The sequence below is a fragment of the Pavona decussata genome, unplaced genomic scaffold, assembly GCF_977016875.1.
Source record: "Pavona decussata unplaced genomic scaffold, jaPavDecu1.1 SCAFFOLD_80, whole genome shotgun sequence".
NCBI classification, from domain to species: Eukaryota; Metazoa; Cnidaria; class Anthozoa; order Scleractinia; family Agariciidae; genus Pavona; species Pavona decussata.
The window spans coordinates 99,544-243,722 of NW_028145498.1; the positions used below are offsets into that span (position 1 = coordinate 99,544).

A 144,179-nucleotide genomic window follows, 5' to 3' on the forward strand; every position below is an offset into this window, starting at 1 on the left:
CATCTTTTTAAAATGGTTTTAAGTACGGTGCCGATATTGGTCACACTGGGCATAGAGTACCAAGATACCAAGTTCTAGTAGAGTACCACTAGAACAATCAAATGTAGTCAATGGTAATTTAATGAAAGAGGTTGCTTTGGGTCGAGTGGCAGGTCCATTTCCCACTCCACTATTCCCTAACTTTCAGGTATCTCCCATTGGGTTAGTCCCAAAGAAGCATTCGGACAAATTCAGGACAATCTCTAATCTCTCTTTTCCTATATCGGGTACAATTAGCATTAACTTCTTCATTCCCAAAGCGGACTATAGTTTGCAGTACAACACCATTGATAACACTATTCAAGGGATTTTAAGCCTTATTCAGGGATGCTTTTTAGCCAAGACAGACATTGAGTCAGCCTTCCATCTTATTCCCTTTCGACCTTCCGACTACGACCTTTTTGGCATGTATTGGGAGGGTTCTTACTTTTATTACAAGGTTCTTCCTTTCGGATAGAGGAGTGCCCCCTTTCTTTTTAATAAGCTTTCAGACGCACTGGAGTGGATCCTTCTCAATAACTGTTCTATTTTTTAGCCTGTCACATCTTAGACGACTTTCTTATTAATGAACCTGCTTCAACTCCACAACATCCAGTCAGGGATGTAAGCAGAGCCTCTCTAGCATGTTGCTTACCCTTACGAATTTGCGTATCCCCATTGCGGTCAACAAGACTCAAGGGCCCTGTACCTCCCTAGAATTTATGGGTATTCCACCCGATTCAACTAGAATGGAGGCTCGTCTCCCTCGTAGAGAGGTCAGCCGTATTCAAACTTCCCTGATTTTTTTTAAGTCTAGAAAGTCGTACACCTTGAAAGAACTGCAAGTACTTATGGGTACCCTAAAGTTTGCTTGCTCGCAATGTGGTACACCCCCCCCCCCCCCACCCGACGCCCTTTCTTGCAGCGCATGATTGAGTTGACCCGCAAGGTTTCTCAACCCTACCACCATATCAAATTAAGCTCTGGCTTTTTCAAGGATCTTCGTATGTGGCAAGATTTAGTTTCAAGTTGGAACGGAGCTAGTCTTTTTTTCTATCAAATGTTTGGGTTAACTCAAATTCACTTCACTTGCGTACCGATACCTCTGGTTCTTTGGGTTTTGGCGGTCGGTATCTTTGGCTCCCAGTGGTTCAAAGGTCGATGGAGGGCTCATCAGCAGCTTGGGAAACCTGGTTTAAGCATTGCCTGGCAAGAGCTTTCTGCCCTAGTAGTTGCCTGCCATTTGTGGGGTTCATTTTTTCAGAATAAGCTATCCTAGTATTCTGCGACAACAAGTCTGTCGTAGACATATGCAACTCCAAGCGGTCACGCATTCCTAGGCTAATGGACTTAGTTAGCCATCTGACTCTACTGACCCGCAGGTACAATATCTAACTGAAGGTCCAACATACTGAAGGCAAACGCAACGATATCGCTGACTCGCTTTCTCGTTTTTAGATGGAAAAATTCCTCCTGCCTGCCCCACCTGCAGACCCAGCTCCACTCCATGTCAGGTACCTCAGGTTCTATGGGAGATCTAGATGCTGATATCAGCCATTACTTGAATCTGTCCATTGCTGTCTCCACCCGACAAACCTACTCCTCCGCTGAAAAAAGTTTTGTGGATTTCTGTTCTCTCTATTTCCCAGGGTCTGGGAGTTGCTTACTAGTGGATGAAGATACCCTTATCCAGTACGTTGCCTTCCTGGCTAAGTCCATCAAAAAATCATCTATCAAGGGCTATCTTGCTGCGGTTGGCCACTTCCATGTTCGCCTTGGATTTCCACTCGATCTTAATAAGTTTCTTCGGTTAGAACTTGTCTGCAGAGGTATCAAACGTTCTCAAGGTGCTGGCTCAAAAAGAGTGCAACTGCCCATCTCTGTTCAACACTTAAGGCTTTTTATAAGTCTTTAAGCCATTGCTTATATCCGTAATTTTGATTCAGTCATGCTCTGGGCAGTAATGACCCTTGCATTCTTCGGTTTTCTGCGCCTTGGGGAGTTAAGTTACAACAGTACATTCTCTCCTGACACCCATTTGTCCCTTGGTGATATAACCTTTCTCCCTCTTGGGACAATCCTGATTACATGTCCGTTCGCATTAAAATTTCCAAGACCGACCCTTTCGTTGTGGCCAGACCATTACGATAGAGAAAACAAACAAACCAGTCTGTCCAGTTAAGGCTATGAAAGCATACATATCCGTGAGGACAACCACATCTGGGTCCCTTTTTATTTACACGTCTGGGGAGCCCCGGACAAGCAGCTTCTTTGACAGTCTGGTTTCAACCCACCGGAGTATGCAGGCCATAGTTATAGGATAGGAGCCGCTACCACAGCAGCTACTGTGGGCCTCCCCCCCGTGGCTTATTAAAACACTGGGTCGTTGGTCTTCTGATTGCTATGACCGGTATATCAGATCTCCAAAACCTTCAATTCTAGACGTTTCCTGGAATTAATGGGGCAAATTTATCCCTAAATAGGTTTTTCTAACCTTATTTTAGTTTGGTTGTTGTGCGTCATGTTGAATACACTTTGTGTAATTGTGGGGATGAAGTGCTCCTATACTGGTCGCCCTTTCCCCCATATACTCGTATGGTCAGCTGTCTAGGTAGAATAGGAACCCAGGATAGCTGTGTTACCATGGTAACAATGAGTTCATGCTTAGTTTTCAAGAGGGTAAGGGCCTCTAAATGGCCTGTGGATTATGACCCCGTAAGAGGATTAGGACCTCTCAGTGGCCTGGTGATTGGACCTTAGAGAGGATTAGGACCTCTCTGGATTTGGATTCCGTAGAGAGGATAAGGACCTCGCAATGGCAGTTGGGGATTAGGACCCCACAACAGGCTTAACGATCTCGTTGCCTAGCAGCTCACCTGTATGAATATTTATAGAGCAATTCGAGTTCTTCATCAACCTACCCCCTTTTTCCCACATAATCTTTTGTTGTGTCTGATTTCATGGGTTGGGAGAATTAACTTGTATTTGTACGTGATCAGTTTGAAAGCAATAGCCTGTGGGGTCGTGTTACAACTCAAAAAATTACTTACTTTAATACTCATACTCATATTTTATTTATTTACTCTTCAGTATTACATTATAATAAGAAATTATAAAAAACTTCACAAGACAGAATAAAATACTGTTTTACAAGATTGTGGACCCTGACTGAAAATTCTTGTAAAGTAGATCAATTTCCCTTTTAAAGCGACCAAGAGAGTCTTTTTGACGGTAGACTGCTCCGTAATAAAGCCCCGCTGTCGCCAATGTAACAATATTGATGAATACTATATACTTATTACACTTAAACAGTCTAGTATAATTGATTTAGAAAATGTTTGACTACATGACTGCCTGATCCAGTTGTAGTCAAAGACCCACATTTCAACCTTGCTCACTATGAAGTCTCCAGTAGCTCAGTGGTTAGAGCGTCCGAATAGATCACGGAGGTTCGTGGGTTCAAATCTTTTCTGGAGCTCGGATTTTTTTCCGAGTTCCTCAAGATGCAAAAACTCATCATGATGTTACAGTCTAGTAGACAAAAAATTAGTCATCCATGTCTCGAAATGTTTGAGGGGATTCATCGTTTAGTGATGTTTTGCAAAGAAGGCAAGAATATGGAAACTGTTTCATGAACCATGCCATTACGCGGCACAGTGTTTTTATCGATGAGTGCGGCTACAACATCTGGACTGCCAGAAATCACGGAAGGGCGAGGCAGGTTGAGCGTGCATATAGACAAGCATCACGCAAAAGAATATTCTTTTGATGTTATTGAATTTACAATGCGCGCAAATGAATGTTGCTTTGACGAATTTGAATTTCGCAAGACGTTAATGAAAGTCTTGAAACTTAATTGAATGTTTACAATTATGCAGATATCCTTATGGAGGGTACATTTCGCGCAGTGGACTGCCGATTGGCACAAATGAACGTATTTTTGCATTATTGTCGATCTGACTTTTAGTGTAAATGATTGCCTATTTTCTCTAAATGAACGGCAAAAGATGTAATTATAACGTTTTGGACGCTAGTTCACATTACAAGCTTCGCTACTGCTGCGACTGATGTTCGCACGTTCGCGTTGAAAAGTTAAAATGCAATTATACCGGACAAGAAGGTAATCTCCCGACCTCCATTAAGTCCAATGGCCCGTTTTATTGAAATTTCTCCATAAATCACTTGATAATGACACATCAGGCTTACCAGCCCTTCCAGAAGCCTTACAGATACTGCTGTTGATATCGCAGCCTCAAACGGGACAAAGAATTCTTATTTTAATACAAGGACTTTCCCGGTCGTTGATTACAGAATCTCTCATCGATTCGATCAGAGTGATTCTACGTACTTGTCTGAAGTTCACTCATTCCTGGCGAAGTGGAACTGCCAAGAAACCCAATGCGACTTCTCATAAATACATTAACTTTCAAGAAAAACCAATTCTGATCGGCAACAGTCACGCTCATTTCCTTTCCCCTTAGTCGAAGCGCTCGGCCAGGTTTGGACCGTTTTTTGTAAAGCTCTCGAATTACGTTCGGATTTTTATCTCTTACTCGCTCATAAAGGCTTGTCGACCAACCATTTGTGCCAATTTTGGCTTATTCTTACCGATTAGTCGAGTTTAAATGAATTAAATATGCAGCGAAATTTTGGTTCATTTGACGTTTAAATGTTTCAGTAAGGAAAGTAATTTCTCTTCATTTTAACAGGGATTTTCCATTTCCTGAAAAACATGCCTGTCAAAAATTGGTTAACATCAAGCAACTCTTCCTGTCAATGACTATTATGCGCAATGACGATAATATACGCATTTCAAATTTCGCCTAGTCAGTTTTTTTTTAACAAAAAGGGACACAAATTTACAATCTTGGTTAATTTTACTGAAGCAATACAATAGCAAGTAACCTTCAGAGTACCAGCTCTCGATTAGACAGCCCACGATGTTCAAAATATTTATGTCCAGTTGAAACTTTCCATAGTTGTTAAATCTTAGTTACATCGGCTTAGGTGGCGTGGTGTTGTTATCGCTTTTGCCTCCACAATCAGCCGACAATATCCTATGCACTATGAAGATGGAGGGCCAAAACTTGCAATTTTAAAATTTTAAAATCTTTGCGACGTTACGTTATATTAGTCTAAAATTCTAGGACATGTTCACTTCGAATATTATGAACATTGCACAACAAATGTCGCTGAACTACGAGCTACATTCAAATTTTCGTTCATTTGTCCTTTTAAGTGTCCGTGGGTATTTTAAACTTCTAAGCTGTTACAAAGTTGCCTAGCGCAACCCATTAAACCTCTTCCAATCTCAAAAGGGTTGTCAGCAGTGCTTTCAAACTATCAAAATCTGACATTAGGTGGCTACAACTAATATTCTACATGGCAGAATATTAAATTTAAACGCATTGTATCATTTCTTCTTTCTACAACTCGTCTGTATAGCTGCATCTGCACAGAAGATCTGCATTTTAGATCTGTGTCTGCATTTTCTCCGTAATGCGCGAGTTGCTGTTAAGGAAATGTCACAGGAATAGCGCCACAAGTAAAGGCTTCGAACCCCATTCCTACGAGCTTTGATTACTGCTGATGTAATATGTATTATGAGTGCCTTATCTTTCTAAGAAAACGACAGGCCTCAAGTCCATACAGTTCGCAAGATGGTCTGACACTACCTCGTGCCAAGATACCTAAAGAGATACGTGAGGTTTTGACTGCCCTTCAGATAAGGGTAGGCTACACAAACTGGAAATGATGCATTGTTTTTCACGGTCGCGGATTTACGCCCACTGGCTAACCAGGGAATCGAAATTACTGAATACTAATCAAAGGAAAAAGTTTGCTCAACAAAGAACTAAAAATAAAATGAAATAGACATTACCTTTCAAAGGTCACTAAAAAAAAACCTCCACCATCTGTATATTTTAATTTTCTTGGTTGAAATTCTACTCCTTATTTGAACAGAAAGTGAAACAAAAGAAAGCCCAATTTCTAAAAAGAAACATGGAAATACTATATTCATTCTCAGTGTAGATGAAGTAACCGGAGTTTGTCAAGACTAAAAGGTGGAAAATGGTCGGTAAGCTGTTCATTAAAAAGAAGCTGATAGGTTCTACAACTGTCTATTTAATAAAGTGTAAACAAGTCAACTTTTAACGGTCACGACCAGGAAAAAAATTTAGGACTGGGCAGCCCCTATTTGATCGTACACCTCTTCATCTTGTGTTGTTTCTCCTCTGTTAACACCCAAATTGTAATATCCGGGAGTTTCCTTCTTGCTTTGTAATTCTTCGTACTCAGTTGCTGCACGTGACTGCTGCTCCAAGCTCCTAGCCTTGAGCTCCATATATTCACCTGGCTCAGAAACGTGCTCATCACGCGAATTGTCGTGTGGTCCACTTTTATCAGAAGTGTACCTGTCCGAGGTGTTTGCCTTGCGAGTTAATGTTCTTCGTTGTCTCCACAGCAAAAGGCCAATAACAATAAGCAGCAAGACGGCAACACAGGAGAAAGCAATGACAGTGACACGGAAGACGAGACATTGATCTATAAAGAAATAAGATGGTGAAGGGAGTAATCTTCAAACTCAGTTTATTTGTTTTAGGATATTTTCACACCACACCACATATTAAATGTTGTGCTGATTTTGTCGGTAGTTTTGGCATTTTTGCCCGAATTCCACCGTGTGGTCACCCATGTCTTGATAAATCGAGGACTTTTTATAGCGGAGGTTTCTTAAGATTTCATCCATGACCAAGTATCACATTCGACTTAAGGGTGTTCTAAACAGCTGAGATGAAATGTAATGCATTACTTACGGCACAAAAGAGTAGTCGAACACTTTGGACACTCTGACAATGTGATGTTGTAATTTGTGTAACCAAAACTGTTGGAAGCATTACACACATAAACGCCATAATCATCTTCGTCGCGAGGCTTGACAGCTACAATGTTGTTCATCATTGTGACGTCATTGCTGCCCAGGGTCTCGCCATTCTTTTTCCACGAGTAGGTCACTGGATAATCACTGGTTGCATAGCAAGACAGAAAACATAGGGTTTCCTTTTCACATATCACTGACGGTGTGTTCAAGTGTTCTTCTATGTAAGGTGGCACTGTGTTAAGGAAAACAAAATACAAAAAGACAAATTGACTACCTTAATTGAAGTGGGTTGTGGGAACTATACGCTACGTCATAACTAGGTATAACTAGGTTAAGGAGTCTTACTGGACTGGTGTATCTCCCTTTTTGTACATGTACATTTAAATGAATTCTGAATGGTCTTAGCTTGATATTGTTAACTTTCTACGCCTATTTTTTGTCTGGATTTCTAGCTTTCTGTTGGATAACAGGTTAACTGGTTACTGCTACTTGCTACTTACTACTATTACTACTACTACTACTATTACTACTACTATTACTACTACTTCTACTACTACTACTACTACTACTACTACTACTACTACTACTACTACTACTACTACTACTACTACTACTACTACTACTTCTACTACTACTGCTGCAGTTACTATACTGCCGCTGTTGCTGCTGCTGCTGCTGCGTCGTTCCTTTTGAGGACTTATATACACAGCCCCTAAGAGAAGATTAACTGTTTGAAAGCCCTCACGAATGACCACTTTTCGTCTTTTTCTTAAATTTATCTGGACACATTTGGTCTAATGTTTTAGTCCTCACATACCTTTTTGTTTCCATGGTAACAAGATTTCGACAACCGCTTTTTACCTTTTTCTTTTTTTTTATTTTTTGCCACATAACAAAGAATTTTAAGGTTATTATTTTGCATTCTTTAATCGTTTCTTTATTTGGTTTGATTACTTTCATGACAATCTGGAAGGTTTCCCAAGTACTTAAGGAAAGAAAGAAATTCAAGATGGAGGCTCTTAATGCGATTAATACTCTTGAAGTTTCATAGAAATAAAATGGGGCTAAGAGAGGTGGTTGCGCCGCGGGTGACTCGTTCGCAGTTTTGTTTTCCCTTCAAGCTTACCCGCGACTACGATGATGGTAGCTGTTCGACTTTCCCCAAATAGGTTTGATGCTTTGCACTCATAAACTCCTTTATCACCAGGAAGGATATCTTTAATGACGAGAATGCGGTCATTATTTTTGAACTGCGCCCTCGATATATTGGTATCTCCATTTTTTGTCCAAATAACAGAAGGTTCAGGATCACCGCTAACCTCGCAAGTTAATATCACCAGATCACCAACAGCAAATGTTTGACTTTCTGGCAGTTCTCGAACGACAGGCTTTTCTGAGAAAAATAAAAATAATAAATGTTCAATTTCTCGTTTAACAGAAACCTATTACTTTAAAATCTATATTCGAAAACAGTTCAGACCTTGTAGCATTATTTATTTTAGTCATGGTTATACCTTAAGCAATTATTAACAAAACACTGTTATCAATGGGAATATCGACTTGAAAGTACACGGCAATTACATAGCATGAAGAATAATAGATGATTTTTAAAAAAATCATCAACTCACAAACATGCAGCAACAAAATTAAAAACTGTACTATAAAAAAACGTATTCTAAGAAATTATTAAAACGAACGCTACCAGCGTATTAGAATAGCTTCTTAGCCGATTCAGTCCATACAGAAGGTACATGTAAAAATTGCTCTGTCCGGTTTACTTTGGGACTACTTGCCTGTTTAATTTTAAATATATCCGTAAAAACTTTGGTACTTGGTTAAGAATACGTTTCTATACTAACTTGAGAATGTGTTTGTTTCGACGGCATTCTAGGGTGTCCCATTTAAGGTTTTGTGATACAGCGTCACTAGAGTGTTCTAAAAACAGTCCTGGTAGCACGCCTCTAAAGGCTTCAGGCGGTCAATATCCCTTTTGCTACAACAAGCCCATAAACAGTCGAAGTAATCAAACAATGGCACCATGAAGGATTTGTACAGTGAGTCGGCCCAACATTTCTACCATTTTATCGCCCTTTGATATCAGATGTTTAAAGTGAGTCTTCCAAGTACTATCATCCAAAACAACTCCTAAGAAGGAAGAGACTATACACTTGAATCTTAATTAGTTAATAGTACCATTTTAGACCACAGTGTTGACTTGATTGGAGAGCATAGAGATTCAAACCTTGTACCATAACCCATAGCCTTATTTATGAGTTTCCATTTCTTCTTTTTGTTCACAATGTTTTTAAATATAGGAAGTACCTTTTGTGTTAATCTCAACTACGTTGCTTGAGACGTAGAGCTTCTGCAAACGTGAGGATACGATAGTTAAACAGGTTGACGACAACAAAAATGAAAGCGTAGTCTTAATAAAAATTATCAGAGCTACTTGATCCTTTTTATTGCAATGACACGAGACTTTCTTAATGCCCACTCCCTCCCTCCACCTCCTCGTTTCTACTAAATTATAACCCAACAATTAACTTGCGTGTCAAAAGAGGAAGTAAGGTCTGTTAATTGTATAGCTGAAATGAAGTTATGAAAATAAAGGGCCTAACAAAGGTTAGGTGGGATACGGTATAACACTTCAAATAATATTGAAACGGGATGCCGGAAACGGTGACTTCTAAGGGAGGGATATGGGGCCAAAAAAACACATGACAGACCAGCGTGGAATACTACGTTTTTAAAGATTGTATGCGAAAAGGCATTGTAGACTTTGTCAACAAAAGGGATTCCCAGCAAATGGCACACACCACATCCTCATCCAACTGACACTATGCTAAAGTGAGATTAGAACTCTTTCCAGCGTAGAGTGAATTTTATGATGAAAACTGAATAACAACAACAACGACAGTTTATTTAGACAGAGTAAACTAGAATTAAAGAGTAAAAATTAAAAAAAATACTCTAATGCTAACGTTAGTTAAATTCATTTCAATAGATAAATAAAATAATGGAATTAGAAAAATGAAAAGCCAGCCTAAGAAAAGGAAAAGCCAACAACGACAGTTTATTTAGACAGAGTAAACTAGAATTAAAGAGTAAAAATTTAAAAAAAATACTCTAATGATAACGTTAGTTAAATTCATTTCAATAGATAAATAAAATAAAGGAATTAGAAAAATGAAAAGCCAGCTTTTAACCCCATAAATAGAGGCTGGTGGATGAAATACCTCAGATACAAAAGCCCTGAGAAAAGCTCTGTAGTTGGTATTCGGTTGGAGCGGTTTGTTTTCATATTCCAGTGGATCAACCCTTCTCTTTGTCCTTGTTGTGCTGCTTGACTTTGCTTCGTTTCCAACAACAAATTCCTGGTACTTATCAAAATCTTTTCCTCCGAACTGGAAAGTGACGTATGCAGCTGGAGTTGGAGATCGATGTGCCTCCTCATATGTCATCAGATCTTGGGGTGTAAAGCTTTGAGGTGGGTTTACGACGCCATTATACGCTGGACTAAAGGTTATGACAATGACCTGGAAGAACCTGCAAAATTATCTTTCGAATAAGCGTGTATAGTAGTTATTTAACGTACCAATTTCTCAAGAGTAACGGTTCATTTATAATATTAGGGGATAAAACACATTAAGGTTTGATTTGTTTTCGTTTTTGCTTTGTTTTTTGTCAATATTGTGTTTTTTCATTTGATTTTGTTTCGTCTTTGTGTTTGGGCAGTCACGGCCAACAGTGACTGAAATGCGAAGCTGGTCTTCAACATACAACTGGAAATGACTGAAATCTTGATTGTGAATATAAAACGCAACGTCACTCACAACTGTTCTGTCAGTTTTCACAGTTAACAAAATGGTAAAAAAAAAATGGTTTTTCGCAGAAGGGAGGGGGGCCGCAGGTGAGTGATGACACATATATAAAACATAGTATCTTCAATCGGGTAGTAAATCAAAAAAAGAACATTACAATTGCCATACAATTCGTGGACTAGGAGTGTAACTGGATACCACCATGTTTATACGCAACAATGATTGTCCGTCGAAACTTCCAAAACTCTAAACGTTAAAACATACTTTGCATTTCCTGGAAACCTTGGTAGCTTTATTTTTACAATTATTTCCTTCTCATTGGTGAAATTCGCCCTGGGAAATGAAGGTGAAACGGGCGCTTCTTTGGACCACGCTGTACCTGCAAAAAACAAAGTGTAGACAATCATGGGGTTTAACCCAATTAGAGTTTTGCGGATAGTGGATTATTGCTATCGCTTCTTCTCCAATCCACGCCCCCACACAAACATCCTTTCGCTTTTGTGTTGGTGAGACATATGCTATTTTCACTGTGGACCTTGAAAGTGTGAAAAGTATAGGTCGTTCTCCTTTATCAAAAGCAAAGGACTAACCATAGTTTTGGGCCCAGAGGGTACTCAATGGAATTTCATATTTGAAGACCCCACTCGGAGGTTTAACCCCTTACTTTTTTTACATACGGGAAAGAAATATTTTATTCCTTTGTTATACGTAAAAGAATAAACAGAAGAATAGACAGAAGAATATCCTCTATGTAATTTATAAACTAGGCCTGTTGTCATTAATCTTTACGTTGTAATTTCTGCCAAGAATTTCTGCTCGGATTTTGTTTGATAATGGCGTCATGACGACGTTGTTCGATTTTATCGTTTATTTTCACTTGCCTATGGTTTTGGTACCTTTTCTAATATTTTGGTCTACTCTTCTGGTGCACAATCAAGTTTTACGACTCGAAAATTTTATATTTCGCAGGACTTTTGGACGTTGAAAAATGCTTCGTCTATCCTGCTGTATGGAGGTTTGAAAGGACTGCCTGATAGGAATTAAGGTGCGACAACAAGTGGAGAGACGAAAGTTGAACGTAATAAATGGCCTATGGTAATGGAGCAGAAACAGATTATATGCTTCCAGTATAGTTTCTTGACAATGATATTGTCATTATAAAAATATCGTTTCCAAAATTACATTATGAATCCGTAACACTCAGTGATGAAGAGTACTTCTGGATGGGTAATGCACTAGATCTTGATTCGTGATAGAACAACTCACCTAATGTCTGTAGCATTATTGGTTTGCTGTAAGGTCCAGGTCCTACAATAGTGTAAGCTCTAACTGCTACTTCATAAGCTGTGCACATCGAGAGATTGGACAGGAGCACTTCTGTCGTGGATATGTTGAGTGTTACGTAAGTTATCAATCCAGACATGGTACAAGATGTGTTAGAAAATAGTCTTACTTCGTACATTATGATGTTGACAGTGACAGCTTCTTTTGGTAATGCAGCCCACGTGACACGAAATGTTGTATAATTCACTTCCCTGGATGATACGTTTTCTGGCCCTAGGCTTGGGACTAGAAAAGAGAACAAACAAATTAAAAGCAGCAGTATTGTCAGACGTTCAATTTATTTCGTTGCGCTATTGTGCGAGAGGTACCCGTGGGCAGCATTGCAGATATATGCAATGCAACTAATAATAAGTCTACATGTTCGGGCCTGAACAGATTGACCTAAGCTGACGTTGAGCGTTCCAAGCCTACCTCCGCTGCCACATTAATTTCTGCATATTGTGGCGATAATACTTTAGTGAAATTATCCAAAGTTCCTCTTGACCTTCGAATGCTTAGAGTTGAACTGATTGGTCGATAAACTTAGAAGCCTAGAGACAGAGATCAACACCTTGAATCCTCCGAAATAAGAGTCCCTTTGTGCCGTCTTAATAGAAAACAATTGGAAAAAAACATGGTCGAATTGGAGTTTGGAACTTGCTAAATAAACTGAACCAATTTAATAGCACACACCCACACACAATACTCCATTTAAAATCAACAAAGATATTAAGGGCTTGATAACTTCAGTTGCAATTTACGCTAAATTGGAGTTGAAAAATTTGCAGTGGAAACGTTTTCGCGCAAGTAGTGGCCTTGAGTGCCGGATAAATGTAAAGGCGACAAAGACCTCTTCTGAGCTGTAACCTGATAGTATTATTTCAGTAAATGTGAAACGTTGATTAGCACTGAGAATACAATAACAATGCGTTGCGTTTGAAACGAAATATGCCTTTATCGCTGCTCAAAAAATCTTTGGGTACCAGCAATACTACCGCCAATTTCAGGTTACACAATCCCAGAGCCACCCTTTCAGGTACAAACCCGACTGTGCATGGCAGTTCATCATAATAAGTTACTAGCAAAACCACTGAAACATGCACTAAACTAACTGAAAAATTAAATACACCATTCTCGTTTCTACTAAGCACTAATTCTATCGATTAAACAGTCACGGAGCCCTCACTGTAAGAAACTAATTATTATTTTTGCATTACTAAGTTATCTAACAGCTAAGAGAACATTTATCTCGTATAACCTTAACTTGATAATTGTGTACTACACTTACCATATTTGGGTATAACAACTGAAAGAGAAGCGTTTGTTCCAGGTTTGATAGTTACAGCTCTGACGTAAAACCAGTATGTAACGCCTCTGGACACATCAACTGAATAGCTAAACGTGTTCGCTCCAAACGTCTCTCTATGAACAGAGTGTGGATCTCCACTGTGCTTATAGAACAGAGTATAATTCCTTATTATTCCATTCTCCTGCTGGGGTCCGCTCCAGGTGAGGTTAACTCTTGGACCGTGAAACGCACTTGGCTCTAAAATAGTATCACTGAGGAAGGCAGGGGCGCTAGGAGCTTAGCAATAAAACAAGAAAGGAGTTAGCAAGATGAGTAATGACTGGGCTTGCGCCCTACATATTAGTTCACTGATAGAGCTTATTCTAAAATGGTTACCATTTTATTTTTAGTTTTTTATTTTAATTTTGATTTTTTCAGCCACGTATTTCAAATAAGAAATATTAAAATAATATTTTACCTTGAACAAGATAATGAGGGCTAAAATGTACCATCTGTAGCACCTACTGGGTGTTTTATCATTTTCAACCCTTTATCAATAACCATAGCAGTTCCTTTATAAATAACTATAGCAATTGAATTAGTTTACTGTTTTTCTAATTTTAATCACTATAGCGTGAGAGCCTAATTCAATGAGTCTTTTTTTCCTCGCCGCATTTGTTCTCCCATTCTGTTTGTTCTGGTGAATAGTTATTGATAACCTACCTACAGGCTTCATTTAATATTTCTTATCCTAGCACTATGCCGGACGAGTGTCACACACATATGAACCTGGTAATATGGCTGAGTTCTCCAGAAGTCCCACAGTAACTCAATGCTTTGCATCCGACCGAAATGGACTCTATTTGTCTTTGGTGTACGCCCATCGCTTAAGGTCTGCCTGGGGTTAGCGGGTAACTGAGAATTGGCGAAAATGTTTACTGTCGGCTGAGAAATGGCAGATTTTATAGCTGAGAGCTGAGAAACGTTGAAAAAACTTGTCTAAACTTTACCTGTGTAGTTGATGTTTGAAGAATAAGTCAATAACAACGATCGTTTGAAGCTCCTCACAAGTTGTTTCTAGAAGTCGTAAGGTTGTCAGAAGATGATAAGCACTGTGTTCATAAAGTCTCTAAAGGGATCGGATTATCACTCCTAATGTCCGGCATCGTTGACGCAATAAAAATCGCAAGACACCGGAGAAGTAAAAATTAACTGGAATCCGGCAAAAATAACTGTAGCTGAGAAATGGCCAAAATTTTATCTGATAGCCGAGAAACCAGCATCCCCTGTAGACCTCCAATTTATCACATCACTGGAAGCTGTCGACATCACTTTCCTAGCATTATGCAGGACGCGTGCCACGTATGAATCTGGTTATACAGCTACTTAAGTTAACTTCGGATCAAAGTTTAAGGCCTACTCGACAAGACCACATAGTGACTTGGGCAATTTATTAACCCTACCTAGAGCGGGGACGATTGTGGCTACGGACACTTTGAACCTAAATAACTTTTTTAAAATTTGAGAAAACCCCCTGGAACTTCAGAAATTTTTCAGAAATTTACCTGGGAAACATTTGATGTGGTATGTTAGTATTAATTGACTTTGACGTTACCATGGCAACCAACTTTTAATAGGCGTTTTTGTTCAGAAATAAAAAATCCCTTTTTTAAAATGGAGAAAAATCACTTGTCTTCCGTAACGTTTATGTTTTAGATCATATCAGTGTTCCTTTATTGGCTTTTTTTACCTTTCATTCAATTTTGGCGCCTTCCTGGAGCTATGGGAGAATCCAGAAATTGAAGATGGCAGATCCAACATGACCGCCATTTGGCAATCATGGCCTAATGACCGCGTCAAATGACGTCAGCACTTCGCGTTGTGGTCCTCGAAGTAGGCATCTTTGGGCGAACTATCTATCTTCTAAGTCTCACTGTCATAGCTTTTATACTTGCGAAGTTAAGGGGGGGTGGGGGGGGGACCCCGGCCGCAGAAGACAAAAAGATGCCCGATCTAGATAGGGTTAATAAGTAACAAAACTCGTCTATGGGTCACTCTAGCATAAACTGAATCACAGAAGTAAGTGTTTATGGTACTTTTGCCCATCCTGTGACACCGACAACCCTAAAATTATAGCCAAATCGAAATGATTTACCGCTACCTATATTGACCTTCGGTCCTATAGCGTTGGCTCGAGTTTCTAAACACTGGCAACGTCAATTGAAATAGCTGTAAGGCTTAGCTCGTCAGAACTAGAGCCACGTAGCTCCATGGTTAGAGCAACCAGCCTGTGTACATAACCTCATGGGTTTGGTTCTTATCAGGAACTAAGATTGCTTTTCTTTCTCCCACCCTTGTATCACAAAGAACATAAGACATTTCTTTTCTATTATCGAGTATATTGGAATCAGCAGAACCATGAAGAAAAAGTTCGAAAAAGACTAATACTATGTACTACGAAACGTGTTGAACATGGACAAGAGCAGTGACAATGAGTCGATCTTAAAACACACCTCCATGCATACTTTAGAATACATACATCTTACTCACCGAGTTTTTTCCCCGTTGATTTAGGTTGCGTTCGATTGACCGATTGATTGTGCAAATATTCACTGACACATGATAATTTAAGAGCAATTTACTAAGACCTCTTATTAGAAGTTTCTTGTCATCGTTTAGCGGGCAGTACGTACAAGGAAAGTTGCAAGGAAGGTGACTCGTATGTAAATGGGTAGATGACATTTGAAAGAAACTCAACATGACTGACCAATGATGTTCCATGGCGTAAAATCTTGCCAGTTGACGCCATTAGCTAATTTTGGAATTTCCACGTGGTGTTTTATAGGACGTGATGAAAAATTCTAGGTTTCATTCACAGAAAGGCTTTAATACCGACGGAATCACAGGAATGGAGGCAAACTCCACTCCTCCAGGTCACCAGGTCACTCAAGCCCCATAAAACTCTCTCAATGAGAGTAATTATACAAGTCTATTATTTGTTTGACTAACATTCACATTCGCTTGTCATTATGATGATTTATCTCAAACTAAGCTGTAAAGCATGAGCAGAAAAAAAATTCCCGCTGCTTTTTAAAGCTTAAACACTTAAAAGTGTTCCGCTAAGTATGATAAGTCAAGATAACGGGTCACAATGAGGAAACCATTGAACTTTAACACATCTGGACATGGGAATATTGTTTGCATTTAACTTACCATCTTCGTTTGTTCTCCCCCTTAACGTAGAGCTCTTTGGTCCATCGCCAACAGAAGTGAAGGCCAACACTTGGAATTCATATTCTGTGTATTTTAGGAGGCCAGTGACAGTTTTTGTGAAAGTTGTTCCATTAATAACTTCAGTATTAGCTGATCCAGAAGAGCCTTTCTTTTTGTAGACCAGTTTAAATCCTCTTATAATTCCATTGTTGGAGTCTGCTGGTGGTAGCTGCCAGCTGGCCGTGATACAGGTAGAAGAGACTGCAGTCACAGCAAAGTTGTCAGGAGGTTGAAAAGGAACTAAAATACAATAAGAAAAGATTTAAATAAGTCTCATGCAAAGTTGTTTATCTCAGTTGTACAAGTACTAGTCTTCCAAAATAAAAATACATATAGAGACCTCAAGACTGGTAGTTCAAGTAACTGACGTTCAAGTTTTTAACCGATGACTTCTGGATTTTCCTCGCTTCTCTACTGGTTGGTGGTTAAAATGAGCTACGGTAAAAGGAACGCAAGGTCTTTGACCAGTACGGACCGAGGAACGAGGTTAGTAAGAAGTATACATGTGTTGCAAAAAATAGTTATTCGTCTGATAACGTTCTTTTAATTTCATGCTCAGTCTGCTCCATTCGTCGCTCAGTTAAAGTTTCTAAAATTGTCAGATGTAATCAGATTACGGTTTACTTCATGTACCAGTTGTCCAATGGAAAGTTGCACAAAGTTTTTAACTTGTTTTTCCTCCCAACTCGTAAAAAGCACAGCTATAGTAATTGTTTTGCTACTCAATCCACGTTTTATCTTTCTTAAAGTGCCTGTGAAGCGAAAATTGTCTTTAAGTAGTTATAAAATTTACCCTTTCAAACACGGGATTTCAAAGTTTGAGATTGCTGGGGTAAAAATTGCCGATTTTGTGAGCGCTCAAAGTTGGGCTATTTTGCCTTAAAAAATGGTATTCGAATCGGCGGCCAAAATGCCATGTGACAATTACCGCTGACGTCACGTTGGTGCCAAGAATTGCAATTGATCATGGCGGAAGAGAAGAAAGATAAGAGACAGCGAGGGCGATATTGCGTTGCTGGCGTCCGTAACAAAGAGAGTTGCCAGAATCGATCGTTCACAGAATCGCTAGACATGCTTTTCTCTTTCTACAATCCTTTTCGGCGGCAAGAACGGAATGAAAGTAAACAAACTTTTGGCATCAACGTGACGTCACAACTTGGAATTCAGCATAAAACTCGACCCAGTCCTCTGACCATTTTGAAAGCAAAATAGCCCAACCTTGAGCGTTTGTAAAATCTACAAGTTTAACCCCAGTACTCTACTTGTAATTTCTTTCGTTTCTCGGTACCAATAAATCGTTGTTGTCGTTGTTGTTGTCGTTCAAATTTGCGTTTTAGAGGGATTACGCTATAAGTTAAAGGAAATGGAAACGCCAACTTGACGTTAACATTTTGTCAGTTAGAAATCAATCATAATACGATCTGGAAATAGTCAATAGAAGAAGATACCTTGTGGATGTTTGAAACATTAAATTTGTTTCTTAATTAATGAGGTTATTTTAGCATAATGATGATGATATTAAACAAGACAAAGTAAATCAACCATTAACGTCAATTTCCAGCATTGGTGCCTTTTAACATCTCCTAACGATTTTCGCGGCGGACACAACATTCTTATCAAATGAAACTAGAAATAAAAATTAAAGAAGATATCTTAATCTAAATCCATAGAGTAATGAAGTCACCTGTAGGTTTAAGTACTCCGTATACTTCTACTCTCAGGGCCTTTCTAGAATGATGGTTAGTTGGCACAAACCGAATGAATCTCGCCCTCCAACTGTTCGTAAGATTATGTTTTACTATGTCGCTTCTCCCATCATTTCCATTGAAGATCTGTAAATGCAATATAAAAAAAAAACTCTTGCTGAGGAAAGGTAATCTAAACTGCACTTAACCATTCAATATAGTCAGATTAAGGGATACGTGCGGATATTTTGCGATTTGCGTAGTATTTTTCAGATCCTGAAGTGGCAAGAAAAAATACGAGCAGTGAGTGCTGTCTCTAAAAAATGATCATTAAATAGGGTTCCCGTCAATTAAAATTAGGTTTTGTTGAAAGACAAACACTTGTTTTTGTTGCATTAAAGTGACACAATCATGACTAACTCCATTCTATTCCCGCTCGACTCAAGGCCGCCAGCAGACTTCTTACTATCACTGTCATGTTATTCCATAAACTAATTATTGCTATGGCTAAGTGCCAACATATATCATGGAGAGCAGAAAACCTAGCAAACTGAATGCAACAAGTTTATTTTCTAGCTATATAAAATTAAATAGTAACGACAAAAAACTTAACTGACTGTGGCTGGAAAACGCAGAACCACTCGGACCGCGCTCCAGTATTCAAGGACTTTTCAGTTTGAACAAAACACCTCATTTTACATGCATTGTATGCATTCTTTGTTTAAACATGATCCTTCTTCTTAATATTCCAGTGACATTAGGTGTTCTTTTGAAGCACGATATGCGAAAAAGTCACGCCCTGTTTTATATAGGGGTTGTCTCAGCCTGCGTGCAGACGTGTCCTTTCGTTCACAGTTGAAGGAGATTTGATCCGCCCAGGAGGACATGTGTTTATTTACGTAAAATTGCTTTATAATAGTTTCCACGTTTCACAAAAAAAATTGGCGTAAACTGTTAGGAGTACGAAGATTCGGTCAATCAAAATAATATTTTAGTAAAAATTGACAATCAAACCTGTAATTTTTAAGGTGGATACCCACAAGCGCTAAAGCATTTTCGACTGTCTGTCGCGCCAGTGATTATTCAAGATCGATTTGCGACGGTAGATACTTTTCGCTTCTGTTGTCGAAGCGTAATTTCTTCGCCGTGAACTCTCGTATTTCCACTTTTCAAACTGTCGAGTATTCCTTTATGTTATTCTTTCGATTTAATATTTCAAAAAATGTTTGTTTTCCCGGCGGCAAATATAACAGAGACTTGAAAATTTACAAGTGAAAAACGCGGCCGTCATTTTCACTTAAATTGGATCTCACGCGAAGAACAAAAGCCTTCCTTTTTAAGCTCAACTAAGACCAATATATATATATGCACAGACAATGGATTCTGGTAGATCCGTCTTACTAACCAATCTTATTATAGTACTTATTAGAACTATAGAGGCCAAAAATATCCCCTCTGGGGGAGATCAGGGTTTTAATCTAGGTTTGATAAATATATTAATTAAAGGACGTTGCAATTTGTGACAACAATGAAGAACCGGGTTGGGCATTGCGCATCCTATGTGATATGATTATGAAGGATTAATTCTCGGGTCGCTTCTCCGCCAAATATCAACCAGTATCGGCTTTACTCTCAACGTATTACGAATTTCACCGCAATTTTCTATTTCAATTCTCAACTCTACACTCGATAACCCCTTTTCAGTTTCATTTCAGTTTAATTCATTTCTCAGTGAGTCTCTCGTACCCTGCTCACTATAGACATTTTCTGAGTAAATATATTTTGTCGAAAAGTTTGCGCAGTTGGACCAAAACAGTAAAAACACAGCAAAATTTCCATTGCATTGCCCCTATGAAAGCCTTTCTATCCATCAATCAATCTTTTATTTGTACTCATGCCCACTCTTGCTCAAAAATAAAGTTACAACAAAGAAAATATTAAAAGTAATAATTAGAGCACTGGCTGCCTGGAATAACCATGGGGCCTAGCGGCGCCAGACAGCTAGTTTACATCAGTATTAAATAGAAATGAAATACAGGCCAGCAAGAAAGCTGAAGCACACATACATACATACATACATACATACATACATACATACATACATACATACATACATACATACATACATACATACATACATACATACATACATACATACATACATACATACATAAAAAGAAAGAGAGGAGAGGAAAACGCTAATTCTACGCTATGAGGGAAGACTAGTGTAGTTAAATTTAAGTATAAATACAAAACAGTAATATAAAAAGACCATACAACAGCTATGGCAACTAATAACAAGCTATACATTAAACTATAGCAGAAAAAACATTAAGTCTTGGAAAGGTGACAAAACTAAACAAAAGACACAGGTAATTTGGGAAACAACACAACTGCTAATAAGAATCAAGAAACTAATAATCTTTGACAAGATCGCTTTATACTGATTTCTTAAAGTTTGAAATAGAGAGGGGTTTTTGAATTTTTATTTATTGAGTTGAATATCTGGCGAATAATTAATCAACCTAATGATCTACGCATACGTTACGCTAGCTTTGAAGGGTCATCTTCAGAGTCAAGTAAATGTGGAACGTAAGTAGATGGTATAAATGTATCTGGTGGTTGACCTGATTGGTCAACGTTCGTCAGTAAGCCGTGATGTTATCGGCTGTGAAGACCGTAAAAATGATAAGTGTTGGACACTCGCTTGACAAAGCGGAGAGGCACCAGGAATCTAAGTAGTTCTTCTTTATTATTTGACGACGATTCTTCACAATACTACATCTACACTACTCAGTTCTTTTTCCCACTAGTATCACTGAAATCATGCCTTACTTTATAGTGTGCTGTAAACATGTTTACGACTGTAATTCAACCAAGGCCAGATGGTCCCAACCAGAGATAAGAATTGGTTTTGCCAAAATACACTAACAGGAAAGAACAACAGTCAACTGTTCTAAGGAAATAGATAGAAAGGGAAACCAAACAGGCTTATAAAATCCTTAAGTGTTTTGCCTTGAATTCAACCTTCGAGGAGGCCCAAGCCAAGGTTAAAAGAAGTAGGAAAACCTGTCCACAGCACAGCTGTTAACTCTAATCTTTGAACAACAGGGAAATGTCAAACAATCTGGAAAATATCCATCAAAACTATCGAAAGGAAATAACGACTGTATTCTAAAACCAAAGTCAAAACAAGCCCTTACATTTGCTTGACAACATAAGTGCGTTTCGATCCTTCTTTTGTTAGTCAAAAGTCCGTTGGTCTATTGTTAGTTAAATTTTCTATTGTTTGTCTGTTTTGCTGATGTCGTCAATAAGTCGTTTGTAAGGTGCAGGTAGTTGTAGGCAACAGTTGAGTGGCGTTTTTTTTTTTGAGTTAGTAAATCAGCTTTCCAGAGTGAGTCGTTGATTGTAATTTGTACTGTGGGTAACGCTCTTGGCAGAGTCCCAGTCAATTTCTGTGATTGTTGTTGATATCACCATTTCTAGTTGCTCGTTTGTGTTCAGTTAGTCGGACGTTTATAAAATTCCTCCACGTCTCACCAATATAAGTGGCCTGGCAGTCGCAGCATTTGATCTTGTAAACTGCTCCATGTCTGTGGCTTGGTTCGTCTTTGTCCTTTACGTTGGTTAGTAGTTGTCGCAAAGTGGTGATAGTGAGCTACACGGATGTTATAGGGCTGTGGGATCCGTGCGAACGTTTCAGAGGTGCATTTGATGTAAGGAATAGTCGCAGTAGTGACAGGAGTCGCGTAGTTGTTTGTGACGTTAGGTTCAGTGTTGTTGTAAGTGTTACGTCTAACAAAGTTCTTGTTATAGTTTTTATTTATGAAAACGTTTTCTAAGTACTTGCTTTCGTCTTCAAAACTGTCAGGTAAGTCACAAAGCAGTTGCGCACGCCTTGCTAAGGTCTGTATAGTCGTTGCATTGTGAGAAGTACGGTTGTAGGACAACCGGTCTAGTAGTCTGTCAGTATGGGTTGGTTTTCTGTAAACCGTAGTACGTAGTTTGTTTGTTGTTGCCACCGGTAACTAAGCAGTCTAGAAAATGTATTTTACCATTTCCTTGAGTTCCTTAGTAAACTGTATGTCAACGTTCTGTCCGTTAAGGCGTTCGCGAAAATCGTCGAGATTTCGTCTGTGTACTGCTGTGAAGGTATCAGCTACGTAACCTGACCATCCAGCGGTAGTGTCCGTTTTTAAGTTTCTAGAGGCCTTGTTCCTCGATATTATTCATAACAATTTCTGTTGCTTGTAGTGCTTGCCGTTGTATTGAAAGTAAGCAGACGTTATGCAGAGGTTCAGTAAGGCCATTAAGTCATCTGTAGGGAGTGGCAGCTTTGTCGTAGAGTTCTTGGTGGCGGTACCAATGCAGTCTAGAGCCAGTTTAAGTGGATTAGTGGTGAACAGTGATTTCACCTTAAAAAAATAAAGGTTTGAAGTCGTCAGGCCGATTTGTAGACTGTAGTTTGTGTCGAGAATCGTTTGTCAAAGATTTTAGTACAGTAGTCATGTATTTAGACAGCTGGTAAGTCGGAGACCCGCAGAATGAGACTGTGGGTAGCATAGGTATGTTAGGTATATGTAGTATTAAAAGTCCGTGGAGTTTAGGTGGTTGCGGTACGCGCCACCTCCACCAAAATAACATCTCGACTTCGCTGACCAATCAGGTCAACAACCCGAACCATTTATACCATCTACTGACGTTCCACACTTACTTGACTCTGAAGATGAGTTCCGCTCTGGTTGTCTGAACGTCAGTCAATTAAATCTCACACAGTCCTTCTCAGTACTACAGTCACCCGGATGACCATAATTTGCATACTAATAGAGTTGCCATAAAAAAATAAAAATAAATAAAAAATAAATAAATAAAAAAGATTTAGCGTTTCTCGTGTGAGGCGTGAAGTTGCGGTTATCAGTGCTATTACTTGACAATGCGCTGACTGAAGACGAAACGAATTGGGAATGGGTACGGTCAAAAATTCGGTTGGAATCGATGTTGCATCAAACATCGTTTTTGTCCCGTCTTTTTTTTTTTTCTTAGCAGCACCATCCTCCAAGCCTTTTCCTTTCATCCAGTTGACATAGCCTTCAGTACTATGACTCCAAGAATGCCAATGATTGTTGTCAGCGACCGCCTCTTCCAGTTATCGATTATATTTTATAAAATGAACAGTTTTGATTGGTGTGGCGGAGATTGTGATTAGAGTACAGCGCACGAATGACGTCATTATGTGGTGTGACCGGCGCACGTGATCAGAGTCTAGAGTCCAGCCAGGCTGACTGTCAACGAACTGTTTCTGGCTAGTAACACACAAGCCTAAGCAAAATTTTGCTGGAAATTACAATGTCCGACGAAAAATGCGATAGCGATGACCATTGCAAGTGACCTCAACCAGATTGTGATGTGAAAAGGAAGGAAGTATTCGCCCAAAAATGTCGCCGATGAAAACCCGGTAAGATTAGAGGTGGATAATCGATAACAAATCGCAGTAAAGCGACTGACATGTGAGATACTGTTTTGGGGATTAATCTTTATTGAAATAAGGGTTAGTCTAAAAATTTTTTTAGTAAAAGTCTTTTGAATTACACTCAATTTAGAGGACCGCAATCACATGTGTGAAGTAGTCTAGAAACTTTCTTATAAAATTTTTTCTCAGCACGCTCACGAAATGTCTTAGAGTTGTAAAACGATTTATTTTCTCCTACGCGTTTCGTGTGACTAACGCACACTTCATCAGGGAGTTTTACAATACAACATAAGTGACCTGTATATGTACCTACATAGGTAACTAAGATAAATTTACATTACGTAAAACTGCACCTACGAGAGCAGATTTACATGTAGGAAACAGGCGAAGGTGTGCAGGGTGCGACATATTTTGTGCGTGACATAATTTTGAGTCCCACAGTTTTAGCTTTTAGCTTCGGCAACCTTTTTAACCATCATAGCTTATGTTTTTTTTAACAACTACGCATTCTGTGTTTATACCAACCTTATCTGTCCCATTTTCCTGCTGGTAAGTGACCCAATCTCTTTCGTTAAATGATAAAAACAACTTATACTTCTTTGTCCAATGGTCAGCGTTCGGATTTCCTTGAGTAGCAACAGCGCAGATAAAGAACTCGTACTGTAGATTGATTTGTAGGTAGTCATTAGCATTTCCATCAGTGCTGGGTGACCACGCGCCGACCCCATTGAGTCGACCTTTGAAAGCTTCATTTCCATTTCTTGACGACAAAGCTGAGAAACTGCTGTCTGGAAAGAGTTGACTACTGGCCAGACCAACTGCCTGCATTTCGCACGCTGATAACAAAATCATGTATGTTCATAGTTAGATAAAAGCAATTGATTGCACTAGCCACCAAAAAAGAATATTTCTGTAGGTGAAACGCAGTAGCCTTCCGTTATTTCCTAGTATTTATTCCTTCTAACAAACAAGAAAGGGAAAAGGAAACAAATTTTAATGATGGATGTATTGAATTGTAATTACACATTTTCAAAACTTTAAAACACCCCTTTTCTTTACAACTCTATTTGAGGGTTGTCCAATACACCCAAACTGAGTCCGATGGACGAGGTCCATGGACAACGCGACTCACCGGAAGTCAGTTCGCGAGAGACTTAGTCAATATACAGCAAACTATAGTTGAGAGGGGGGGGGAGGGGGCGCTGGAAAATGTCGGCAAACGGACTCCATCGGATCCGATGGAGACGGGTTGCCGTGGCAAGAGTCCATCGGACTGCCGCCTGTCAGTTCGCGGGAGACTTAGTAAATATACACCAAACTATAGTTGAGGAGGGGGTGGAAAATGTCGGCAAACGGACTCCATCGGATCCGATGGAGACGGGTTGCCGTGGCAAGAGTCCATCGGACTGCCGCCTGTCAGTTCGCGGGAGACTTAGTAAATATACACCAAGCTATAGTTGAGGAAGGGGTGGAAAATGTCGGCAAACGGACTCCATCGGATCCGATGGAGAGGGGTTGCCGTGGCAAGAGTCCATCGGACTGCCGCCTGTCAGGTGGCGAGAGACTTAGTAAATATACAGCAAACTATAGTTGAGGAGGGGGTGTAAAATGTCGGCAAACGGACTCCATCGGATCCAATGGAGACCGGTTGCCGTGGCAAGAGTCCATCGGACTGCCGCCTGTCAGGTGGCGAGAGACTTAGTAAATATACAGCAAACTATAGTTGAGGAGGGGGTGTAAAATGTCGGCAAACGGACTCATTCGGATCCGATGGAGACGGGTTGCCGTGGCAAGAGTCCATCGGACTGCCGCCTGTCAGGTGGCGAGAGACTTAGTAAATATACAGCAAACTATAGTTGAGGAGGGGGTGTAAAATGTCGGCAAACGGACTCCATCGGATCCGATGGAGACGGGTTGCCGTGGCAAGAGTTATCGGACTGCCGCCTGTCAGTTCGCGGGAGACTTAGTCAATATAGAGCAAACTATAGTTGAGGAGGGGGTGGTAAATGTCGGCAAACGGACTCCATCGGATCCGATGGAGACGGGTTGCCGTGGCAAGAGTCCATCGGACTGCCGCCTGTCAGTTCGCGAGAGACTTAGTAAATATACAGCAAACTATAGTTGAGGAGGGGGTGTAAAATGTCGGCAAACGGACTCCATCGGATCCGATGGAGACGGGTTGCCGTGGCAAGAGTCCATCGGACTGCCGCCTGTCAGTTCGCGAGAGACTTAGAAAATATATAGCGAACTGTAGTTGAAGAGGGGGGTGGAAAATGTCGGCAAACGGACTCCATCGGATCCGATGGAGACGGGTTGCCGTGGCAAGAGTCCATCGGACTGCTGCCTGTCAGTTCGCGAGAGACTTAGAAAATATACAGCATACTATAGTTGAGGAGGGAGTGGAAAATGTCAGCAAACGTGCTCCATCGGATCCGATCTAGACGGGCAGGCGTGGCGAGAATCTATCGGACTGCCGCATGTCAGTCTGTGGGACATTGATGGAGACGGGTTGCCGTGAAAAGAGTCAACCGGACTTCTTCAGTTCGTGGGAGTGTAATAATATATAGGTCATGAGAGACTGCAAACTGGAACGGAGTTAATAAGCGGCACTAGATACGCATTTTTTAACTGAGGTTGGCGTTAGTCGCGACACGAACGCGAAGTCGAACGCGAATGGAATGAAAGCGTGCGCTCACTTTCGTGGGCCTGGACTCTAATATCGAGAGAGCTTGTGTTCCAAAACAAAATGGCGTCCGGCATTTGAATATATGTGTGGCGTATAAAGTGGTTTCGAACGCGGTCACTTTAGGATGCATAGATTTATAAGTTACTGTTTGTTCTTAAATGTAAAGAATTCTTATGTTTCCAAATAGCAGAAGGCAGATTTTATTATGAAGTTTTTGTTATGGTTAAAGTTACCTTTGTATGGTTGAACAGGCGACATTCCTTTAAATGCATTGAAAACTCTTTTTAGGCTCCCCAGAGTACTATTTGAACTCTAGAATTGTATCTTATTGGCGCTTTGAAATTTGTACTTGTTGGTCATCGTAGGGTTTCAGGATTATTTTATTGAAAATTCAATATGAAATACGAAAGTGGGAATTTTGCTAATTCCTCCCTATTGAATTTTCATTACTTTGAATCTGTACGGTTTTTTGTATAGCCTGCGTAGCAGGCGTCGAAAGGGGTAGGGAGAAAAATAGGTTAATTTGGGCATGTGAAAAATCTAACTTCGGACAATCGTAGGGAAATATTTATGCACCTATCAATGTTTTCCCCGACCCGGGGGAGGGCGGGCATACCCACGGGCATTTGACATTTTCATTTTTTTTTCGTGTCAATAGCCCCTACTGTGTCGTACAACTTTGTGGTCAAATCCCCCCACCCCTGCGTTGGGGACTACTTAAATACAGTAGTAATGAGTGTATTTGAGCAGACTAAGGCCCTCTTGTTTAATGCTCATTTTATTACTGTCATATCTCCTGTACAAACATGCGCTTGAAATATAATGATCTGCTTTGATTTAAGTAGAAAGTAGGAAATGCTTACCGCTCTAGAAATACATGTACAAGGTAACTTTGACCTTTGTGTGATAAACATATTAACAAAGCCAGCAATCTGAATATTTGAACTCTCCAAAGAGAATAACTATGAAATGTTCACTTTAGATGTATGCTATAACTTTCAGTGAATATTATAACATGTAAGGAAGTTGACAATGTAATCCTTTGTAGAGAAATTCTATATACATTTCATGAGACATGTTCACGTGATACCTCCTAAACACAGTTCTTATATTTCCTGTACAAAAATGAACTTAAAAGGGCGCTAAAAACTTTTGATCGCAGAAGACAAATAAAACAACAACAAGATGAACATAAACGAAAGTTCGACAATGTACCATTTTTATCACAAAAGCTGCGTATAAATAGATTACCACGCGGTAAAACTTCCATCAAGCAATCAGCACTTTCTTAAAACAGATTGGAGACTGGTAACCAGTAAATGTCAAATCGCCTGACCCTGGGGGGCTCTGTGATGTAAAATAAAATCAAAATCCCTACCCACGGGCTGGGAACTCGAATCAAATGCCCGTGTATGCCCGCCCTCCCCCGGGTCGGGAAAAACATAGATAGGTGCATTAGGATAAGCTTCTAAAATTGACTTGAATCCAATGGAACGGTTATCTACAAATTTCAATCGTCTACAAGTAAGTCTTAATATGAAATTATACGGAATATTTGTTTCTCCGAACAAATATTTTGCACAAAACAGTTGTGGTTGCCCCTGGATAAAGAAGTATGCTTTCATGTCTTTTTCATACTAGGGGGAGGTGCTTTTCATAATCGGTCAGTATAAAATGCAGACTGCAGAGTGCAGATCGAGACTGAGACTGGGTATGAAATGCAGACTTGGTATAAAACGAGACTGCAGTCTGGGTATAAAATGCAGAGTGAGACCAAAACAGTCTCACAATTGAGACTAGTGTAAGAGTCTCAATCGCCTTTCAAGATCCTTTTCCATGAAATTGACAGTTGTCGTTAAAAGAGTAAGTTTAATTTGCCAATAGGAACACTTAAGTTAAAATACAGCAATCCAAAGAATCACGGGTTCTTTCCAAAACGAGTTTTGAACATTAATGCAGGCGTGGCCCATACCAGGAATCCAAGGAAGATCGACGAGTCCTGTTGCTTCAGGCCTTTGGCGAACAGTTGGCAAGTCTATCATTGAAATGAAACGGTACGATTAGATCGATTATTCGAGATAACGAACCCCATTTCATTGATAACGTAAATCAGAAGAAACGCAGGAAATGTTTTGTAGCAACTTCCGATAGAGAATTGTTTCCGGATGAAACTATGCTTATTTTTTTATAGGAGGTTACAAACCCTTCTTATTGGAAAAATGTCAATGGATTTTTCATTCACGAATTCAATACTACTCTGGCAAGGAAACTATGATCATTAAAGGTCGTTTAAGAAAATACTTACTTCTTTGATATTTTTCGGCAGTAAAGTCCAGTCTAGATCGTGCTTTATGCAGTCCTTCAAGTTCTTGTCTAATAGTGTGAGTTGATTTGTTGCCATGGCTGGTGAGTGTTCCGCGAAGTTCGGAAAGGCGGAATGTCAGATTTGAATTGAAAAGCAACCAACTGCTAGATTTACTGGCGGGTATAACAATGGCACTAGAAGTGTAATGAGCGGTTTGGGCATTTATGTAACAATGCGATTTAATAAAGGGTTATTGATAATAAGGACATGATATTCTTTTGTTTCCATTTTCTCTTGGGCATAGTTATATTCTGATAAAGTGCCGCCTATTCTTAAAACCCGGCGATGAAGATGTGACGATCTGGTGTGATAATTGATGACATTGCAATTGATCACACGTGAAGCGAGCCATTTGAGGAATTTTTTTTTTTTTGATAACCCTTTTCTTGAATTTGTCAAGCGATAACGCGAAAGAAAATTGGCTCACTCGACATGAGCGAAATGCGCGGTATGCCAGTTGCCTTTAAATTTCTGTATTATTGTGAATATATAAACCGCGACTTGTGTTACAACGTACACAATTACGAAGCCAAACCCACACCAATTGTTTGTTAACATCTGGTAATCGAACGTCCTATCAAATTTAAAAGGAGTTGTCACGAATCTGCTAATACTCACTTCGGAATCGTAAGTTCCTGAAAAAAAGGTTATACGATTCTACACTTAAGTCAGTGGTAAATCGGAAAATAGTATTAAAATAGGTGCTGCGGTCTATCAGGTCCACTATTTCTTTGGAAATACCAGTAGTTGTTGTTCCAAAATATTTTCACGATTTTCCTGATTATTTCACTTAATACAAAGGAGTCCATCTAAAATTTTGTTTTCAGTGCGATTCTACCTCAGTTTATCGATTCTTTCTTTTTTCAGTAATCCAATTCTGGTTCGGTGTTATTATCATCAATAGTATTAAAACCACTGCTTTTTGTTTAATCAGAGCGCTAGCGTGTTTCTCCAGATTTTGAACGATATTTCCCTGTCTTCACATTTATGTTCGTAATTTCCAGGTATATTCATGTGTAGCGTACTTGTTTCGGTTCATGGATTAAAGAACGAGATATATTCATGTGTAGCGTGCTTGTTTCGGTTCATGGATTAAAGAACGAGATATGTTCATGTGTAGTGCGCTTGTTTCGGTTCATGGATTAAAGAACGAGGTATATTCATGTGTAGCGTGCTTGTTTCGGTTCATGGATTAAAGAACGAGATATATTCATGTGTAGTGCGCTTGTTTCGCCTCATGGCTAAAAGAACGACTTAAATGTTACATGTGTAGCGCGCTTGTTTTGAGATATTTCCTCTGTCTCGCGCGAACAGACTTCCGGTAGTCCGATTGACTCTTGTCAAGACGAACTGTCTCCATCGGATCCGATGGAGTCTGTTTGCCAACTTTTCAATCCCCCGCTCGCTCCTGTTAACCCCTTACTTCCGGTACCACAGGCGTTCTGCACTCATTTCCGGTTCCGGTCGCGATCGGACTCAATCCGCCTGGGAGTGAAGTCAACCGGACTCAGGTCGAGTGTATTGGACATGAGTGATAATATTTAAAAGTCTGCTGAGGCAAGTGTGTTAAGAGTTCGTACAAACGTCTTTCATCTTAGAGATCATTTTTTAAGCGACAATCCTTAGTAAGCAACTTTTTCCTCAAACGATACACTCATGGCTGAGGGTATCATACGTACCTCTTCGTGCAGAATACACTTCAACCTCACAGAGCGAGAGTGCAACACTGCCGCTTTTAGTACTTCTAATCGTCACGTATTGTCCGAGCAAACTTGGCCGACAGAAGAAGGAAGCTCCTTCTCCTTGAGGAACACTAAAGCCAGCACCACAGATAGGATTAGTTACGCCCCCGCCCCTGGATGCTGGGCCTGATGGAGAAAATAAACAAGTTTATTATATGACTGGCTCCGCGAGCGGGCAAGATGTGTCAAATCCTGCGCTGTGATTGGCTACCCGAGCGGGCAAGATGGCGGCCATCTTGCCCTCTCGGGATTACCCGTTGCCCGTCCGCTTGGCATCGAAAGTTTAATCCCAACAACAATGCAATCTTTTCTATGATTTTCTCGTTGTTTTGGGGGAAAACGCTCACTAAAAAGTTCGGTAAAGGAAAGGAAAGAGAATGGAATTGTCCTGGTGAAGTGAAAATTTTGTTTCAGCTACAATGAATGTGAGTTGAATCGGTGAGTTGCTCTGCGTGTGGTAATTTTAGATAGAACTGATTTTGTAAAACTTATTGTCTCAAGTCGAGTGCCAAATTGATAAGTTCTCTAGGTTTGAAATGACTGCATTTAAATCATAGCGTAGTGGAAGTTGCGTTAAGTGTTTAGAGCAGTTCAGAAAAGTATTTTATTCAAGTTCGCCGATTTTAACTTAGCCGCGTCTTGCTTGTTGTAAACAACAAAATCTTGTCAAAGTTTCGAACAGTTTTCTGATTCACCCGTTTTTTTTTTTTTTTTTCGGCTTAATGTTTGCATATAATCTCAAAATCTATTGTTTCATTCAAGAATTAATGATTGGAAGCCGAAAACTGTGTAAAAATCCTGAAAAATGTTTATTATTTACACCACCGCGCGATCGGCTGAAAATGGCGAGTTTGCCGGATTCTATTCAAATCTTCCCGCTCTTGCGGAAATCTAAATTTTCGTTCTCAATAATTGTATACTCCCTTTAAGCCATTATAAAGTTATCTAGAGCATTAAGATAATTTAGGATTCCTTGTTTTCCACGATTACATGCTAATCCAAAAATGCACTGAAAATAAATCTTGCACTGACCGGCTATGAAGAATTTCTTTCCGAGTAGAGCAGTTTCATGTCCTGTTTTGTTTTGTTGTTGTAGTTTTAACTTGAAGGTAAAGCCATATAATAAATCCTTTATTGACCAAGCTTGTTCGGTCAAGATGGCTGGATATTGGCCTCGGTTTTTTTTTTTTTTTTTTGCGTTTTTATGGACCTCGACTTCGTCTCGGTCCATAAAAACGCAAAAAAAAGAACTTGGCCAATATCCAGCCATCTTGACCTCACGCTTGGTCAATAACGCATATATATACTCTGCTGGAGGAACAAATTTATTGGCGCGATTTGGTTTAAAATTTTAAAGGAGATTTAGAAATTCCTTTTCTTGTTTTGTGTACGTGGCTCCTTTTGTATTAAAAGGGTGACTTTTAGTGTTTGAAATAATACCAACGCGGTTTTGCGATGACATGAGAGGTTGTGGTAGGGGGGCATTTTATTACAACACATGCAATTTGTGATGAGGATTGTGGCATTTCAAGTAATAAATTGAATTGTGTAGCAAGGGTTGCAACATTTAATAAGTATCCACAGTCTGAAGAAAATGAGACTACAAACAATGCCATACTTCCCTAAGCTTTATGCAAACTTTCATACAAATAAAATCGAATTCCCTTCACTAAATGAAAATCTACAACGTTGTCAGTCTTCCTTTCAGCACACTTTTACCGAAATTCAATTGACGGCGATCCATTAGAACCATAAATACAAACTTCATCTAGTTACTTGAATATCAATGTTCCGAGAGAAAATGTTTAGAATTTTCATTTTTATCCATAGAAATAAACTTTCCACTAAGAATTTACAAACAAACAAACAAACATATTTGAAAAAGAGTGAATATTTGCCAAGAAATTGCCGTAAAGGTTTTAGGGGGCGGTACTTGTTTGTGTGGCGAGAATTATTTTAAGTGCTGTTTCGTCAACCGTTCACTTTCACTTGGAGGGGATAATTTCAGGAGTAACAACTCAGAAATTATTTGGCTGATTTCAGTCAAATTTGACTAGATGCTACGAAAATTTTAATTCAACATGAACTTATCGGATAATTCAACAATTATTTTCTTGAAGCCATTTCCGTGCATTCACTTCGCATGTTTATCTTGCAGCTTTAAAAACAGTTCGGTAACTTTTGAAAGCAATGGAATTTTAAAGGCTAAAACTTAACACGTTTTTGTCTAAGAAAAAAAATCCAAAGTATAAAAATGGCACTGAGTTGAAACTCTAGAACAACTATTTAAACCTTCAAGTTTCGAATATGCAGAAAACTACAGAGTTCAGTTTCTTAAAAAAAGTAACAATGAAATATTTTAATAACCAGCTCCCTAAGCTTTGATTCGATAACGGGGTTTTTGACTATCTGAAATATAACCAAGAATTGCTACATCAGTTTAATTGAAGGTACCCTTAAATGGGGTGCTACGTACGGTAACCTTAAGGAGCCAGTATGACGCGCGCCTTACAATTAACTGTAAAGATCTCTTGGGATAGGAGTGAGCTTATAACGTTTGCATTTGTCTCACACGCGTTTCCTTCTCCTGGGATAGGGATCTTTGATGTTGAGTTTTTTGCAACAGGCAGCTGCAACGCTTTAAGTTGCCCTGTTGAGCAGACATGCTATAAGTAACGATCTGACCCAAGAGCCTTGCACAAAGTGGCCAAATATATGATAGTCAAAACGCTCAAGAGGTTTTCATCGATAGCAGTGGCTGTTATTTGCAACTGTAAGTGTGATAGCTATCATATTTAATTGCAAATACAGAAACCCGAGGCAGATATTTATGTTACTTATTTAAACTGCCCATGATGAGTACATTTCGGTATTCGCATTAAAATCGATTTTGAGTAACATGGCAAATTTAAGATATAACGTTAAAAGCAAATTTGCAAAAATATTTTGATCAAACAAAATCAACCTAAATTGTGACCTACCCACTCTAATCTCAAATGAATTTAACAAATCTCCACAGCAGCTGTCTCCTCTGTTGACTGTGTACACTTGATTCACAGGCTCCACTCGTCCCAGGTCCACTCTCCACCAAGGGTTAGTAGCCAGACCAGTCTGTGAACATGATCCACTGCTGAAGGTTGTGTCGCTATTTCCATCCACTGCTCTACTACTCACCCCAGAATTTGCGTCGCTGATCTGCGCCGTCGATTTGTTATATGCCAAATTTTCTTAAGTGAAATAACGAAAATGATGATAAAATAAAACTATCGATCACTTTTCAGACACTATCATTCTTGTATCGCAAATCCGAGAAAAAAGTACAAGTAAAATTAAAACAAAAACGAATTGGCAAGCTGAGACTAAAAGCTTTACTTTTGCTTTTTAAGGATGCTAAATAAGCAAGAAAAAAATGTGAACTATTTAACAAATCGACGCCAGTTATCTGTGGTTTATAATCTTAAAGAACATAAAATGACGTCATAAAATGTGGTTCCACTGCCAAGTTTTGAAGGACTGATACTTCACTGCCGGAGACAAGTAGATTAAGATATTTCACCCAGTTACTAAAGGTTGATTGAACTTAGGTGTTTGACATCGTAGTTACCATAGCAACGAAGTAAGACGTCACGCATTTCATTTAGCGCCAATTTTCTCGACAGTCAGACCTAAACCGTTCGTATGTCTATGGATTAACTGACCAAGTGCTGATCTACAAGACTGCAAAGCTTACAAAAAACGCTAGTAGAGCTTTTTCGATCCCCGTCGGCTTAAACAAGCCTATTTGTTTAGTTACAAGAATCATACGAAACAAAACTTGTGAACATATGATAAATGAAATGGCAACTTATAACGTCATAAAATTACTGTTTTCGTTCACAACTCTGCCAGAAGTCTTGAACGTGTGGATTTCTTGACATCTTTTAGGTTGATGTCGACTACATCAAGGATTTTCTTGAAAATGGTCGTCTTAAGGCGGGAGTAAACCTGAAAGCCGTTTCCATGCCGCCTAAAATCGGTTTTATGCAAATATCTCGTTCACGTTTCAAGCAATCCAAAACCTCTCTGCTTATCCCGTAAAGCTATGTTGTGGGGTGTTTTGTAAATTTTTAGGTGAATTTTGGGAGGAAATAGTGAAGATTTAGTGAAGTTTTAAAATTGGAATTTGTAGTTAATAATTAAAAGACGGATACCAAGTTAGTCCACTAGCAACCTGGGGTGCTCTTGCGTGGTTATCAAGTGTCTGTTGGTGTTTTAAAAATCATTTTTTTTCTTTTATCTCTTCTTCAAACCTCTTAAAATTCCATTCAAATTCACGTTTACCCCCACCTTAACCCTAACCGTAACCCTAACCCTCTATATAGTTACCCTTACTTTACCATGAATTATATGCCCGTTTTCTTTTGCAAAGTGTGAGTCGTAAACGATGCAAGGTAATGGAATTATGGGGCGATCTAATAAACATGCGAAATTTCGTGGCTTTTATTTTCTCCCTCTCTGATTAAAAAAATGTAAATTTCAAGCTCTAAGCTTCGCACGTGCTTTTATATCCAAAGGAAAACAATGCAAATAAGCTCGTAGTTGAAGCACTTCCCAGAAAGCTGTTTGGTCTTATCGTTCACGGTTTATACATATTATTTATCAACGATTTTTCAACCGAGTGAGTAATTTTGAGTCGAAGAAAACAGACACTCTACGCATGCTCAGTCACCAGCGAGTCATCCATGACAGAAAAAAGTCACTGTTTTCATTACGGCAAGTCATTTAAGTGCTCTTTACTGAGATGCTGAAGAGATATGCCTCTATCGCGTTACACAGAACGATGCTAAATTTACCTCGTGAGTAGACTTCCACTTGACACAAGTTAAGAATCTGATTCCTTGTACTCATGATACCAACATATCTGCCAGTCCTCAGTGGATTGTTGTAACACACAGCTGATGCTGCGAAACCACGAAAACTGTACCTTCCCACACACTCAGGATTACTTTGAACATCCCTGTTGTTACCTAAAATTAGAAATCAGAACTGCAGCTTTTTCTTTATCTTTGAAATATGTTTCGTTGGAAAATTATGACAACATATAGTCTCTGAGGCAATGAATAAACCACCTATACTTCACCAAAATCAATTCCGGTTTATGCAAAGTGCCGCACTAGTTATACTAATTGAAGTTTCTCTGTGAAAGGCCGCCAGGAAAACTTTAGTGGGGAGCAGGGATTTGGAAAGTGATAAGAACATTCGCCTCTAACCAATGTGGACCGAGTCATTTTCAAATTCTAATTCAACGTAAAAATCAGGGGTTACAAGCGTGAGAGGTTTGTCCCTAGTTAGAATTTTTTTATGTGTTACTCTCGATAAATGATTGGATTCCCACGCGACAAACGTTTGACCTATGCTTAAGTTTCAAACCGCTGTGTTTAGCATAATTACCTAGCGTTATTTTGAGGTATTCACTCCTATAAAAGTGCCCGGTAAGCAAGTTTATAATGAAAACGTCAGAGATTGGTACGTGATTTGAACCCAGATCCACTCGCCACCAGCTGGGATTGTTCCAGTTGGTATGGGTACACCACAAGCCTACAGGAACATTCCAGTCGGTGTTACGAACCCCGTCCACTGCGAACTCTGATTTTCCGTCATCATTATAGGTAGAAGACTGGGCCGTGGGCTTTTTAAGGGCAAGGTTCACTGTTTGTGGACAAAAATTAAATGTATGAGCTTTATGAACACCAAAGGCAGAATAAAACTGACGGATTAATACAAAAAGCACTCAGTTACAATTCAGAAACAAAAGATTCATTAACCTGGATATTTCTTTACTCCAAACACTTCTGTTCTCATGCAAAACTTGCTGCGCATAGTTTTCCCCACAAATCGCAACCACCTGGTTAAGATTCCTTCGTAGAGAATGTTCTTTTTTTCTTCATTCTTGTCTTCATTTCCGCCGAAGGTCTTCAAAAATAGAAATAAATGTATGTTATAATCTAGTTGGGAGCAAATATATTCCGTATTGGGCGTAGTCGCGAAGCGACGGAGCCCAATACGGAATATATATTCTCCCAACGCCGACATTAAAAAGCCGTTATGCCGTTGCAAAATTGAATTTGGTTTTTTATCGCGATACTGACATTTTGTTGGAGAGAGTAAACGGATAAACGGATAAAGTACAAATCGTGTGCTGGTTGAAAGCGAAATTCTTACTTCAGTTAAACTGTAGCCATGGTAATATTCGTGCGCGAAATGTTTTCTCGGGGCAGGTTATTTGAATTTTTGGCTTTAATTTTTATGTCAAAGCAAAGAAAATGCAAAAATGTACAGTCCATACAGCACCTACCATTGATGAAATAGACGAGCCACAGGCAGGCCAAGCTCAATATCAGAGAACCGTTGAATTATAAGGATTTGGATGGGAATACAACGGATTTGTGTAAAATGGTAGAAAATAACATTGTTTTGTCAATTAAGTCAACTTACCCTGTTTCTTCTTGTATTCTTTGTCATTTACCAGCTTTTCAAGCCGATTCGGAGCGATTTCGGTGAGTTAGCGTCATTCGGGTTTCTACTGTTAAGTGTAACGAAAGGCCGAACTCTATTTGAGCCATGCCCAAAGCGTGAAACGCAATAAATCCGTTGAAATCATCTCTGGTGTCCCAATCTCTTCGTAGAATCAAAGTAGAGTTGAATACCTATCCTTCCAGCGTATTTCCGACTCGATTGAAGCCCTATCACGTTTGCTAGAAAGATTTTCTTTCAAATCGGCTCGCTTCTGAAATTTCAAAAGACCCGTGGCCAGAACGCCATGGACACATTGAACGTTCGAACAGCACGCTGGGCAACAAAAGTTCCCTGGCACGGGGGGAACAGCGGCCAGTTGTCCACAGGCAAACAGATTTGTTCGCGGGGTCTCCTCGTGTCCTTTTTGGGAACACCGTCAAGGGACTATTGTTTCCATCGACAAATCAAAATTACTACCGGACGTGTTTCCCAAATTTAAAGGGCGCGATTTATTCAACCTAAATTTCCGGTACAGAATCAAATATATCGACAACCTGTTGTATTTTTCCCGGACATTTGAAAATTCCATGAATTTTCGGTTCCATTGGTCATACCATTTCGCCAGATGCTCAGCCCAGGTTTCTTCCAGGATTTAAAAATTACACTCGCGTTTTCTGAATAAATTTGCGATAATTTCTACTCATTTAGCTTGTGTAATGTGGCCGAACTATCTAGGAGCTAACTCACCGAAATCGCTCCGAATCGGCTTGAAAAGCTGGTAAATGACAAAGAATACAAGAAGAAACAGGGTAAGTTGACTTAATTGACAAAACAATGTTATTTTCTACCATTTTACACAAATCCGTTGTATTCCCATCCAAATCCTTATAATTCAACGGTTCTCTGATATTGAGCTTGGGCTGCCTGTGGACGAGCTAGCAGGTTTGAACATTGTACCAGAAAATTTTATTGAAAATTTGTTACCGCCGACACATAAACAACAACTCGAAAACAGTGATGAATAAACCTCACAACCAGAAGCAAGAATAAAAAGAGCAACCATACTAGTACCCAAAAACGAAAACAGAGCATTGTTATCCTAGCTTAGATGCCGTGGAGATTTTGAAATTTGAAAGAAAACAAGCGGCGAAGAATACTGTAAAAATTACCGAGTCTGCCGTTCGGCGCTACGGCAAGAAGATCAAATCGACAGACATGAGCCATGAAAGAGAACGCAGAGCTATTGGAACAACTTTTCTCTGGAGATATTAGACATCAGAAAAGAAACAGATCCTTTTGCTTTGAAAATGCCATAATTTATTGGAATTTAAGCTCATTGTTATTTACCGTGGCCGCTTTCACACTTTAAGTAAATTTAATTCTCTTCATCGAATTTATAATTAGCTTACCTTCAAGAAAAAAGTTGTATCCGCTGTATCATGGTACATGTTCACCAAAAAAAATATTATAAGTGGTCCTTGAACAGTGTCAGAAGCTTTGTAAACTCAAATGAAAAGAAATAAACAACACCATCCAACGTCGCATGTGCATTCACGGAAGTAAAATTTTGATCTGAGCGCGCCGAACTCATTTCAGTGCCGTGCTGTCATGCTTACATGACAGTTTTTGGGCCAATCAGATGTTCATAAACATCGAGATAAACATCAAAATGGATCACGGAGAGACGAGAGCCGCCTTGATAAGATTATCCACCATGATTCAGCATATATTCATCGAAAGCTAGCTTTTCTTTTAAATAAACAAACGAACCCTGACGCTCCAGGCGTGTGTCATGGTGTGTGAGTGTAAGCAAACACCACAAAAGTAATGAATCGGTATTTCTTTCCTGATTTTCGATTCCGGAGAGAATGGCCAATATTTTATTTCGAATAATTTCCGGTAAACAAGCAATTAAAATATTTGGAGCTGCATTCTTCTGTGATGGAATGTTTATATCCCAGTGTATATCCAATAAAGCGACCTGAACATTGAGCAAGCTACTTACAATGGTACTGTATATACCACCAACGAACGATTAGTTCTTGATGGATGATATTTCGTTAATAGACCGGTAATGTAGCATAGGCCTGACCCATTAAGCGCTTAAAATTTATCATCAATACGCTGTTCAATTTGTAACCAACGTAGCTCAACAAAAATGGTGTTATATGATTGTATTTAATGGACTGATAAGTCAGCCTTGCGTCACGGCGAAAAAATTGTTGTAGGCGTTAAAATCTGGAATGGAATACCAACTAGTCTCAAAAATCTATCCAAAAACTCTTTTCAAAAAACCATTAGGACAAAACTAACTGAAATACTAGAAATTGAAAACTCCTATGTCAAGATAGATACCATAATTAATAAAATGAAAGATTAGAATTCCGACCGCAGTTTAGTTAGACTTAGTCTTCCTTGTTACACTTCGTTATTGTCTAGTTTTCCTTTTCACACATTATCATTGTTATTGTTGTATGTAATGTTAAAAAAAATATATAAAAAAAATTAATTATTTTGTGTACAGTATGGCTTGCCGCGATTAGCTCTTCGCTATTTGCAAGCCAGCCTGGTTATAACTTAAGGTTGTGTTGTGATTTGCATAAGACATTTACATGAGGAATCATCGTCAGTGACTCACTGAAGACCCTCCACTGCGACAACCAATCGACAGTAAATTGTCGGAAATGGTAGAGACATTTAGAACAAGGTTTGCGACAAACGGCAAACGGCAGAAATGACCACGTGACCAAATTTAGTTTTTTTTTGCAGTCACTTTTTTCAGCTTCTTAGTAAAATCGAGTAGTTTTACGTTAGCGTCAAAAGACAGAGTTATTTTTGCACTTTTCTCATCGATTACGACTTATTTCACGAAAACATAAACGCGAATCTCACGTTTGCCGTTTTCCGTAAGCGCATTTCTATATCTCCCTAGTGTCTTAAAGGAAACCTCTACTCCGACAACAAATTGACGATTAATTGTCGGAAATAGTGTCTAAATTCTAAATTTTAGTTTAAAATGTAGAAGTGCTATTCAGGTGTGCTACAAATTAGATATGATTATCGCATACTTTCGGTTTTAAATTTCTCGGGCGCCGTCATTTTGGATTCCTTGACGTCATGTGGTTGCCGCTAGCAGAAGTGCTTTTGTGTGAAACAATACAGCAACCGTATTACGTCATGAAATCCAAGATGGAGGCGCCCTGGAAATGTAAAATGAAAAATAGGCGATAATCAAATTCTGTTTTCCGACACAGAAATATTTTTTCCATATTTTCCAACGAAATTTTAAATTAGATTAAATTTTCAACAATTAAACGTTTATTTATTTCAAGAGTGGAGGTTTCCTTTAATGTCATAAGGAGTAGAAAACAGTAAGAAGAATTTATTAAGGCAAACTCTATGGCAGGAAGGGAATGAAAGTTTTGTGAGTAGAGTAAAATAGGTTACCTTCACTTGTCCAGTTTTGTTAGTGTAATCTGTCCAAGTTGTCCCATCTGTTGATGTTTGTAGGGTATATGTCTCTACCCAGTCATCTGCTTGGGAATTTCCCTGAGTGGACACAGCACAGATGAAATGAAGTGTCTGTAGATCAATCTGTAGATATGGATTACTGTCACTTGTAGCCGCACACCATGATGATCCTGCTGTGTAGTTTAATCGGCCATTCTTAGCCGGTGTGCCGGAATTCAGTGTTGAGGAAGCAGTTATGTTACTGTCTGGGATTGATCCACTTTCCATTCCAAGATCCAAATCATTACAGTCTCCTAACGTAAAATAGTGGAATTTGCAGTTGATTTCAGAACTATACTCAATAGTTAACTGCGTCTTGAAAAAAACTTAGAAAAAAAAATAATTCAGCGTGGCGAACAAATATGTTTGGAGGTCTTTTTTTTTTGTAATACAGATATGAGGTCCTTCTTTCAAAGACATTTCGAGTTGTCTCTTAAATAAAGACTCTGCCTATATCAAACGTTCGGTTGTTGCCGGTAACCTGAATCAGCAGTTTGCATAAAACCCCGGCAACGACGATGAAACGACAAATGGAAATTATACTTAACAGCTAAAAAGGACAAAAGACGGTTTGTAGCAATACTATTTTATGATAAGGCGACCAAATTTCTCTGCAGGTAGCTCCTCTTCATTACATCCACGATATATACTTTGTCCAGAGGAGCGATCATTGCGGTTTGCACTTATCAACTGGCACAAGAGTGCGTTTCTGAAAACGTCCGATAAAATTTCGGGACCGAACAACTAGTTTAATCAAAGCTGTCTGCTACCAGCAAATCGATCTTAAATATTATTTTGAAAACTTCACAAATTTAAGAATCATACTAGTCTAGTTTGCACGAAAAGCTACCACCAAGCTTGGGGAAAGAAACTTGTCGGGCCCGGAAACTCTCCGTGAGTAAAAGAACGATTCTGCAGGATTCTGTTTGCCTATCTCTTTAACTAACCATTGTGGCTTAGATAATACGTGAGTTTGTCCACAATAATGAGATATAACAAGTGACAAAATAGTTTGGAGTCTTATTCGCCTCATAGGGTTTACGTCCCCGTCCCGTTTACGTACAACAGTTTAATTTACTGACTTGCAATAAATCCAGTACCTGTGCTGTAAGAAGGTACCTAATGTCCTGACCTTGATTCAAGTACCATACATATATTATTGATAAATAGCTCGTCATCGCATGTCTTGGTGAATAAATTTAATCCTGTGATGGCCGATTTCAAAATAGACACAAATGACGAGCTGCACCCACCAATTAAGTCAAGAGAAAATTACTTTGTTACATTGTGGAGGTGTTCTATATTCTGAAAACTGAATAGAGCATAAGATAATGTTTTATTTATGCTTACTTTATTGGTGCCAACATTACATACTTCCTTTTAAGATAAGGTTTTACCTTGAGAACTCAAAGCTGGTGAGTTTTTTGTGAGTTTGTGAGTTTACTCAATCATTTTACGATAAACATGTACTAAAGAAGTTTCAGAAACAATTAGGTAAATGGATTTTTGTGGCACGAACAGTCGAGAGTTAGTTATGAAGTTACATTCTGAATTTTAATTATTAAGTAGCTAAAATAAAATGATGATACTTCATAGGTTAAAAAGAATGACTGTAAACAAACAAACAAAAACGAAAGAGGAACCGGAAGGTAGTATAAATGTGAATACAAAAGAAATGTGAATCGAAACATTAAGTTTCATCGCGCTAGGTTCAATGTATTGCCTCTTGAAATTAAGTGTCCTTGTCTCTTTCGGATGCTGTCTCTATTTGAATGTATTAGTTCCAGAGGATGGATTTCAAGGTTGACCTATGAAGAGATAAATGTCAGGTTGCTGTTTACGTAATACGTTTTCAACTGCTCGTCTGATTTGTCGTTTGGTATCCGTCACCGCTGAACTATTTGTTGCATTTGTTACATTGGATAATATATATTGCCGTATCTTTCATGCATTGTTACGCGGGCAAGAGTTAAATCGTTTTCTGCTGCAACGGAAAGGGTGCAGTGTATCGCTCTGGCAAGGATGTCACGTAAATGTTTGGATCTGGAATAGTAGACCAGAGGTATACAAGGAAATGCGTCTCTGCATTGTTCGAGAAATTGGAATTCAGGATGTTACGGTTATTCTGAATAATTATTTGTATATTAGGAAGAGCTGGGTTGAATGTTACTACAAATGGTATTCTCTAGTATTCGCCATTTTATGCGGTGCAGAAGTAAACAATAGCTCAGACTATAGAGTGACAGCTCCGAAAGGCCAATTAATGGTTCACTGAGGCTCCGTATGTTTTCAAGTAACACTAATAATCCCAAAGGCACTCGATTTAGTGTTATCTCTACTAGAAATACGTGACTCGCAAAACCTCGCGAAGCTAGGGCTGGGTGGACAGTTGATTTGAAGTGAAGAAATCTGCTAAGGCAGCTAGAAAGTATGAATTGTCTCGCTATTTATGATAGTGATTGAGAGGATAGTGTGCCCTTTGAATATCCCGACCCTTGTGCAAGTTGTGTGATCACACCCACTCATGCATACTGAGAGCAAGGATCCTGCGCCGCCGGCGGCCTTAATTTGAACTTGCAATAGCTCTGTGAAATGAATATCACCCAGGAAACCTTCTTTCAAAAGTAATTATGAAAACAAGAATTTAATTCAGTTATAAATATAAACATAAGACACTACGACTAGTTGTGTTAACGCAACGTTTATCTTCTGGGCTGTTAACCTCAAAACACACCTTAGTTCGTCCAGACGAACTACTGGCCTCAGTTCGTGGTCCTTTCTTGACAAGTACTAATTTCATAAATGAAATTATAAAACTTATAAATCGCAAACTGAAGCAGGAAGTAAATGTTAGTATGTTAGAATTAGCCCAAAACATACGCGAGCAAATTTCTAGATTTCACAAGCTTCTAAGATACAACATTCATCATCAATGAAGCCTATTAAACTAGCCAGTACACATTTGCCGTGTTCTTGTTAGCTGATTTTAATGCAGCACTCGCTGGCAGACATTAATAAATGAAAACAAAATACTGAAACCTCATTGTTAAACATGTGAGTGTTTAAACAAGCTCTAACTTTTAAAACAAGCAAACCGATACATGTCGAAATAGCATTACACTCACCTGATACGAAAGAGAGAACCAAAGCGAGGATTACCATTCGGGTATATAATTTGTGATTATAACACACCATGTTGCCTTATTTCAGTTCAATGCAACCTTGTGCGTGTCTCTTCGTTTCGCCTCGTTAAGTCTTTTGTTTCAAAATTAATAATTGATTATTACTTCTGCATCATAAAGTAACGTAAGAAAAGTATCGTCACGAAATTGTCACGATTTCCTTGTCGGCTACCACTAAGACTTTGACTATAACTCGGCGCATTTAACGTTATGTGTTAAAACAAATCACGGAATACCCTGGCTATCTATTCATTGTAAAAAAGAACGTTGTCATTATTTCTAGTATATAACTTAAATCCAGATTCTCTGAGAGTTTGAGATATAAGAGTTTAAATTTATTTATCTGTTCGTTAGCGGGCGATATCCTAAAAATCCTACAATCTAATTGGTTCCGGGAGCGGGCAGAATTTTCCTTTTTCTTGATCACGGTTACGGTAATCAGAACCCAGCAAGGAATCTTAAAGTGAAATCATCAGTTACTCTGATCCAGCCCTACGAGACGTTGGCTTTTTTCTCTTAAAATGAAACTTTTCGCTCACTAAACGTTTAAACGAACTAAAAAATAAGCAATGGTGAAAAGCCAATTTATTTTCCAAAGAGGCGTGTATTTACGTAATTTCGTTGACAAACCTACGTGGTTTTCTTTTTTGCGAAATATCGTTTTTCTTGCAGTGTTGACATGTGTTTAATGCAATAGTGCTACTGCTGCAGAAGAATTTTGAGTTCAGTTTTTCGGTCCATTTTCTTTATTTCCGTTAGAGATTCATTTATGGCTTAAAAAAGTTCCTGTGCTCACTACACGGTGCAGATCTCCAGTTTCCTAGCCACGTAACGCAGTCACTACCTAAGTCATCCCCATTCCATCCCATAACTACAAGCCTCCCTTGCCATTTCTCACCCTTAACTTCCTCAATGTGGGCCTTGCATAACACTCATTTGTTGACCCATCCACTTTTTTGTTATCTTCTTTTTTGCCTGCTGGGTGTGGGTAGATGCAACCAGGCCAAATTCCTGCGACCACTATCCTCAGCCGTGCAATGAAGTTTGACCGCCGTTTTGTTCTTGGCATTCCCTGTAAGAGGACGTTTTCTGCACCCTCCAACAGTAAGCGATCCTCCTGTTTGATATTCTCCATAACTCTTATGAATTTGTAAAAGGTGATCCTTGATTCAAGCTCTGTAACAACCCGGAGTCACCCGATCCTCACACCCTCTGACGTCTGAGATAACATCTTCTCTTAACATGAACTCGATGATGATATGTCGTACCCAGTGATGCTATATCCGACCCTGATGTCGTACCCGGTGATGCTATGTCGTATACAGTACTGATGCCCCATCGTAGATGCTGGCAAACATTAAGGTCAGCGGGTTTATGTTGCTTAGATAGATCACGTGATATATTCGTAGGCGGCCAACTTTTCTTTTTTTTTAATTTTGGCGAGAAGTCGGTAGAACAAGCAAATTCTGATTTATCACCAAAATATGGAAAAACAAAATAATAATAATAAAAATGGAATGACAAAAATGTTTTGGAAGGACGAGATAAAACGTATCTGAGAAACGAATTAAAGCATCCCATTGTCCATCCCATTACATTTAGAGTTAAATTTATAATACATGTATTAGACGGGCTTATAAACAGGGGAGGGGGGGCTTACATCAGGAATAATATCTTTGTTAGTAAGTGGATGTGTTTATATCTGGGGGAGGGCTTAAAACCGGGGAGGGGGTTAACGTGAAATTTTACGGTATAGTGGCTTTCAATGTTGCAACCGTACTCTAAACGAGACGGTTAAATATAATGGTGTTTTGCCTAGAACACCCGGCCCCTAAGCGAGACAACGAGTATCCCCCGCCCCTCAACTCTCCTGTTGCGTAAACTCACTAGTAATTCCCCACATGTTCTCATTTTCTCACGAGTGAGCCAGTTAAAGTATAAGCTTATAACATCTTTTTGTGAATTCAAATTGGGCTTTGGCATGGATTCCCAAGCAAAAAAGTCCATTTTGAAATAAAGCTGTGTTCATTTTATTATTTGTTTTACCGCTTGCGTGACGGGGCTAATCTAACCTATATATCGATGCAAAATCTTATACTGATACAAGTAAAGTTTAACTAAGCTATACTGGTAACTGGTGTGTAAGTTTATCTTGATATCCTGTGAACTGTTTGAAATTCTGTGAACTAAAACAAGCGGTAATGTAGTATATGCGTTTACAAAATTACCTGAAGTTTTCCGAGGCACGATCGACTGCCGGGAATTGTAGTATTTGTTCATGTTCGCCGCTGGTGGATCCAGTCACCCAGTTTTCTAGTTGTTGCAATGCATTTCTGGCATTGCGCAAAATTTCTGTTGTTCTGGAGAGAACAATTTTCTCGGAAGTTTGGTCCGACATTTTTCAAAAGCTAGCTATGGAGGAGCAGACGACGCAAAGAGCAAGTCATATAACGCCCGGGGTAGTCAATCGATAATATCGATAATCGATAGCATTCGATAACAATCGATAAAAATCGATTAATTTTTTCGAAATTCGATAAAAATCGATAAAAGATTTCGTTGTGAGTAATCGATAATTATCGATTTTTGAATCAGGGCTATCGATTTTATCGATAAATATCGAATTTATCGAAACTGAATTATCGTTCCAATTTTCGAAACGGAAACACCGAAAGATATTAAAGAACTCGCAGAGACACTGATAACAACTTTCCTGATCGTTAAACGATAAAAATTGCTTCATCTTTTCTACAAACGATTAGTATTACTCAGGGTGTATTGTATTTGAAATCCGATATAGATCCCTGGTTGATTATTCCACTGTTTTATTTATTTGCTAATGTAACACAATCGCACGCTCGTTGGTCTTTCACCCAGTCTTTAAAGTGACAGATTTTCGTGATTTTTTGAGTAAATAGTTTATGTTTGTTATCGAACCCGGTAAATCGAACAATAAAATCAGGAAGAAAATCGTAATGCAGTCTCTTTGGTCTCTTGTACAGTGCATGACAACAAATCATTTCATTTCTGCTTTTGAAATCTAAATTTAAAGAGTCACAATCAAACGCTCCCTCAACGGAAACAGGATAATTTTTATCGATTCAATAAAGATCGATGAATCCGATAAAATTGATAACATTAACACTTCGTCGGCGTGTGAGTATCGAATTTTATCGATTGACCGATAAAATCGATATCGTTTAAGTTCAATTTATCGATAGATATCGATTTATCGAATGATTCTCCGATATCAATTTTTATCGATTGACTACCCCGCCGTGATGTCAACTTCCCGTCTTTTCTCGTAAAAAAAACTGCTGTTCGCCGGCATCCGGACGTTTACCATATGGCATCACCGGGTACGACATCAGGGTACGATATAGCATCACTGGGTACGACATATCATCATCGCGTGCGATATAATAGCATGTCGAAGGATTAATTGTGTTACTGGGTACGATATAATACCATCGCTGTTTCGATATAACATCCTACCGGGTACGACATAGTACCGTACTGGTAGATTCATAGGATCACCGAATACAAAGTAAAATTCACAGACAATTTCTCAAACCAGATTAGAAGATATCGAAGACTCCGCTTCAATGAATTACGTACACAGGAAAAGAACGTGCTCCTCTCGGCTCTTGATGAACATGAACATTGTAAATCGGAAAAGCAGGAAGTAAATGTCAATTTACTGTAGGCTAGCAAATTCCAAACATCACAAGGTTCTGAGTTAAAATGGTTGTTATCAATGATGCACACCAAACTAGCTACATATTTCGCATGTTCTTGATGGCTGATTTGAATACATCATTCACTTGAAGACATAAATAAATGAACAACAAAATATTAAAACCTAATTGTTATTCATGTGAGTATTTTGAACATGCTCCCCTGATGCTCTTACTTTTAAAACAAGTAAACCGATACCTATCAAAATAGCATTACGCTCACCTGATACCAAAGAGAGAACCAAAGCGAAGATTATCATCCGGAAATATAGTTTGTGATTACAACTTGCCATGCTGGCTTGTTTCAATTTCGATCGGGACGCAACCTTGTTCGTGTCTCTTCGTTTCCCCTGGTGAAGTCTTTTGTTTCAAAATTAATAATTCATTATTGCATCCATTCTCGGCTTCATGATGTCATAAAGTTAAATAATAAAAGCGTTGCCAAAGAGATTCTCATGTTTTCCTTATCGGCTTTGACAAAATTCGCGTTAATGGTTAGGTGTTGTGTTGGGGAAAGTAAAGAACCACAGCTTTTCATCCACTGTACCTTTTTATTGCCGCCTGACAAGGTTTATGACAACGACTCTTGAACTGCGAACAACACGATTTCTAGCTCCTCTCGGAGCATAATGCCGCCAATTGATGGAAGGAGTGCCACTAATTTTTAATAAAAACGCCGTTATTTGGCAACGAACTGAACCTACGTAGGTTAGCAAAGGTGATTGTAGTTGGAAGCCTAAACTCGTGACCGTCGTCCATGACGTGCACAATTAACTGTCTCATTTGAACAAAGACGGACTGTATGTGGGTATGCTGAAATCTTGCTCATCAATTGAGAACGATGCTTCGCGTATTGTCGCAATCAGTCGTCTTGGTTCGTGGCATACTTTTTACATAAATGCACACGTAATGAAAGTAAGGATCCTGCGCGCCTGACTCCGTGAAATAGATATCATTTAAGAAACCTGCTCTCAAAACCAATTATGAAAAGTATTCTATTTCATAACACTCTATTCATGCTCAGTTGAAATAAGATATGGGAAATAATATTGCTCAGCGGTCTAAGCCAAGCTGTTAGGGTAGCAGTGCTTTTGACACACGCGAATTTGGTCAGGGCGGGTGGGTGGGCCGTTCCTTCCTTCACTGCTCCGCTGGCTGAGACTAAGCACGAAAGGAGTGTTATTCTGCTTCGACTCAGTATTTATACCCTTGGAACACCCATGTGCACATGCCTGCGTGCATTAAATCGCAAGGGATATGTTAATTTAATGTATTTCAGTTTCGCATATCATTAGGAGTGTTATGAATAGTATTCTATTTCATAACACTCTATTCATGCTCAGTTGAAATAAGATATGGGAAATAATATTGCTCAGCGCCACTCACGCCATACTGTTCATCGTTAATTTCATGACAATCTCCTTTCTTTACTTCTTACTTACAACAAGCATCAATCTTATCCATAAATACCCCCAAACCTTCCCAAACCTTACAATTCCCAAACCTACCCAAAACTAAAAAAAAAGACAGTATGTTGGTAGATCACAAAAACGTCTAGTACATAGCTAGACATCGGTTTGAGCCGCCATTTTAGGGCATCGTTCCGCGACTTTCTTCCAAAACGAGTTGTGAGCGTGAAGCTCTCTAGCTCTAAAATTACTGGGGTCTCGGAAGGACAACTCATTTACATCCCCTATAATCTCGCCTTGCTCCACACGCGTGACCTTTTGCATTAGTTCACGTGCTGTCATCTCGCCGCTGACCGCTATGGAGTTCCCCATGGAGTCTACCCATTGAATTGTATTCACCCCAGACTGTCCAGGAGTGATAGCATTATCAAAGTTCTTGTCATATTCCCAAGCCCATGAAATTATTTTCTAGCGAAACACATCAAGAACAAAAGGTATTATTCCCACGGGTGAAACCCCCAAAGTAGTCAGCAGAGAGATGACAGCTCTGACCCAGTAATCCTGGGAGGGTAACTAGAGACCCTGTTTTCAAAGCTATCAAAATTCTGAGACTATCGAGTTTATTACTAATGAAGAGAAAAACACCTCACATAAGACATGACTGAATTGAAGATACGTTTATTACCCAAACAGAAAACCTAAACCAACTTAACATATGTTGTCTGCGAAAAGTTCACACTTTATTTTGCGGCTGACGCTGGAGAGGTGCCATTCTTCTGCAGCCCCATGTTCCCAGAAAGATCCCTTTTTCTTGCCTCGCAGAATCGTTTAATGTGGCCAAGTTTACCACAGTAGAAACACGACATAGGCCTTCCCGGATTGCTCGGGAAATCTCTGACATTTCTCTCCCGGCCTTCCCAGTAATAGGGAGACACCTTCGCCACACAATCGAAGATCTTTTCATGATCTTTATCGCCCAAAAAGCGCAGGACGAGACTTCTAAATTGATCCCGAGGCACATGGAGCTTTCCACGGACTGTTTGGTAAACCAAACGATAGAAATTCTGGCGGTCATGCTTGGTATCTTGAGCCGTAAGTTGAAGCGATTCTAGCATCTCCAAGGCTTCGTATTTATTGAAATCTGGTAGGGGACGAGATGCGTAGGCCATAATCTTCATTAAGGAGTTTTCCACAGATGATTTAGTCATTGTCTCAACCGTCTAAAGAAACTTCAGGACTTCAGCCTGTAACCTCCAAAAAAGGAGAAAAAATTCCCAAGCAACAAACACGCCATGACTAGTAAAACTGATAACTATACTCCCTGGCGGAGCATACCTAGTGAGTCTTTGCCCTTGTAACACGACATGGCGTATCTATATCTTAAACAAATATACCCGGCGGGTTCTCGGCTCGTGCCTAGACACAGCGTATAAACCCTGGTGAGAAACCTCACCCCCGGGATTACAGCCGGCGTATACATCCTCATGAGAAAACCCACCCTCGGGACTACACCCGGCGAATAAATCTTGGTGAGAAAACCCACCCCCGGGACTACACCTGGCGTATAAATCCTGGTGAGAAAACTCACCCCCGGGACTGCACCCGGCGTATGGATCCTGGTGAGAAAACTCACCCCGGGACTACACCCGGCGTATAAATCCTGGTGAGAAAACTCACCCCCGGGACTACACCTGGCGTATAAATCCTGGTGAGAAAACTCACCCCCGGGACTACACCCGGCGTATAAATCCTGGTGAGAAAACTCACCCCCGGGACTACACCCGGCGTTTAAATCCTGGTGAGAAAACTCACCCCCGGTACTACACCCGGCGTTTAAATCCTGGTGAGAAAACTCACCCCCGGGACTACACCCGGCGTATAAATCCTGGTGAGAAAACTCACCCCCGGGACCACACCCGGCGTATAAATCCTGGTGAGAAAACTCACCCCCGGGACCACACCCGGCGTATAAATCCTGGTGAGAAGACTTACCTCCGCGACCGCACGTGGTAAAAAATACGAAATCTTGAGTTCGTTTTGACCGCCGGCAGCAACATTTTGGGCAGCATTTTGACCCGCCGCTTGTGCAGCATGTGGCACTGGTACACCTTGTGCGGCTGGTAGAACTTGAGCAGCTTGTTCAACTTGCACGGCTTGTGGAACTTGCACAGCTTGTGCCACGTGCGCGGCTTGTTGAACTTGAGCAGCTTGTGCGACTTGTGGAACTTGTGCTGGAGGGTTTACTAGCGGTTGAGGAAATTGCACTCCCGGCGCTGGAGCTTCTGCCATGATTCTAGAAAATTCGCGTGGGTCTAAAACTGAAGAGATGTCGTTCACTGCTCCGCTGGCTGAGACTAAGCACGAAAGGAGTGTTATTCTGCTTCGACTCAGTATTTATACCCTTGGAACACCCTTGTGCACATGCCTGCGTGCATTGAATCGCAAGGGATATGTCAATTTAATGTATTTCAGTTTCGCATATCATTAGGAGTGTTATGAATAGAAGTCTTTAAATTCCGATATAAATATTAACACGACACTACGAGTACTAGTAATGACACAAAATTTAAATTGTTAGCTATTAACCTTGAAAACACATCGTAGTTCGTCCATACGAACTATTGGCCTCAGCTCGTTTCGAAAGACTCACTGAAAGGTGATGGACACTATCCGTCTGGCCACATCGGATTAAAAATGCACAAATTACAAGACACATGGTCAAGCGAGCCAAGACAGTTGTGTTGGTCAAGTGTTGCTTTCCCAAGTTCGTCCAACACGGATAATGCGTCCGTCCCTAGTACAAACTGATTTTGTAGATTTTTTACGAATAATTTCTCAAACCAGATTAGAAGATATCGAATACTCAGCTCCTGTCTTGACGAACACGGACATTGTAAATCGCAAAAGCAGGAAGTAAGTGTCGCTTCTCTATAGTTTAGCACATATCCCAACATCACATGGTTCTAAGTGACAATGATTGTCGTCAATGATGCACACCAAACTAGCTACATATTTCGCATTTTGTTTGTTACTTATTAACTGATTTCAATAGATCACTCACTTGCAGACATAATCACGGAACAACAAAATATTAAAACCTCATTGTTATCCATGTGAGTATTTGAACAAGCTCCAACCTTTAAAACAAGTAAACCGATGCCTGTGAAAATAGCATTACGCTCACCTGATACCAAAGAGAGAACCAAAGAGAGGAGTGCCATTCAGATATATAGTTTGTGAGTATAACGCGCCATGTTGGCTTGTTTCACTTTCGATCAGAACGCAACCTTGTTCGTGTCTCTTCGTTTCGCCTAGTTAAGTCTGTTGTTTCAAAATTAATAATTCATTATTGCATCCATTCTCGGCCTCATGATATCATAAAGTTAGATAATAAAAGCATTGCCAAGAGAGAATCTCATGTTTTCCTTATCGGCTTTAGCAAAAACTCGCGTTAACGATTACGTGGTGTGTTGGGGAAAGTAAAGAACGTCAGCTTTCCACCTACTGAAATCTTTGTTGCCGCCTGACAAGGTTTACGACAACAACTCCTGAACCGAGAACGAGAAGATTTACAATCTGCTTCGAACAATACAAGGAAAAGAAAACACAAGAGAACGAAAATCACGTGACATTACAAAGTTCTACTCTCTAGGGTAGGGTCACAAGTCTTGTCTCACTGGTATTTTATTTGTTCGTCCCGAGCGAGTGCGGGCATGTTGAAAGCAAACCACGGAATACCCTGGCTATATTTTCGCTGTCAAGGTGAACGTCGTCTTTGTTTCTAGCATGTAACTTAAATCCAAATTCTATGAGCGTTAAAGAAATAATAGTAGCCAGATAATCGAGTTTTAACAATCTTCAGTACTTGTGGTTTAAAGTTTGAAGCATACACCGAATAACAACCGAGAAAGTTTTGAATTTGTTCGGAAATAGATCATTGCGAGCGAGTCATCATAAAATCATTACGACACTTTCTTATAATATTAGTTAATATTTTGCACCGTACTGTTGGTGAAGAACTGCGGAGTTCTTCAGTTTGGTCAGAAGTGGTGAGGTGTGTAGTTTTAGATACGAAATAAATAACGTTTCTAGGTATACAAAAAATAAATCAAAGTTCGTGATTATAAACAGCAGAAAACACCAGGCACCACTTGCTCAAAGAGCGAAAAACTTTATCTAGAGGATAAAATGTATTGGCTGGAATACATTTTATCCGCTGAATAGCAATCTATCCACTGGATAGAGTTATCCGCTGTTTCAAATAAAGGGGGCCAGTCCTGTAACCTGGTCTACCGTCAATGCCAGGAGAATTCCTAACCTCGCTCCTAAGGTGAACGAGGCTGACGACTTAACGAATTCGGTAAACTGCGATCCTCTTAATATCATGGAATTAAAAAAAGAGTTTCTATGTTTTAAAAAATATCCGCCTCAAGCTTGGCCCCTGGCGCTTTGTACCCGTATACGGAAAAGAAAAAGACAATGTCTAAAAATCGTAATCCTGAGACGATTACCTTTTAATAAAGTGGGAATTTCTTTACGCTGATTTAACAACAACCACCATCTTTAATACAGTCCTTATTTGATGAAAAGAGAAAATTACAGACACTTATAAACTTCTCAATCGATAAATTCAGAAAATAACATTAAATTCGTTCAACAACAACAACGCATGTATCAGTACGTAAAAAGCACCCAAAGCCCAACGATAGCAAGACTCAGGTTATACGTCCGACCGGCTTAAGTTTCGTCGAATGTAATCGAAACTGCAGAAAAAAGTTCCTTTTCTTTTAACTCGCATTCAGTCGCTTTAAGCAACAAGAATTGCAGCGATGATTAGAGCGTTTTCCAAGTCAGTGTCGTAAAACCAAAACCAGAGTAATTTCTGTGAACGATCGCAACATACGTAAACAACATAACGAGCCAATCAGAATTCGAAGCAAATACATGTAACTGGGGCCAGGCGCGGGAAAACGCGTACGGCCAAAAGACGATTGGTTCTGGTTTGTATTCCCATTGGTTGAGAAAGTGGTGCAAATTTTCCTAACCAATCACAGGACGTAGTACTGCAAAACCAAAGTAAACTCGAAATTACTTTCAAGACTTAATTGAAAACGGCTCTATCGTAATAACCAATCTGTACAGGTGTATCTGCACAGAAGTTCTCTATTTTCTCTATAGTCCACGAGTTGCAGTTAAGTAAATTTTACAGGAATAGCACTAGAACTGAAAGCTTGCAACCTATTCCTATGATCTTTTATAACTGCTGGTGCAATGTGTATCATGTGTACTAGCTTCCTAAGAAAACTTTAGCTTAGAAGTCCATACAGTTCACAAGGTGGGCTGACTCTACATTGTACCAAGATACCTAGGAAAATACTTGGAGTTTGACTGCCCTCAAGATGTCTCAGCTACAAACTGGAAATGGTACATTGTTTTACAATACAAGCAGCCAAAAATTCAATATTGAAACCAAACATGCTGGTAACAAACAAACCCTCATGATGAAACCAATTCAAAGGTCTACTTTATACCTTTTATTTGAACGACCAATTACGCGGACTTCCATCGTCTGACTGTCCAATTACTGAGCACTAAATACTGAGTACTGAACAAACTTCAACTGTTCAACTGAACTAAAGACAAACTGAATTAAAAATTAAAACTACCCTTCAAAGGTTAGAAAATATATATTTACCAAGTGTATATTTGAATATTGTTGGTTTATATTTAACTTGACAATTTAAAAACTGAAAAACTGTTCATTCTCACTTTAGAGAAAGTAAGTTTGTCAAGAGTAACACGTGGTAAATGGTCGGTTCATCATAATTATGGTACGTGCCTCAACTGTGTATTTAATAAAGTGTAAACAAGTCAACTTCGGAATAGCCATAACCAGCAAGACTGTTCAAATTAGGACTAAGCAGTCCCTACTTGCTCGTACACTTGTTCATCTGCTGATGTTTGCCCTCTGATGACGCCCAAATTGTAATATCCAGGAGTTTCCTTCTTGCTTTGCAATTCTTGGTACTCGGGTGCTACACGTGACTGCCCCTCCAAGGTTCTAGGCTTGAGCTCCATATATGGACCTGGCTCAGAAACTTGCTCATCACGAGAAGTGTCGTGTCGTCCACTTTTCTCACAGGTGTACTTGTCCGAAGTGTTTGCCTTGCGAGTAAATGGCTTTCGTTGTCTCCACAGCAAAAGGCCAATAACAATAAGCAGTAAGACGGCAAAACAGGAGAAAGCAATGACAGTAACACGGAAGACGAGAGATTGATCTATAAAGAAATAAGATGATGAAGGTAACAATCTCCAAACTCGGGTTATATGTTTAAGGCTATTTTCACACCACACCAGATAACTGTTATGCTCATCCTGATTTTGTCGGTACTATTGGCATTTTTGCCGGAAAACTACCGAGCGACCACTCACGTCTTGATAAATCGAAGACTTTGTATAGCGGAGGTTTCCTAAGATTTTATTAATGGCCAATATTACATCCGACCAAAAGGTGCGCCAAAACAGCTGAGATGAAATGAATTGCCATTACTTACGGCACAAAACAGTACTCGAACTCTCTGACAAGGTGATGTTGTAACTTGTGTAACCAAAACTGCTGGAAGCATTACACACATATACTCCATAATCTTGTTCGTCGCGAGGCTTGACAGCTACAGTGTTGTTCATTACTTTGACGTAATTGTTGTCCAAGGTCTCGCCATTCTTTTTCCACGAATAGCTAATTGGATAATCACTGGTTGCATGGCAAGACAGAAAACACACGGTTTGCTTTTCACAGATGACTGATGGCGTGGACAAGTTTTCCTCTATGTGAGGTGGCTCTGTGTTTAGAAAAACAAAATAAAAAGAGGTAAAACAATTCAGGGCAAAATTGACTGCCTTAGTTAAAGAGGGTTGTGGGAACTGAACTCTATGTAATAACTGGGTTGATTTTTAAGGGGTCTTACTGGAGTGACGTATCTCGCTTTTTGTACATGTAACTTTTATTTAAAAGAATTTTAAATGGCTTTAGTTTTATAATTACCTTTATAATCCTATATTTTGTCCGTATTTCTAGCTTTCCGCAAGATAACAGGTTAACTGGTTACTGCTACTTGCTACTTGCTACTACAACTACTACTACTACCACTTCTACTACTACTACTTCTACTACTGCTACTACTACTACTACTACTACTACTACTACTACTACTACTACTACTACTACTACTACTGCTGCTGCTGCTGCTGCTGCTGTTGCTACTATACTAGTACTAATTTCTGAGGTGTATTTGTCCTCTCTGCAAAGCAGTCCGTTGTTTTAAGTGAACCAATTCGCTCTACAATAGAATACATGTGAAAAAAGAAGCAGAAGCTAAAAAGAGACGCCTGACAAGTCTACGTCATCACAATTCTGCCAATATGCGCCCTGGCAATCGAACAGAAGACTTTGTCCCTCTTGAGGACTAACACGCACAGACCCTCGGAGATGATTTACTCTTTGAAGTGAAGTCTAACCATTTACAGTATCGGAGAATGTGATCTTCTATAATCCTGGCCAGTTAGAGTTGGATCACTTGACTTTTTCTAAAATTCTTTTCTCGCATCAACTTAATACCAAATTCTCTAATCCCTATTCAGTGTTGAGCCTAGCCATTTTAGACATCACGAGCATCTTAGCTCGTTAAGATTGTAAAAGGGGAGCGGGTGGACAAGTCTTTCACTCTTTTTGGAAAAGGACCATTAAATCCATTATCATAAATGTTTCGGCACGGATTGCTCGCTTACAAGAGTTCTCAAGTATAGTTATTTGATCTAAAAGTAGAGTCGGCGTCGTAGACAAGTGATCATTAAACCCTTTTAGTCTAGGGTGAAGGAAAGGCAAAATGCAAGAGCTCATTATGAATATTCATAACCTTTTTTAATATTAAAACATAAATTGGACATAATTTGGTGTAATAATGTTCTAGTCTTAAGGTAAATTGTAGTTTACATGGTAACAAGGTTTCGACAACCGCTTTTAATTTTTCCTCCTTTTTGTCATTTAAAGGAAATAAAGGGAGATGTAAAGAATCGACCATAAGAGGACACAGAAAAAATCTGAGAAATTTTAAGTTTGTTATTTTACACTATTCTATCGGTCTATCTTTATTGGTTTTCATTACTTTCGTGCCTATCTGGACGTTTTCCTGACGTTTTAAAGAAATAGAGAAATTCAGGATGGATGCCAAAATTCTTGGTCATTACTTAATACTCTTGGAGTTACACAGAAATAACAAAAAAGCTCAGGTTACATGGGGCTAAGAGAGGTAGTCGCACAGGTGATTCGTTCGCTGTTTTGATTTCCCTTCAAGCTTACCAGCGACTACGATAACGGTAGCTGACGAACTTTCTCCAAATACGTTTGATGCTTTGCACTCATAAACTCCTTTATCACCAGGAAGGACGTTTCTAATGACGAGAATGCGGTTATTACTCTTGAACTGCGCCCTCGGTATATTTGTATCTCCATCTTTTGTCCAAATAACAGAAGGTTCAGGATCTCCGCTAACCTCGCAAGTTAATATCATCAGATCGCCAACAGCAAAGGTTTGTCTTTCTGGCAGTTTTTGAACGACAGGCTTTTCTGGGAAAAATAAACATAATAGTTTCAATTTTTCATTTAATCACATCTGTTGTTTGGGAAAGATTATACAAGGAAATATATATTTCATCGTAATAGTCAATAGTACAATTGTAGACTAGAGTGCCCTGGTAAAAGGGCATTTTCATTAGTCAAATAATGCTCAATTGGACAGTATAGAGATTTAAACGTAACGTTTTGACCTATTAACCTCTCGTTAACTTGTCATAACCTTGTAGTTATTTTTTAATTGTTTTATGTTATCAATAATGTTTTCAAATCAGTTAAGTGATACCTTTTGTGTTAATCTCAACGAAGTTGCTTGAGATGTAGACCATCTGCAGACGTGAGCATAAAAACACCATGATTAAACGTGTTTAAGACGGTAATAAAACTTGCAAAACTTAGCATGACGAGATCAAAATCAAAGGCTCCTGTGATCCAACTAGTGAATGCAAAAGTGAATAGTGGTAGCCGTAACGCAGTACTCGCATCAAAATATGTTTTAAAAAACTAACTATTCGTGGACGACATGCGGGAATAAAGTGTGTTCTGAAAGGTATAAAACATTGTTCACATTGTGTTTGGTTGGGCCAGGTCTCGAAAAAAAAAACCTTATTTAAGAAGTTTAAACCAAGTTTAAATTTTTAAAATTCTTTGGGGCCCTTGGAGCGGTTGGCTTTTAAAGGCAAAAAAAAAAAAACATTTATTTCTGGGATGTACGAGGGTTTGAACCGCAACCCGCAGCAAACCTTCAGCTTCAAAGACCAAGTACCACACCACTGCGCTACTAGAACGGATGTTTTATGAGTCAAATGAGTCAACGAGTCATGAGTCAATGAGTCAATGAGTCAACAGGTCGGATCAGCGATTTTTCATAAAAAAACAAACAAATGGATAATGAATACCAAGTCATTTTTCTTCCTGATAATGGGAAATCCCGGTCAATGGAGGACAAAAGTAGTTTAAACTACTAAGACTGGATAAGACAAAGCAGTGGCGTGGGGGACAAGTGGAAAGGGTGAAAAAGAGTGATTTACGGTTAAGGTTTCCCCTTTCCAATTTATACCAGCGTAACAAACTAGTCAGTAACTTACCGATACATATTTAAAAGAACTTTCCTTGGCACTCGCGAGCGATTTTCGACTTCAAACCCGGCCCAATCATCAATACACCGAATGTCAAAGAACGATTGTTCACAGATTTGAGTCTTTGAGCACTGGGAAACTCCACACTGAGGTTTAACTCAATTAACCTTAAGTGCTGTGTTCAAAGGGAATTAAAGACTTTCTTCCGTAGCAGTCACAACATTTATAATTTGGCCGCCATATTTTTCGCCTCTGATCGGGTGCTACGCGGCAGGGCCTGGGAACTGCAAACAAACAGCCCGGGTCGAGATTTAAAAGGAAACTAGCTGCCTTGTGCAGGCAGCTGATAAAACAACTAGCCAAATAAGTAAACGTAACGCATTATTTTATTGTTTCTACAGAATTTAATTTTAGACCTGACTCATTGACTCATTTGACTCATTAATACTTTACACTCCTGCGCTACACGTGCTCAACTTCCTTTGCAGTGATTAATTATTGTATTTTTTAGTTGTTTAGGGAGTCCAACTATCAAGCACCCGTGGCGCACCGATTTTAACAGCCAAATGACTTCGGACTGCCAAAGAAGAATACGGAACACTCTCCGACGTTTCCCCGTCGCATTTTCTGTTTCCATTTTGTGCGAAATCCCTGTTGACTTGGACAACAATCTCGATCTGCTCCGCATTTAATAGTACGCGATTCTCACAAAAACATAAACGTGCGAAATTTTTATACATCGGTCGAGTGTTCTTAAGTCTATTTTTTTTTAATTTCGAACTACAAAAAATGTAATTTTTTTAAAATTGGAGGAGGAGAGAACGTAAAGCAAGCCGTGAAAGTACGCCAAATTTGAAAGTTTACCACCAGCGACCGAGTGACATTTCACCCAAATTACCATTACTCGATCATTGCGCATGCGTAAAGGTTTACGACAGATCGACTGGGTGACATTTAGCTCACATTACGATAACTCGTTTATTGCGCATGTGCGCATTTATGAGTTAATGAAAACGTGCCTTCTTAGCGTTTATAACAAAGACCAAAATGGTTATCAAAATGAATTGAAAAAATGTAAGTTGCCTTGTGCTTCGTTGTTAATTGGCATGAGAATTTCTCAAGGGCCATACCTTTAACTTCACCTTCTCCATTCCACTAAATTATATCCCTACGATTAACTTACGTGTCAAAATAATGTTTTCTTTTTTGTCAATTTTACCGGGTGTAATCAGGAGGGATACACGGCAAGCTAAGGAAAACTGGAAATGCTACCATGTATAGATAGCCTAAGGATGCGAAAAGACACCTCTGCGTCCAACTAGCACCATGCTAAAGTGAGATTAGAATTTTATCCAGTGTAGGGTAGTACTTATGACGGATTTTGAATACTTTTAGGGAATTAGAAAAGGAAAGGCTGGTGGATATGATACCTCAGATACAAAGGCCCTCATAAACACTCTGTAGTTGGTATTCGGTTGGAGTGGTTTGTTTTCATATTCCTGTGGATCAACGCCCCTCTTTGTCCTTGTTGTACTGCTTGACTTTGCTTTGTTTCCAACAACAAATTCCTGGTACTTATCAAAATCTTGTCCTCCGAACTGGAAAGTGACGTATGCAGCTGGAGATGCAAATCGATGTGCCTCCTCATATGTCATCAGATCTTGGGGTGTAAAGCTTTGAGGTGGGTTTACGACGCCATTATACTCTGGACTAAAAGTTATGACAATGACCTGGAAGAACCTACAAAAATATCTTTCGGGTAAGTATATAGATGTATAACGTAATCTGTTATGAGGGACTGTTGATTTTGTCACTTGTTTTATATCTTGTTAAAAAAAGAAGCATTTTTACATGCTTTTTTAACAAGATATAAAGATATACAAATTAGCATTTGTTTTGTTGCTTTAGTTTTCGTATTGCTTTTTGTCTATGTTTTGTCCCGTTGTCTTGTTTGTTCGTTTTCTTTGCCAAAATTGAAAAATACGAACTTGGATGAGTGGAGGGGGTGGGGGTTTGGCACAAAACGCAGTAGCTCTCACTCGGTCCTAAATCAAAGACAGAAAATCGCATTGGCATACAATTCGTTTTCCTACAAGTTTATATGGACCACCATGCTTGCAGGCAGCAATGATTGTCTGTCGTGACTTCCAAAACAAAACACGTAACTACATACCTCGCACTTCCTGGAAACCTTGGTAGCTTTATTTTTGCCGTTATTTCATCCCCATGTGTAAAATTCGGCCTGTGAAATGAAGGCGAAACAGGTGGTTCTTTGGACCACGCCATACCTGCAAAAAGTAAAGTGTAGGCAACCAAGTCGTTAAGCCAAATGGCGGAAAGCGGACCATTGCTATACACCGCCGCCCCGCATCACCCCCCACCCCCAACACACACACGTACTTCAACTTTTGTGCTGTTCACAATGTGCCATTTCGTAGTGCATAAAGAAAGTGAGGAAAGAATAGGTCGGGAGTCTACCTTTATCAAAAGCAAGGAATAACCATGGTTCTTCGCCTAGAGGGTACTCAATGAAATTTCATATTTGGAGGATCCACAAGGAGTCCCAACTCCTTACCTTCTCGCATACATACATAAAAGAATAAGCAAATGACAGAAAAACATCTTCTATGTCAGTGATAAAGCAGGACTATATTACAATTAATCTTTGCGTTATAACTTCTGCGATGAATTTCTGCTCGGATTTTGCTACCTTACAAAGTCAGTGCACAGTCAGCTTGTGACTCCTTAAAATAATAAGATCTGAAATTTCGGCACCCTACACTGGATATTGAAAAAGACTTCTCTTTCTAGACGAGCATCTCCGCCTAGCCTGCTATATAATGTACCTCCAGGAAGTAGAGGCATGGCGACAAGAAGTGGAGAGACTAAAGTTGTAAGTAAGAAAGGGTCGATGGAAATGGAGCAGTGACAGATTATATGTTTGCAGTATGGTGTCATGACAATTTTACTGTCATTGTAACAATATCGTTTCCAAAATTACATCATGAATCCCTCATACCCAGAGATGAATAACTTCTGGATGGGTAACCCACTAAATTTTGATACGTGATAAAAACAACTCACCTAATGTCTGTACGACTATTGGTTTGCTGTAAGGTCCAGGTCCTACAATAGTGTAAGCTCTAACTGCTACTTCATAAGCTGTGCACATGAAGAGATTGGACAGGAGCACTTCTGTTGTGGTTGTGTTGAGTGTTAAGTAAGTTATCAATCCAGCCATGGCACAAGTTTTATTAGGAAATAGTCTGACTTGGTACATTATGATGTTGCCAAAGGCAGCTTCTTTTGGTAATGCAGCCCAAGTGATATGAAATGTTGTGTAATTCACTTCCGTGGAGGATACGTTTTCTGGCCCGCGGCGTGGAACTGGAAAAGGGAATTAACAAATTAAAAGCAGCAGTATTTTCAGGATTCAAATTTATTAGTTGCGTTATTTTGGGAGTGATAGTTGGGAAGAATCACCGATATGTAATACAACTGACAATAACTACCTCCGCTGGCACATTAATTTTTGTAGATAATGGTGATGATACTTTGGTTCATTCCTCCCAAAAAAGTGATCCAAAGTTCTTCCTGACTTTCAAATGCTTAGACTTGAACGGATTCCATTCCTAAACGGGAAAACGTTTACGTCTTGTCCTCAAGTGTTGATACTCAGATCACTTTTAGCGGAATTTTAATATTAATTCTTACCATATTCACGGGTATTCACAGATATTGAAGTGTTTGTGCCAGGTTTTATTGTCACTGCTCTGACGAAGAATTGATACTTTACACCACCCAACACATCAACTACGTAACTAAACGTGTCTGGTCCAAAGTTCACTGTGTGAACACTTTGTGCATCTTTACTGTGGCTATAGAACAGAGTGTAATTCCTGATTTTTCCATTTTCAAAAACAGGCCTACTCCAAGTCACACGTACTCTTGGGCCATGTTGCACGCTAGGCGCTATGTCTGTGTGGTTGAGGAAAGCAGGAGCACTCGGAGCTGAAAGGACAAACAGAACAAGGATCATCTGAAGGATTTCTACTCTCCTATTATCACGTAAAGAGTAAAACATTTTTCCGTGAACACCACAAGCTCTTGTTGAGTTTTGCAATTTTCTCAGAAGTTTGAGTGACGTTATTTATCTAATCAGAAGAAACATTCTGACTTACAGTCAAGACGAAAATCAGCTTCGATCCTGATACCGTATGGCTATTTAAATTTTACACAAATTTTGTTAAAGGTGTTTTTAATTATCCCCAATGAGAGTTTGTTTGTTTTGTTTTGTTTTGTTTTTGTTGTTGTTGTTGTTGTTGTTGTTGTTGTTGCTTAATTTAGTCAGTGACAGGCATTATCGGAAAAAGGATTCCGATTTCTCGCAACAGGAGAATCGAATCTTTCGTTTCGAGTATGCCTGTGCTACTGACTAAACAACACAGTAAAGACAGGGGACCTAAAAATTTTGATCAATCAAACACACGAAAAGTAGTTTCCTTAATTAAATAGAGGATTAATGCACCCAAGCGAACGAGTTTCAGTAGGGAGGCTTTTAATTTGTCCTCAAATCATTAAACAAACTACAAAAAAGTAATGACTAGTGGACACTGGTTTCATTTATCTTACCATCTTCGTTTGTCCTCCCGGTTAGTTTGGAACTCTTCGGTCCATCGCCGACAGAAGTGAAGGCCAACACTTGCAATTCATATTCCGTGTATATAAGAAGCCCATTGACAGTTTTAGCATAGGTGTTTCCGCTGTTAATAAGTTCAGTGCTTGCTGATCCAGAGGAGCCTTTCCTTTTGTAGAACAGTTTAAATCCTCCGATGATTCCATTTCTGGAGTCTTCTGGTGGTAGCTGCCAAGATGCGCGGATGCTAGTAGAAGTTTGTGCAGCCACAGTAAAACTGGTTGGAGCTTGTGAAGGAGCTGGAATTTATCATTAAGCTCATCAATTTGTGAAATGTGTTTGTCAGTAAAAGAGATACAATAATGCTGATTGTTTACTCAGCGGTGATAAAAAATTGCAAAGTGCTTCTTTCTGTGTATAGGTCTACAACATTTACAAACTTTCAAAGCCAGACGGAGGTCAGTTACAAATCAAAATGCTCTTCAGTTAGTGACACAAACATGCTGGGGGGAAAAGGAAGCCGAGTTCTTTTTTTTTCCCAAGCATGTCTGTGTCAATGACTGACTAACATATCATCCTCTTGTATTTACCAGACTTACAGTATACCATCACATTTGTTCCATGTGTAAATCGGCAGGTCGTGTTGTTAGGAAAGCCTAGCACTGATAACAAGTTTCTAGTGTTTTGTGTGATTGAGGAGGTTAAAGTGGTAAATTAGGTTCAAGAATTTCTGTTGTTTGTATCCAGCTTTGCATAAGGATTTAGCTTTTTATTGTTACCTAGCGTAGCATTTAGTTTTTAAGGGAATGCACCGCTTCACTATATTTACATTTAGCCGCATTCACCCGTAAAGGGATCCTGTCAATTAATTGCTTTGTTTTCATGTTTTGCGCTATTTGCTAAACAATAATCCTATAAAAGCCAACAGTACTTGTTCTCGTGGCACAACGAACTATTTTAAGCGCTTTCTGGAACATTGAGTTACTACACAAATGTTCCTTGTGATCGTTTGGTTCGACAGCTGGCCATAATAACATACAAATGCAATTTCCAAAAGCGGAAATATTTGTTAAACATCGCATTGAGAAATATTTACCCCTTTAAACTCAAAAATTGGCTATTTGAAAAGGCGGGCGACGAAAGCGCTTTCGGTGGGTAGGTCAAGTTGTAAGTTGTAAGTTTCATTGACCCGACCGGCGGGGGAGGGTAGCGGGGTATTTTTTCTCACGACCCACATATTTTATTAGACGTTAACTCAACTATAGCTCGTTATATCTATGAAATAAAATTCTGGGATAATAATGTGGAATTAGATGACAAATGCGATACATGATAAAAAAAAAAGATTACCCGGTGGAGTTGCCGTGGGACTGATGACTATAGACCACTATAAAATGTTTCAGTGCTTTAATACTCGAGGAAGGTCTCACCCAAACTAACTTTAAAATGTTTTTTTAAGTCGGGAAAAGGTAACATATACTTTTAATATTACTTCTTTTTTTCCTTAACGAGACGTATATTAAGATGATGAAGGGGATATTTTTTTTTTTTTTAGAAAAGGCGATTAGCCATCTGCGAACGACCGTACGCGTCCGAGAATAGGCCGCTCAACATCTACAATCTTTTTCAAAATTACGAAGAAACCTCAGGTGTTCACTCAGCCAATCTTTATGATAGGACGTGTCTAGGTATTAAAGGAACTATACACTAGAAAATTCTCAGCTTGCTCCCGCCCTTCTGAGGTAAGTTATTGTGATAAATGCAAAAAGGGCCCGAGAATAGGCACATGTACTCATATTTCTTTGAACTTGAGAACAGTAAACAGTATTCATCGATTTCTTCACCCTCACTTCTTCCTAACCACCGAGCAGACATGATCTATCCCAGCTGCAGGCTTGTATTTTCTAATCAGCCCGTCTGTTGCATTTTCCGCAACATCGAAAAAGCTAATGCTCTTATATTAAAATTGGCGCCAAAAAGAGACGCACTCTTCAGTTAATTTATTTATTTGAGTCATTCCGCAAGTATCGTATTTCGCATAATAATGCCATGCCACAGGTCAGGCCACATGCCATTCCGCAAACTCATGCCGCCTTTTACCCCGACCGAATTAGTTACTTGGGCTACCCACAGGGAGACCAAGTTGAAAATTGCCCTTCGTTTTTTATTTTCCTCATTAAGTCACAAATCGCCGTCTGGGCCTTAAAACGCATGCGCAGGTAATCTTGTCGCTGCATGGGTTTGCAAGGGTCGGACATTTACTGAGCTATATTTAGTCGCCGATTTTCCCGTTTTCTGAAGGAAAACACAACTTTTGGAAGTGGTACTTCGAAAGAAGAACTACTAAGGAATACTCAACAGTTTCGATAGCGGAAATCCGAGAAATAACGGCGAAGAAACTGTGCTTCGAGTACAAATTGTTGTTTTATCCAGGCGACGAGTTAGCGGAGCGCGGACATCTCAAATCCTTATTGAGGCCACGGACTTTCTACGAGATTTTTGAGTACTTCTGGGAATTCAACGAAAAATTACAGGTTTGATCGTGAATTTGTACTGAAATACTATTCTAATTGACCAATTCTTTATATTCTGAACAGTTTTTGCGAAAATTTGAAAAACGTGCAACGCACGGGTTGATAAATTCGCTTCGAAATGGACTGGTAGTTCTTCAAATCGCTTTCGCGTCTCTCGTTTGGCATTTAGAATTATAAGCGTTTCTTTCTTAGGCGTAAACAAAGACTTTTCTGAATAAATTTTTCCTTTAGGAAAGCATTCTGTCTGTTTTTGTTTCTAGTTTAATTGACAAAACGTGACAACTGCGTAATCTTGCGTAAACAAACACATGCACTCAAGACAGATCAAACGCGGGACAAATTTCATCGATTGAAAATGGGTTTCCCACGAAACACCAATTTCAATCAGAATTCCCTTTTTCAAAAAACAAAAACTTTTGCGAGGGGGGGGGGGGGGGGATGAAGCCAACACAAGATATCCCTGCCCGCTTTGCTAAATCCTGTTGGCCAGATAGATACAAATTTAGACCAGGAATATACATTGCTTACAATATACTTGCTTGTACTATGCTTGAGCTGTAAAAAAATCGACAAATGACAACTGAGATTTTATCACGTCAACTTTGTGGCGTTTACAGCTGGATATGCCAGGAAAGAAGCCCAAGTTCACGCACATATGCGTCTTGTTTCCTTTAAAACTGCGCGGTGTCTATTCAATTTGACACTTTTCACTTGAATTCAATACATTCCGAGTTATTTTTAGTCGAACCTTCGCACATCAATAGCTGTTAATTTGCTTTTCGGTGTTCCTCTCTTCACCGCAATAGCCAGATCCAGATTAAAAGTATGAATGGTTTTGCTGATTCGTAGAATTCCAAACATGCAGTTTTTGGTAAAGGTGGTAAACTCTGTAATTAAACAACGATCTTTTCAGTTGGTCTGAATCATCCGGGCTCATATTTAATCAGTCCAAGTGTAAATACCAGTGCATCACCCGTAAAAAATCACCTGTACAGCCTACCTATACTTTCAAAGAAACGCCTTTGGAATCTTGCGATACAGAGAAAGACCTCGGTGTGTGGGTGTCAAGCAATCTCACCTCGGACAAACAAGTAACTGAACAGTGTGCGAAAGCCAACAAACTCCTCGGCTTTATGCGCCGAGCTTCTAGGTACATTCAAAGCACCCAAACGCGTCGTACACTTTACCTTTCTATCGTCCGGTGTCATCTCGGCTACGCAACACAAGTATGGTCTCCGCAGTCTATTGGCCTACTTAAACGAGTTGAAAACGTGCAGCGCCGTGCTACAAAACTAATTTTGAAGCTCCCCTTCCGATGTGACGTAACCTATCAGACCCGCCTTCAATTAACAAATTTGTTACCCATTTCATACTGGCATGAATATTTGGGCATGGTTTTTTTCTACAAAGCTGTTAATAACTTAGTTTTCATAGACAGTGAAGCTCTACCTGTAACTAGACAATTTACGAGATCTACTAGGACATCGAGAAGCAGCTGTGCTATTGCTTATATTCCTAACCGAAGTAGAACTGTTACCTATTAACGTTCATTTTTCATACGCGCGTGCCGCACATGGAATGTTCTTCCCGCTGAGCTACGCACAAGTCACATCTCTTTAGCTTTATTCAAAATCTTATTACTTCAATATTATAAAAAGGCCTTGAACTTGTACGACGCTGACGACATTAGAACTTGGAGAACTATCTGTCCTAGGTGTAACACAGCGAGGTCCCTCCTATGCCCGCCAACGTGCTGCTTCTAGCAATTTGGTCTCCCGCCTTGTTTCCTCTCAAGTTTTATGCTTACATATTGGTAGTTTTAGTTATTAAGCGTTTTTTTATATAAATAATTAACGAGGGATACTCGTTATAATTGGCTACGCTGTAGTGGTCTCCCTGCCTAATTATTATATTGTAAATGGTTGAACCCAGGAGTCATGTCATAAGTACGTAAATTATGATCATCCGGGTGAATGTAGTCCTGAGAAGGACTGTTTGTGGTGACTTTGACTGACGTTTCGACAACCTAGTGCTCGACGATTTTCACGAACACCTTAACAGACAGAATGCTGACATACAGTTTACTAAGGAGATCGAAGAAAATGGTAAAATACCTTTTCTAGACTGCTTAGTTACCCGTAACAACAACGACAACAAACTAAGTACTACGGTTTACAGGAAACCAACACATACTGACAGACTACTGGACCAGTCATCCTACAACCCTACTTCTCACAAAGCAACGACTATACAGACCTTAACAAGGCGAGCACAACTGGTTTGTGACTCACCTGACAGACTCGCAGACGAAAACAACTACTTAGACAACGTTTTTAATAAGAACAACTACAACAAGGACTTTGTTAGACGTAACACTTACAGGAACACTGAACCTAACATCACAAACAACGACGCGACTCCCGTAACTACTGTAACTATACCTTACGTAAGGGGAACTTCTGAGACTATCGCACGGATTCTACAACCCTACAATGATCCGTGTAGCACTTTACGACAACTACTGACGAAAGTAAAGGACAAAGACGAACCGAACCGCAGACAGGAAGCAGTTTACAAGATCAAATGCTGCGACTGCCAGGCCACTTATATTGGTGAGACGGGCAGAAATTTAAACGTACGACTGACTGAACACAAACGAGCAACTAGAAATGGTGATATCAACAATCACATTGCTGAGCACCATTTACAAACGAACCACAGAATCGACTGGGACTCTGCCAAGTGCATTACCTACTGTACAAATTACTATCAACGACTCACTCTGGAAAGCTGGTTTACTAACTTAGAACAAATGCCACTCAACCGTTGCCTACAACTACCTGCACCATACAAACGACTCATTGACGACAACAACAAAACAGACAAACAATAGACATTTTACTAACAATAGACCCACGGACTTTTTGATTAACAAAAGACGGATCGAAACGCACCAATTACTTTTTACAGTCCTCACAGCCAATAATATCACGGCTTACTGACAAACGACCAATAACATCTGGACTTCGTTGACCAATCAGGTTAACAACCAGAGACGTATATACCACCTACTGACGTTCCACAATTCACTTGACTCTGAAGATGACTTCCGCTCAGGTTGTCGAAACGTCAGTCAAAGTCACCACAAACAGTCCTTCTCAGGACAACACTCACCCGGATAATCATAATTTACGTACTTATAATTATTATATCTTTGGTATTTTTTTTATTTCTTTTGTTTGTTTCCATTCTGTTTGTATTTTAGTTAGGCGAAGCTAAATAAATAAGACGGTACCTGCTTCGACAGCCGCTCGCTGACCTTGCAAATCTATTCATACTTCGTTAGTACGTGCTCCAAGAGCTTTTGCTGACTCTGCTGCTCTTGTAATTTATTGTTTGAAGGAATTTTCAATTTAGGTCACTTTTAAATATAGCCTTGGCAACAATAGCTTCCAGCGTTAAAAATATATTTCGTGGTTTACTTTCGCTAAGATCAAACAAACTGTGTTTGCACTTCTTTGTATTTCTTTTAGCTGTTCTAATCATATACAACGTAGTCAGTTTGTACTGTTTTTCGAATACATCCGCGATTGCATCTGTAACAAACTGTACGATTACATCTCCGAGAAGTTGTACGAGTTCTAAAAATAAACGCTGTTGGACCCAAGTCAAGTTTCTCATATTGCTACCGTGTACCAGTTCGTGATTTGATCCCGTACCTCAAGAGAGTGACGGCTCTTTCCCGCAACCGAGTTGCCTATTTGAGTCTAATTTCCCCGTTGTCAGTTATTTCCAAACGCCAGAGAACCGTTAAGTCCATAGTTATCCAGAAGTGGAAAAACCTTCCGTCACAGTGTGAAGACCAAGACCGGCTTTCTATTGGCACCAACCATTTCATACTAGACCAGTTTTGGTTATTCAACTTTGCTTTACTCAGCTTTAAGTGTAATGGGTTCGCCTTAACGTACATTATGATCACAAGTTCAGTAAACGTAAAGTCTGGGGATATAGTCACATTTTGAGAAGTTTTGTCAGCCAAACAAACAAAAAGCGGTCTTCCTAAATAGAGGACGAATGCACTTAACCAAAGAAGGCTGCTTGGCTCCAATAAATTTGCTCACAATTATAAGTTTACAATAGTTCAGGCTACACGTTTGTTATTTTTGCACTTTTTAGCAAGTTTCAGTATAGAGGCTTTTTGTCCTCGAACCATAAGCCAAACTACAAAAGAAGGACAAGGAAGCATTAGTTTTGATCTTACCATCTTCGTTTGTTCTCTCGACCAATTTAGAACTCTTCGGTCCATCGCCGGCTAAAGTGAAGGCCAACACTTGAAATTCATATTCCGTGTATGTAAGAAGCCCAGTGACAGTTTTAGTAAACGTGTTTCCATCATTAATAACTTCAGTATTCTCTGATCCCACCAAGCTTCTCTTTTTGTAGAACAGTTTAAATCCTTTGATGATTCCGCCGTTGGAGCCGGCTAATGGTAGCTTCCAGCTGGCCTTGATACTGGTGGAAGAGACTGCAGTCACAGTAAAGTTGTCAGGAGGTTGAAAAGGAACTGAAATAAAACAATGAAAGATAAGAATAAATTTCATGCAAATTTGTTCATTTTAATATCTGCGGTCTCAGTTTTATGAGTACAAGTCATCACAATAAAAGAGACAAAAAGATAGAGAATAATTGTTCTGGTTGATGGTAGTCCATTCATTGTACATGTATATTCCAGCCACTTGCGGCCCTTCGAATTTTAAACCGATAACGTCTGGATTTTCCTGGCTTGTCTACTGGTTGGTGGTTAAATTGAACCACGCTAAAGGAAAGGAACTTCTTTGACAATTTATCTTCTAATTGGCACGCAAACGAGGTCTACAAACTCGTTCTTTTATCCATTGCCGTAGTAAATGTAGTAATCCGACCTAAAGTGGTTGAAATTTATGAACCCTTCAAAGATTGCATCTACACGTCAAAAATAGAAAGTGTTGTAGTAGGCATGACAACGTTATCGATCTTCCTCTCGTGGTAATGTTTAAACTCAGATACTTGGTTAACATTCAATTTTTAATCTAGTTATGCTAAGCTGTTGTCTTCCCATTCTTATTAACCGTGCTTGAAACTAAAGTTGTTCGCCTGAATTTTTTTTTCAAATCAATGCTCACTCTGCTCCAATCTTCGCTCAGTTAAACTTGTTAAAATTGCCAGATATAATCAGATTCCACACGGTGTACTTCATGTACCAGTTTTCTAGGTTATAATGATAGTAATAAAAAATGACAAATTGAAACTTGTTGGCCAACTACCAGTAAACCGACAAGCAACATTTTACTGGCCTTATGGCTATACTCAGGAAAAGTGTTGAGGTTGTCGTCTTTAACTCAGAGTTAAGGACTTGAACTGTCTACGCTCTAGTAGTTGACCAACTGTCAGTCACGAGTCATCAGGTTGCCAGTGATTTTCTCAAGTGTTGCTTACTAATAGCCAAGTACTAGACAGGTCTATTTTAAATTTTATGTGGCTGGCAGTGAATCAATAATGTAACATACAGGCTACATGACTGTATCGTTCATTTATCACAAGCAGCCCCACTTCCCCTCCACTTTCGTGATTGAAAGAATAACCTTACATGTTGATTAAATTAAACTGTACTTGTTTTTATCTTTAATTTTAGCCATAAGTTTCTCTTTTTTATTGTTATTATTTTTAGGATGGCGCATTTGATTATATTTATGTAGATATTTGCGCCTTATAAGCTTTTTAATTATTAAAATTATTATTATTCTAATGGTAAGTTGCCAAAAGTTTTCAACTTTTATTCCTCCCAATTTACAAAAAGCACAGCTTCAGTGCTCGTCTTGCATCTCGTTGCAGATTTTTTTATCTCCCTAAAGCTCGCACGAATTATGGTAAATATAATATTTGATTAAAATCTGGAATAATATTGACGGCCTATTAAATGTCTAAATAATTTTTCTTAAAAACAAGAAATTAAAGCAAAATTCGTTAGTCTTAACCAACAATATATTACTTTGAATTCATTGACACTTTCTTGTACTTTTTCATTTACTTCTTCACTTATTATTATTTTTACCTGACAAGTTTTGTTCTATTTATCTTTATTATTATTTTACCTGACCAAAGAAATTAAATGAAAACCTTGAACCCTATCTAGAACGGCGGGGTGAGTTTGATTGTGCCTACGGTGACATTGAACCTCATTAACTTTTTTTGAAAAATATTTGAGCAAACCTTAGGACTTTTTCAGAAATTTATCTGGAAAAAACTGGATGTGGTGTGTTAGATTTCAAAGACTTTGATTTTACCATGGCAACCAATTTTGGACAGGCAATTTTTTTTAGAAAATAGAAAATCCCTTTTCAAAATGAAGGAAAATCAATTTTCTTCCCTTATTTTTTATGTTGTTAGCTCATAATAGTGTTCCTATATTGGTTTTGATCACTTTTCGTTAAATTTCGGCGCTTTCCTGATAATGACGTTTTGGGAAAATCCAGAAATCCAAGATAGCGAACCAAGATGGCTAGCATTTGGCAATCATGACCTTATGATAACTATATATGACGTCATCACTTCGCGTTGCAGACTTCAAAGGGGGATATCTTTTGGGCGTAATATCTGTCCTCCAAGTCTCACTGTAATTAGCTTTTATACCTGCAAAGTTAAGGGAGAGGGGGGACAATCAGCCCTCCCCCCTTCGGCCCCAGAGGACAAAAAAAGCCCAGGGTCCAGTTGTTCAAAGCCCAATTAAGCTAATCCTAGGTACGTCAAGTTTGATTCGAGTTTAATAACTAATCAATAAGCTTTCTTCCAAAAGATTTTTCCCCTTTAGTTTGGACTTATAATATTCGTTGCCTTTAACCAAAAATCAGCATTAAAAATATTTTTAACGAGCGAGATTCAAACCTAGGTTAGCTTTTAATCAGGGATTAGCGTTAATCGGCTTTCGAACAATCGGGCCCATTCTGCATGGGGTTAAGGAGTGCTACCAACTATTTCGTTCAAACCAAATTTAATTGTAATTTCTTTCGTTTTTGGTACAAACAAATTGTTGTTGTTGACGATGATGTTCTTCAAATTTGCGTTTTCGAAAGACTACGCTATAAGTTAAAGGAAATGGAAACGCCAACTTGACGTTAACATTTTGTGAGTCAGAATTCAATCATAATACGATCTGGAAACAGTAAATAGGAGAAGATACCTTGTGGATATTTGAAATATCAAATTAATGTTTCTTAATTAATGAGGTTATTTTAGCGTACTGATGATGACGATAAAAATATTAAACAAATCAACCATTAACGTCAATTTCCCGCATTGGTGTCTTTTAACGTCTTCTAACGATTTTCGCGGCGGACACAATATTCTTATCAAATGCAACTTAGAAAAAAAAAACAAGATATCTAAATCTAAATCAATAGAGTAATGAAGTCACCTGTAGGTTTAAGTACTCCGTACACTTCTACTCTCAGAGCCTTTCTAGAATGATGGTCAGTTGGCACAAACCGAATGAATCTCGCCCTCCAACTGTTCGTAAGATTATGTTTTACTATGTCGTTTCTCCCATCATTTCCATTGAAGATCTGTAATACAACAAAAAACAAAACTCTTGCTAAGAAAGGTAATCTAAACTGCACCTAACCATTCATATAGTCAGGTAAACGGAGAACGAGTTAATATAGTAAACCATTTTCACTGTCATTACAACCACTTAGTGCCTTTGCTGAATTAAGATATCGGAGGCGAGATTTTGCAAAGAAAGAGGTTCGTAAGACAAAGAAAGGGAGGGTAGGACGCGTCGCCGAAGGGGAGGTGGGTAGGTAAAAAAAAAAACATTCTGAAATCCGAGAACGGCGTAACTTGGCGAGAAGGACCAAAAAGTAGGAATAGATTACTTAAATAAGCAGATAAAGTCCCACGAGACACGGGTGGCATTGACTCTAAAACATCAAGGCATTACAAAGATGCCAGCGTTGCGCGTAGAATAGTTTCCTGGTTATATAGATAGTGAGAATGTATGCCTTATTCGATGATTTTACATTTAGTACGCGCGGATATTTTGCGAGTTGCGTAGTATTTTCCGAGCCCGAAGGGACCAGGGAAAATACGAGCAATGAGCACTGTCTCCCAAAAAATGGTCACAGTATGGGGTTTCCGTCAATTAAAATTGGGGTTTGAAGAAAGACTAACACTTGTTACTGTTACATTAAAGAGACACAACAATGACTAACTCCGTTCTATACCGGTCCGACTCAATACCTTTTTATATCACTATCATAAATGTTATTCCATAAACTAGTTATTGCCATGGCTAAGTGCCAAGATATGAATATATGGAGAGGAGAAAGCCATGCAAACTAAATGCAACAAGTTTATTTTCTAGCTATATAAAATTTAACAGTAACGACAAAAAAACTTAACTGATATAACATGGAAAACATTCATATCAAGTTGTGGCTGGAAAACACAGGAACATTCAAAATGCGCTCCAGTGTTCAAAGACGTTTCAGTTTGAGCGAAACATTTTTTGTTATATTCTTTGTTTAAACATTAAACTTGATTCTGATATCTTCAAGTGACATTAGGTGTTCTTTAAAGCACTAGATGCGAGACAGTGACGCCTTGTTTTATAAATGGGTTGTCTTAGCCTGCGTGCAGATGAGATTTGATCCGCTCGCGAGGACATATGTTTGTTTGCGTAAGATTACTTTACAATAGTTACCACGTTTCATTAAAAAAATCGCGAAAACTGTTAGGCATACGAAAATTTGGTCAATCGAAATAGTATTTCAGTAAATCGACAATCCAGTGATTATTTGAGATCGATTTGCGATGGTAGATACTCTTCTCTTCTGTTGTCGAAGCGTACTTTCTTCGCCATGAACTCTAGAATGTGGACTGTTCAAACTGTCGAGTACTCCTTAAAGTTATTCTTTCGATTTTCGGAGTAACAGGTAACTGGCTTCGTTGTTTCGGGCTCTCCTCGTGTTCGCTTCGTTGAAATAGGTGCTGTCAATCAAACTTTTAGATGTGCGAATTGACAATGGCAGTCGGGATAAAAAAATCTATTCATGCGCCGCTAGCCTATTTACGGTAAAAAAAAAACAATAATCTAAGAACTCCGCTTGAGCCGAGCAACACCAGTTCCTGTTGCATCTAATGTGTGGTATTCATAGTAGGTGAAAAAATACACTACTCTGTACGTTTCACCTAGCGAAAAGAATTTAAGGCCAAAAAAAAAACGACGCCAAATTGGTGACTCACGTGGGAACAAGTTTTGTTTGTGAAAAAATATTATTCAAATTTCGATCCGTTTATTGAGATCAAAATGTATAAAAGACTTACCTTTTATTGCAATCTAGTAAGTTATTAGAAACAACTCAGAGATAACATAAAAAAGCGCGCCATGCATCCGACCAACTTTCACTCCTCGTTGTTTGCCGACATTTGAGATCATAGCTAAGTTCGATTATCGAACCAATCGAACTCAATCCGATCAGATTTTGTTCGGAATCCATCTCTTTATGCCTGAAAATATGAACGCAAATCGCGTAACAGTAATCATTATCAACCTTTATTGAAGGGAATAAATAGAAAAACGTCCCCGAAAATATCAAACTGAGTGTCAATATTCGGTTATACTAACTGATTGTCGAAAGTTTACAAGCGCTACTTCGTATTTTCTGCCAACCTTCTTTATTGTTTTGTGTGCTTTGTGTGATGAGATTTCAAATTTAGCGCCAGAGAGCGTAACAAAAGTCCCGGATATGTCGCGGCATTGTGGGCGATACTTTGCTTCTTTTAATTTGTCACGCTTCTCGTGTCTCCTTCGCTTGACCTTTTTTTCTTAACGTATGTGGCAGCACCTTAAATAACCTAGCTCGTATGTGGATAAAATTAAGAAGTGGATGCATGATATTTTCCAGTTTTAAACGGATTTTTTTCTTTATGAAACTTGCCTTAAAGAACGTTTCCTTTACACTTTTATGATTTTATGAGAGCTAACATTATCAGGCTCTTTAAATATCACAGCTTATGTTTTCAAGCAACTTCGCATTCTGTGTTTATACCAACCTTATCTGAGCCAAATTCTTGCTGGTAAGTGACCCAATATGTTTCGTTAACTGACAAAAGCAACTTATACTTCGTTGTCCAATAATTAGAGGTCGGATTTCCTTGAGTAGCTACAGCGCAGATAAAGAACTCGTACTGTAGATTGATTTGTAGGTAGTCATTGACATTTCCATCGGTGCTGGGTGACCACGCGTCGTTCCCATTCAGTCGACCTTTGAAAGCTTCAGTTCCATTTCTTGATGTTGAGGCTGAGAAACTGCTGTCTGGGAAGATGTGACTACTGGCCAGACCAAGTGCCTGAATTTCGCACGCTGATAACAAAATCATGTATGTTTATAGTTAAACAAAATCAACTGTACCTGGTTCGTTTGGGTCCAGTGCTAGCCACCAGATAAGAATAATTATGTCTAAATGGATGAAAGATCCTCGCCGTTATTTAAGCTATGTAAATAACTGCGATGATCTTCCTTTCTTTAATCTTTCATCCGCAATTCAAATATATGTTTCATATATTCATATTCAAGAATATGTCTGTAGGCGAAACGCGGTAACCTTCCATTATTTCCACGCATGTATTTCTTCCAACAAATATATCAAGGAAGGGAAAGGGCGGCAAAAAAAATTTTAACAATGGATGTATTGAATTGTATTACACCTTTTCAAAACTTCAAAACATGCCAAGGTACCCCATAACATCTCTCATCCAAGGACAGTGATAGATTACATTTCATCCTTTCTATTTAGAGACAGCCTGTAATAAACGTTTAAACATTTGGGTGATTATTGATGTCAACAAAAGCAATTGGCAATAACATTTCAAAATCTGCTGAGAGACGTGTGTTTGAACAAGAGATTATTCTAAGTGTTTTTAATCTTGGAAATCCTTTTTAAAGCTACTATTTTCAGTGAGCAATTTTCTTCTGAAACGTTACACTCACGGCTGAGGATATCATACGTACCTCTTCGTGCAGAATAAACTTCAACTTCGCAGAGCGTGAGTGCAACAATGCCGCTTTTAGTACTTTTAATCGTCACGTATTGTCCGAACAAACTGGGCCGACAGAAGAAGGAAGCTCCTTTCCCTTCAGAAACACTGAAGCCAGCACCACAGATAGGATTTGTTACGCCCCCGTCATTGGATGCTGGGCCTGGTGGAGAAAATAAACAAGTATATACTCTGCTGGAGGAACGCATTTCTTGGAAACATTGATCTGGGCTGTAAAAAGTTAGCGCAATTTGGGTTGAAAATTCAGTTTTTAAGGAGATTAAGATATTCCTCGTATTGTTTTGAGTATGTGGCCCCTGTTGTATTAAAAAGGTGGCTTTTAGTGCTCGTTGCTCATCGGCATTAATAATTTTGTGATGACATACGGAGTTTGATTAAGGCAGCATTTTGTTACAACATATGCAATTTGTAATGAGCATTGTGGCTTAGCCCGATAATAAAAGGCAGTCTATGACAGCATGCAGGTGGCTACTACTTATTTTTTGTAGAATATTGCAGTAAAAAAGAAATGTTGTATAAAATTCAGAGGGATAAATGAACAGCTCTAATTTATTAAACTCTCCCGGCGGCGGGGGGGGGGGGGGGGTGGGGGGGGGGCCTTTCCAGGCCTAAAAGCTATCTAATAATTACAATAATTACAATGCAATTAAAAAAAATGTTGAAAATATTAAATATTAAAAGTTAAAATCGACTCGTTAGAAGATAATTTTTTAACTTGCGCTTAAAAATGTTCCTACACAGGGGACAGTAATAGATATGGTTTGGCTCTCCCGTGGTTTACATGAGATCGCATTGTGAAAAGATTCCATGAATCAAGACACACAGATAAACAGACAATAAGCTTTCTTAATTGAATAATTTATTCAGACAGACCTGTGTTCACGCCTGAGAAGCAAATTTCCTCAATTTTCGCCTCGAGTGAAGCTACGTGAAGACGACTGATCCAAGCGAACTGCGAGTCACTAAGGCACAATTTCTCGACTCTATTACATAAAAACTTAGTACGTTTTTCGAAAATTTCGCCAAAGCTATTTGAAATATGACAAATCGATCAATTTAACATAAAGCACGGTAAAATTCACATTCAAACCAGTAGTATTTTGTAAAGTAGATTCCCAGGAACACCCAAAAATTTCCGAGAACGTCTACAGCTCATATGATGATTTGCAGATCTTGTTTGCGATCGCACATGTTTCGCCTCGACACAATCTCGAACAGGAATTTCTTCGCTATGAACACACTGATTTCCTCTTTTTAAGCAGCCGAGTGTTCCTTAGAAGTTGTTCTTTTGATTTACAGAAAACCTGTTTTTTTCTTCCAAGAACAACAATCCGCCACCTTGAAAATTCACGTATGAGAGATGCGGCAGCCATTTTGAATTGAAATACAAGGATCTTCCGTACAAATAAAGCCGACTGAGATCTCATCAACCTGTCGTGGTGAACTCGACCCAGCTTCGGGTAGATTCTGCAATTCCGAAAGCTGCCGATTTACGGACTTACGTATACAACACGGTAGCATAGTGGCTACGCCTTCCTAGAAGGCAGTAGCCACAATAAATGGCATTGTGCAGTTAGGAATAAGGGTTGCAGCACTAAGTGAGTATCATCAGTCTGAAGAAAATAAAAAGACGAACAATGCCTTGATTCCTTAAGCTTCAAGCAAACATTCATATAAATGAAATCGAATTCCATTCACTAACTGAAAATCTATGGTGCCGTCAACCTTCATCCTTTCAGCATACTGTATCCAAATTCCACCGACTACGATCCATTAGAACGAAATTTAAAAACTGCCTTAAACTACTTGAATATCAATACTCAGAGAGAAAAGTTTAAGATTTTCAGTTTTGTTTTTTCATAGAAATAAACTTTCCAGTAAGAAGTTACAAACAAAACAATTGAAAAGAAGTGAATATTTGCTGAGAAATTGTCGTAAAGGCTTCATGCAGCGGTACTTGTTTGTGTAGCAATAATTCTTTTTTAAGCGCTGTTTCCTCAAACTTTAATTTTCGCTTGGAGGGGACGCTTTCAAGAGTTAAAACAAAACAAATTGGTCAATTTCTGTCAAATTTGGCCAGATACAAGAAACATTTATAGTCCACATAAACGTGTCGAAGAATTCAATAATTCTAAAAAAATATTTTATTATTTTTTTTGAAAGCCATTTCTGTGCGTTTACTCCGCGTGTTTTTCTTGCAGTCCTAAAAAATTTCTGCAACTTTAGCAGCCCAGTCAAATTAAGGAAAATAACAACTTACACGTTTTTTAGCCTTTCGCATCCTGACCTTCACAAACAAATTTCCAAAATATAAAAATCGCATTGAGTTTGAACTCTAGCACGGTGATCTGAAACTTCAAGGCTTGACTGTGCGGAAAACTCGGGAATTCATTTTATTAAAACACCAATGAAATATAAAATAGCCATATCTATAGGCTTTAGTTCGATAAAGGGGTTTGGGTATCTGTGATATATTCGAGAAGCGCTACCTCAGTTGAACTATAGGCACCGATGAAGATTCACCGTAACGTTAAGGAGGCAGTATGGACTTAACTGTCGAAATCTCTTGGACTAGGAGTGAGTTTGCTAAAGTTTGCATTTCCCTCAAACGCCTTCCCTTCTCAAGATGTAGGACTTCTTGATGGGAAGTTGTTTGCAACAGGTAGCATAATGCAACAGAGTCGTTACCGCATGAAGTTGCCCTGTTAAGGAAGCATGTTTTGATTAACGATCGCCCAAGAACCTTGCACAAACTGGCCAAATATATAACAGTCAGGACGTTCAGCAATATCTGTTCATCGTAACTGTAAGTGTGATGGCTATCATATTTTTTGCAAGTACAGAAACCCGATGCACATATTTATTTTGCAATTTAAACTGCCCGTGATGAGCACCTTTCGCTATTCGCCTTAGAGTCGATTTTGAGTAGCATGCCAAATTCAAGATAGGACGTAAGCAGATTTGCAAAAGTCTAATCTGCTTAAATATCGAACGAAATCAACCTAAATTGTGGCCTACCCACTCTAATCTCAAATGAATTTAACCAATCTCCACAGCAATCTCCTCTGTTGACTGTGTACACTTGATTCACAGGCTCCACTCGTCCCAGGTCCACTCTCCACCAAGGGTTAGTAGCCAGACCAGTCTGTGAACATGATCCACTGCTGAAGGTTGTGTCGCTATTTCCATCCACTGCTCTACTACTCACCCCAGAATTTGCGTCACTGATCTGCGCCGTCGACTTGTTATATGCCAGGTTTTCTTGAAAGAAATAACAACAATGATGATAAAATAAAACTAGCGATAGCTTTGCCTTTTAAATCAGTTTGCATCAATGAAAAAGCATTCTGAAGTCGAAATAATTTCAGAAAAAATTCTGATCCCTCGGCCAATGGGAGTCGAACCAAAGACCTCCCAGGTGTCGGCAGGATGCTCTACCATCGAGCTATGGGGGACTCGTTGTCAAAAACGCAACATATTCATTTCTTACTTCACTGTTAACATATTTGAGCCTTGCAGTTCCAGTAGGACACATGACCTTCTGACCTCGCTCACAACGAGTCCCCTTAGCTTAGTGGTAGTACATCCGAGGGCACCTGGGGGGTCATGGGTTCGACTACCGTTGGGAGGACTCAGAATTTTTTTTTCTGAGTTCATTTCGACTTCACAACGCTTATTCCGCACTGATGTACAGACTCAATTGAAGAAACGTTTTCCCTTGTAACGTGTGCGTCGTAAACGATGCGACGTGATAGAATAATGGGGAGATCTAGCTGGCATGCGAAATTTCGTGGGGTTTTATTGTTGTCAGTTATTGTTGTTTTGTTTTGTTTCTTGGTTTGATTTTTTTCTTTGTTTGTTTTTTTGTGTGTGTGTTGTTCTGTTTTTTCTACTTCTCCGCGAAACAAGCCCCAAAATCCGCAATTGCTTTAATTTTCAAACAAATTAGAATGCAAATAAGCTCGTATTTGAAACGCTTCCCAGAAAGCTGTTTAGTCTTATCTTTTATCGTTTATACCTATTATCTAACAACGATTTTTCATTCGAGTGAACAATTTTGAGTCCAGGCAAACAGAGACTCTTTGCATGCTCAGTCACCCTCGAGTCATCCATTACAGAAAAAAGTCACTGCTTTCCTTTGGGCAAGTCATTAAGAAGATATGTGCCTCTACCGTCTTACAATGCTTAATTTACCTCGTGAGTAGACTTCCACTTCACACAAGTTAAGAATCTGTCTCCTTGTAGTCATGATACCAACATATCTGCCAGTTTTCAGTGGATTGTTGTAACACACAGCTGATGCTGCGAAACCACGGAAACTGTACCTTCCAACACACTCAGGATTACTTTGCACGTCGCTGTTGTCACCTAAAATAATAAAGCACTACTGTAGATTTTTCCTAATATTTGAAATATGTTTCGTTGGAAAATTATGACAACATAGAGTCTCTGAAGCAAAAAAAGTTTTATTTTACCTTTATTTACTAAAATCAATTCCGATTTATGCAAAGCGCCACATTGGACACTAATTGAAGTTTCTCTGTGAAAGGCTGACGGGAAAACTTCAATGGGGAGCAGGAATTTTGAAGGGATGAGAGCACTCGACTCCAACTAATGTGGACCGAGTCTATCCCGGCCGGCTTAGCATCATATGGCGGCCGTAAGTTCTTTATTGGCTCTCGTTATTCTGAGAGGTCTAAAGTCCTTTGATTTTCTTCCCTTCTCAAAAACCAACATTTTCAAATTCTAATTCAACGTAAATTCAAAGGCTATAGACCTGACAGGTTTGTCGTTGGTTAGATTTTGTTTTAAGTGTCACTCTCAATTTATGATGGTGTTCCAACGCAACAAACTTTTGACTTATGATTAACTTTCAAACCGCTATGTTTAGCGTATTTACCAAGCGTTATTTTGAGGTATTCACTCCTATAAATGTGATAAAAGATCCTTCTAAGCACGTTTATTATGAAAACGTCAGAGATTGGCACGTGATATGAACCCAGGTCCACTCGCCACCAGCTGGGATTGTCCTTGTTGGTTTGGCTACACCAGCCTATATCATCATTCCAGTTGGTGTTACGAACCCCGTCCACTGCGTTTGTTGAACTCGCCTCATGATTATAGGTAGAAGACTGGGCCGTGGGCTTTTTAAGGGCAAGGTTCGCTGTTTGTTAACAAAAACAAAATTTATGAGCTTTATGCACACCAAAGTCACAATAAAACTGACGGGTTAATACAGAAAGCACTCAGTTACAATTCAGAAAAAAAAAGATGCATTAACCTGGATATTTCTTTACTCCAAACACTTCTGTTCTCATGCAAAACTTACTGCACATAGTTTTGCCCACAAATCGCAGCCACCTGGTTAAGATTCCTTCGTAGAGAATGTTCTTTTCCTCTGTGTTCCTGTCGTTATTTCCCCTGAAGATCTAAGACAAAAGAAATATAATTGTATTTATTGTGATAATGAAATTACTAAGATTTTCTACTAATGTACCACAGTAGATACTGTGTGGCAGGGACCACAGTTTCCTCTTTTTTGCGGTGGAATCTCATTAATCTGCGGTGGAACACATTGACGCTGATGACGTCATCGCCCATTGTCTTGATCTCATGAATAAAATGCCGTTGATTCTCATTAACGTGAAATTAATTAATTATTTTAGCCTTACCAACAGGTTATTAACCGGTTTGACAGGTTTATCAACGATGTCATGCTCTATTTTTATCTTATGGCAGTCATGGTCGGTATCACCGGTTTGACAGGTTTTTGAAGTTATTTTGGATACATGACATCATAGTTTAAAACTAGACAAAATAATGTAACTGTAACCATAACTGTTGATAGATTTTTCATTACAAAAAGATGAGAAAATTTTGGGGCTATACTGGTATGGCTAATTTTTTCTCTTCGCCTCAAATCTAGTTTCGCAGGTATCACCTAACAGCAAGAACTGACATTGTTCCTTGAATGAAACCAGGATCTACTCTTTCTAAGGTAAAGAATCTGCATTCGGTAGTTTTTTTCAGAACTTAATGTGGGGAGATTAATACAGAAAACTGTTCATGTAAGGTGTATTGATTGGTTTTGTGAAAAACGACACTTAATGTGAAATATTGCCTTGTCATTGTTCTATTCGATTTTTTTATATTTTCCTGAAAACTCGGAAATAAAGAATAAATATTTGTCGTGTGTGTTTCCCGCCTGAATTTACTAAGCACCTTTTCCGCCTAATAACTAAAAAGATTCTTTTCAGGTTGAGCTTTGTTGGAAATTAAAGAGTTAAAACAGTCTTTTGTTGTATTTGTTCATTGATTCCTTGTTCCTAAATTGTGCATGTTAAACACGCACACAGAGATTTCACAATATGTATATCACAATAAAGGCGATTATGTTTGATGTTGGCCACTGTCCACTTTACTTACGTGATCAAGGGTCAACGCGCTTTTGGCGCTCAGATTAGAGACTAAAGCTCTTGCGTAAACTAACCTTGATTGGCAAGTGTATTCTCACAGATGGGCATCAAGGAGGTTTTATTTTCTACTTTCTGGTGATAAATGTATACAAAGGTAAAACAATGGAAGCATTTCATCCCTGTGGCAAGTCGAGAAACGGCTGATGTTCACATTTACGTCGGTGCGCGATTTTTTCAGTTTTTCTTGCGGTGGACTTCATTTGCAATATTTTAAGCAAATTCTGCTTTTAGGTCACGTAAAAAGGGAGCATTTACATTTTCTAGCTGAAAAACAACGGAAGTTTAGAAGTGTAGCATGATACGAGAGACAGGGTATTAATTTCACTGATTTCAAGTTAAATATTTCCCTGGGAAGGCTCTTTCATCTCGCTTGAACATCTCAATATAAACTCGAAAATTTCACCTGAAAAGAATCATTTGATAATATGGGGAGCACTTAAGTTTAAAGCTAGTCATTTACGTGTATAAAAAGCATGAGATTAAACCAGAGACCTTGGCTTTTATCTAAAAGCTTCCGTGAACTGTGCTGACGCGTGCAAAGTAACAGGAGTAACATGAAGTACTGAAATGGCCAATTGTGTCAAAGTGGATTCCACGCATCTCGGCCTAGCGCGCTCACTTTCCACGGGCCAAACTAAATATTTCAACATGATAAATAAGAAAAATGGCCCGTTCAAAAAAGTTCGTTTATTAGCAGCATATTCGTAAACCCCCGATTTTATGGTGATCTGAAATATGTCAAAAATCACTCCATCTAAGGAATAACAAACGTTATATTCTTTACGTGGGCATCTTTAAATGTAAGAATGTTCAGGTCGAGAAAAAATATAGTTTGGGAGCAAGCACAAGAGTGGCGGTCAGAAAATATCGAGCATATGGTGGCAGAACTCGTGAAACCAATTTCGCTTATTTTCTGGCTACAAAAATCCCTTAAGTAGAGAACAAACTTCATGCCTTTAGTTTTCTCTGGGAGCGCTTAACGTTCTAGAAAACTAATAAGAGCAAATTTGAGAGAGCATGCGTGACTCCGGCGTGGTCGGACGTGTCCTTTAGGCGGAGACTTCAAATCCGTCCTCAAAAGATACTTAGGCTAACAAATGCACTCTAAACGCTAGGACCTTTAGTAATAAGTGTATCCTATGTCCGGAAAGGGAAAGAAGCACAAGCGCGGAGCCAGAGGATCCATCGAAGAAGAAAACAGCATCGCCAAGAAACAAAACATGGCAACCGCCGAAGGAGAGTCGAACGTTGAAGATAGTGCCACCAACGAAGGCAGTTGCGAGCAGAACGAAGAAAAGGAAATTAGTTTAAAAGAAATAATGAAACTGCTCGAGAATGTCCAGCTAACCCTTCAAGAAATGCGCACAGAAAGCAGGAGTATGGCGGACGAAATGAGGGAGTTGAAAGCTTCGTTCAATAAACAGTCAACCGAAATCAACACTTTGAAAGAATCCCTAAAAGGAGCAGAAATATTAACCGACCAGCTAAACAAGTCTGTTGAATGCTTAAAGAAGAAAGTAGATGACCAGCGAAATGAGGTTAACGAGTTATACGAACAGCAGGACAACCTTGAGCAATATACGCGCAAAAATTCCTTAGAAATTCATGGGATTCTAGAGGATCTTTACGCTTCGACCGAACAAGCGGTCATCAAGCTCGGAGAACACCTCCAAGTCGAAATACTGCCTGAAGATATTGATATATCACACAAACTGTTTACTGGAAAAAACAATCCAAAAGGCATTATAGTGAAATTTATTAGTCACAAGAAGAAGACGCTACTATACAAGAAGCGAACCGACCTAAAAAAGATCAAGCTTGCCGACATGTTCCCTGGTTCTTCTTCTGCGGCAATTGCAAGTTGCAAGGGTATATTTATCAATGAAAACCTTACTCCCTTCAGGAAAAAAAATATGAAAAAAGCAAATCAAGTGAAGAAAGACAACCTGCTGTTAAGTGCCTGGACTTTGGATGGCAAGATTTTTGTTAAAACTTCCCCAGAAGGTAAACCGATTAGAATCTATTGTGAAGATGATCTATACAATCTTTGACTTTAATTTATAACCAATGCAATACAAACTATTTATACTTACAACTCTCAATTGAGGACGGAAAAAAGCCAAAAATCACATAAGGACCTGCATGCAATTAATTAATTTCTACAAATTTGTGTCGTGTTGTGTTTCTGTTTGCGGGTCTCTCCGATCGACACATTTCAAACTAATTTTAAGAATAGTACTCGTTACACCTAAGGCGAAATTGTTCCATGGGATAGAAAATCAGGGCAGCATGCGAGAAATTTAATGTTATAACTTTAAATGTTAGGGGCTTAAGAAACCGGGTGAAGAGGAAAAGTATATTTTGCTTTCTAAAAGATCAAAATTGTGAAGCTTATTTTTTACAGGAAAGTTATTCAGAACCTAACGACGAAAATATTTGGAGTAGCGAATGGGGAGGTGTTATTTTCTTTTCACATGGAACTACTCACAGTAAAGGCGTCTGTATCTTAATGAACCCTTCTTTCAACTTCACGTTTGAAAATTCGCACAAAGACCCAAACGGAAGAATTGTCTCAATGGAAGCAAATTTTCTTTATGTAATATCTATGTTCCAAATGAGCAAAGACAACGGCAAGAATTTTTGCATTATTTAAACACATATCTCGTGTCCAACACAGACATTGAAAATGTTATTGTAGGTGGTGATTGGAACATAACTTTGCAGGCAATTGACAAAACAGGCGGCACCTTTTGGAAGCCGACTATTGCTAGAGACAAACTTCTTACGTTGATGAACGTATTCAAACTAGTTGACATCTTCAGAGAACGAAACCCACATAAAAAGAGCTACACGTATGAATCCAACGCACTAAAACTTTGTTCGCGCATCGACTTCTTTTTAATAGCTCAACACCTTACGCAATGGGTCGAACAGATTGACACTAAAGTGTCAATCGCCCCAGACCATCGAGCAGTCAAACTCACCTTAAATCCACCTCACGTTAAGCGAGGACCGGGCTTATGGAAGTTTAATAATTCTCTTCTAGAGGATGAGAAATATGTCAAACTAATACGAGAAAATTTTACTTGCATCAGTGAAAAATATAGTAATTTAAAAGACAAAAGACTCAGATGGGAATTAATTAAAATGGAACTGAGAGGTCTAACGATCCCGTATGCCAAAAATAAAGCTAAAAACGTAAGGAAAAAAGAGATGGACGTTCAAAAGCTACTAGAGGAACTGGAAAGCCTCGTCTCCAGCGATGATAATACCACCCGTATGAACCAATCAAAAATAGAATATTCAGTGCTGAAGGAGGAGTTTCGCCTTATTTATGAAAACAAAGGTAAGGGCTCAATTATTCGCTCCAAAACGAGATGGATTGAACATGGTGGAAAAACCGACTAACTACTTTTTTAACCTAGAAAAAAGAAACTATAATCGTAAGGTGGTTAAGTCCTTAAAGAAATCAGATGAGCAAACGATTCTTGACGAAGCGAAAATATTAGAGGAAATCGAAGCGTATTATAAACATCTTTATACGTCTCCTCTGGACACGGCCGGTAATGATTCTTTTGATGACTTCATTACAAACCTAGACATAACTAAACTTGAAAATGAAGTAAGAGATGAACTGGAAGGTGAAATTACTGTTAATGAATGCCAAGATATTCTCCGAACTTTTAAAAGGGGAAAATCGCCAGGAGAGGATGGTTTTACGTGGGAGTTTTATAATTGTTTTTTTTTTTATATACTTGGCCAGGATCTTGTGGATAGCTTCAATGATTCGTACAACGCAGGTGAGATGTCTATCTCCCAACGCCGAGGCGTTATAACCCTTATCCCGAAAGAAGACTCTGATCTTTCCTCACTAAATAATTGGTGCCCAATTACGCTACTTAACCTAGATTACAAAATTGCATCCAAAGTGATTGCTAAGAGAATAGAAAAAGTCCTCTTGCTTCTAGTTAGCCCAGACCAAACAGGATTTAAAAAAGGAAGGTACATTGGTGAAAATATTAGACTCATCAATGACATTCTGGAACAAACAAGAATCCAGAACATTCCAGGTATCCTTCTACAGCTAGACCTTCAAAAAGCTTTTGACACGATTGAATGGAATTTTATCCAAAGAACAATTACATTATTCAACTTCGGGGAATCTATCCAACGTTGGGTTTCTACCTTTTACACTAATACCCAGAGTGCTGTCCTAAATAATGGTTTCAGTACAAACTATTTCGCACTTTCAAGAGGAGTTAGACAAGGATGTCCCTTATCGCCCTATCTTTTTATTCCCGCAGTTGAACTTTTAGCTTGTAAGATTAGACAAGACAAGGAAATTCAGGGAATCAATATCTTTCAAAGGGAATTTAAAATAAGTCAATTTGCCGATGACACCACCCTCCTGAATAAGAATTAGCAATTCAGTCAGAAGAGCCATCACTGTATTAGACAACTTTGGCGACATATCTGGTTTAAGATTAAACCCCTCGAAAACTAAAGCCATGTGGCTCGGGCCTTGGAGACATTGTGAAGAGAAACCATTCGGATTTAAGTGGCCTAAAGAGCCTGTTCGTGTTCTAGGGACGTATATTTCTTATGATGAAAAGCAAAATGAAAAATATAACTTCCAAGCCAAACTGCAGAAATTGCAAACTGTTCTGGACATCTGGAACTGCCGCAATCTTACAATATTTGGAAGATGCCTCATAGCCAAAAGCCTTGGAATTTCGCAACTGGTTCACATGATTTCAAATCTTAACACCTCAAATGACTATATACATGCTGTTAACTCTGCCATATTCAAATTTATCTGGAGAAAGAAAAAAGACAAAATCAAACGTAAAGTTATGATCTCAGACTATGTCAAAGGAGGTATACGCGCACCCAGTATAGATGTCATGGTAAAGTCGCTGAACCTAGCATGGATTTCGAGATTTTTACCTGAAGGGCAAACTTACAAGGAATCTTGGAAGGTCATTCCCAGTTATCTGTTGGAAAAATTTGGCGGTCTCATCTTTTTGTTAAGATGTAATTATGACAAGAAGATTCTTGCGCGGATAAATTTACCCCAGTTCTATAAATCGATTCTTCAAAATTTTCTAGAGCTAGAAATATCCTACAAAGATTCTCCATATGAGGAATTTGTGTTATTCAACAACAAAGATATTCTGCTGGATGGATCTACTATCTTTTATAGAAATTGGCTGACGAAAGGTGTATACCTTATACAGGATCTTCTAAATTTGGAGGGTAATTTTCTACCGTACGCAGAATTTATAGAGAAATATCAGGTAAAGTGTAATTTCCTTGCTTACTGGCAAGTCATCTCCGCAATCCCTAGGCATCTCCTAGGGATGGCGAGGGCGACCCCCATAGATAAAACAAATTTCCTGTCAGAACAGATGTTCCCACTTTCATCAGAAACCTCTATTAGCTTGCTTAAAATGAAAAACAAAGATTATTATCGATTATTAATTAACACAGAGAAAACCGAACTCAAAGCGAAAACAAAGTGGGCTTGTGATTTACGGGTAGACCAAATCCCCCTGGAATCGTTTTTCAGTGAAATCCAATTTTTATGCAAAGACAACAAGCTAAGGGAATCTTACTTTAAACTCTTGCATAGAATAATAGTCACTAACAAGGAGTTATTTTTGTATGGTATAAAAGACAATATGCTTTGCGAGTACTGCCAAATGAACGATTCAATTATTCACACTTTACAAAACTGTACTTTGACAAAACAATTTTTTTCGGAAGGTATAAAGTGGTTCAACAATGAAAATGCCACCTCCTTACGCTACTCACAGATAGAAATATTATTTGGTAGAAAATTTGATGATAAAAATGTAGATTCGTATTTCGTCAGAAAGCTCAACTTCACCCTTTTATATGCTAAGTATTATTTATATAATCAAAAGATATTGTGTAGTGAAATTTCCATGATTGATTTTATAGCAAATCTTAATCAGAAATATTCATTGGAAGGTCTTACCATGTAACAATTTCGTAAATATTATTATAATATTATTATTATTATTATTATGAATATGTAAAAGATCGAGTAGATGATACCTTGTACTGATATTTTGTAGTAGTGCTTGTAATTTTGTGTATGTGTGTGTATTCTCAATTAAAAAAAAAAAAAAAGAGCAAATTTGAACCGCGAGGATCCCGAAAGTACCCGCACGGCATTGTGAAATTCATATTCCGAACTGACTCTTCATCTCCAAGGAAAGAAGATCCATGGTATTTTTATATTCGGTATTGATAGAGGAAGCACCGCACGATTAGAGCAAAGTTTGAACTAGACTTTACCATTATTAATAAAAGCAAACAGAGCTTAAGAGAATGTCCCTTTTTAAACAGGAAATGTCCCGCAAAACGGATAAATTTTAAAGATGGTTTTTGCTATGTGGTATAAGGCCGATTTTTCTTACTTTGCCTTATGAGTAATTTAATGTTGTTCTTGATAATCTATTAAAATCAGCCTGGGTTTTGACTTAAGCACTTCACACGACGCTTTTGAAGTTACTATAATTCGTTTAAAATTCCAACCGTTGTTGCGTTACTGTGACAATAAGCAGACTAATTTTACATATAACAGAAAAGCGTAATGAAAACGAATTTCTTTTAAACTTAACATCCTTTTTAATTGCAATAAGGAAAAGTCCGGTCTTGGAACCGATTTTTCTTGTTTTCACTGTGAGATGCTTGCTCATAAAATCACATCTAGAAAGGACCAGTAAGCGTCTCGATGTCAATTTCTTGAGTTCGTTCCGGTGTCAGATTGCTAATGAAAACGCATGAAAAAGGAAATCTGTGGGGTTGAAGTTCTCCCCTATGGCTATGGTAAAATGCTCGCGGAAAAAAAAATGGGGACCGGTCAAACATCTCTATTCTGTTTTTAATTCACTAAATAGTTAGGGCTGCGTTATATAAATTCCGGAATCACCAATAATCGGTGAATAGTATCACGTATTGGTGTGTACTAAAGTAAATCGAATTAGTAAAGTAAAGTAAAAGTAAAAAAAATTCAATTACAGAAACTTGAAAATTCGTCACTTTGGTTTGATGTTTTTGTGCCGTCATGGAAGTTAAGTGTTCTTTTAGCTCCTTGGTCGGAGGTCCTTGCTCTTATGACCCCAGAGATAGGAGCAGATCAATTGAAGTTATCCCATTTTTAAATTGCAAGAGGAACATCGCGAGTCACAGGTCTTCCTTGTCAATAGCCGATGTAGAAACCGAAATTGAACTTATTCTGACAAGAACAGTTATCTCCTTCACTACGGAGTTAAACCTTTCGGAATTGACGATTTGTCCTCGACACCACTTGTCTCTGGGAATTGGCTGGCGTCGAGGTTCAAATAAGTGTCAAATTCCACCGCCGATACCGAATCATGACAGCCAGACGCAAAAAATCGCAAAAGCAGAACGAGGGCTTGGCAAAAAATTCGTGCCATTTTATATGGAAGAAACTGGGACTACTTATGCTAGTTGGTTCAGGTATGCGTATACATAATTTCCATTACCTTTTTATATATAACAAACTGTAAAAACGTCTAATGTAACACTTTACCTTTTTGCACATTCAGTCTTTTCCAGCACAAAATGTTAGTCAGTCAGGTGTATTTTTTGTTCATCAGATTCGGAGAAGGCCGTTAATTAGATTACACGTAAAGTTTTCAGTGTTTTTATATATCCGAACTCTTTGAGATATGCATGGCGACAAAGGAAACCTGAAATCCATTGTAGACTTGACTTTTTTCTAATAAGTCAATGTACGCTTTGTAACACCATTAATGCTGATATACTACAAAAAGGATCATTCTATGATTGCTTTACACATTTCACTACACTCTAACACGGTGCAACAAAGAAAAGGAATTTAGGATCAAAACAAATTGAAATTGAAAGAAAAATTAATCTGTTAGAAGGACAATTAGCCGATACTCTTTTGGACGGAAAACAAAAAGAGAAAAATTGGACAGAGTTAGAAAGGAAAAGGCGTGAATTAGAGACAATAATTGAATACCAAACAAAAAGTGCGATTTCAAGGTCAAAATCCTGGTGTTACAACGAAGGTGAAAAACAAAATGGAAAAAAGGCACTGCAAACAAGGAACAATCACTCAACTGAAAGACGATGAAGATAACTTCATTTTGTCAGACAAAGAGATATTATCAGAGTGTGAGTCCTTCTAAAAAACTCTTTATAGCTCTAAGCTCAATGAAGATTCCGCAGAAAACTTTTTTCCACCACTTCAAAATGGAACGTTTCTAAATAATGAAGAACGGCTCTTTGTGAAGGACCCCTTAACTTGAAATAATGTCTAGGAGCTGTAAAAGACATGGTATCTGAAAAAACGCCAGGCACAGATGGCCTCCCTTGTGAATTTTACAAAGTTTTCTGGAATGATATAGGAGAAATTTTAATCAAGGCTCATAACTACTCATACGATACAGGTAATCTTTCAATATCACAAAGACGTGGAATTGTTAAGCTCATACCAAAAAATGATGCTGACCTGACCTCAATTAAAAATTGGCGACCAAAAATACTACTTAACTGTGATTATAAGATTGCATCAAAAGCTGTTGCAAGTCGAGTCAAGGCGTTTCTTCCTAAACGCATTTCTGAAGACAAAAAAGGTTTTATAAGAGGCAGAAATATAAACGAGAATATACGCACCATAGACAGCATTATTAAAGACACGGCAGAAAACAACACCCCAGGGATTCTACTCTTCCTCGATTTTGAGAAAGCTTTTGACACGTTAGAGTGGTCTTTTATAGATAAAACATTACAACATTTTGGTTTTGGTTCGTCGTTGTTAAGGTGGACCAAACTCTTTTACAGTGACATTGAAAGCTGTATCTTGAATAATGGCTGGTCAAGTAATTTCTTTCAACTAAGTCGAGGAGTTAGGCAAGGCTGTCCTTTGTCGCCTTATCTATTCGTCCTCTCCGTTGAGGTACTTGCTGAAGCTATTCGAAGGAAAAAAGAAATAGCAGGTATAAAGAAAAATGGAACAGAGTTTAAATTGAGCCAGTTTGCAGATAACTTTCAGCTCAATCAAAAATTCCTTAAACATCTAAATCTTAGCCGTTATATCCTATTCTTTTAAGTATTTGTGTTTGTTCTCTGTAAAGATTGTCCCAAAAAAATCCTAAAAGGAGAAATATATGCGAGAAAAACTTGTCAGTTAAGTTTATGTCAATTTCAAGACGTTTGTTTGACTGACTATTTTTACCTGAGAATAAAAAAAAAATTTCTTAAATGAAGCAAAATGGGATGAGATTAGAAAACAAAACTCCAAGGAAAATGACAAACATGGACCAAAAAAACGAGCTCAAGAGACTGCTCTGAAGTTCTACTTGCAGTGTCAACACTGCAAGTAAAACAATATCTTGCAAACAAGCAAGGCTTTGTCAACAAAAATACTGTCACATAAATATACTCGCCTCTTTGGAGAATAAACAGTCTTTTTATTCCATTGCTGATTTTTTCGTTCGTTTTATAACGTTAAGTGAGCGAAAAGTCTCACTTCAAGAGGAAAAATCCAACGTTTTGTCAGATCGGATCAGAGTAAAATGATTTCTCTTCGGCCACTCCTCATGATGTGGCGCCTCTAAAAGAGTGCGTTCGTTTCTCCCGCCGCTAGTCGCTTTGCTCTTTCTCCCGCTGTTGGAAGGCAAAATTGGACGAGATTAGAAAATAAAACTCCAAGGAAAATAATGAACATGGATCGAAAAAATTACCTCAAAAGACTGCTCTGAAGTTAGCAGTAATTAGCTTTATAAGCTTAAGTTAAACTGCGTGTCAATTAACACTGCAAGAAGTCAATATCTTGCAAAACAGCAAACCAACAAAGTTTTGTCAACAAGATCACATGAGTATACTCGCCTCTCCTGAGAATAACCAGTTCTTCTATTCCATTGCTGATACAGAGATTAGTGAGGCAATAAGTAACCACCAGATAGAATTGCATTTCTTGCAGTCAGAATGAAATACAGGGGAAAACGACATTTGTCATACGAATGCTTTTTATAATCCCCGGGCTTTAATTCTTACGTTTTCACCTTTCGTTTAGAGACAGAAACCATTTGCATGGTCCTGATATGTATGTGACGCCGGGTCAATGACGGATCGTAATTTCCGGTATGATCTAGAGTAACGTTACGCATTACGCGTACGTTATCCTTGTACGTTTTTCAATGTTTCGCTGTTTATATTTTTAAATGAAATTCAGGAGAACGCATTTGTTATTCACCTTTCATTTGAAGACAGAAACCGTTTCTACATTGATTGTTTTTCTATAGTAAACGTGAGAGATTTTTATCTATCTTGGCCCGCGGGGTCATAGACTGATTTAGTTGCCAAATTTTCGGTTAAACAAAACTAACCTTGAGGAACTTAAAAAAGCTAAGTAAATGAAAAACGATAATAACCTTTCGAACTTTTAAAGTGCTAGTACTGAAAAGATGAGATATGAATGGTTGAAAAACCTGGAAAGTTAAAAGATGCACAAAAGACACTATAAAAATAGACATATAAACAGATTATGTTTCTGCGCGTCTGTTCATTGCATTAAGTTTAAAAGTCTTCGCCTTGGAAATAAAGTTGTTAAAGTTGATAGATTCTATTTTTAGTCATTTGTGTCTTACATCTGCCATCCTGTATGCGACACGTCATGTGGTGAACTTCAGACTCGGCGCCTCACGGCGGGGATGCACAATCTGCGAGCTAGCGAGGCATGCGAGGTATGCGAGGCAGAGGTGTGAGGCACTCAGGTTAGCCTAAAAAACACTCTGGTTAGCCTAAAGAGCACTCCGGTTAGTTTAAATAGCTCCCCGGTTAGCTTAACGGTTAGCAGTTTATGTTGGGGTTGTTCATGCCTCGCATGTTTTGTTCATGCCTCGCAAGTCTGCCTCGCATGCCTCGCATGCTTCGCTGGCTCACATCTTATATACACTCCTCACGGCCCGAGTACAAAGAGCGCGACCGACAATTTAAAGAATTTGATAACAAGACCGAAAACTTAACTCGTCCCACCCGAGTACAAAAAACGAGACCAAGAACAATAACTCGTGGCCCGAAGTCTTGTCTCTGGGCCCATCGCCACCAAAAAAAATAAAAAAGAATTTGATAATGCTACCGAAACATTAACTCGTGCCGCCTTACGGCCCGAGTAATTATTTTTCAGTTCACAAGGGCTCGATCGACTTTCCTGATTTTCCCAAAACGCAAGTGTTTCTGGCCAATTTAAGCCACACCATGATTCTTACTTTACAAAAACCTTAATATGGACAAAAGATGAAAGAAATCGACTCTCTTAAGTTTCGCCAGAAAATTCAGATTTTGCTCGATTTTTTCTGACCGTTGCTCTTAAGTTATATCTAATAGAAAGACAGAGAGATCGATTTAGACGAAATCTGGCCCCGGTTGTTTAAGGTTACCGTATACCTTTAGAAGTGTCTCGCGTCCAAGCGATGTAGCGCGTCCGGTTTAAACTGTAGATATCTAAACCCCTATATCAAATAAAAGCTTATCGAGCTGGCTATCAAACTATACCAAGAATTTTGAAATAAAATGAATTGCCGAAATTTTTCACGACCTCTAAATGCGACCGTCCAAATCACATTTTTAAAGCTACAAGTCAAAGCGAACTTTGTTTTTCACAAATTTAATTTGCTCCTCAGTTTCCGGACCCAGAGCGCTAAAAAAAACGTGTCTGCGTTTTGCCATATTCAATTGCAGTGAAAAGTTACAGAACATTTTCGAAATAGGATTAAGAAAATGTGGAGTGATCGTACAAAAATCGCTTTCGGAGAAAAAATATTTCGAAAGAAAAAATTCGAAGACGGGTTTTTGTTGTTTATATGTTTATCTAGCTATTGTCCAAATTTGAAAGCAAACGAACAAATTCTTTTTGCGTTTTAGCTCGTTAAAGTGTCCCCTTCAAGTGAAAAAATAGATTCGAGAAAATAGCGCTAAAAATTCGACAATTCATTTTATTTCAAAATTCTTGGTGTAGTGTGATAGCCAGCTCTATAAGCTTTAATTTGATATAGGGGATTATGTATCTACAGTTTAAACCGTTCGCGCTACATCGCTTGGACCCGAGACACCTCTAAAGGTATACGGTAACCTTAAAGAGCGGAAAACGTCATCCTGGGGCCTTACGGTTATAACATTCTAACTTGGCAGTTTACTTGGCACGAAATTTCGCGCTGACAGACACTGAAGATTTTCTCCCGGCCAGTATTTCATAAACATCAAGATAAACATCAAAATGGATCACGGAAACTATCCTGCAAGACGAGAGCCGCCTTGATAGGGCTATTCGCCATGATTCAGTATATGTTCATCGAAAGATAGATTTTCTTTTAAATGAACGCACAAGGACTGAAGCGTTAGGTGAGTGCGTAAGCAAAGACCACAAAGGTATTGAATTGATGTTTTTCTTCCGATTTGCGATTCCGGAGAGAATGGCCAATATTTTATTTCGAATAATTAATTATTTGGAGCTGCATTCTTCACTAATGGAATGTAGCAAGTGTACACCCAATAAAGCGACCTAAACATTGAGCAAGCTACTTACAAAGGTACTGTATATACCACCAAGCTTGCAATGACACAAACAGTTAGCCGGACGGTAAGTACAGCAGTTCATATAACTTTTGTCTGTACTACGACTCCCATTGCCGCATTCTTCTTCTTCTTCTGTCCTGATATGCTATGCTATGCTATGTTATGCTATGCTATGCCATGCCATGTTATGCCATGCCATGCCATGCCATGCCATGCCATGCCATGCCATGCCATGCCATGCCATGCTATGCTATGCTATGCTATGCTATGCTATGCTATGCTATGCTATGCTATGCTATGCTATGCTTTACTGTTGACGTATGCTATGTCCCACATTCCTGACACATGACACACGGATTTTACTAGATGTTCTCTCCCAAAGAGTGAGAAGATCTGGGTACAAGATTAGGTCCGAAAACTAAATTAGGTGAACCACGCCTGTCAAAATATATTCGATTTTTGCTGGTTTTGAAAGCCTGGATCCAGATTCAAGAAACTCTCCTGTGTTGAATTAACTTGAATTAGCAAAAGCCTGTTGTTAATTGAAAAACAGGAGACTATTGTTCAGAAACAATACTTGGGATACATCTTAATTTAGGAGGGCTTCGTGAATCTGCACCTGATTTAAAAATCTTTGTATTTTATGAAAACATTGAGTATGTTGCATTTCAGCCTAGACCTTAACAGTCTGTTTACAGTCTGTAGAACGATTGTTGATATCATCAGGTAGTGAACTCCAAAGAACAGAAGCAGCCAATGCCGAACGAAGGCCCACCATACATTTTCAAACTTTTAACAAGCAAATTCTTCCTACAGAACGAATAGTTCTTGATGGATGATATTTCGTTAATAGACCTGTAATGTAGTATAGGGTTGACCTATTAAGCGCTTAAAACTGACCATTAATACGCTATTCAATTGGTAACCAACACAGCTCAACAAAAAATGGTGTGATATGATTGTTTCTAATGGACTGACAAGTTAGCCTTGCGTAGTTGTTGGTGTAGATATTTTGGTAACTCGGAGAGCAGAGCATTGCAGAAACCAACTTTGTGTGAGGTAACAAAAGCGTGAGCAACGTTTTTGCTGTCACAGATGCTAGAAGTTTTCTTTTTTTTACTGATATTCTGTGATGAATATAACTCGGATTTGCATAAGACATTTGCACGAGGAATCATCGTCACTGAATCACTGAAAGGCCAGGCCATTAAAGGGAACCTCCACGCCGACAACCAATTGACGGTAAATTGCCGGAAATAGCGTCTAAATTCTAAATTTTAGTTTATTACGTAGAAGTGACATTCAAGTATGCTTACAATTAGACATGATTATCGCCTATTTTCGATTTTAAATTTCCCGGGCGCCGCCATGACGTCATATGGTTGCCGCTATTTTCAGTAAGCAGAAGTTTTTTTGTGTAAACCAATTGAGCAACCTACCATATTACGTTATGAAATCAAAGATGGCGGCGCCCGAGAAAGTTAAAATGAAAAAAAAAGCGATAATCAAATTCTGTTTTGTCCGACACAGAAATATTATTTCCATGTTTTCCAACGAAATTTGAAATGAGATTGTGTTTTCAACAATTTAACGTTGATATATTTCAAGAGTGGACGTTTCCTTTAATGTCATTAGGAGTACAAAGGCGAAAGAATAATATATTAAAGCAAACTGTATGGTAGAAAGGGGAGGAGACTTGTGCCAGTAGAGTAAAATAGGTTACCTTAACTTGTCCAGCGTCGTCAGTGTAATCTGTCCAATTTGTCCCATCTGTTGACGTTTGTATGGTATATGTCTCCACCCACTCATCTGCTTGGGAATTTCCCTGAGTGGACACAGCACAGATGAAATGAAGTGTCTGTAGATCAATCTGTAGATATGGATTACTGTCACCTGTAGCTGCACACCATGATGATCCTGCTGCGAAGTTTAATCGGCCATTCTTAGCCAGTGTGCCGGAATTCAGTGTTGAGGAAGCAGTTATGTTACTGTCTGGGATTGATCCACTTTCCATTCCAAGATCCAAATCACTACAGTCTCCTAATGTAAAATAATGGCATTTACAGTTGATTTCAGAATTATACTCAGTAGTTTTGTAACTGCATCTTAAAGGAACTTATAAACAAATAATAGTGACGAACACATATTTTTGGGGTCTTTCTTTTGCAAAACCTATACGAGGTCCTTCTATAAAAGACAAGAAGAGTTGTCTCTTAAATAAAGATTTCGCCTATATTAAACGTTTGCTTATTGCTGGTAACCTGAAACATTGCATTACAGTAATTACTCTGAAGGTAGCACCTCTTCATTACATCTACGATATATTATTCGTCAAGAGAAGGGATCGATGATCGATGATTGTATTTCCTCTTATGAGTCAGTTAAAATGTTTTCTTTCATTCTAAAATTATTGTAAAAAATATTTTATTCATAAGATAAATAATTCTACACTACCCGCCTAGATTAGCGAGTGCTATTTGCGGATCCAGTGTTATTGTAATATTTAACTACAAAGATTAATAAAGTTGAAAGTTGAAGTTGATGCTTGAGAAAATAAACCTGTCGGGCCCGAAACTCCCCACGAGTTAAAGAAAGATCCTACAGGATTCTGTTTCCTCATCTCTTTCATTAAACATTGTGGCTTAGAAAATACGTGAGTTTGACCACAATAATAAGATAGAACACGTGACAAAATAGTTTGTAGTCCTAGTCGCCTTATAGGGTTTACGTCACCGCCCCTTTTACAATTAACAGTTTAATTTGAATATAAATCCATTATCTGTAGTGTAAGAACTTATCTTTTCGTGACCCTGATTCAAGTGCCATACATGTGACAACAAAATAATCGTGGATGAAGTTTGCACGAAAATTTTTCCTGTGGGAACGATGAATGAATTTGTATAAAACTTGAAATACGTAGAATAAGAAACAATTATGGATTGTTGCCCGAAAGAAAACATTTAATTTGTAAACAACTTTAAGTTAGCCACAGCGTGATAACATTTTACACGCGTACAATTTGGCCCGCGCTTTGATAAAAATATTTCAAAATTCACAACTCTATAAATATTCCTCCCACAGAAATAATTCTAGTCTCTACATAAACGTTAACAAAAGTTGAATGCGTTTCTCGCGGCTGGCTTCGCCGCTCGCTAGATCCATCGCGTGCTCATCATGTTCACGCAGTACATCAGTTAACTTCGAACTTTGTCAGTTTACAATTGTGCAATCTGTTCTGTCACTGTAAACTTAATCCTGTTCGCGTTATATGAGTTTTTTTTCGTGACATTATTCATTTAATTATATTTTCTAGTTAGTATTTTATCATGCATTTCTTTTACGACAATAATGAAGCAGCCATACCAGGAGAGTACATTCCACACCAATTAAGATCAGAGTAAACAAGATGATACTTTTCGTATAATTAAGAACCTTTTACGTTTGGAACCTTCTCAATATTTCGTGACTTTTTACCACCTGACAAAGGGCTGGCTTTGAGAATACACGTGTCGACTAATGGAAATTAATATTTCACTATTGCTCCAGTCTTCAACGTTGGAAAATCGACCGTTATTGAAGCTATTCAAGACGTTTACACTGGCCAGAAACCCTCGCTGAAGTTACTTCGTGTATTGAAAGCTTCTACAGAGTTTACAGAGTCTACCAAACTGAACGTGGTTGGGGCTATTTATGACACTCACGTTAGGATTTAAGCCCCTATAGACAGTGAACCAAACTATTTTAGCGTTTCACGCGTCTCAACCCCTTAATCTCTCCCTCGGCCCTCCCCCTGCAGGCTACGTCAGTGTTGTAGATTATTGAATTTTTTTTTTAAATTACTTCCACGGATACCAGGTAGAGCAAATTAGAGATTTTATGTCCTGGTTCATTGTTTACATAAGATCTTTCAGTAACGACTGCTAAGGAGAAGTCTCGCTCGGCGAATATAAGCCTTCTATGAGGTTCACGAAAGTAAAGAAATATAAAAGGTAATTATTTTTAAAAACTACTCTTTGTCTTTTATCAAGTTTTTTTTTTTTTTTTTTTTTTGCTAAGTTTTAGTGATAGCTACGTTCGCCAGTAATAAGTGCCTCAAGACAGACAGATTTCGCGAATTAAAAGCTTTGACGAATTCTAAACCTTACAGAAAACCCGGCTTTTTATTTCTGTAAAATGGCGTTTATCTCTCAAGATGTAACATCTGCCCCAAAGAGTTAATAAGCTTATGAAATGTGTTATGTAGCCAGCGCATACATTTCTTTGGAAAAATAGGGAACTTTGGGTTGTTATATTTTCTCGACCTTGCAATGGTTTTTATGGTACATGTTATTTCTTGTGAATTCGGTACGGTAAACGATCTACGATTATGGCGTTTTCTTACAATGAAATAAAGAAAATAGATATTTTGCGCGACATCGGATAGTTACCCTGTCTCGAACTTTCAAATGGAGTTTTAATTTAAAAACGCCGTAACACTTCACTCTAATGACTTCAAATTGGGGCACAAGAGGACATAATAAAAGAGTATGTAAGGAACTCTCGCACGCCGTGTGCGATAAATATGTTTTGTGGGTATTTTAATTTTCTCGGAAATGTGGATGAAGAAATACAGGTAATAAACGGGTGTCCGTAATAGCAAGGAGGTTTTCGCAGGGCGGAGTTGCTGAATGCTCTATTACCAAATGGACTTGGAGGTAACAAATATTAAGTGACAAGTATATATTTTTTTATGTACAATTATACAGCTTTTTGCAGGCAGTGCAGGGAATATTGGCCAATCTTATTGCAAGTGCGGCGGTCACTGAAGGTGTCAGCGAACCTGCGCAGACGGCTGAAGCCACTGGCAGTCAAACAGAAGAGCAGGAATACACTCTTAAAGAGAGCGAAAAATCTCCTAAGGAAGAGGTAACATCATTTCAGTGTCTGTTGGCATTAAAAAAGCCGATCGTTTCACTTTTTCTGTGTTACCACAAAATTGTAAGTGAGCATCATGAACTTAAGGCGACAGAGCAATGTTGTTATTGTGTTTTTTTTTTTTTTCATTAATATATTAAACAGTGTCCATGTTGCTCCTTTAGAATAGAGGAAGAAGATCTTAGTACTGCATCTGACGAGCTGACAGTAGGCGTTGGGAAAGTGAAGATCTCTGATGACAGCCCTATCCTTTCTCCTTAGACAGCCAATACAGTTTCTTTTTCTGGAGAAGGGAATGACCCTTAAAGGGTGGGAGCCCAACCAAGAGATGCCCTTAGCATTTTCCTCAATCAGTGTCAAATCCAGTCGCTTAGAAGGCCTTGGATGGATTGGGGCGAAGTCAGTTTGCGTACAAGACAGCATTATGTCCAGCGATCTGGTGAGATTGTCGCAGCTGTACTTAAAGTGATTTCGTCCAATAACGCTCCCCATCTGTGGAGAGCACTACAGACGTCTGGTGCCGTGAACCAGCAACTGGGTCTCCATCAAGCATCTCTTCCATCAGAGACAGCTTACCTAGAAGCTCTGGCAGAGGCATATAGCAATGCCACCAGCTGGGACACACGGCGGCAGGTGCTGTCCGTAATGTCAGGAGTCGTCAGTTTCAAAGCCATATCTGAATTTATACCTGGCTTGACCCAGTATCGTCTCACGACTGCCAACCTGCACCGTGTTCAGTACGGACACCATGCTCCAGTGCCTACCTGCGAGTCCCCAAGACTAAGGATAGACGCAAACCAACTGGATCATTTCGTGGTGTTTATCAGAAGCCCTCATCTTGTTCAGGACCTACTTTTTGGTGAAAAACACCTCCAGCTCTCGTCCGGGAAAATTATCATGGTGCCAAACATCATTCGCACAATGATATCTGGAGGGATTGTCATGCAGTACAGGCAGTATTGCAGTGCGACCAACTTCAAGCCTTTCAGCCGCAGTACCATGCTACGAATACTGACAGAGTGCAGTGCGTCGGTGCGCAAGATTATTTCGCAGCAGAAGGGGCACGAGCATTTGATGACCTTGCTTCAATAGTGGAGGATATTTCTTCAATAAGAGCTGACGGCGGAGAGTGGGCAAGGCGCATTAAAGATTCCCTGAAGGCTGGAAAACCCCTAGGTGGCAACGTAGCAGCTGATAGGCTGGCAGCTACGTGTAAGTGCCACATCCGCATTTACCTCAACGAAGGCCACCATGTTACGACAGCAGAGGAGATGAGGGAGACCCTGCTTTCCCATGGGGGAGTAGAAGGTGTCAGGGTACCTTTCTTGCCGTCAATAAACCAAACTGTGGAGCTGCAGAACATTCCTGGCATAAACAAGTTAAATATCTTTCAGTTCACTGACGGATCCCTCCAGGTCTGGCGCGCGAATGCTATCGGTCCAGGAAAGAGCATTGAGAAGGGAAAAGTGTCAGGTCAATGCCATCTTATTACATTACCAATGTGTATTTTTAGTTATTCGTAGAGCCACTTTGGTATTTAAAACGTACCAAGGGGATGCGTTATCAAGCTTAGCCGATAAACAGCCACTTGAAAACTGTTCCTACGTGTTCAACTGAGAGGTTTAAGTAACTTTTATTGATAAAATAAATTGTGTCTAACAAGCAAAAGGCGTTCTCAATATTTTGCTTCAGGAGCAAATTACACTTTCTTCTGCAGAAAGAAACTCCCCACACTCGTAACGAGTCCCCATGTTCTTTGGTAGTTGACTGGAATCTTCACTGACATCATCAAGAAGGAAGCCAGCTACTAGAGTACTGAGGCGCCTGACATACTTCCTCAGCATGATGATGATGAGGAGGAGGAAGAGGAGGAGGAGGATAATGAGGATGCCGATGGTGATGAAGAGGAAAAGTAAACTGAAGATGCTTACAATATAACTGATTTATAATTATAGAACTCTTTCCCCTGATATGATGTTTATGCTAAATTCTGCCTAGTGTTATTACAGATGTCAACTACAGCTGCCTTTCTGTTTTGTTTTCACCTGGTGAGTTCAAAGCAGTTTCTGCAGAGCAACCAAAGCCAGCCCGGGTCTAAGTAACCACGGCTGATGATCAGCAAGAATGTGCCAGTGCTGAAGGTCCACATTTTAGTGTGTTTTCATGCCCAAAGGAAGGTTGCGTTAAAGTATTTCAACGGTCGTCTGCCCTGGAACGTCACCTGTCGTTAGAATACTGTTCCATGTTATTGAAGAGACACACTCTAATGGACCTGGCCAAGCAACAGTAAGCCACCCGTCTCCAGGAAGGCCTAGGCCTACTTCCTTCTCTGCAAGTATCCAGCTCTGTTGACAGATCGAACTAAGGCCAAACTGTCAAGGAAGGCTGGGCACTGAAGGAAATTAAGAAGGGCTACCGGTTCAACGAAAAACAGAAGACCTATCTGGAGGCGAAATTTAATATCGGACAGTCCACAGGTAGGAAGTTGGAACCGGATGTCGTTGCAAAAGAAATGCACCGTGCCCGGGACACAGACAGGGAAGGTTGTTTTGTGGTCGAGAGTTTCTCACACCCCAGCAAGTGTCGTCTTACTTCTCGCGCCTTGCAGCGAAGCTGCGTCAGCAACAAGTTGAGGTGACACCACCGGATGTCTTAGCGGCAGAGGAGCAAAGCAATTTCTCTCTGGCAAGAGCGGATGTGATTTCCAGGCTGCATATCCGTCACCCAATAGTTGTTGATCAATACGAGATATGCTCACTGGTTAACAACAAAGCCGAGTTTCGGAAAACAAAGTTGGGGATGCTACAGTATCTCTGTCAAAGGTTGGAACTGGATGTACCAGTACCGGCGGTGAGGAGGCGGCTGCCCCTGTAGAGCTACAAAATGAAGCACAAACAAAATAATGCAAGGCCTTTTGCTAACAGCCTTTAAAAGTTTCCGTTTCCTTTTCAAGAAAAAGCCGTAAGTGGTTAGCCTTGCAAAGTTTAATTATGCCACATGAACACTGGCTTGTTGAACATCAGATAGTTCAAAGCTCTCAGTTAGTGGGAACGCCCTAATTTCAAAGCAAAACCCGAGGAAACAAAATGAGTGGAGTTGTGCAGAGAGATGGTGCTTTTAAATTTGGGTTCATGGTTTCGCTGTTCTCATCATTCTGGAGCTTGGAACAGGCTAGACTACAAAGCAATCTTTCTGTGCGCTGGTCCGTCGTAGGATCATGCGCGGTCGTTTCTTGTAGGAAAAGATAACTCGAATGACATTCCAGGCTTTTTGTGCTTCTCGAGTATAGTGTCTGCACTTAAAAGACAAAAATTTGACTGTTTTGCATACAAGGAACGTAACATGCTACGTGTAGACATAAAATGCAGGTGTGGCCCCATACAGCTTGCAATGCCTACTCTTTTTGCTACTGTATCATAGATGGAACCTCCAACCATTAATGTTAGCCTTTTGCTGTAGTTAGGAAACATTATAGTAACTGTCCACTTCGTTCTTGATATTTGCAAAGATAAGTGCCATACAGTAGAAAATGTAGAAAATAAGTGACTGTTGAAAAAAGGGCACTAAGCTGTGTTCTAAACATCTGCGACTTCTCACGAGCAAGGAACCTCCCTGGTTGGTATAGAAACTTGAAGAACTACTTATTTACAGAGGTAAAATACCGAATTTTTTATCGTTTGTTACTTGTTCGCCTGCGTAGCGCGTGGGGAGATAGTTCGTTTACCAGGTCCTACGCGGTTTTGATCAAGCCTCAGTTTGTCACAGTCACGCAGTTACATGGATTTTCCGTTAAAAAAGGGTTAATGGCGCTGCAGATCAGATCGCTGTGGTAAGTCCTCTTTAGCGAGTTTTTCGAATAAAGGGCTAAAATAAACTGCTAGTTCATAGCAATTTATTAATTATTAATTCTGGCGATGTGACATTCACATAGCTAATCTGCTAATCTCAGCTGTTAACTGTGACCCCTTCTAAGTGAATTTATACAACCCTCGCTTGATAATTCTAAAGTAATTGCCTTTCCCTGTCTTAAAAACTCAATCGGTAGATGAAATAAAGCTTAAAAATAGTTTGACTTTTGGTATTTCCTGACTGTTGTATTTTTGAAAGTAGCCGAAGCAGAAAAATGTAAACAATTTCGAATTATACAATTAACAGCAAAATATGCCTAATCCTGACTTCTACATGTGTACAAATACATGAGTTGACAAAATCAAACAAAATGTTATCCTACTAAGTTCAACAGAGAATAAGCTACTATTAGCAATTTCTGTACAGCTTATAGACAACATATTCTTTGTCGCAAGTGATGATTAAACAAAGGACTTGATTTGTAGCGTGACGGCCGTTGTTCGTTTCACAGGCTCTTCTCGTGTCAAAGTACCCTTCACATTTTGGCCTCTCGACGGGGTACTTTTGCAGTGCCGCCAGAATTATTTTAACGCAGCAAACAGCTTCAACGATGTCTTCAGTTTAAGTTCAAACTTTACGTACCAATTGGGTTTCTTTTGTGCTGAAATTGGATTAAATTTGCTCAATTTTTAAACTGCCGAAATGGGGTTTCTTTAAACGGCCGAACCATTTCCAATTTTTCAGCTTATCTAAATTAAACTAGTGTATTATGAAGAACAAGGATGTGTTTATACTTTGAACACATTTCATTAACAGGGAACATCGCGTTTCTTTCTACGAACGAGATGAAAATGGGTAATTTTCAGTTAGTTTCGTGACTGAAAGGACGCTAATTTGCCGTATTTCAAACTTTGCCCGATTTGGAAAAAAGTAACGCGCTGAAGAAACTTTTAACGTTATTTTTGAAAATACTCCACTCAGGAGATTATATAGGCAAAATTTCACGACTGACGTCTGATTTTCGATAATTTCAGAAATCGGCTCTTAAACTCGAAAACACATCTTACTTCGTCCAGACTGACTATTGGCCTCAGTTTGTCCCGAAAGACCCACTTAAAGGTGATGGAAACTTGATCAGTCTGGCCACATCAGATCAGTTAAAAATGCACAACTTACAAGACGAATGGTCGAATGGTCAAGCGAGCCAAGACAGTTTAGTTGTTCAAGTATTGTTTTCCCAAGTTTGTCCAACACAGATAATGCGTCCGTCTCTAGTAGAAACTGATTTTGTAGATTTTCCACGAACAAATTCTCAAACCAGATTAGAAGATATCGAAGACTCCGCTTCAATGAAATACGTACGTAGGAAAAAACCGTGCTCCTCTCGGCTCTTGACGAACAGAAAAATTGTAAATCGCAAAAGCAGGAAGTAAATGTTAATTTGCTATAGGCTAGCAAATTCCAAACATCACAAGGTTCTAAGTTACAATGGTTGTTATCAATGTGCACACCAAACTAGCTACAAATTTCGCATGTTCTGGATGGCTGATTTGAATACATCATAAATAAATGAACAACAAAATATTAAAACGTCGTCGTTATTCATTGAGTATTTGAACACGCTCCAGCTTTTAAAACAAGTAAACCAATACCTCAAAATGGCATTACGCTCACCTGATACCAAAGAGAGAATCAAAGCTAGGATTACCATCGGGAAATATAGTTTGTGATAATAACGCGCCATGTTGGCTTGTTTCAATTTCAATCACAGCGCAACCTTGTTCGTGTCGCTTCGTTTCGCCTGGTTAAGTCTTTTGTTTCAAAATTAATAATTAATTGTTGCTTCCATTCTCGGTCTAATGATATCATAACGTTAGATAATAAAAGCATTGCCACGAGATATTATCATGTTTTCCTTATCGGCTTTGACAAGAGCTTGCTTTAACGGTTACGTGTTGTGTTGAGGAAAGAAAAGAACCACAGCTCTCCATCCACTGTACTCTTTATTGCCGCCTGACAAGGTTTACAACAACAACTCTTGAACTTGGAACGATACAATTTACAAGCTGCTTCGAACATTACAAAGAAAAGAAAACACGAGGGAACAAAACTCACGTAATATTGCAAAGTTCTACTCTCTAGGGTAGGGCACACAAGTCTAGTCTCACGAGTCTTTTGACTGTTCGTCACGAGCGAGCGCGGCCATGTTGAAACTGAGTAAACGACGCAATACCCTGGCTATATTGTCGCTGTCAAGGTGAACGTTGTCTTTGTTTCTACAACCAGTTGCAAAAATGTTGATACACTTTGTGTGGCTTTGCTTTACTTACTTAAATGGATCGCAAATAGTAAATTTGTTACAGAATAAAAACTAGTCCCCCTCTCCCCGTTTCAATGTTGTTCATCTAAGATTTTGTACGTCACATTGCTTAGCTGGCAACATTGGAAAGGGGGGAGGGGGAAAGATTATGCGCAATAGCGCGCTGAAGAGTTGTCTCTTATTAAGGTAGGATGCCTCAACTACTTTTGCAACTGGTTGTAGCATCGAAGTTTGCTTCTCCAAGTGTTGAAGTTTAGCGTGCAGTTCGTCATGCCACTTCTCTTGAATGGAGTTCTTCGCAGCCAATTTGTTGCTTAAAGCTTCGAAAAGGCTGGTGCAGTCCATCTCTGAATCTTCTCTTTCTTTAGAATCCTTTGAGCTTTGCTTGCCTCTTAGTTTTGGTGGCATTTTAAGTTGCAAGAACGAGTAAAAACTAAAATTAATGTCGTTGAAAGACGGAGCTCGGCAGGACACGTCCTACCTGTAACTCATCTCCAGGCCTCTCCACCATGCAATTGACTTGCAATTGCAAATTTTGCCAAATATAGTAAGGGCCATCGCCAGACTTTCTAAAATGGCCTAGTTCGAATGTCTGTAAACTCACCATACCAACTTGCCTAAGTTCCAATTGCATTAGAAGAATTTTTGTTGACACTCACTTTTAATTTTGAATTTTGAATTTTGTGTTCCCCGGTCGTTGTGAATTTTTAAGACATAGTTGTGGAAGCTAATGCAATTTTAACGATAATACGGATGCTTTGGCTGAAAACTTACAAAGTTTTGAGAAAGAGAATTTTATTCCCCGAATCAATATGGCTGGTGCTAGGTGATGTTCGTGAAACGCTCGTATGGTACGTAAAAATAGTCAGAAAGCCTTCGTTACCAGACAGATGGATATGCTTTGCTGAACACTCACCTTTGAAGTTACTGTGTGTCCGTGTTGTCACGGCGCAAGCAAAAATCTTGACACTGATAGAAAAGAGAAGAAGTCTTATATTAAACAGCTAAAAGGAAAAAAATCCACAAGTTGCGAACCCACAATATTACCAGCTCCCAGTTGGCTTGAAAGCTCAGTTGGTAGAGCACTGCACCGGCATCGCAGAGCCATGGGTTCGAAGCTCGTTCAAGCCTGAATTTTTCAGGCTTTCGCAACTGCTTAAGTTGCGTAAAACCTGCGAGGATCTTTCGTCTATTTAATCTTTCATCAGCAGTTCCAAATATATGTTCCATACATTCATATTGATATTTTCTTATATTACACATACACTGGAAAGAATGTTGGTGGTAGGAAGAAAGAAGAGGCAAAAAGGAAAGGGCTAACCCTTGACATTTATGAAAGTGAGCTTGTGGTACCTAATGAAATGGAAGAGAATCTCTCTGCCGCAGAGCAAGAAGTAAAAGGATGGAAATTGAGGTACAAAGGTCTTGAGAGGAAGAAGGAAAAATTTACAAGGGAAATAATAGACGCATTAAGAAGAAAAGAAAATGAAATGGGACAAAAAGTCAAAACTGCAGAGGATAAGTTCAGAAAAAATGCAGAAAACAATAAAGAACTATCTGAGTACATACAAAAGTTACAGAAAAAGACTGTTTGTTTTTTTTTGCCAAGGGAAAACTATAGACAAATTAGGAAAAAAGACAACAATCAAGAAGACTGAACGAGCTGAAAGGAAAATTAGAAATTGCCCTTTGGTTCTTGAGTCACATGGACTCGAGCTATCTTTACTCAAGGTCAAGGAGGTAGCCACTAATGAAGTTCATACCATGGAATTTTACCAATTATCAGGAAATGATGCTGACCAGGAATACTTAGAAACTCTTCTATATTTTATGGACAGATTCTGGCAAGTGACGAAGGTCCTATTTGATAAAACAGAGGAGGAATGAACTGAATAAACTCTGTCACAATGAAAAAACACGAGTTCAATACACTGGTGCACAACTTTCTTTATCTAAAATCTACAAGATCACATCAAACGATTTCTGGAGTCAAATACAAACCACAAATTTGATGAGCCAATAAAGGTTAAAGGACCCTAGTCAGCCTCCGCCATTTTCGATGCCATCGAAATTATTGATATTGCATGGTGAAGCGAAATCTTATTGCTTTACTGTAAGTTGTGTTCCTGAAAATATGTTTCATTATCTTTAGTAGTAGAATAAAATACAATAGCCAAATTCTCGCATATAAACAAAAACAAAGGTGTGGCTGAATAGGGCCCTTTAAGATCAGGTGCGATGGTGCGAAGATGTCAAGGTCAGCAAATTTCATGATATCGTCATTCTCCCTACTGCAAACATGGGATTTAATAATGTCATCAAAGGGAAACAGGACAATTGGTGTAGTGAATGGTCCTCAGTGAAAAATGTGAAACAGTTGGAACATCATGGTTAAAAATTATCAGTGACATAAACTTTGTGATTAACAATGGAAAGATCAAGGTTAATAGCAAAGAAATAGCTGTTGAATCATTTCTTGGTGGAGACTACAACTTCCTGCTGATGGCTATGGATATGTCTGGAGCTACCTCAGACTATGCATGTCTCCGGTGTAAGGTGCACAGGCTCTTCAGGTGGGACATGTCCAAACATTTGTCCCATTATAACCAAGAACTCAAGAGACCACTTCAAGAAATTAATGAGTTAAGTTCCTCTTCAAATGAAGTTTTATGTGTCAAAAGACTTTTATTTACCATTGAGCTCGACCACATCATTCTTGATGAATTGACAAACTGACTGAAAATTTAATCGCAGATGTGATGGAGAAGGACATTAAGCAAGATTTCAACAAGGCTCGGAGTGAGGAAAAGGGTTTAAACCTATTCTAATACAAACACCGATGAACTTGGTGTAACCTTTTTTATTGCCCGACTAAGACAGTCCGAGGGGCAATGACTAAAATCAACCAATCAGATCGCCCAATTGTTGGTGCAATATTTTCCAAGTATTGGACCGAGTATTGTCCCGAATGATCACGCGTTGTGTCCCTCTTTCAACTTAAAATCAGGATGGCGGACGATGCAAGTTTTACTCAGGCGCTGTTTCTACTGCTGGCCTTCAAACTGGCAAGAGAAAGCTGTCACATCATTCAGTGAGGAAAACCAGCATCGGTAGATTGCTTAACGCCAATTTTCCCGAAAACTACGTGATACAGTCGCGGGCACAAAAAATATTAAGAGGGTCTGAATGTGGTTAACCGACTAGCGACAAAAGGCGAAAAATATAACTGACTACCGACAAAACGAGTAAAAATATCTATTAGCGACAAGTAAATTACTAACCGACAACGGACATTGTAGCTATGTTTGTATTCAGAAAGAACAGAATATTTGTTTCTAGCAGGAAATAGCAAGGGGTGACAGGCCTGCACGATTTCTAACAATGGAAACATTTTTGAAGTGTAGCCTCGTTATATTTTTGCTCTTTTTTTTTTTTTGAGATTTTCCTCTTTTAAAGGAAATTGGTGGTTGCTCTTTGAAGATTTCTCGTAGGAAAGGCTGGCTTTGTATTAAATGTCATTTCCCATTAAAACATGTTTGAGGTTGGGCCCTGATGGTTGATATTGTTTTACGAAAGGCAATGTTTGTTTGGGGGTGTTGATTTTTGCTACATGCGGATGACTTTTTTGTAAATTTGACATGTGATAAAAGATTTCAATCAGATTATTTGGGTAGCCTCTAGCAAGGAGTCGTGATTCAAATTTTTTAATAGTTTCCTCAAATGTTATTTTTGAGGAGTTTGCTCCTAGGAGTCTTAGGGATTCGCCCTTAACAAATCCTTTTTTGACTCCTTGTGGGTGGCTAGAGGAAAAATGCGCGTATTGAAAGGTTTCAGTCGGCTTGAAATATTTAACAATTATTCGCCGAAGGCGAAGTAATTATTGGTAATTACTGGGCCTGAGGTGAATAATTGTTTTAGTATAATTACTCAGGTGATTATAAAAGAATAACAAGTACCGTCCGAAAAATGTCGATTTTGTTTGTTTGTTTCAAATCGTCACGCGTCAATGAACAGAGACGCACAGTCTGCCGATCACATGCTCAATTGAAATCACATGCGCAATCGATAAACTGCAAACGGCCTCAAGCAGAATGTCAGTATTCTTTAACTGCCGCTTCATTGAGACGAAGCACTGACTTCTGTGAATGAATGTTGGGTTTCTCCCCGTTTACCAAAATGGATGGAGATGAACCAGGCTGTTTGGTGTAAAATTCGAGCCGGGATCACAAGTGTTAGCGATAGCATTTTATTGCACAATCTCTTGTTGACATGATGGCTTCGCCGGTTAACGGACGTTTATAAATATTGTCCTCGGAGATAAGCTGCTTCAGGTAGGAATTAAGTCATTTGTTGGCTTCACTAAACAAGTACACGGTTGTCGCAGATGAAAATATTAGGGAGTTTAAGCAAATCGCTACGGCGAGCCTCACTACGGCTACCGGAAGTAAAATAATCCACTTACGAGTCATTGCGCATGTAAGTCGTTCGCATCGAGCCGTAGCGGGAAATCCTTCTACGCCAGTTGGAAGGTTTTGGCGTAGTCTGTGGTACGTGGGCTTATGTCGCTTCTTTCTCCGCTTTATACAGACTCTTGAGCAATTTTAGTGAACGAAATACATTTAAAATCCTTAGAAATAGTTTATCGTGAATATTTATCAAGCTCCCTGCTCCTTACCGAGTGAATCTGACTTATTTTTGCACCCTGGCCGGTTTGTCGAAGGATCAAAGCAGTGAGCACATGGCGAACGTAGCGAACGGCACGAGAAATGCGTAAGTACAAAGTCCAAGTTTTCCTTTTCAAAGCTCAAAGACTACTTGAAATTCAAATAACTGAAGCCGAGGAATGACCCGGGTTATCAAGGCCGGGACCGTGTAGAAACTTTGATTTGGTGTATAGAGGCTCCAAATTGGCATTTTTACCACACGTAATCTAATTCACTCATTCACAGGAACGCTTACATTTTTTTCCAGACGTTGGAATCTATTAACAGCTGGTCAGACAAGTGTTAAAGAAACGCATTCAATTAACACCTATTTTGAATTTTAATTTTAATGTGCACTTGCCAATTTTGGATTTTGCATGCATTTTATATGTGTTGGTGGACGTTTGTAATGAATATAAATAGGCTTACATGTTTATTGGGAGCGAGTCTCCCTGTTTTTATAGTTAAAATATATGAAATTTACACCTCATTTTCACTTTTTCAAGTTAAATTTACCATATGGTGTTACATTTTGATTCCTCTACTGGGATGTATTTAACTGTACCTTTTGTGACCTTTTGTATATAAAATAATTCAGGGATCTTTCTCAAATGAAATTCTTCTTGATTATATGTAAGTCGGTGGTGGTTAGAAACAAAAAGCGGCCCCGAATATAACTTCTCTTATGCAATTTTATTGAGCCAAACCAAAAGTTTACATGTAGTTGAACTGTGTGTTGAATAAGCTTTGTGATTTCCTATCCAGGCCTATGGAGTGGACAGAAATGCATGATACTTTGGTTTACCGGGAGGTACTACTAGAAGAACCTTACAATTATAAGAAAGCAAAGAACAAGGCAACCGAGATACCTGCCTCGATGAAATTGGCCAAATTGTCCAGACTCGTGCAATATTGGTCTTTGGCTTCTCTACTCTTGCTATCGGGTGACATTTGCCCTAATCCAGGATGGGCATACCCAGGCCTCAAAATTGCTCATCTGAACATCCGAAGTTTGCCCAAACATCTCGATGAATTTGCTATCCTCATGGCGGACAATCCGTTTGACGCGATGTGTCTCAGCGAAACCTGGCTAAATTCCTCCTGGTCAGATAATGAGCTCCGTATTGATGGTTATAACATCATAAGAAGAGATCGTGACGACTCGCAAAGGGGTGGCGGCACTGCCATATATTACAGCACGAAATTCATGGCTAGGCAACGATCTGATCTTTCTACTCCAGACATTGAAGCTATTTGGCTGGAGCTAACTCTCCCGAACCGCAAGAAAACCCTCATATGCTCGCTTTATAATCCACCTAACGCTGATTTTGATGCGTTTAAAGCAAGCTTGGACAACATTCTGGATCAATCAGCTAGTGAAGGAATCGAAACACTTTTACTCGGTGACTTTAATTGTGATATGCTTCCTAAAAGATTGCCAAGAATCTCTAAAGAACTCATGCAACTACTAAATTTATATCAATTCGATCAACTCATTAAGGAACTGACGCACATTTCCGAACACTCTTCTACGACTATTGACCGGGCATTTACAAATGATGCTGAAAAAATCATCAAGTCAGGTGTGCTACAGTGCTCGATTAGCGATCATTCGCTGATATTTTTGACAAGACGAGCGAAAAAACTACGAAGCCCCGGCAATAATATTCAATATCGAAACTTTAAACGTTACTCAAGTGAAAACTTTGCTGCTGATTTGCGTGAGGCCCACTGGGAGAAAGTTGACACCAGTTTGTCTGTTGATGACGCATGGACTGCATTTGCTGAAACACTCTACGCAACAGTTGATAAACACGCACCTCTTGCCACAAAGAGAGTGCGCGCTGAAAGTCTACAATGGCTAACGTGTGAGATAAGGGAACTGATGCGAAAACGCGATTTTCACCACAAACGGGCGCAGAAGCAAAAGACAACTGAAGAATGGGTTAAATATAAAGAGCTGCGAAATAAAACAACTCGCCTCATTAGAAATGCTAAACAAGATTACTACTCCAACTTGATTGAATAAAATAAGAAAGACTCGTCCAAATTATGGAAAACGTTGAAATCCGTCATTGCTATCAAACCTAAGATGTCAACCATTGAGTCACTTGAGACTGGCAGCGGTGTTATTCAGGATCCTAAGAAGATCTCGCAGAGCTTTGCTAAGTACTTTTCTACTGCAATTGAAACACTGAGACAGGGTATGGTTCCTGTATTATCGGCCCCCGGACCACCTGCAAAGCGATCCGCAAACAACTTCAAGCTTTCTCAAGTTAGTGAATCCTTTGTAGCTAATGAACTTAAGAAACTGAAAAGCAACAAATCAACTGGATGACATAATATCCCAGCACGACTTCTCAAGGACGGTGCCGACGCACTTGCCACACCTTTAGCAATACTTATGAACAGATCGATAAATGAGGGGTTTATTCCCGCAAGCTGGAAACATGCCATCGTAACTCCACTGTTCAAGTCTGGTTCAAAATCCGATACCTCCAATTATCGCCCAATCTCAGTTCTGCCAGTTTTTGCAAAGATTCTAGAAAAGGCAGTTCACAAAATGGTTTATACTTTCTTACTACAGCACAAGCTCCTATCTTCTTATCAATCCGGTTTCCGTCCACTACATTCTACTGCTACCAGCCTAATCGATATTACTAGCACTATCCTACACAACATCGACAAAGGAAAACTTACAGGCCTAGCATTTCTGGACCTATCTAAGGCTTTCAATACCCTCGACCACGATTGACTACTCATGAAATTAGCAGATTTTGGCCTAAGTAAGTCTTCATTGAATTGGTTCAATGCGTATCTTACTAATAGAACCCAAAGTGTTATCATTAATGGCATGCAATCTGACGCTGAACCCATATTATATGGTGTGCCCCAGGGGTCTGTCTTAGGACCTCTATTGTTCATAATGTATATTAACGATCTAGCGTCAGTTACAAAGTACTGTAAAGTCCATCTTTACGCTGACGACACCCTGTTGTTTTTTGAAAGCAGTTCTGTGCAAGCTATTGAGGCTGCTTTGTCCCAAGACCTCGACCACGTTGTCGGATGGTTGAACCAAAACTTTCTCATGTTAAATCACTCGAAGACCAAAGTTATGCTTTTGGGAACTCACCAAAAATTGAGCTCAGTCCAGTCATTCGCAGTTAGTGTTAATGACACAGATCTTGAAAGGGTATACAAATTTAAATATCTGGGCGTGTTTCTGGATCCTTGCCTAAACTGGAACGAACACATTGATCATATCGGAAATAAAATCTCGTCCCGCCTTGGAATGCTTCGTAGAGCCCGGAAAGTCATCCCAAAAGAAGCTTGCATTACTCTGTTACTGCTATGGTTCTACCGTTATTCGATTACTGTTGCGTTGTGTGGGATGGTTGCGGTCAGGGAAACAAGATCTACCTTGACCGTCTTCTCAAGCGAGCTGCGGGAATAATTGCGGGTCGCAAGGCTACTGATACCGATATACAGCAAACATTGAAGTGGCCATCCCTTCAATGCCGCAGAGAATACCAAAAGTGCATACAGGTCTATAAGTGTATCAATGGCTTGGCCTCAGCTTATCTGCTACATGACTTCCACTCCTCGGAGCAGATCCATAACTACAACACTAGGAACAAAGACCTTATTCGCCTGCCTCTTGCCAAGACTACTAAATTTCAAACATCTTTTAAGTACAATGCCGCCAAATCCTGGAACACTCTTCCTCGTAACTTACGTCATGATCAGTCTCTCACTAGTTTTAAACTGAGAGTCAAGAAACATCTAAATCACCTTAGTTAATTTCTCACCTTCATGAACTCTTTGAATGATTTTTTGCTTTCATTTCTATATCTGATTATTTATTCTTATTATTTTATACAGATCTCCATTTAAACCAGCTACGCTGAACTGGAATTTCTGTTTAAATAATGTATATAAATAAATATAAATAAATAAATAAAATAAGAAAGGAAGTAATGAAAAAGGTAAAAAGTGGTCTGAAATAGCTGAAGCCTTGAATAAGAATAAAGAGGTGAAATTTAAAGTCACACAATGAGGTGTTCGAGAAAGGATGGAACGGCTTCAAAAGAGGTACTTGGAAAAAAAGAGAGAGGAAGAATCAGCGAGTGGAATCGCAGTGGATGATTTAACTGAACTTGAAACCTTAATTGATGAAATAATAGAGCGGGAAAAGTTGGCAGAGGAAAGCAGAGATTCCGAGGGAACCTTAACGAAGGTTGAGGCAGACAAACAAACTGCAGAGAAAATGCGAAAAGAGGCCATGGAGCGATTTGCAGAGACAAAGAAGAGATCCGAAGCTGAGGGTGATGAAGTAAGGCAGACAAAACGCAGGCGGAGTGGAAATGGTGCAGTGCAATTTTTGAAGGAAAAAGCAGAGAAGGAAAATGAGTTTCGAACGGAAGAACTTGCTTTAAAGAAACAACACCAACAACAAGAAGCTGCCAGACAGGGACAGATTTTAGCCATGATGCAGCAGCAACAACAAAAGAGAGCAGCCGTGATGGCCCTTATCGAAAGATTGCTACCAAATAAATCTTAGAACATGGTTCAAGATCTTTGCCTTTTTCAGTGTATTGTTGATGTTACCCTTTGCAGGTCTTTTTGTGTTAACTTAGGCTGTTGTCATTATTGAATGCTTTCAACCCAAAGTTCAGTTCATAATTAGAAGTAGACAGGCATATGCTGTGATTTAAATTTGTTTTTGGTTTAAAATTTTTAAACCAGTTTGGTTTTTCTATTTTTCTTGACTAAAAAAAAAAGGAAAATAAAAATAAAACTATCAAATAAAATTTTGGACCAGAACCAAACTGGAACCCCTCAAAAAAATAAATGTGAAATGACACTAGTTGGAAGAATTTGACAGTTCATCAAAGTTTTACTCAAAGATTAAATGTTAAAATGTTATTATTTTAATTCTACTTACAGTATCTTAATGTTTGTGCCTTATCATATAAAAGGTCTTTGGTTGTGAAACATACATGTACAATTGACAGTTGAGTTTATGTTCCATTTCTCATTTGGGAAAAAGCCTCACCATTACTGGGACTCAGCTCTAGGAACTCTTAACTTAAATGCAATAAATGCTAAATTTTTACACTTTTTTAGGCAAAGTAATCTTCCAAACTGGGTGGGTCAAGCTCAAAAAACTCTGATGTTTGGTTGCCATAGAGGCATGTGAGTGCATTCCTAAGACGTGCACACACCACATACATTTTCCCCACACTGCTTAATCCAGTCTTCAGATTTTTTTTGAAGTCCAAAAACTTGAAATAATTGATGATGTCCCCAAACAACAACTCCACTGAGGACCGAACTTCACTCATTGCTGAATTGTATGCCTGCATTTGAGGAGTTAACACTCCATTGCGAAATGGCGCCTGGAAATGAACCCTCAGGGGATAGGCGGGGTCGCCATAGATGCACATTGGCTGCCCATGGAGATCGAAAGCAAACATCTGTAAACTCTGTAGAAGCTGAGAATCCCGAAGCATTCCAGCATCACGCCTTCTTCCTTCTAGGAAAAATTAAAAAATATGTTTATTATCTGCAGATAATGTCGGTATCAATTTAGGTCAATCCAGGGGCGGTGCCTCGCATGGTCGTCCCGTTGCACCTACCCTTTTTGGGTCTCGCTTTTTTTTTTTTTTTTTTGATTATTTCTGTTATATACTGTAAGTGGAGTACCCAATAAAGCTGTTAAAAAAATCAAAAAAAATCAGATATCAATATTTCAGACAAACTACTGTCAATCCCTACCATGCATCCTATACCCTGCATTATTCAGACAACAACAATGCTCAAGTGAAAGCAATACTTTTCTTTAGACTTACAATTTGACCAGTCTTAGTGGTGGTCTAGAGGAGGGCTCCACCCTCCTTAGACCCACCGCCCATTCTTGAGCACCTGGATCTGCCACTGACTTCCACCTTTTACAGGTAAGGGAAACTTGAACAACAGAAGTAGTTACCAACAGGACCATACAGGTTTCCAATGATCCCATTTGGCAGAGCTAGGGACTGGAATTTTAAAGCATGCTCTCTTTTATGACCGTTGTAGACAATTCTCTGATTATTATCTGGCCTCGCGATAGGCCTAACTGTTCCGTCAATAAAACCAAAACAGTTCTGCAATGGGGACCCTCTTTGGGAGATAACTTGGGCATAGGTTTGCAATGCTGGTGGGTTCAAAACTGCGGGATTCCAATCGATAATTCGATGATTATGGGCTGTATAGATGTAATCAAGCACCTCGTTTGTTACCATGCTCAAAACAGGGACAGGACGACCGAACCGTGGTACCATGTCACTGTACCGGCAAGGGTAAGCAAAGCGTTTTAGCAGCATACAAAGGGCTTCTGTGCCCTCGGCTTTGCTTCGCTGATTACAGCTAATCCAATCTGGGATTTGAAGTGCTTCTGCGAATGCAGGTATATCTCTCTCCTTCACTCGAAATTCCGCAAGGCATTCATCATCTTCCATATCATCAAGGTCGAAGAGTGGATATGAACTGTACGGCAGGTCTAAGTTTGGACTCTGGTGCTGTTCGTACAAAATCAGGAGTTCTTCGTCGTTAAGAATCCCCTGATCATAGCAAAGTAAAACGAAATCCCTTGTTTCTTTGAACGAAGTCATTTAGACGTACCAAAACAGCCTCGAAGTCTTAAAAACTTCTCAGCCGTACTATTTGTATTTCGCGTTGCTTAAAGTTGAATTTTGGCGGGCTACGGCGAAGTACTCTCCCCAGACCTCCTTAACCACGACAGCCGTAGTAGCGCCAGCCGTAGCGATTTGCTTAAACTCCCTATTTGTTGTGAGGCGGTGACTTAAGATGGTGGTCGAGAGCAACCGCTCGAACCGACAACAAACTAGTTTTCAGATTATAAAAATTGTTTCCTTTTCTCGTCACTGAAACGTAAAACTTACAGCGACATTTATTCATCTTGTTTACTTCCATGCTTTCAAATTCTGTCTTAAACTCATTTTGTTTGTGAAATCATTCTGTTAATAAAGAAAATCTTGCTCGAATTTAACTTAATTTGTTGTCTTCATTTTAAGTCATCGAGATGGACAACATGCAATTTACAAGAGTTTTCTATTACAATTAGCAGAATTTTCATCTCTTGCCTTCGAAAAGTATGACCAAGGACTTAGCTGCATCTTGCATTTTCTTTCATCCTATTTACTTCTTTTTCAGAAATGTCAACAAATAGCTAAGCGGCCATTTTGAAAGTTAGTGCTCCTGCTATAATCACCTCGCGCGAGGTGATTATAGCAGGGTATGACGCAATCCTCGACCAATCAGATCAACCAGAATCTCTATAATCACCTGAGTAATTATACTAAATTTTAATATTTAGTATGGAATGATGATAGAATCGATTGCCTTTGTATACAACTGTATCCAGGAATGTAGTCTCAGCATTTCAGATTTCAGCCGTAAATTTGATTGTTGGATGATATGAATTTGCTTGTTCGATGTACCATTCTATATCGTGTTTACCAGTGTCCCACGGAGAAAAGTTATCGTCAATGTAACGTTTCCAAACTAAAGGTTTTACGACACTTTGGCTAACAATTTGTGTTTCGATGTCGGCCAAGCCAAAGAGGCGCGTAGTACCGAGTTGGCTTTATTATCATTTCAAAAAACAACAAGCGCGATTGGAATAATTGTTTTATTTTTATTAAAAACAATCAAGAAATATTGCTAGATCTAGCTGATTTCGCTTTGCAAGAAAACAAGACCACAAAGTTGTAGGTTGACTGCATAGCTCTTATATTGGCATACAATAAATAGTAGACACTTCTGAATGTGCTCAATAGCTGCCGCGTTAAATAAAAATGTTGCGTTCATAGTGTCATTTATAAACTAAATATGATGAATGAATGCGTTTAAAGTATTTTTTCGTTATGTTGTTTTTATCGATTGTTTGTTTGTTTGTTTGTTTGTTTGTTAGATTTCACTATGATTTTACTACCATTCGATGGATAGATTTTTTAATTAAAGGAGAAAAATAAAGGATTAGAAAGAAAAATGTTTAGAGACGGGCAGCTGTAGAATATTTTACTGCAAGCAGTACTGTTTATTTGGATAGACCTTATGTTTTTAGTTCATCATTAAAAGAATTAACAAACAGCCTGTACGTGCATTTTTTAAGGATCTTTTTTTTCGGCCATCGCATTTAAGCGAATGTGCTCGTCTTTCAAGTACACAGTTCCCAGGGGCCCCACTCACATAATCCCAACTTATCCCTCCTTTTTTTTAGCATACCCAAAAAAATGGCACTTTATAGAAAATCAGCCTCTGCTAAGAGAGATCTACAAGGAACCTTCCCTACTTTCGTACAGAAAAGGGAGATCTTTGTGAAATACGTACTCGTAAGAGCAAATTGCTTTGAAGGTCATTTTCTTCTTATCTCGACCAATAGGAGCCGTGTTTGGCCTGTCATCATTATTTTACCATCACTGTGTTTTCATTGTGGTCTTGATGACTGGCTTGATAGGCCTTGAATTACGTGACCTATTGAATATTTCTCTCTGGATTAGATGCGTGTGGAGTGCCGGTAATTACTTTTCAAATAGATTACAATCTCAGAAATATCCCGTAATACCACACAAGCAGTAAATTGCGCTTATGTTATGGATGATTTGAGCTAATGAAAAATACAATACCCAAAAAAATTCCCTGGTTGTTTTCGCGACCCAAAAAAATCCCGGCGTCTTTCACAGACCCAAAAAATTCCTTTTGGCCAAAATGTCAGACCCAAAAGAATCCTTCGGACCCCCCCCCCCCCCCCCGTCATTAAAATATGTGAGTGGTGCCCCTAGGACACAGTTATAGTTAGTATTGGTCACTTTTATGTTCCCCCTACTTATGTTTACCTAAAATGAAGGAAGTTTTCCCTAAAACTACTGCCAAACCACTGCCAGTTACCTTAATGAAGGAGGTACTCAAATTTGTGAAACTCTGGGATCTTTTACCAGGTTGAGTGCGATCATTCAATGCAGTTTTCCCGTGTATTTATATATTTTGAAAGTTTAAGACATTTACATTTTAGAAATAGAGGTTTTTCAAGGCGGCCATGTTGGAGGTACGGAACAATAAAAAATTAATTTTCCCATAAAAATACAATTTATTTGCGAAAGGAAAATCATTTTATTTATTTCTACCAATATACAGCCGCCATGAATATCCCCAATAACGATTGTCTCCCACTTTAAACGTCATGTTACAATCCCGTTGAATGCAATCCTAGCTGTAGATAGAATCTTATGTGCTTTTTTTTCTTTTACGACAAAAACTTTACAGCATTGTTGAAAAGGCTGAGTCACTGACACTGAAATGCGACATACAAACTGGGCTTAAATTAGTCAATTTTCTCATCCCCCATCTGCCGCCTGCTTTCCTCTTCTTACTGCGAAGTGCTCTGTAGCTGCAAGTTCTCAGACCCAACTGATCGTCGCTGATGAAAATTTACCTACTGATTCCTACTTTTGGTAACTTAAATAACAGTTCACGTTTGTAAACAGAAGCACCAGTTCCATTAGCATTAGCAACATTACGACTTCTGTCAACTACCATCCTCTGGATATCATAGAATTGTGAAAGGCGTCTATGTTAAAAGATATCTACCCCAAGTTTGGCATTCTTATTTATATACACGTATAGAACGTTGAAAAAGTGTTAACTTGAAATTTGCAAACCTGATAAGATTCCTTTATAAAAGTGGGAATTCTGTGATGATTTATCAACAACCACCACCTGTCATACAGTCCTTATTTAATGAACAGAAAACATAGATGAATTACAGACACTAAGTAACTTGCAACCCTATGAAGTCAGAAAATAACAAAAAAACACATTCAACAGCAAAAAAGGATGGAACAGTACGTAAACAGCATCCAAAGACCAATGATAAGATGCTAATGCTACTGTGTATAAACATGACCCAGGTTGTACCTTGCACTAAGGCTGCGTTGCATGTAAAATTCGCATTCAGTCAGTTCAGTCAACAAGAAGTGCGGACACGTTTGTCATCAGAAACTTGAACCTTCTCTGAAGTGCGAGTGTACAATAGCACTATATTTACAGTTGGATCGCAACCATATTCGCTTTATTTCCAAGCGCGTAAATACAACGTATCAATATAGCGTGCGACAAACATTCCTTTTATTCGCATTCTTGCAAGGGCTGTCGATTAAGCGTTCGTGGGTTTAACTTCTAAGCTGTCGCAAAGTTTGCTAGTGCAACCCATTAAACGTATTCAGATCTCAAAGGGTTGCGATCAGTGCTTTCAAACTATCACAATCTGAATATTAAGTGGTTGTGACGTCCGCCAAAATGTTATAATTAAATGCCATTTATCGTTACTTCTAGTTAAGCCTTCTTTAACAAATTTGCACAGAAGATCTGCAGTTTACATCTGCATCAGCATTTTCTCCGTAGTCCACGGGTTGCCGTTAAAGAAAATCCACAGGAATAGTGCCAACTGATCCAGCTTTAGCAATGAAACTGATATTTAGAATTTGTACAACTGAAGGCTTTACAATCCATTCGTATCATCTTTGATTACTGCTGATGCAATATGTATCATGCGTGTCAAGTCCATACAGTTGACAAGATAAGCTGACCCTAATTCGTGCCAAGATACCTAAAGAAATACTTGGAATCTGACAGCTCTTCAGATGTCTCAGCTACAAACTGGAAATAATGCATTCTTTTTCAGTACAGGGAGCCTCAAATTCAACATTGAAGCTAAACATATTGATAACAAACAAACCCCAAAGCAAAGATCTACTTATTACCCTTTATTTGAATGACAAATGACGCCGATTTCCATCGACTGACGACTGCCCAGAAAATGGCATTTACTGAGTACTGAGGAAAGGTTTGCTTAACTAAGCTAAAAATAAAAATCATTTAAAACTACTTATCACAGGTTATAAAAAAAATATCTTCACCAACAGTATATTTTGAATTTTGTCAGTTGGCATTCTACTCCTTATCTGAACAAAAAGCGTCTTAGGCCGTTTGAAACGAAAAAAACTGAAAGCCCAACTTAAAAAACTAAAAACTGAAGTACTTCTCATTCTTACACAAGATGAAGTTTTTCAAGATTAGAATGAGGTAAATAATCGGTCAGCTGTTCATTAAAAATACATGGTAGGTGCTACAACTTTCTATTAAATAAAGTGCAACCAATTCAAATTTAAACAGCCACAACCAGGAGAACTGTTCAAATTAGGACTCAGAGGCCTCCAGTTACTCATACATCTGATGATCTGCCGTTGTTTCACGGCTGATGACACTCAAATTGTAATATCCGGGCGTTTCCTTCTTGCTTGGTAATTCTTGGTACTCGGGTGCTGCACGTGACTCAGCGGTCCCCATTTGCTCGTAGACCTGTTCATCTGCTGATCTTCGTCTTCTGTTGACTCCTAAATTGTAGTATCCGGGAGTTTCCTTCTTGCTTTGTAATTCTTGGTACTCGGGAGCTGCACGTGACTGCCCATCCAAGGTCCTCGGCTTGAGCTCCGTGTATGGACCTGGCTCCGAAAAGTGCTCATCACGCGAAGTATCGTGTCGTTCACCTTTATCACAGATGTAATTGTCTGAAGTGTTTGCCTTGCGAGTTAATACTCTTCGTAGTCTCCATAACAAAAGGCCAATAACAATAAGCAGCAAGACGGCAACACAGGAGAAAGCAATCACAGTTACACGGAAGACGAAACAATGATCTACAATGAAAAAAGATGGTGAAGGTAACAATCTTCAAGCTCAGATTATTTCTTTAAGGCTATTTTCACACCAGATAACTGTTTGATTTCCACATCTTCTTTTGCCTATATCCCTGTGTTTGAAATTCCTGTTTGAGACACCAGCCCACTCGCCACCATTTTGAGTATCTGCCGTCAGTCCCAGTTCTACTCCTCTCCTTTCTTTTCTGAGACATTTTACATTACGTTTCGATAGCCACTGCATGACATGTTACCCTAAAATATCGGCGTGTGAATCTTTTGAATCTCATTTCATCTCATAAACATTTTTTCCTTGTTGGTTACACATTGTGCCAGAAACTCGGTTAATCAATATGCATAATTTGTGCAAAATGGTCTTTTCTTTCTGTTGTTATTCCACAGCTCAGGGAAAGTACAACACTTTGACCTAACGTTTTAGATATTTATCTTGACGAAACAGTAAAAGTAGATTTATAGCTAATCGAGGTGAAGACAACAATGGTATCCTGTATAGTCTGGCAATACATCAGCTTTATAAGTTACAACGCCTTGTCATGAATGGGAATACTCGTACGATTGAGCTTGCTCTTGTTACACTTTGCCATGTTACGCCTCTGTTACGCGTGTAAAACTGGATGCCTTTACGAAGCCGCTTCGAATATAAAATTGAATTATTTAAAGTACAACAGGGTATATATAGTTCCTAATTATCTATTCCAACTAGGATCATGTTCCACCACTAGGTGAGACATAACCACAACACAGGCATTTTAATAGATCTCTCTATAGCAAGACATTTAAATCAGTGACTTCATATAGAAGTGTAAATAATAAGTGTTTGCAGTTAGAATTAATGGAAATTAGTTGACAATTGATTTAGCTTTGTCAGGCACACTCGAATGTTCTCTAAAACATGTGCAGATTGATTGATTGATTGATTGATTGATTGATTGATTGATTGATTGATTGATTGATTGATTGATTGATTGATTGATTGATTGATTGATTGATTGATTGATTGATTGATTGATTGATTGATTGATTGATTGATTGATGGACATTTATCTATCTATAACTCTGAACCTTTGGGGCAAGCTTTTAAAACTTTCGGGTAAGTTAAGTTCGTTTTTAATCAAATATCTCATTGCCTTGCATATATCTTTTTTTGTGTTGAGAGAACAATGTATTATTGGTATCTTTCTTTTATTTTTTAATAGCCAATTTAAGGTCAAGGGCGACACCTCAGGCTCATTAGCACGCATTCATCTAGAGTATAAAAGCATGCCGACAAAAATCGAAGATACGCGAATAGACCATATTGGTATTCTCGGTATTGAACTGGATCGAGCTTGCAATGGAGGCTCATGCGGGGGAATGTATTAGAAACTATTTGCATGTGAAAAGATTTCCCCGCATAAGCCTCGTGTGCAAGCTAGTTCCAGTTCAATACCGAGAATACGAATACGGTATATTGTTCATGATAAGTAACAGTAAGTAATTCAAATCATGTCGAGGTGAGCAAAAACAGCTGAGAAGTAAGGTATTATCATTACTTACTGCACAGAACATTATCCTCTCCCTCTGCATTGTCAGCAGCAGTTGAACACTTTGGACTCTCTGACAAGGAGATGTTGTAAATTTTGTAACCAAAACTGTTGGAAGCATTACACACATAAACTCCATAATCTTGTTCGTTGCGAGGCTTGACAGCTACAATGTTGTTCATCACTTCTATGTAATTGCTGTCTAAAGTCTCGCCATTCTTTTTCCACGAGTAGGTAATTGGATAATCACTGATAGCATGGCAAAATAGAAAACACACGGTCTGCTTTTCACAGTTCACTGATGGTGTGGACAAGTTTTCTTCCATGTAAGGTGGCACTGTGTTTAGAAGAAGAATATATGAAAAGGTAAAACAGTTCAAAGCGAAATTGAGAAAACTGAGACACTTGACTGTCTTATTTAAAGAGCGTTGTGGAAACTGATACACTATCTAACAATTAGGTTGATAAACCATACTAGACTGATCTATCTCACTTTTGGTAGATCTGTCAAAGGGTATTGACTGCTTTTAGTTTGATATTGTAAACTTTACAACCCTATATTATGCCTGCTTTTACGGCGGACCAGCATCTCGCAGAAGGCGTTCGCAAGGAGCACCATGGTCAAGAAAATGTGGTAACCTATCGATGCGAGATGTTTTGGTTTTGGTTATGACCTCAATGTCCGTCCTTCCACAAAACCACACGAAAACCAATGCAAATGGCACACTCATGCTGCCGCCCACGTTTGTTTGGCGGTAAGTTGCATGGCCAGCTGCGCTAAAAAAAAATGAAGGCAACAAAATACGAAGTCAATTTATGTATACATTGAATATGTCTTAAAAAGTTATAGAAGAGAAAAGGAGAGCGAAAGAAAACGAGAGGGCAGGCGACGAATAAGCGAAGTTCAACATGAAAGAGAGCGACTGAGAGCACGAACAAACGGCAGGCGGAATATCATTTGAAAACAAACCATATGGTGCGCAACAAGCAATTCGCTTAGAAATTAAGTACATTCTTGCAGGAAACTGTCGAAAATTATCCGTATTCAACGTATTTTAAACTACACATAGATACTTTAATCGTTCGGTTCGTTCGTGGAAAAATCAATTTTTCAACATGTTGTGTTCACCTTGCGCTTGTAAACACGCACAAGATTTAAACGCTGAAATATCTCGGACCACAACCAAACAGTATTTTTCCTCTATTCTCCTTTTGTTAACGTTTACTTAGAGACTATAATTATTCAGTAGGAGGAATATTCACAGAGTTGTGAATTGTTTTTGAAAATTTTGTGTTGGACTGTAATTCATCCCCATCGCATACTGACCATGAGCTTGTAGACACGCACAAATTTTAAAATAAGAAATATGTTTATGCGAGACAGCTTAAAAAGAAGGTCCTCGCTGTTTTAAGTATTCTTTTTTTAGCGGATTTTACATGTAAATTTCATACACCAATTAACAAGTCTTTTTGTTATTTCACCTTTCTACGGAATTGCTAACATTTTTTGTCTAACGAAATTATCTAAGAACTAAGAAAGACTTGATCTCGCACAACCTTAACCTGATAATTTTGTCCTCCACTTACCATATTGGGGTATAACAACTGACAGAGAAGCGTTTGTTCCAGGTTTGATAGTTACAGCTCTGACGTAAAACCAATAGGTCACACCACTGGACACAGCGATTGAGTAGCTAAACGTTTTGTCGCCAAACGTCACTGTATGAACAGCATGTGGATCTCCACTGTGCTTATAGAACAGAGTATAATTTCTTATTATTCCATTCTCCTGCTGGGGTCTTCTCCAGGTGAGGTTAACTCTTGGACCGTGAAAAGCACTTGGCTCTAGGATGGTGTCGCTGAGGAAGGCAGGGGCGCTAGGAGCTTAGCAGTAAAACAAGAAAGGAGTTAGCAAGATGAGCAACGACTTGGCTTGTGTCCAACATCTGAAAAAGCTATCGAGCCGTTTCTTATATTTTTAGGAGAAAGGCATAAAACGAAACTTACAAGAAAATTTAATGCGAACGGCCCAAAAGAAAACTCCTTCTCTGGTTCACAACAGTAGAACTTTAGTTCCTTCAAATGTTGACATCAAGGTACGTACTGACAATTTTTCAAGTCACTTCACTTCGGTTGAAAAAGTGAGGTATGATCCCTCAAAAACTCTTATCGAAACACCATACAGCCTCATGATTGGAGCAAACAGCCAGTGTACATAACCTCATGGATTTGGTTCCCGTCTGGAACTCAGCTTATTTCACTTCTTCCCACCCTCAAAATATAACACCTTTTTCATTTAATTCCAAATAGTTTAAAATCTACCTCTCTCACGCGAAGTTTTCTACACTAACCACACTAGCAGTGTGAAGGTCACGTGTCACATATAAACCTAATAACCCAGTGTTTAGCTATATCTACTCACTTTTGTTTAAGTGTTTGAAGACCTAAGACGATTGGTCCATGATGTCCATGACATAATATTTTGCCAGTTGACGCCATTAGCTAATTTTAGAAACTTCGTATAGCACTTTATTGAACTTCATAGGTTATCATAGGTTTCATTCGCAGCAAGTACTTAATCACTGGGGTGGATGTAAAATCCGCTCTCTAGGTCCCGCACGCATCAAACTGTAAAAACGCTGTTTAAGTGTTCTGTTCAGTATGATACAGTCAAGATAGCAGGGAATCACGAGGAAACCATTGAACTTTAACAAATCTGGACAAAGGAATATTGTTTGCATTTAACTTACAATCTTCGTTTGTTCTCTCTGTGAGTATGGAGCTCCTTGGTCCATCGCCACCAGAAGTGAATGCCAACACTTGGAATTCATATTCTGTGTATTTAAGAAGCCCAGTGACAGTTCTCGTGAAAGTTGTCCCATTAATGAATTCAGAGTTTTCTAATCCAGCATAGCCTTTCTTTTTGTAGAACAGTTTAAATCCTTTGATAATTCCATTGTTGGTGTCCGCTGGTGGTAGCTGCCAGATGGCCGTGATACTGGTAGAAGAGACTGCAGTCACAGCAAAGTTGTCGGGAGGTAGAAAAGGAACTGAGATAAAATAGAAAAATATTTGAAGTCTCATGCAACATTGTTTATCTTCGGCTTCAGTTGTAGGGGTAGTAGTCTTCCCAAATAAAAAAAAATAGAGAGACCTCAAGACTGGTAGTCCAAGAAACTGAAGGTCACGTTTCTAACCGATAACTTCTGGATTTTCCTTGCTTCTCTACTGCTTGTTGGTTAAAATGAGCTACGGTAAAGGAAAGCGAGTTCGATTCTTTGACAAAGCATCTTCTATTGGTATATAAGAGGTATATATGTGTTGCAAACGAAAGTTATATGTGATGCTTTTTTCTTAACTTAATGCTCAGTCTTCTCCATTCCTTACTCATTAAAACTTGCTAAAATTGCCCTATATAATCAGACTACTGTTTACTTCATGTACTAGTTGTCTAATGGAAAGTTGCACAAAGTTTACCTGAACTCCAAACAAATTAAATGTAAACCTTAAGGGGCAGCAGACTAGTTTAGCTTCTCAAAAAAAAAACTGTTCGAGAGCCTACTACCAACTACCTTGTTCAAATCAAAATAAATTGTAATTTCTTTCGTTAGGGTTATGATGATATACATTCCCCAAAAGTGATGATCTCTTTATTTTGTACCTAAATTAACTTAGATTTTAGTCATTCGTTGTATTAACCTCGAAAGTGGACCGCTTTTGTGATTCAGAGTCGAAAAAAATAATTTTGGTTGATGCGACACGAGAGCCAACCTTGTTTTTAAAGCGCGAGTGTTCCGCGCATTTTTGTTTTTAGTCCCTTTAGCTGCAAAGAGACCTCAAACACTTTGCATGGAATGGAACTGTTTAGGTGTTAAAGTGAACAAATTGGTCAACAATAGTAACGCGATGTTCCTGTTGTTGTAATTAGGAACTATTTGTTCCTATTCGATGTGTTCCTTTCTACTTGATTTGTTCCCTTAAGAAGTGAAAGGGAACTCAAGTTCCGAATTAATTTCTGCGATCAGGAAATTAGGACCAAGTGTTCCTAGTTCCCTTTACTAAAAGAGAACGGGAGTTCCGATAACTTTATTTTTTGGTCCTTTTTTGCAAAAATAAGTTCCGATCTATCCTGCAAAGGAACTTATCACTCCATCATTATTCCTATTAATTGAAAGTTCCTTTCTTACTAAATAGGAACTTTTGTTCCAGATTTGAAAAGTAATTAGGTATAGCATAACTGAGGGTCAGTGAATGCACAAATTAGTTTTTATAGATAAAGTCACAGAATGAATAAGTTAGGGGAGGGGTCGGGATGATTGGTGTCGGACAATTGATGGTGCAAACGCGCAATGTATTATTAACGTGCCAACCATTTTTTTTTATTTATAAACAAAAATCAGGTTCAGCCTGCTTGTCTGTTTATTGGGACATGCACAAGCTTGTCGTGTGCAAGCATGAACTTGCCAGGACTTGTCCATCTGTTATTGTTTTCTGACCCGACAGACATTTTCCACGCTTGCCAGCCCTCTGCATTCCCGGTGACTTTCTTTTCGTTGGTCGTTTGGGGCTGTTCACCGGGATTCCTCCCCATGTGCTGGGAAGGCTGTAATCTTCAATTGGTCTTACAACCCAGCTAGGAGTTGGGGGTACAAAGTCGGGGTCGAAAGGTGGGCTCCTTCTAGGTGTCGCTGCTCCGCTGGGCGAGAGAGGATTTAACTCTTCCACAGTTTGTAGCCACTGTCTTGAGTGTGGGAAGGCGCCTGCGTTATAAACATGTCCTCTTCGTCTGTCTCTTCGTCACGTCGCGGCAACGCCTCGCAGGGGTAAGGGAGTGACTGCCAGATGGTGCATATCCATTGCGTCTGCTGAGTGGACGTCCATCCCATTTCTACGCACTTGCGTCTCCGTTCCTCCAGCACAAGCTTTGCCAGACCTGGGACCTCTACTTTCTTGAAATTTAACTTAAGGGCCTCCTCGGCGACACCGATCATATATTGTAGGGCTTTTTTTACGTCTTGGTCAGTGGCAGAGTCTTCTTGCTTCTGGAGATCTATCAGCTCTTGTTCTTTCTGAAGAACCCACTCGTCTTCGTAGAATTTTCTCGCTTTTTCTTCGAGCTCTTGCATCTCTTCTTCCCGTTTCCTCAGAAAATACTCCTCACGTGTTCTCTCTATGTTAGGATGGTATGGTCCGCCGACCTTGTCTAGAAGATGGGCATCTTCCTCCCTTATCATTCCCAAACTCACACATCGACGCCTTGTTTCCTCTAGGAATCTGCTCTCTCTATCGTGTAGATCTCTCTCTGCTTCCTCCATTACGTTTCGAACTTCCGCTCCGATAAGGGCGAGTTGTCTTTCCTTTAGGCTCTGCTTGGGCACTTTTCCTCTCTCCTTCGATATTCGTGATAGGTTTCTATCCCAGAACTCAGATGCTCGTAGTGGCACATCCTCTGCATCCGAATCTCCGTCAGATTCTTCTTCTCCTTCTCCTTCTTCTTCTTCTTGGGAGCCATCGACATTATCTTCGTTTTCCCCACTCTCGCTATCGTCAAGCAAGGCAGAGCGAATGCGCTCCTTTTCGTCCTCGTCTAGTGGTCCGTCGTGCGCTCTTGAGGTGTTAAGAGGCACTTCGTCTTCTGGAGTCACTGCTTTGGTAGAGGCCCACACGATGCAGTCCATTGCATGGCTTTTCAAGTACTCCTGGACACCAGCAGCGTTGGTCGAGTTTAACCTTCAAAATAAGTAGGGACAAAACTTTAAAAAATACCAATAAGTCTTCCGAGCCATGCATCTCCTTTCCGTTTTTGTCAACGTTCGACACCATGTGAAGGTGTTTCTTGATGGCTGTATCGAGCAATAACTAGTTTGGGACGAGACCGAGAGTGCTTTTTAAGCTCTCTTACCTTTTGAAATGAAATTTCTGCAGGCGAACCTCCATAGCATCGTTGTGGTCGGCGCCGAAGTCCATCTCAGTCTGACATGTAATGAAAATGGGACACCATATCTCAAGGGGGACCGCAGATTTGTATTTCTTGTCGTATGCTGAAATGCCGCCTTGCGTCAGCATCTGTATGAAAAGAGAGATGCAATTATCTCAGTTAAGAAAACGATAGTTTAACAATATCGTAAATTTTTAACTTAGCTTTATAATAATATTGTAATGCGCTTTTGATTATTTTTATAGAAAAAAGCGCAATATAAATAATAAATATTATTATTAATTATTATTATTATTTACTTTCCAATCATCTGGATCGAGCATCTTTGCATAGGCCTCGTCAAGGAATATGATCTGCGTGTCTGTGTCGATCATGCTCTTGTTGAATGCACGCTGTTTAGAAATCATCGCGATGTACCTGAAACGACACAAATAAACAAACACAAAACAAGTTTTATGAATAAATGAGCTTTTACTAGTTGCTGTATTACATAAAAAGCTGACACTGTACATGCTACTTGCTTTTCAGTGTTGGGGTATTACCTCCTCGGAATGATTGCCGTAAGTGGAGTAAAAAGAGACGTCTTGCCACTGTTCGGCTCCCCAATAAGACAGAGGACCCTCTCTTTGTGCTGCTTTCCTCCGTGGTTTAGAAGCCGTAGGAAGTACTCGCAAAAATGCGAAATTGCTACTTCGTCGAGGCTGTTCTCGAGGATGGCCTGGAAATAGCCGGGTTCAGAATTCTTTGTGTGATCATAATCGACAAACGCCCTTGGTGTTATTTTGCGCATGCTTGGGTCTTGAATGGCGTCTTTGATAAACTTTCGATTTGGGATTGAGTAACACCAGCCGTCCCGCACTTCTACAAGGTCGTAATTTATCGTTAACTGGTCACACATCTCGCTTTCGCGGTCTCCCATGATTTGAACGAGTTGGCTGGTATGGTGTAAAACAGTCTCTCGTAGTTTGGGGTTGCGGCCAAGGATGCTCAGGAATTTCTTCACTGAGCTACAGTGCTCGTATGTGTATTTGGCCGCTGTTAGCTTTTTATACACCTCGCCGTGAAAAAGGGCGTAGCCAAGTTTTCTCATCGCCCTTTCTACGTCGTTTAGGGCGATGCCAATTGGTGAAGCAAGATCTTGACTTGGTTCTGGAGTGATTTCGGCGTTTTGAGACTCTTCTATCCCGAAGACATCGAAAACCATTCCGGCTTGGGCCAACGCCGGTATGGCCTTCTTTGTCAATATTGCCCTGAATTCCGGCGAGATCACTTGAAGGCGCACAACGCGTTCACTGCCCGTGGGCGACCCAATAGGTTCTTCGCACAGCTGGCTTTGAAGTAGTTCTATTCCATATCGAAAGGAGACGTCTACCTTTCTTTGTGTGAAGGAGTTGTTGTGATCTTTCACAATTTGGATAAAGGCGTAGCACAGCTTTCCTCTTTGCCTGGAACGCACGACGGTAAAGATTTGTGGTCAGCTTCCACTCCGATTTCCAGCAAAGCCTTGTGTATGGGGACTGTAGAAACTTGCATGCCGTTCACTGATTTGAGTGCGAGCCAATAACTAATGGCGGGGTGGTAGGTTTTTTGTTCAACGGGACCTTGTTGTGAATTATTCGCTTGATCTTTTTGTCGGGGTCTCACTTCTTTCGAACCGATGGCCGAGAAAAAAAAAGCCATCCCCTGTACTTTCTTCAGTGCCTGGTCACACTCGTCTCGCTTCTTTGTAATTTCTTTCCAAGTCTTCTCAAGCGATTCGCGTTCTCCGGTACTGAATGAAATTTTCGTGCTGATCAAGGAGCATCCTTTCACGGTTGTCAAAATGGTACTGATTAAAGCACTTCTTATTTTCTGTGGAAATAATATATCTTGGTTAGAATTTAGCTGCAAGGGAAAAAACTAAGCTGCAAGAAGCGGCAAAGAAGTCCAACGTACCTTACTGTTGAGCTGCTTCGCAGGTCCGCTCGCCATGGCTGCTAGTGTTGAACTGATGACAGCGTCGTTTTGCAACCGATATTTATGCCCAAATACTTGGGAAATTTTTGTTTCAGCGAAGGCTTGTTGTTCCTTTAAAGTTTTTTCTTTTGGACCGAATATCTTGTACACTGACAATGCATGGTTATGTAATACATGAAAAGAGGTGTAGCATTCCTTTGACCACAAAAGGAAAACAGACTCTTTCATACTTTCAAGAAACGTGATAGTACATACCGGGTTTGCCAAAAATTGCGCTGATAGAAATCTTTTTGTTGACTTAAAGGAGAGTCAACATGGTTATGTAATACATGAAAAGATGTGCAGCATTCCTTTGACAAGAATGTGTTTGTCAAGAAGCCGAAGCCCTCGCATAGTTTTCCATAGGCATGTTGTTAATTCTACATTCAGGATTTCAAAAATAGCACTCATATGCAGAAAGGAATCTGTTAGTTGATTTCAATAGTGTCATCAACAACATGCAATAAGTGCCCTGGAGAATTGTGTAGCATTCCAATACCAAACATGATAATAAGATTAAATTGAAATGGCATACCACTGAACTGGAAGTTGTTCCCCGCTTCCCCGTCAAATCCGCCATCCCCGTCATGTCCAGACACTTTTAACCACGGAGAATGGATTCCCGTGAAAAAAAAAGCTCAGATTGAGCGGGTATACTGGGTTTACCGGGAACGACGGGGACAAACTCACAGTTACTCAGAATATCAAGTCACTATTATTGATATACTTTTAATCTATTTAATATAACATATTTTATAACCGTAAGTATCTAACAGTATATTATAAATAATAATTAAATTATATTAAGATAACATGCAGTTAAGCTGGAAGTTGTTCCCCGCTTTCCCGTCAAATCCGCCATCCCCGTCATATCCAGACACTTTTAACCACGGTGAATGGATTCCCGTGAAAAGAAATGCTCAGATTGAGCGGGTATACTGGGTTTACCGGGAACGACGGGGACAAACTTACAGTTACTCAGAATATCAAGTCACTATTATTGATATACTTTTAATCTATTTAATATAACATATTTTATAACCGTAAGTATCTAACAGTATATTATAAATAATAATTAAATTATATTAAGATAACATGCAGTTAAACTGGAAGTTGTTCCCCGCTTTCCCGTCAAATCCGCCATCCCCGTCATGTCCAGACACTTTTAACCACGGTGAATGGATTCCCGTGAAAAGAAATGCTCAGATTGAGCGGGTATACTGGGTTTAACGGGAACAATGGGGACAAACTTACAGTTACTCAGAATATCAAGTCACTATTTTCGATATATTTTATGTAACACATTTTATAACTAGAAATTGTTCATCGCTTTTCCGTCGAGCCCGTCCTCCCAACAACATCCAAGTATTGTCAACAACGGGAATGGTAAAAAAGGCTGTACTTGCAGTAGCAATATTGGAACTGATGGTCTAAAGTGTTTCTAATGACTTAGGGGGCACGGTTGTTTTAATTAACAGGACAAGCTGTGCCAAATGACCAAAACAGGAACACAGTTCCCTTTAAGACTGTTCCTCCGGTTTAGCGCCATTGCTTAGAAATAAGACCATTGGCGAAAAACAGAGCGCTTGTTTCGAGCAACGAAATGTTCCGAGTGTCAGATAAGAGTGTAAAGAATTTACTTCAGCTGTGGTTTCGAATTCTGTCGACTTTGAAAACCGATCACAACCGTTTTAAGAAAAAGGAACAAAATTTTGGGGGAATGGTGATGATGATGATGATGATGATGATGAGGATGATGATGATGATGATGATGATGATGATGATGATGATGATGATGATGATGATGATGATAAAATATTAAACAAAACAAAGTTAATCACCCATTAACGTCAATTTCCAGTATTGGTGCCTTTTAACATCTTCTAACGGTTTTCGCTGCGGACACAATATTCGTATCAAATGAAACTAGAGTAAAAAATAAGATTTATTATATAAAATTTAGTGGTATACCGAGTAGTAGCAAATCGCTAAAAACCTATCCCGCCAGTGACGATATCATTTTTATCCACACATGTGAGATATCATTTTTGACCAATCAGCTCGCAGTATTTTCGCGCGCTGTCAAGCACTTGTGGTTTTCCGAAGGGTTTCTCGTCGTTTGGCAGTCGTTTGGTCTTTTGGGAGTTTTGGAGTTTGTCTTTTCGCGAGTCGAAGTTAAGTTTATTCTAAAATGGAGACTAGCAGATTTGTCGAGATCACAGATGAGGAACTGATCGAATTCGTAGAAGAACAAGAAAATCCAAATACAAAGAGGAAAACTGCGTACGACGTCGAGTTATTCAAAAGTTTCATACAGACATCAAATCCTGGCTTACTTGGTTCAACATCTGTTCATGAGCTTTCGCCGCAAGTTCTGAACGACCTCCTTTCGAAGTTCATCTTTGGCGTTAGACTATGAACCAACAAGTTTGAGAGGTTTTCTTTCAAGCATCCAGAGATATCTGAACAAACAGAACTACGGCTTCACAATTTTTACTGACGCTCCATTTAAAACTACAATGGCTACCCTCAAAGCAAAACAAAAGGATCTAAAAGCCAAGGGATTGGGAAACAAGCCTAGGACATCGGATAGCCTAACAGACGAGGACATTGAAAAACTTTATGCTTCCAAATGCCTAGGGATTGAGAGCCCTCAAGCCGTTATAAACACTTTGTGGCTGAATTCGACCATTCATTTCGGCCTTCGCGGCGGCAAAGAACAGAGAGAATTACGCTGGAGATGTCAAACTCAAGCAAACGCCCGACGGAAAAGAGTATTTCGAATACTCGGGGGAAAGGCAGGCTAAAACTAGAACTGGCTCTGACCCTAGAGATACGCGAAAGATTAAGCCTAGAATGTACTCAGCTCCCGATTTACCAGCTGAGAGAGATCCAGTTCGTGTTTACAAAATTTATGCAAGCAAGCGCCCGGAAAGCATGAAAACGGATGACTCCCCATTTTACTTGGCGGTAAATAATCTTCAGCCGTCCAGCCTATCAATAAGAGCTTGGTTTAAAGCACAACCCATCGGGGTAAACAAGCTCAACAGTTTGCTGAAAGACATGGTAAACGAGGCTCGTCTTGGACTAGAAAACAAGCGATTGACTAACCATAGCGCTCGTAACCACCTCGTACAGAAGTTGAATGACAACGAAATACCTCCAACGCAAATCATGCAGATCACAGGACACCGGAATGTTGATTCCGTAAACAACTATTCATCCTTGTCGGACAAGCAAAAAGAAAAAATATCCAGTATTTTGTCGTTCAGAGGCCAGAATGACAACCAAGAACCACGCGACTCCACGAGTACAACCGAACTTGCTACGGAAGAACATCAGTGCATCAGTGCCTCTAACAGGGCTTGGATCATTAATAACCGGAACAATTGCTGGAGGAACATTCAACATAAATGTAAATTTGCAGCAGAATAGTTCTCCTGGTAAACGTGAAAGCACATTTGAAAGTAGTAGTAGGAAATGGAAGCAAGTGAGGGTAGTTGAAAGCAGCGATGAAAGCCAGGAGTAAGCTTAATAGAACGGTATGTTCAGATTTACTATTTTATACTGTTAGCCAAGTTTCTAACCATATTTAATATGCCATTAGTTTATACCAGGGACCTACCTGCAAGTGAGGGTAGTTGAAAGCAGCGATGAAAGCCAGGAGTAAGCTTAATAGAACGGTATGTTCAGATTTACTATTTTATACTGTTAGCCAAGTTTCTAACCATATTTAATATGCCATTAGTTTATACCAGGGACCTACCTGTTTACACATTTTCTATTTATATAGATTTTATTTGTGGCCTTTTCGCTTAAGTCTTACTTTGTATTGAAATAACTCGGCTTGGTTTACGATTGATACAAATATAAAACTGACTGTAGCTTATGTACTCATTTTCAAACCTTAGTTTTTGAAATAAAAATAAAGCATCTCTTGTTGTATTGTGAGGATTTTATATAATAAAAAGAAAATTACATGGTCGCTTGGAGATACGAAATTTCTCTTCTCATGTTGAAAAATATTTCATTCGTTCGCTGCGCTCACTCGTGAAATATTTTTCAACACTCGAAGAGAAATTTCGTATCTCCGCGCGGCCATGTAATATCCTCTATATCTAACTCTAAATTGATAGAGTCATAAAGTCACCTGTAGGTTTAAGTACTCCGTACACTTCTACTCTCAGAGCCTCTCTACCATTACGTTCAGTTGGCACAAACCGGATGAATCTCGCCCTCCAACTGTTCGTAAGATTACGTTTTACTATGTCGTTTCTCCCATCATTTCCATTGAAGATCTGTAATATAACAAACAAAACAAATCTCTTCCAAAGAAAGATAATCTAAACTGCACTTAACCAATATAGTCAGATTAATATACAACAAGATAATATATATGTCTTATTCGATGGTTTTACATTTAATACGCGCGGATATTTTGCGAGTTGCGTAGTATTTTTCCGAGCCCGAGCTGTTGAAGCGTACTTTCTTCGCCATGAACTCTCGAAAGCCCACTCTTCAGACTGTCGAGTATTCCTTTAAAATATTCTTTCGATTTAATATTTCAAAAAAGTTTGTTTTCCGGGGAGCATTTATTTTGGAGACTTGACAATTGAAAAATACGGCCGTCATTTTCACTTAAATTGGATCTCTTACGTGTAGAACAAAAGCCTTCCTATTTAAGCCCAACTAAGACCAATAAATATACGCGCAGACAATGATATTTTGATAGGTCAGTCTTACTGACCAATCGTTTTAGAACTATATAGCACAAAAATATCCCCTCTGGGGGAGATGATGGTTTTAATCTAGGTTTAGTAACTAAATTTATTAAAAGACATTACAATTTGCAACTATGACGAAGAACCGGGTTGTGCATTGCCCATCCTCTGTGATATAATTATGAACGATTAATTCACGGTTGGCTTCTCCGCCATTTCTTTACGTATAGATAATTACTCCTTTAAACCAATATCGGCTTTACTCTAAAAGTATTTCGAATTTCACCGCAAGATTTTGTTAATACTCTGCACTGGAAATCCCCGTTACACTTTCATTTCAGTTAAATTCAGTTCTCTAAAGTCTCGTACTCTTCTCACCATAGCCAATTTCTGTGTAAATATACTTTGTCGAACAATTTTGCGCAGTTGGACCAAAACAAAATTCCCATGCGATTGCCCTTTTAAAGTATTTCTACCACCGGGCGGAGAATTAATGAACGTAATAACCTACGCATTCATTTCGCTGGCTTTTAAGGGTCATCGACAAGTGAAATTGACTGACGTTTCGACAACCTGAGCGGAATTCAACTTCAGAGTAAGGTAAATGTGGAACGTAAGTAGCTAGTAGAAATGTCTCTGGTTGTTGACCTGATTGGTCAACGAAGTCGAGATGTTATTGGTCGTTTGTCAGTAAGGCAGTCATGCGGTTCGGAGAACTTGGAAGTTCTGTGTACAGGTTTTTGGTTGTCTTCGTTGCTGTATCCGTAACCGTAACAAGTACTTTTTACAGGATGAGGTCGTTAGCCTCAAGCCCAACCCCAACACCTGGAGGGCCGTGGGACTGAGTATCTTCTGGACCCTACTCCTTGGCCTTTCCGGCTTGGGAGGCCCTACCAGGGGTGTAAACACCCCCGACGGCATAGCTCTTGGAGTCATTGGGACGTGCAAGCTACTCATCCATGTCGAGGCAACAGTCCAAGTGAGTGAGTTTGTCAGTAAGTCGTAATGTTATCGGCTGTGAAGACTGTAAAAAGTGATTAGCACGTTTCGATCCGTCTTTTGTTAGTGAAAAGTTCGTAGGTCTATTGTTACTAAAATTGTCTATTATTGGTTTGATTTTGTTGATGTTGTCAGTTAGTCGTTTGTAAGGTGCAGGTAGTTGTAGGCGACAGCTGAGTGGTGTTTGCTCTTAGGTAGTGAATCAGCTTTCCAGAGTGAGTTTTTCATAGTAATTTGTACTGTAGGTAACGATTTTGTGGTTCGTTTGTAAATGGTGTTTAGCAATGTGATTGTTGATATCATCATTTCTAGTTGTTCGTTTGTGTTCAGCCAGTCGTATGTTAAAATTCCTGCCGGTCTCACCAATATAAGTGGCCTAGCAGACGCAGCATTTGATCTTATACACTGCTCCCTGTCTGTGGTTAGTTTCGTCTCTGTTCTTTACGTTCGTTAGAAGTTGTCGCAAAGTGGTGATAGGTTTGTGAGCTACACGGATGTTGAAGGGCTGTAGTATCCGTTCGATAGTTTCAGAGGTGCCTTCAATTTAAGGAATAGGACGTTAGGTTCAGTGTTCTTCAAAGTGTAATAAATTTCTTAACGCGCGAGCAAATACTTCTCATGTGAGGTGTGAAGTTGCAGTTATCAGTGATATTCATTAGCAATGCGGCACTGACTAAAGAGGAAACGAATTGGGGGTGGGTTCAACATTTGGTTGGGATCGATGATCGTATGTTTGCAACCAACATTGCTTTTGTGCCTTCTTTTTTCTGAGCAGCTCCATCCTGCAGGCCTGTTCCTTTCATCCAATTAATTGACGTGGCCTCCAGTACTGTGACTCCAAGGGTGCCAATGATTGTTATCAGCGACCGCCTTTTCTGTGTTCCTTTCTTCCTTTTACTGAACATTCGCTTCGCCAATGAAGCATTTCCTGTTATCGATTATATTTTATGCAATGAACAGATTTGATTGGTGTAGGGTGATTATTGCATTGTATTGTATTGTATTGTATTGTATTGTATTGTATTGTATTGTATTGTATTGTATTGTATTGTAGTGTAGTGTACTGTATTGTATTGTATTGTATTGTATTGTATTGCATTGTATTGTATTGTATGGTATGGTATGGTATGGTATTGTATTGTATTGTATTGTATTGTATTGTATTGTATTGTATTGTATTGTATTGTATTGTATTGTACTGTATTGTATTGTATTGTATTGTGTTGTATTGTATTGTATTGTATTGTATTGTATTCTACTGTATTAGAGTACAGTGCTCTAATGACGTAATTGAGTGGTATGACCGGTGCACGTAATCAGAGCTTAGAGTCCAGCCAGAGTGACTGATCAACAAAATTTTCCAAACTGTTTTTGCGAGTAGCCGGACAAGCATAAGCAAAATGTTCACTGGAAAGTAAAACTGTCCAACGAAAAATGCGATAACGACAACCGTTGCAAGCGACCTAAGCCAGGTTTAAAAAAGTTAGAACTTTGTTGTGATGTGAAAAGGTGGAAGTATTTGCCTACATATGTCGCCGTTGAAAAACCGGAAAGTTTGGTGGCGGATAGTCGATCACAAATCGCAGTGAAGCGACTGACATCCTGCCAAATTTTGGGGATTTCCTCTGGAATAAAAATTAGTTTAGAAAACATTGTTAGTAAAAGTCTTTTCGATTACACTTAAAAGATTTTTACTCAGCTCGCTCACGAAGTGTCTTGGTGCTTGTATAGTTTAACACATATATTTCATTTTGTCGTGGATCCGTACTCTGGTAATGCAGAGAGGACGTCAAAACATAGTAAGAACAACAATAGTCACGCTACTGTCCGGAGCACGGTTGTTCGAAAGCCGATAAACGCTAATCCGCGATTAAAAGTTAACCGAGGTTTTGATCTCGCGCGTTAAAAATGTTATTATAAGCTTAATTTGAAGCTAATGGTAAAGAAAAGTCTAAGTTAAAACTGAGGAACAATTTTATTTTTGGAGAATCTTTATTGATTAGTAATTAAACTCGAATCAAAGTTCACGTTAACCCAGGATTTGCTTAATCGAACTTTGAACAACTGGGCCCTGGTGCTTATAGGGTACTTCTTTGTTCTCGCCACCTTTTGACGCTATCTGTGTGAGCACAGACGCCCAACAAAGTGGAATCTATTTGTTAAAAAAATTTGCTAAGAGACGAAATAAATTCAGTTCCCTTTGCTTCTTTCTCACGCTTTTCGTGTTCCCTTTGTTTGTTTTTTTCTTGAGCTTTATGGTCTGCACCTGGAATAATCTACAATCGGCCACATAATTAGTTGACCTATTGTGTTTCTATAGTAGTTTCAGTGCACCAAATAACACCACTCTTTTTTTCGCGCATTAAACTGTGAAAAAGACCCCGCTCCCCATCCAATGTTGTTTGTTTGTACCTCGAGATCACAGCAATTGTTTGGGGAGGGATCGCAGTGACGAAATGGGGTTTACCCTTGTTTACCCTTGTTTACCCTTTGTTTGTACGATACAGTAATCTTGGGTAGAGAAATGAAGATTTTACGCTTTTATGAAAGCTAACATTCTCAACCTGTTTAAACATCATAGCTTAAGTTTTTTAGGAACCACGCATTCTGTGTTTATACCAACCTTATCTGTACCATTTTCCTGCTGGTAAGTGACCCAATTCCTTTTGTTAAGTGATAAAAGCAACTTATACTTCTTTGTCCAATGATCAGCGTTCGGATTTCCTTGAGTAGCTACAGCGCAGATAAAGAACTCGTACTGGAGATTGATTTGTAGGTAGTCATTAGCATTTCCGTCATTGCTGGGTGACCACGCGCCGAGCCCATTGAGTCGACTTTTGAAAGCTTCATTTCCGTTTCTTGATGAAGAGGCTGAGAAACTGTTGTCTGGGAAGAGGTGACTGCTTGCCAGACCAAGTGCCTGCATTTCGCACGCTGATAAAAAATCATGTATGTTCATAGCTAGATTAAAGCAATTGATTGTTCGTACCTCATGGTTCCTGCACTAGCCAGTAAATAAGAATACTTCTGTAGGCGAAACGCAGTATCCTTCAATTATTTCCTAGAATTTATTCCTCCTAACAAGTATATCAAGGAAGGGAAAAGGTAACAAATTTTAACGATGGCTGTATCGAATTGTATTTACACATCTTCGAAACTTCAAAACATCCCAAGGCCCCTCAATATTTTTACAATTCTATTTAAAAGCAACCTATAATATATGTTGAATCACTTGGGTGATTATTGATGTCAGCAAAAGCCATTGCCAATAGCATTTAAAAATCTGCCGAGAGGGTTTTAAAGGATTATTCGAAGTGTTTTTCATCTTGGAAATTGCTTTTAAAGCGACTATTCTTAGTGAGCAGATTTTCTTCTAAAAAAAGATACACTCACGGCGAGGGATATTATACATACCTCTTCGTGCGGAATAAACTTCAACTTCACAGAGCGTGAGTGCAACACTGCCAATTTTAGTACTTCTAATCGTCACGTATTGTCCGAACAAACTGGGGCGACAGAAGAAGGAAGCTCCTTCTCCTTGAGAAACACTGAAGCCACCACCACCAAAGATCGGATTAGCTGCGCCCCCGTCAGTGGCTGCTGGGCCTGATGGAGAAAATAAACAAGTATAATAATAATAATAATAATAATAATAATAATAATAATAATAATAATAATAATAATAATAATAATCATAATAATAATAATCATAATAATCATAATAATCATAATAATCATAATAATAATCATAATAATAATCATAATAATAATAATAAATAATATTTAAACAGGAAAGCTCTCTCACCCGTGGGTGATCTACAGAGAGGTCCTGCTGGAGAAACACATTTGTTGCAAACCATGAGCTGGGCTATTAGAGCAATATATACAAACTACCTTAAACTACTTGAATATTAATTTTTAGAGAGAAAATTTTTAGATTTTCATTTTTATCAATAGAAAATTTGGGAGTCAGTATTTGCCGAGAAATTGCCGTAATGGATTTAGGGAAAGGTACTCGTCTGTGTAGCGAGAACTTTTTTGAAACGCTGTTTTCTCAAACTTAATTAATTTTTGCTTGCAGGGGACTCAAATCGATTTGGTCGGGTGCAGACATATTTGGCCAGATGGCCAGAACTTTATAACCTGCATAATTCTGTCGAGGTATTCAATAATCAAAAATTATTTTCTTGAAAGCCATTTCTGTTTTTTCACTCCGCGTGTTTTTCTTTCAGTCTTGAAAATGTTCTGTAGCTTTTCAGTGCAATCAAATTAAAAAAACCCAACTTACAGGTTTTTTTAGCCTTTGGGATCCTGACCTTTAGAAAAAAATTCCAAAATATACAAATCGGATTGAGTTTAACTCTAGCACGGCGATCTGAACCTTCAACTGAAGGTTTGACTGTGCGGCAAACTCTGGAATTCATTTTCTTAAAACACCAATGAAATATTAGAATAGCCATATTTATACGCTTTAATTCGATATAGGGTTTGGTTTCTGTGAAATAACCGAGACGCGCTACCTCAGTTACTCGAGGTACCCCATAAGGTACATGGCAACCTTAAGGAGCCAGTATGGCCTTAACTGTAGAGATATCTTGGACTAGTAATGCGCTTATAATGTTTGCATTTCCCTCACACGCGTTCCTTTCTCCTGAGATAGGCCTCCTTGATGGGAAGTTGTTTGTAACAGGTAGTTACAATGCAACAGAGTTATTACTGCTTGAAGTTTCCCTGTTAAGCAAGCATGTTATAATTAACGATCGACCCAAGAGCCTTGCACAAACTGGTCAAATATATGACAGTCGGGATTCTCAGCAGTATCCGTTTATCACAACTGTAAGTGTGGTAGCTACCATATTTTATTCCAAATACAGAAACCCAAGGCACATATTTATGTTGCAATTAAAACTGCCTTTCAAGTTGATTTTGTGTAGCCTTGCAAATTTGAGATAGAACATAAGAAGATTTGCTAAAATATTTTGATTGAAAAAAATTGACCTAAATTGTGACATACCCACTCTAATCTCAAATGAATTTAACGAATCACCACAGCAGTCTCCTCTGTTGACTATATACACTTGATTCACAGGCTCCACTCGTCCCAGGTCCACTCTCCACCAAGGGTTTGTAGCCAGACCAGTCTGTGAACATGATCCACTGCTGAAGGTTGTGTCGCTATTTCCATCCACTGCTCTACTACTCACCCCAGAATTTCCGTCGCTGATCTGCGTCGTCGACTTGTTATATGCCAGATTTTCTTGAGATAAATAACGAAAATGATAATAAAATAAACCTAATGATCCCTTTGCCTTTTTAAATCAGATTGCATCAATTAATAAGCATTCTGAAGTCGAAATAACTCCAGAAAAAAGACTGAGTCCTTTCAATGGTAATCGAATCCATGACCCTCCAGGTGTCGGCTGGATGCTCTACCCACAAGCTAAGGGGGACTCGTTGTGAGAGACGTCTCATATTCATTTCCTACTTCACTGTTAACA

At 39.1% G+C, this 144,179-nt stretch overlaps 4 protein-coding genes and 2 pseudogenes across 8 annotated transcripts; 3 read left to right on the forward strand and 3 right to left on the reverse strand.

Moving 5' to 3' along the window:
- Positions 1-5,789: 5,789 nt before the first annotated feature.
- Positions 5,790-52,273, reverse strand: LOC146476104 (uncharacterized). Of its 4 annotated transcripts, none has more exons than XM_085114983.1 (18): positions 52,075-52,273; positions 40,500-40,816; positions 36,362-36,509; positions 35,988-36,245; positions 35,390-35,563; positions 33,539-33,784; positions 30,495-30,683; positions 24,290-24,600; positions 18,291-18,438; positions 16,547-16,846; positions 13,334-13,630; positions 11,989-12,291; positions 10,987-11,101; positions 10,138-10,447; positions 9,224-9,266; positions 8,028-8,294; positions 6,837-7,133; positions 5,790-6,564 (listed from the first exon to the last, which is right to left on the reverse strand). In XM_085114983.1, exons 1-18 carry the CDS (start codon positions 52,109-52,111, stop codon positions 6,197-6,199), a joined length of 4,128 nt encoding a protein of 1,375 aa, XP_084971109.1. In that variant the 5' UTR covers positions 52,112-52,273; the 3' UTR covers positions 5,790-6,196. The 4 variants fall into 4 exon arrangements, with proteins under 4 accessions (XP_084971109.1, XP_084971107.1, XP_084971110.1 ...); XM_085114981.1 differs by lacking the exon at positions 52,075-52,273 and adding an exon at positions 47,705-48,004; XM_085114984.1 differs by lacking the exon at positions 52,075-52,273 and adding an exon at positions 47,712-47,771.
- A 1,160-nt stretch (positions 52,274-53,433) lies between these two features.
- On the reverse strand, positions 53,434-106,507 carry LOC146476105 (uncharacterized). 2 transcript variants are annotated; one of them, XR_014865711.1, is made up of 20 exons: positions 106,380-106,507; positions 97,666-97,982; positions 82,148-82,295; positions 81,767-82,030; positions 81,061-81,234; positions 79,885-80,127; positions 76,820-77,008; positions 75,861-76,171; positions 73,222-73,369; positions 70,033-70,335; positions 63,234-63,536; positions 62,316-62,612; positions 61,686-61,988; positions 60,775-60,889; positions 60,032-60,341; positions 57,809-57,851; positions 57,250-57,516; positions 55,445-55,732; positions 53,683-55,168; positions 53,434-53,626 (listed from the first exon to the last, which is right to left on the reverse strand). XR_014865711.1 is itself a non-coding variant. In XM_085114980.1 (19 exons), the coding sequence occupies exons 1-19, from the start codon at positions 106,447-106,449 to the stop codon at positions 54,807-54,809; spliced, it is 4,455 nt and encodes a 1,484-aa protein (XP_084971106.1). In that variant the 5' UTR covers positions 106,450-106,507; the 3' UTR covers positions 53,434-54,806. The 2 variants fall into 2 exon arrangements, 1 of the variants encoding a protein (XP_084971106.1); XM_085114980.1 differs by having other exon boundaries at positions 53,434-55,168.
- Positions 84,358-89,465, forward strand: LOC146476106 (uncharacterized). Its single transcript, XM_085114986.1, has 2 exons — positions 84,358-85,750; positions 89,179-89,465. Exon 1 carries the CDS (start codon positions 84,482-84,484, stop codon positions 85,391-85,393), a length of 912 nt encoding a protein of 303 aa, XP_084971112.1. The 5' UTR covers positions 84,358-84,481; the 3' UTR covers positions 85,394-85,750; positions 89,179-89,465.
- Positions 100,535-103,730, forward strand: LOC146476107 (uncharacterized; annotated as a pseudogene).
- A 2,867-nt stretch (positions 106,508-109,374) lies between the features above and the next one.
- LOC146476108 (uncharacterized) lies at positions 109,375-116,289 on the forward strand (annotated as a pseudogene).
- A 292-nt stretch (positions 116,290-116,581) lies between these two features.
- On the reverse strand, positions 116,582-118,455 carry LOC146476109 (uncharacterized). The gene is made up of 2 exons (XM_085114985.1): positions 117,718-118,455; positions 116,582-117,264 (listed from the first exon to the last, which is right to left on the reverse strand). Exons 1-2 carry the CDS (start codon positions 118,379-118,381, stop codon positions 116,852-116,854), a joined length of 1,077 nt encoding a protein of 358 aa, XP_084971111.1. The 5' UTR covers positions 118,382-118,455; the 3' UTR covers positions 116,582-116,851.
- Positions 118,456-144,179: the final 25,724 nt, after the last annotated feature.

What these genes read in the sequence shown, in the direction of transcription:
- LOC146476106 (XM_085114986.1), top strand. Translation starts at nt 84,482, where the DNA reads ATGTCCGGAAAGGGAAAGAAGCACAAGCGCGGAGCCAGAGGATCCATC.
- LOC146476104 (XM_085114981.1), bottom strand. Translation starts at nt 47,774, where the DNA reads ATGGCAAGTTGTAATCACAAACTATATTTCCGGATGATAATCTTCGCT. An exon ending in TGGAGTAAAGAAATATCCAG is followed by an intron (nt 36,246 to 36,361) that starts GTTAATGAATCT and finishes GTCCACAAACAG; the next exon opens with TGAACCTTGCCCTTAAAAAG. An exon ending in TTCGACTACTCTTTTGTGCC is followed by an intron (nt 6,565 to 6,836) that starts GTAAGTAATGCA and finishes ATTTCTTTATAG; the next exon opens with ATCAATGTCTCGTCTTCCGT.
- LOC146476105 (XM_085114980.1), bottom strand. Translation starts at nt 106,449, where the DNA reads ATGGCGCGTTATTATCACAAACTATATTTCCCGATGGTAATCCTAGCT. An exon ending in ACGACGCTGGACAAGTTAAG is followed by an intron (nt 82,296 to 97,665) that starts GTAACCTATTTT and finishes CTTTTGTCTTAG; the next exon opens with ATCTTCAGGGGAAATAACGA. An exon ending in AAGAATTTGGCTCAGATAAG is followed by an intron (nt 73,370 to 75,860) that starts GTTGGTATAAAC and finishes GTTGTATTACAG; the next exon opens with ATCTTCAATGGAAATGATGG.
- LOC146476109 (XM_085114985.1), bottom strand. Translation starts at nt 118,381, where the DNA reads ATGACTTCGTTCAAAGAAACAAGGGATTTCGTTTTACTTTGCTATGAT. An exon ending in AAACCTGTATGGTCCTGTTG is followed by an intron (nt 117,265 to 117,717) that starts GTAACTACTTCT and finishes AATTTTTCCTAG; the next exon opens with AAGGAAGAAGGCGTGATGCT.